Below are 118,091 nucleotides of genomic sequence, written 5' to 3'. Positions count from 1 at the left end.
ATCCGCCTGTCTCTGCCTCCCGAGTGCTGGGATTAAAGGCTTGCGCCACCAATGCCCGGCGCCATGCCGTTTTTTTAAAAGGGAAAATTAAATAAGATGAAAACCGGGGCACACTGAAGTCCCATACGGGCCAGCTGGCCTTTTCTGATTCCTGGAAGGCTGAAGGATGACTTTTGACTACAGGTGTGTGTTACCACACCCAGAGCCCAAATGTCCCTCTTATAGACTGCCAGTCAGACTGGATTAGGGTCACCTCTAATGGATTCACTTTACCTTGATTCTCTAAAGACCCTGTCTCCAAATGAGGGCAAATCTTACAGTACTGGAGTTCAGGATTTGAACACACTTCTTTTCTAAGGGACATGGTTCAACCTATGACAGGGACTGGGGGAGCCAGGCATCTCTAACCACTGTGATCCAGCTCAAGAGGTTTCTAGTTGAGCATAGTGGAGAGTTGGGGCTGGATAGCTATTTTGTAGTGAAAGGTTGCACCCTGTACATAGTAGGTGTTCAGTAATTTCCTTGGCCTCTACCAACTAGGTATAGGTAGCACCCGCTCCTCAGTAGTGGCAGGAATAATGCCAGGTTACCGAGCCTGTCCCAAGGTTACCGAGCCTCTCCCAACAGCCAAGAACAGAGGCGATTAGCAACCTCAGGGGCTCTGGACGCCTGGATCTCCACCACTGTGCACCCGTTTCGAGAAGTACCGAGGAAACCCTCCTCCTCTCCTTCCTGCTCTTCTTGCTACATCCTGGCTCCCTAGGGTCAACTCAAGGAGTTTAGCAGTGGCCATAAACAGGCAGCCTGGCTCCCAGAACGGGTGGCAGGGAGGCTGCAAGAACATAGAAGCTTGGATATTTGCTGACACTTGCTGACACCTCAGACTTATCAGGGTGGGAGGCCCGGGCTCCAGACCCACAGGCTGTGGGGCTTTATCAGCTGCCAGAGTGACAGAGTTCACAGCCGTGCTGTGGCTTCCACAGGTGCTGACAGCCAGGAGCTCCGGGAAGGCAACTTCTCCACACGGCAGTTCCCAGCCACCAGGGCGGCCAGCCGAGCCAGGCCCAAGCGGGAAGGGCATACTCCAGGGACACTGGGAGAGAAGGAAGGACTAGTGTTCACGAAGAGGGGGTGGGACACACTGTGATCATGAACGGAGGAACTGATTTTTCTTTTCTTTTTTTTTGCTCCCTTTCAAAGACTTTATAATATGTTCACAGTCTCACAAAGCTGCAGAATTTAAACCCAGACATGGTAGCACACTTTAGTGATCCCAATACTCAGGAGGTGAAAGCAGGAGGTTATCCTGGACTACATAGGGAGTGGAAGGCCAGCCTGGGCTATATAAAACCCTTTCTTACAAGCAAACAAACGAACCAAAAAGGGGATAAGGAATGCTTGCTAGCAACCGGAGAGCAGAGAAAAAAAGTGTGGATAGACAGGTAAAGGAATAAAACTAACTCCTCTCTCTCTCTCTCTCTCTCTCTCTCTCTCTCTCTCTCTCTCTCTCTCTCTCTCTCTCTCACACACACACACACACACACACTCCTCACTGCCCTCTCCTTATCTGTCTCCATCACTGTCTCTCATCCATCCTGTGTCAAGTAGTTGCTATGACTAATTGCCCAAAACATAGTGGTTTGAAGCATCACAAATATTTATTTTATGTGTTTACCTATTTATTTAGAGACAGTATCTCACCCTGTAGCCTGCTTGGCCTTGAACCTGTTACACAGTCCAGTCTGGCCCCAAATTTGCACTTATCTTCCTGTCTCAGCATCCCGAGAGCTGGGATTGTAGGAATATGTTTCTTGCTCCCAGTTAACCCAGAGACAAGAGCGTCTTTTCCTTCTAATGGCTCTTCAATCTTCCCTCTCTCTATCCTATTTTCAACATGGCTATCCATTATTATGAAGCTATCTCTTACACGCCAGGAGATGAATCTCACAGCCAAGTTAATAACACACCAGGAGACCCCTGAAGACTCAAGACTTGATATCCTATTGTGCATCTAGCCTGTTTGTTTAGCCTGACTTTAAAACAATGTAGCAACCAACCTTACTTGCCTTGGTTTCCGCATACAATCAGCTTTTACAACCTAAGCTAATGCATAGCATTAATATTGAGTCATGCATGCTTCCATGCCCCGACCCAGAGTAATGCGTGTGTGTATATGTGTGCATTATGGCAAAAATTTCCTTAAAGCATCAGACAAGTTGAAAGCAGCATGGAGATGGCGTGTTTGCAGAACTGTTTGTCATTCAGGTTAGCTGGAGTCGTTAAGTTTCGTCCCTCCTAACACTTAAAGATTTCTATAAAGCATCCCCATTCCTTCCCCCATGTGACACTTTCTGTGCTGTTCAATAAAAATAGAGATCCAAGCCATTTATCAGGGACAGGCAGCATTCAGATGAGACAGCATTCAGGTGGGCACGGTTTCAGACTCATACAGACAGCATTCAGATGAGACAGCATTCAGGTGGGCACAGTTTCAGACTCATACAACACACTAGAGATGAGCCATATGATCTAAACAAACAGAAGACATGGGAAGGGAAGCAGAGAATTCGGACCTGGGCTTGCTCTTGGACAAATGATGCCAAGAAAAAGTCCATGGCTTCTTTTCTTGTGTGACACTGGTGTGTTTTGGTGCCTCTGTCGTTCTCTTTGATGAGTCTACCCAATAGGGCGTAGGAAGATGGACAGGACACTTCTGAGCCCCTGCCAGGCCTGAGAGGGATATAGCCTGCTCAGGTTCCTTCCCTGGCTCTAACCTTCTACATCTGGACAGATGGCCTCCAGCTTTCCAGACATCAGTGACATATTGTTTATGTGAGCAGAGTCCAAGGTGTATTGGTGTCTCTTCAGGGAGGGGGTTGACCTTTCCTGCACTAAAGCCAGAGCCTGTGCATCTGGACAGGGAGGTGAGCGGTCAGTCAGAGCCACGTGTGTCTCAGTTATATGAGACACCATGACACAAGGTAACTTGTAAAATAAAGAGTTTCTCCATGGCCTTCGTGGTAGGGAGCATGGCAGGTGGCTGGTAGGCATGGTGCTGGAGCAATAGCTGAGAGTTTACATGGAGAGAGAGAGAGAGAGAGAGAGAGAGAGAGAGAGAGAGAGAGAGAGCTAACCGGGAATGGTGTGGGCTTTTGAAACCTCAAAGCCTACTCAGTTCTATCCCTCCTCCAACCAGTCCAGACCTCCTAATCCTTCCTGAACAGGTCCACTAACTTCAAGCCAAGCATCCACACTTTTGGGCCTTTGGGGGCCTTTCTCAGTTAAACCAACATGTTCACCCCCGACTCCCATAGGCTTATAGCTATATCGTAATGCAAATGTATTTGGTCCATCTTCAAAAGTCCCCATGATCTTTCAAGGCTGATTAAAAGTTCAAAGTCTCTTCTGAGACTCAAGACAATCTCATGCCCTCCTTTTTCTGAGACAAGCTCTCTCTGCGCAGTCCTAGCTTTCCTGGAATTTGCTACATAGACTAGGCTGGTCCTGAACTCAACAGAGATCCACCTGCCCTTGCCTCTTGGGTGCTGGAATTAAATTCATGAGCCACCATGTCTGGCTCAAGGCAATCTCTCTATTGTGACCCCCTCACCCCCCCATAAAATCAAAAGGCAAATTACATATTTCACACAGTGGCACAGAGTGTACATTACCATTCCAAAAGGGAAGAGAAGGGGGCATAGTGAGGAAATAAATACTGGATTAAAAGCAAGACAAAAATCCAGCAGGACAACCTACAGATCCTATAATCCTACGTGTCGTGTCCAAAGGCTTACATGTCTCTTCCTTTCAGCTTTGCTAACTGCAGCGCCCTGCTCTCTCTTGGGTGTGTCCCACGCTCTGTCTGCAGCTCTCCTTGGCTGGCGAACCATGTTTCTGGCACCTCCAACATCCTGGGGGAGTCAACACAATCCAGGCTTCACCTTCACTGTCCCATGTAATAGCCTTTTTGAGGACTCCTGGCCTCAGCATCTTTCTTTAACTGAATCCCCTGTTGTCCTGTATCTTTTTTTTTTTTTTTTTTTTTTTTTTACGAGACAGGGTTTCTCTGTATTGTTTCGGAGGCTGACGGTCCAGCCCGGCCTCGAACTCACAGAGATCCGCCTGCCTCTGCCTCCCGAGTGCTGGGATTAAAGGCGTGCGCCACCATCGCCTGGCGTTGTCCTGTATCTTTCATGATGCTAAAATGAGAACATGGATGATGCCGCCAGGGCCTTTGCCTGTGGGGATGTCACCTGACCCCCTCCTTGACTTACATTTGCTTAAGCTTAGATTTGCTGACATGCTTCCTTTGTCGAATAAGCTTTCTTTTGCTTAAGGAGCAAAAGGTTCCTTAAGCATCTCCTCTTTACAAGTTGGAAACTTGAGGTCTTGTGCTCTGGGCACCACTCCCTCATTTCATCGCCCATCAGGGCTTTCTTTAAATTTCTCATCTCTTTGATTTCCTTTTCTTCTCCTCAAACTGTACATTTTTTATTTTTTTTTCTGTACTTGCTCTTTTTCATTGTAGACTGGCTTAAGAGTGATGATTAATAGCCACAAGATGGAATCATCACCAGGATGTTTTTGAAATCTCCTCTGTCAACGAAATTAGTCCCAAACACTTCAGTTTAGCTCCAGGCAGATTCTTAGGGCAAGGACACAAAACAGCCACATCCTTTTCCAAGATGTCACAAGGATGGTCTCTAACTCAAGTGCTAATGTTGTTCCCCTCTGAAACTTCCTAAGCCGGGTCTCCACAGTCTATGTTGATCTCTCAGCTTCACTGGCTTTCAAGCTCCTACTAAGAAGGCCCACTAATCGTCACTTACAACAATCAGTGGTTTCCTTAGTCCTTCAAAAACAGCAATATCCCACTCCTGGTACAAACTTCCTAGTATACATGAAGTGACACAATGACCAAGGCAACTTCTAGAAGAATGTACCTATCGAGGGCCTGCTCACAGTTTCAGAGAGTTAAGTCTATGACCCACATGGCAGGGGCATGGCTGCAGGCAGGCATGGTGCTGGAGCAGTAGCTGAGAGCTCACACATTGAGACAGCAACCACGAGGCATTTCTGTCAGCTCCTGAAACCTCAAAGCCCACTCTCAGTGACATCCCTCCTTCAACTGGTCCATGCCTCCTAATCCTTCCTGAATAGTCCCATAAACTTTGGATCAAGCATTCAAATATAAGAGCCTGTAGATACCTTTCTCATTCAAACCATGTGTCCATGCTTCACTGAATGCCTGGATAGGAAGCATTACCAAAGGCCTCTGCTAGCCGAGCCTGCAAGGTCAGAGCCATCTCCTGACATGTCCCAGCACCTCTGAGGATAGATATTTGGCCAGAATGCCAAGCCCCATGTTAGAGACCTTGGGGAAGGACATGTTTTGCTCTGTCCCAATATAATAAAAGTTAAGAACAATTTATGGTCCTTGCATTTTCATAGGCTGTGAGTGCACACCAGCTCTCAGATGCATTAGCTTGTTTCTGGAGCTTTACAGAGGGTCTTGGTGTGGATCTGTGTGGGGATACCAGACCTTGAGCAGAAACCCACTTCCCCTTCGGCCTGGGAGCAGGCAGCTGTGTAATGTTTACTGAAAACAATTCAGTGCTTTAAAGCTCTTGATAGGGCTCAGATAAGGGCTCACTGAGATACCATGACTTTCACACCCCCTACGGCTAGATGCCTCTTCCTGTCCCCCCTGCGGTGTCTCCCCGATTCTGGGGCTGGAGATTAAACCACCAGCCAGGAGAGTGAGAAGTCTGGAAAGAATTGTATGTAGATGGATGGCAGAAGTCCTTAAAAAAGGGAAGCTCTTTTTTTCTTGGAGTGATTTCCCTGAGAGCTCTCTCCTAAGCGGACTGGGGTCTCCTCCTAAGCTGACTTGGAAAGCATAAAGTTTTTCTTAAAGCAACCGACTAGTCTCTGTGTCATCTATCCCGACCACCTCGCTACATTCTCGGATGCAGGCCGCACAGCAGGTACGACAGATCTGCAGCAGGGAAGGATGAGAAGAAAACGGAGAGAAAGACAGGCAATCAGGCTGCACATGAGGGACAAGATGGTCGCCTCCCTCAGCTTTAAAGAGCTCTTTTCCTGAATGAGTTTTAAAATCCCTTTCACTTTTTTGTCTTTTATTTTTCCTTTTATAAAAAAATGTGGAGCTGGAGCCGGGCGTTGGTGGCGCACGCCTTTAATCCCAGCACTCGGGAGGCAGAGGCAGGCGGATCTCTGTAAGTTCGAGACCAGCCTGGACTACCAAGCGAGTTCCAGGACAGCCTCCAAAGCCACAGAGAAACCCTGTCTCGAAAAACCAAAAAAAAAAAAAATGTGGAGCCGGGCTTTGGTGATGCACGCCTTTAATCCCAGCACTTGGGAGGCAGAGGCAGGTGGATCTCTGTGAGTTTGAGGCCAGCCTGGTCTACAGAGTGAATTCCAGGACAGCCTCCAAAACAATACAGAGAAACCCTGTCTTGAAAAACCAAAAATAAAAAATGTGTAAAAGGGGGAATGTAGAAATGGATCAGCAGTTGAGAGTCCTGACAGCTCTTCCAGAGGACCTGAGTTCCAGTCCCAGCACCCCCAGGCCATCTTACAACCGTGTAACTCCAGTCCCAGGGGATCTGATGCTTTCTTCAGTCTCTGTGGGCACCGGGCACTTATATGCTCCATCTGTATACATGCAGACAAAATACACATACACACAGTATTGTTTTAGTTAAAAATATTTAAACAAGCATAGTGTGGGTACAGCACCACACTTAGAAGGGAAATCAAGAAAGAATAGCATTAAAGGGTCTGGTGGTGGTGATGCATGCTTTTAATCCCAGCATTCAAGAGGCAGAGGCAAGGAGAGTCTCTGTGAGTTTGAGGACAACCAGGACTATTACACAGAGGACCTCTGTCCTGGAACTAGCTTTGTAGACCAGGCTGGCCTTGAACTCACAGAGATCCTCCTGCCTTAGTTTCTTAAGTGCTGGTGTTATAGGCATGGACCACCATGCTTGTTTTTAAACATATTATTTTTATTATTTTAAATTATGCATATTCGTGTGGATGTTTACATGTGAGTACAGATGCCTACAGAAGCTGGAGGTGTTGGACTCCCTGGAGCTGGAGTTATAGGTAGCTGTGGGCTTCCCAATGGAAGTACTGGGAACTGAATCCAGGTCCTCTGGAAAGCAGTAAGCAGTCTTAACCACTGAGCTGTTTTACCAGCCTGCTTTTTGTTTGTTTCAAGATGGGATTTCACTATGTATCCCTGACTGACCTGAAGCTGGCTATGTAGACCAGGCTGGCCTCTGCTTCCTCTGGCTCCTGAATGTTGGAACCAGGGGTGTGTGCCACCATACCCGGCTGTCTTGTTTGTTTAAGTGTTTTGCCTGCGTGTATATATGTACATCCCATGTGTCCCTGGTGCTAGCAGAGATCAGAGAGGATCATTGGATCCTCTGGGAGTCATAGATGGTACTGGGAATCAGCCTGGGTCCTCCTGGAGAGTACTGAGTGCTCTGAACTGCCAATCCAACTCTCCAGACCAGTTTTGATTCTCAGAGGCTCTGTAGCCCAAAGCTGGCTTGGTGATCCTGAATATATCGATGACCGATGCACCTCCAAGCCTAGCAAGTTACCAAACGTCCTTTGCGTGTACAAAATGCCTGGGTAGGCCCTGTGTTTGCCAGAGCAAAGTGAGGGACTGGAAACAATAAGGAAATTCTTTCACAAGGCAGAGTCTGCAGCTTGGGGGGGGGGGGGGGAGGAGGCGGTGAGTGCAGCTTTCCTGTCTCTCCTGCCTTCCAGGAACTTCTGGAAACCCAGAGGCTTTACAGCATCCCTGATTTCATTTTTTTTGAGAGTTTACTAAGGAAACAAAAGGTAAGAAGAAGCAATTTCTGCTTTGTTCAAGCGTGGAAGGTTGGTTTCTGTATTGAAAGGCAACATGACTACAATAATGAAAATAAGAAATAGGAGGCCGGGTGGTAGTGGTGCACACCTTTAGTCCCAGAACTCGGGAGGCAGAGGCAGGCCGATCTCAGAGGTCTACAGAGAGAGTCCCAGGACATCCAGAAACACCCGATCTCAAAAACAAAACAAAAACAGAAAAAGAAAGAAAGAAAAAAAAAGAAAAGAGATGTGAAAGACGTTTTTACCACCAGCAGTGCAACCGTCAGGGTGCCACACAAATAGTTACAAGTGACACTGGCCTGGCATGACGGCCCTGCTGGTGCACTAGCAGCACAAACGCCGTGGCGGCGACCGACGACCTTCTTTTGTATTTGAGTCATGCACCCCTGGAACCACTGCTGGGCCAGGAACCTGTGTCTAGATAGGCCGTCGGCCCTACGGGAGAACCTGCTGCTATTTTATTTCAAGACAGGGTTTCTCTGTGTAGGCCTGACCATCCTGGAACTCACTCTGTAGACCAGGCTGGCCTGGGACGCAGAGATCTGCCTGTCTCTGTCTCCCCAGTGCTGGGATTAAAGGCGTGGGCCACCACTCCCCAGCTAACCTGCTACTATTATCCCACTAAATGGATAGAGTATTACATTGACTCCTAATGATTTATTGTTACAACCATAGATTCATGTCCTCAATCCTCACCAGAGAAGTTTCTCTTTGCAATAGATGATGATTGACAGAGAGACCCGCCACCAGCCAAGGGGCAGAGAATAAGGCGCTACAGAGTGCTCAGCCCTAAATGGGACATCTCTACCATACCCCCTCCTCCCAAGGCTCAGGGGATTGCAGAAAAGGAGACTGGAAAGAATAGAGCCGGAGGCTGAAGATAACCACGAGGAAAGTGCCTCCTGGACACGACAGGACAGCTGTGCAGATGAACTCACAGCTGCTATTGACCACATGCAAAAGGTCTGTGCAAGTTCAAACCCAACAGTATCCCAGACTGGCGGGGGAGGTACAAAGTCACACCCATAGCTCAGGAGCTGGTGGCAATTGATAGCCACTGCTAGGAGAGGGGTCCGTTTTCTTGAGTATTGTAGCTCCTGGGGCGTTGACCATAGCCTATTAGAAAACTGAACATTCATGCCGGGCGGTGGTGGTGCATGCCTTTAATCCCAGCACTCGGGAGGCAGAGGTAGGCGGATCTCTGTGAGTTTGAGGCCGGGCTGGACGGACAGCCTCCAAAACAATACAGAGAAACCCTGTCTTATAAAAACCAAAACCAAAAACAAAAAAAACTGAACATTCAAGAAAATATGGGCAGCACGTATATTGGAATAAACACAAGAAGGAAGGAAGGAAGGAAGGAAGGAAGGAAGGAAGGAAGGAAGGAAGGAAGGAAAAGAAAGAAGACACAAAGTTAGATGGGTAAAGAAGGTGGAACTGGAGGGAGTTGGGGGAGGGGTGAATATGCTCAAAATACACTGTACAAAATTTCCAAATAACTAATAAAATGATTTAAAGATTTATTATTATTATGTGGGTGTATACATCGTGCAGGTGTCTAAGGAGCATATAGGAGAACGTCATGACCCTTAGAGCTGGAGTTATGAGTGGCTGTGAACTGCCTGATGTAGGTGATGGGATCTGAACTTGGTTCCTCTGTAAGAGCAGTGTATGCTCTTAGCCGTGGCGCCGTCTCCCCAGCCCTTAAAACAGCATCTTAAAGCTCTTGCGATAATGATGGTTTAAGCCTTCACTGAATGCTGTATACAACCGGCTTCAAAAGAGTGGACATCGCCGCAGGGAGACTCAGGATGTCCCAGGTCCCTGTGTACACTGGTTTTTATGTCAGCATGACACAAACTGGAGTCATCTGAGAGGAGGGAGCCCCAGCTGAGAAACTGTCTCCATAAGATGGGGCTGTAGGCAAGCCTGTAGGGCATCTTCTTAATTAGTGATGATGAGGGAGGAACAAGCCAGTAAGCAGCGCCCTCCATGGCCTCCGCATCAGCTCCAGCCCCAAGGTTCCTGCTTTGAGTTCCTGCCCTGACTTCTTGATGCACTGTGATGTGGAAATGAAATAAACCCTTTGCTCCTCAGGTAGGTAGCTATTGGTCAGGGTGTTTTATCCCAGCAGTAGAAGTCTAACTAAATGTAGACGCACTTAGCACACTTGGGACCCCTGTAGGTGCCGCGATGTGGTTTCTTGTGTGTGTTTGTTTTAGATAATCTCATGAAGATGTTAGGTCTCCCAGTATAAACCTCTGAAGTCTTCCTGAGCATACCCCACACTCTGATTTTGATTCTTTCCTAACCTTCTTGGCATAAAGTTAAATAATCCAGGCTTTTGGGACAACCTGGTTTTGTTAGGGGCTGTTTTGTAGAAAAGCCGATGACAGTGCCAATGACAAATAGTGCGTCATTCTGGGTGCCTCTAGGCACTGTGACAGAAGACCTGTTTCATGTTTTATGAGGTTCCATCTCCCATCTGCATTTCCTTTCAGTCTGTCTTTTTACAAGGACACCAGTGTGACTGAGCCGAGGGTCACCCACATTCATCTGAGGGCCACTCCTGTTGATTTTACTGGATTGAGGGATCACTCAGATTCAGTGGGACTTGACCTTAACTAATGTCACAGATCCAATTTCTGAGCAAGGATGGATTCTGAGATTCTGGGTGGGCATGAATGGGAGTCATCACTTTTCTTAGTATGACAACCCTTTCTTCTAATTACATTTCTCTTGAGTGTGTGCGCGTCACATGTGACACTCAGGGGACAGCTGTGTCAGTCAGTTCTCTTCTTCCTCCCTGGCAGTCCTGGGGATCAAACCCGGGTCGTTAGACTGGCGGCAAGCCCCTTTACCTGCTCAGCCATCTCGGCAGCCCCACCCCTTTCTTGTCTAATGTCACACCCTGCTTTCCCAGTCCCTTACATTGTCCCACACGGCCCTTTAAACGGGGACAGGGCTGGTCCAGGTATCAACGGTCCAGGAAGATTCAGCCAGCTTCGTGAGAGAGACTTGAAGTCTGGGTCCGAGCCGGGAGTGCTGCCTTCACGGGTGTGTGTGTGTGTGGGTGAAGTTGCAGGAGAAGAGGCTGCTAAAAGACCTTTGGAACCCCGCCAGCACCTCCCCTTCCCGTGATGGGTTTGTCACAGGGTTCCTTCCGGTACATCCTGCCCTATCCCTATGTCATCCCTCTCCAGCACAGTGTGTCCTCCATCCAAGGATGCTATTAATATCCCTCATGTGCATGCCACTCGCCATCTCTGTCCTCACGTGTGCCCCTCATTCCAAGCAGTTCATGAGTGTGGCCCCTCCCAGGGTGGCCGGCACTCTCTTCTCTCCTGGTCCCCCTCTCTGCTTCCCTCCCCCAACACCCATGGTTGACTTACCATCACGGGGCCCACACTTGCATTGAGGGGTAGCCTCAAAAGGGATACAGTCGTGCCTTAACCGATGGAATGTGGACGTGGGGCTGTATTTGAAAGAAATGTCCTTGCATATACAATGACATAAAACATCAGAAAGCAAGGTGACCCTGGCTATAAATTAGATCCTCAATCCAACAAAGACTGTCTTTCTTTTTTTCTGAGACAGGATTTTATATAGTATAGCCCAGGCTTCACTGGGTAGCCAAAGATGATCTTGATCTCATGATTGCCCTGTCTCTATATCCCAAGTAGTGGGATTAACAGGTACAAGTGACATCTTCTGGGATTTGCCCATCTGGGGACCAAATCCAGTGCCTCAGACACTCAGCCAGTCCTGTGCCAACTAAGCTACAGCACCACCTTAAGGAGCAGTGGGGGAAGCTGGGCGTTGGTGGTGCACGCCTGTAATCCCAGCACTCGGGAGGCAGAGGCAGGCGGATCTCTGAGTTCGAGGCCGGGCTGGACCGACAGCCTCCAAAACAATACAGAGAAACCCTGTCTCGAAAAACCAAAAAAAAAAAAAAAAAAAAAAAAGGAGCAGTGGGGGTTGAGACGGTCGTACTAAGTAGACCAGGCTGACCTTGAGCTTGCATTGTGGCTCCAGCAGGCCTCAGACTGGCAGCGTCCTCAGAGGTCAGAAGGGGCTTCAGGTGCCCTGGAACTGGAAATATAGATGGTTGTGTTGTGTCCCCAGCACCGTGTAAACCAAGAGTATAGGTGTATGTCTGTAACCCCAGCACTGAGAAGGGAGAGCCTGAGTGAGGATCAGATGTTCAGGGTTATCGTTGACTACATAGTGAGTTCAAGGCCATCCTAGGTTACATAAGGTCCTGTGGGAAGGAAGGAAGGTCTAGAAGCCTCAGACCTGCCCATCCTGCAGAAACCCTGAAGTCTAGATGCCATGCTTAGTCTAGTAAGAATAAACCTCTTTGCTTCAGACCCCCATTGCACAGTTGGAGTCATTAAAGGCTTTTGCTTTAAAAAAAAATGACCTGACCAGTGTGTCCCTCTCAGATCCAATCTTTAACTCAGGAAGGGGATTTGACAACACCAGGTGCAGGATGTGCTTGAAGGCAAGTGGTTAAAAGTGAGGAGGCCAGAGGCTAACGTCACACATTGCTTTCCCTGGGTCCTTGGGATGAGTAGCCAGTGCTCTAAACCACCTTGGCCACCTCTCCAGCACTGGGGATTATTTCTACTGTTAATTGATGTGAGAAGACCCATCCACTACGGGTAGCACCATTCCATGGATGTGATCCTGGACTGTGTAAGCGAAGAGAGAATGAATGAATTCACCAATCTCTGCTTCCTGATTATGGTTATGATGTGACCAGCCGTTTCAAGTGCCTGCCGCCGTGATTCCCCTGCCATGGCGCAGGCTGAATGACAAGAATGCTGACAGAAATGTGGACAGTGGATGTCATCTCAGAGGGCAGCATGGGCTCTATTAGGAACTTGGTTGGGGGCCATTTGTATGATATCGTGGCCAAGAACCTGGATACATTCTGCCTGTGTCCAGAGAACTTAGTGAAGCTGGATTTGGGGGAGGTAGGCTGGTTGTTTCTCAGAGGGGAATTGTGCCAGAAACACTAGTGACCCAGGACTCTGCACGGGGATGGTAGTGGGAGATGTCTTACGGTTTAAAGGCTTCAACTCATCCCAATGCAAATTCATCTACAAGGAGACGGCCTGAGCAGAGCTGAAGGGGTTCTCTGCCCCTCAAAAACAACTGCCTAGGAGACTGTTTCCCCAGGATCAGAACACAAGAGCTCACATAAACATGGGCCCAAGGGGCCCAGGCTCCACCCCAAGCTTGCAGAAGAACCTGATAGTTTTCTTCAAGTGTGACTGGTTTTGGAGTCATGAGTGCTGATTTTCCTCCTTCCTTCCTTCCTTCCTTCCTTCCTTCCTTCCTTCCTTCCTTCCTTCCTTCCTTTTTTCCTCCTCCTCCTTTTCTCTGTGTAACAGCCATGGCTGTCCTGGAACTCAGACCAGGTTGGCCTCGAACTCACAGAGATCCGCCTGCCTCTGCCTCCAATGCTGGGATTAAAGGCATGCGCCAGCACCTCCTGGCCAGTCATGAGCTTCTAACTATCCCTTTCCCCCATCTGTGCTAACTCATTGCCAATCCTGGTCATTGCCCTTCACCGAGCTGACACTTGTTAACACAGGTTCTGCAGAAGGGATACTGACATCAGTCACACACATCTGGGAGGTGTATGTCCCAGGGCCTTCTTCCCTCAGAGTGTCTTTTCTCATCTGAGATGGGCTGGTGTGTTAGGGGGAAGTCACTCGTGGGTGATCAGATGAGAGCACTGGGGAGAGGCCCTTCCCACACCTCTGGAGTCTAGGCACCCTTTCTCTTCCTCTCATGGTGGGGGAGGAGATTTTGGCACCTGGAGATGCCCCCAGAAGCTATTCCTAAATGACCTCATCTCTGGGCCAGGCTCTCAAAATTCTATCCTAATCAGTTCTCCTCATTAAGGGATGGAAAGAGGGTCGGGATTCCAGAGGTTCTTTGTCATATCCCAGTTTTTAATCAGCTGACACTAGGGAGCGAGCCTCCTTGGGCAGAAAGCTTCACAAGGTTTTGAGGGGGGTGTTAGAGAGCGAGGAGGGGCATCAGATCGACGTGTGAACTGCCTCAGGTAGACCTTTGTGGCCTGGAAATCGGCTGAGGAATGGCAGTTTGTGTGAAGTTCACTTGTGGAGATCAGAACCATGGACAGCTACCAGGGTGCCAGGAAGAGGGGCCGTCCAGCCGTCCAGCCAGGTGCTGCGAAGCCAGGCAGGGTCTAGATTACAGGTTCTGAGGACGCTCTCCCGGGGAAGCTGTCGATGGTGGGTGTTTCTGGGAGTGTTTTCAATGAGTCACCCCATAAGACCCACACTCGCCGCAGGCTAGGGAAGCTGGGGTTCTCCCTGCCATTTCCAATAGGGGTGGGGCAGGATGTTAAAGGCACTCAGATTATTACATGAAAGGAGGGAGCAGTAAACACGTTAGTGTCCCCCCCCCGCACACTCCTACCCTAGCCCAGCCCATTTCTATACAAGGTCCGCTCTCCACTGCCTCCACCCACAACGAATACTCCACACAGGCACAGAGGGGGGAATTCTCAGGCCCTGAGCTCAGCAGACAGGAATGTGGCTGATAAATCAGCGATAACCCCACCCCCTACTCCATGAAAGGGCTGGCCAGACACCCGGGCCCAGGATAAAAGTCAGTAGCGCCGTGGCTGAAGAAGCCAGGACACGAGCTGCTTGAGGAGGTGGAGCAAGAGAGAGAGCAAGCCACCACCACAGCAGCCTGGCCCATCAATTCTGTGACATGGATCTCCGGAAGGTGCTGTCCCGGGTGGTTCTGTTCCTGCTTTTTCTCTATCTGTCACCGCTGGGAAGTCACTCCCACCCTCTGGGCAGTCCCAGCCAGTCTCCGGAACAATCCAAGATGCAGGTGAGCGCTGAGGGGCTGCATAGACAGATGGGGTCTGCCTGGAGGGTTTGGGCAGCATCTTGTGAGACTTGGGAAGCAGCAAGATTTTGGGTAACCAACGGGCACCATGGAGGAGTGGGAGAGCCAGGTGTGTGTTTCTGAGGCCTGGGTTCCCCAATCTCATCACAGACTCTGCTAGACCTGCTGAGGGAAAAGGCAGAGGCGGTGGCTCGGGGGCAGCTCCTGAAGGACCAAGACGTCATCACAAAAGCACCTCTCCAAAGCACCCTTGGGTCTCAAGACAGCACCCTCCATGTCCTGCAGAAACTTCGAAACTCCAAGAAGATGCATAATTCGGGCTGCTTTGGGCAGAGGATAGACAGAATCGGCTCATTCAGTCGTCTGGGCTGCAATGGTGAGTTCTTACCTTGCCACTTCCCTGCAAGCTGCACCCTCACCCCCTTCCCCACGCAGGCCGCTATTACAAGTCCCTAGGTCTGCTATCCCGAATATTTACATAGCTCTGCACCTTGCTGATAGTCTTCGGGACCAAGGCAACCTGTCTGGAAATGTCACATGGGCACTTCATTATATCCTCACAAGTCGCCACCTACATCCCATCAGAGGGGTCAAATGCACCTCGGGGTGCAGGCTGCCTGATGTTTGACCCCTTCATGGAGGAGAGGGCGTTTTCTCTCCGTTTCCTCCATGCTGCATTGCCAAAGGCAAAGGGCACAGCCAGCCCTTTACAGTGGGAACTGAGGCCCAGTGAGATTGTTTTTTCCAGAGCCGTAAAGCTCAGCCCCCTTTGGGGGGCTGCAGGTGGAGGTGGTGTGTGGCGAGGGAAGCTCAGCCCCTGCCTCAGTTTCCCTCCCACGGCTGACATCTCCCTGTCTCTTCTCCCCACAGTGCTGAAGCGGTATTAGGATGAGCTCCCAGCTGCAGACACCGGCTCCTGACTCCACCTGGGGCTCCTTCCCCAATGCTGGGACCCCCTTTTGAAGTGATCCTATTTATTTATTTATTTTTATTTATTTTTTGGTTGTTTTCTACAAGACTGTTTCTTACCTTTGAGCACAGACTTTTCATGGTGTAATAAACACAGCATTATTTCTTTGCTTTTAAAAATGATTTGTCTCTCTGTGTTTTAATCAGTCTCTTGTCTTTTTCAGTTTGTGGGGCTTTTGTTGTTGTTGTTTTGTTTTGTTTTTGATATGGGGGTCTCTCTACATAGACTTGGCTGTCCTGGAATTCACTCTAGATCAGTCTGGCCTTGAACTCACAGAAATCTGTCTGTCTCCTTAGAGGCATGCCACTATGCCTGACTCTAGTCTCTCATCTTAGCAAGAAAAGAAGCAAGCCCCACAAAATGTGTGTTTTCTGCAAGGTCCCAAGGCATCTTAATGGTGGAATGAAGACATCATTCAAGGGCTGGGCCATTGAGGTGCCCGGGCTCTCCTTTCCTCCCTGGTTTTTAACACTGTGAGACACAAATCCACACCAGAAACATCCGAGACTCCTCACAGAATCTGTTCTTCAAGTGTGTGTTTGATTCCTGGGTGCAGAACAATAGGAGGATGGGCATCATGGCATTTGCCCTACACTCTTGCCTGGAACTCCATCATCAAACACTCTGAGTAATCATTGTTGTTTTGTTGTTTCTAAGAAACCCAACAAGGATGTCAGGGATGAAGGCGCTCTGTGTGTGTGTGTGTGTGTGCTCAAGGATTCATGTTTATATATGTACATGCACGTGCATGCAGATGTATATGTGTGTGTACACGCATGTTTTCATGTGTGTATCAAATGTGTGTGTGTGTGTGTGTGTGTGTGAGAGAGAGAGAGAGAGAGAGAGAGAGAGAGACTAGCTCATAGACTTCCTGATGGGAGTGAACCCTCCATCCTACCCTAAATCTCCGCATCAAACCTCCACTTCCTGATGATGTCATCTCAGAAAAGAGCCTTCTAAGCCTCAACCCAAAAGGATCCAGGGGCCATACTCCTACCTGAAGGCACACTGCCACTTCTCTGTCACCCTAGGGACAGAAAACAACCCTTAGAATCCTAATGTGTGACCTGGGTTGAAGTTGTGGCACGGTTGGCACATGCTTGTAATCCCGGAACTTGGGAGGCAGAGATAGGAGGAACCAGGGGTTCAAGGTGATGAATCCTTAGCTGCATAGTGAGTTTGAGGCTAGGCTGAGGCACGTGAGACTCTTGTCTCAATTCCTTACCCCAAAGAATCCTATTGTGTGGTCTTACTTAACAGGGGCAATATTATTATAAGTGATATTCATGTACCGGTTTTTGTTTGAGTTTTTATTGTTGTTGAGACAGGGTCTCACTATTTAGCTCTGGCTGGCCTAGAACTCATAGAAACCCACCTGCCCCTGCCTCCTAAGTATCGGCATTAAAAACATGCGTTAAAACACGGTGCCCCCAGCTCCCCCTGAACTGTCTCCTCCTCTTCTTTTTGTTGTCCTCTGTCCAGTCTTCCCTCTCCCACCCCTCCCCCTCCCCCCAACCATAGCTGAGTACAAAACCCAGGGCTTTGTGTAGCTAGGCAAATGCTCCACCACTGAGCTAAATACCCAGCCCCATCCCCCTCTTCTCTTCAAATTACCTTTGTTTGTTTATTGCAGTGGGAGACATGCAAGATATCCATGTGCCACAGCATTCGTGTGGAGGGTAAAGGGCAGCTTGCAATAGTTAGTTCTCTCCTTCCACAAGCGGGCTCCAGGCTTCTGACTCAGTCTGGAGGGCAGGCATCTGTGCCCACGGAGCCATCGTACTGGTCTCAGTGTCATCTCATATCCTGGAGTCCTGTCCTGTGAATGCCACACATCATCTAAGCTCAGCTGAGGGACAAAGGTCCTTGTGGCCAGTATTGTTATGGGTGAGAAAGCCAAGACTCAGAAAAGCCAGGCCCCCTGAGACAAGAGGGGACAGCAGAGTCACTGCCACAGCTGCCTGGCCTTCAGCAGAGCTCTGGAGAATGCTGGTTGGAGTGACAGAGGGCTGAGAGGTGGCTTTTCGTGTGATTTCTCACTTTGATCCTGCATGCAGTCAAGCCTGTGGACATCTAATGAGAGCAGTTACGGTCTTTTTGTTTTGTTTTGTTTTTTTAAGTGAGGTTTTTGAGTAGCTTATTTTCCAAGAATCCATGAGTCATCCTCTTCTAAAAGTTTTTAATGCAGAGAGACAACAAAGAGCCAGAACAGTTGTGGATAAAGGCCTCTTTGACAAGGTAGGCACAGTAATCATGACTCTGAGAAGAAACTGGACACCCCTCCTCTGGCAGACGGGGAAAAGCAAGTCACCAAGCAGTCACGTGATTTGTTCAGGGTCACGAAGTTAGACAGCGGCAGAGCCAGGTTCTCACCTAGGCTCTAACCCCTGCCCGAGCGCTCTTCCAAGGGACTGAGGCTTGCTGGTGGAATTGGCGCATCTTCCACCCCACAAGCAAGACATCCTACAGATCCACATTTGGGCCTTTGCCCGCTAGCAGTCTGCTCCGCTGCTCACCCATTCCAGAATCTTCATTCGCAAATATAGCTGGAACGTCCGAGTTTTTCCAGGAAACTGGGCACATCTGCAGATAGGGGTCAGTTGGTTGGGTGTGGGTCATGCTCTCTTTTTCCAAGCAAAGATCTTGGAAAAGGGACCCCTGAGGGACATCTGGCTGAGCTCCCAGGGGGATGATGCTAGTAGGAAGCATCGGAGTACTCATCCTTTAAAACCAGGCTCCTGGCTGCAGTAAGGCTCAACCACAGAGCACTTGCCTTGCTTGGGCTTAATGCTCAACACTCCCCTGCTCCTGCCAATAACTCTAAATACATTTTTTTAAAAATTAAGAAAGAGCCATGCATTGGTGGCTCGTGTGTTTAATCCCAGCACTTGGGATGCAGAGGCAGGTGGATCTTAAATTTGAGGTCAGCCTGATGTATAGAGGGAATTCCAGGACAGCTAGGGCTACACAGAGACACCCTGTCCAAAAAAACAAAAACATAATAATTAATAATAATAAAAGAAATCATAGTCGAAGGGCTGGGAGATGGATAGCTCTGGTGGTAAGGTGCCTGTTGTATTAGCATAAGGACCTGAGTTTGGATCCTTAGCACCCACACGCAAGCTGGATACGGCAGCATATATCTGTATCCTAGCTCTGGGGACGCAGAGACAGGAGGCTTATTTCTGTCTGGTCTAGCTGACTTGTGAGCTCCAGGTTCAGTGAGAGACTCTGTCTCCAAACTACGGTAAAGAGCACTCAAGGAAGGTCCCTAACATTGGCCTCAGGGCTTCACACATGTGTACATACATGCCCACACACCGGCACACACGCAAACATGTATGCACACAAACACCACACACTCATAAAAATAATAAACAAACAAATAATTGGAGCAGGGCCTGGAGATGCAGCTGTTGCTAAAGTGCTTGCCCAGTGAGCAGAAGCTGTGAGTTTAATCCCTGGTGCCTGCAGCCTTGCTTGCTACGGATACCCAGAATTCCAGAACTCAGGAGGTGGAGGATCAGAAGTTCAAGGCCTCCCTCAGCTACATGGTGAGGATGCTGGTTAAGGTATTTTTGTCAACTTGGCATGGGTCAGGGCCATCTGGGAAGAAGGACTCCAAGTGCCGAGATGCCGCCATCAGATTGACTTCTTGGCAAATGTGTGGAGCATCTTCTTGACTACTAATCCATGTGGGAGGGCCTAGCTCACTGTGGGCCACGCCGCCCTGGGCAGGGTCCCGGGTGCTGTAAGAAGGCAGACTGAGCAAGCCATGGGGACAAGCCAGTAAGCAGCGTTCCTTCTCGGTCTCTGCTTCAGATCCTGCCTTGCTTAGGTTCTGTCTTGGCTTCCTCAAAGATGGACAGTAACTGGTGTGTGTAAGCCAAACAAACTTCCCCTCCCCAAGTTGCCCTTGGTTACAGTGCTTTATTCCAGCAATAGAAGGCAAACGAAGACAGCAAGTTCAAGGCCAGCTTGAAGTTGTGACCCTTTCTCAAAAATGAATAAAAAAATAAAGTAAGCAGATGAAAAGCTTCCCAACCAGGGACACAGTGCAATTACACAGACACACGCAGAGGTGCACACACACAGGCACACAGGTGCACACAGACACAGGCACACACACATATAGTGTACACAGACACATAGACAGACAGACAGACACACAGACAGACAGACACACACACACACACATACCTCCTGTCTTCCTAATGCTTTTTCTTGGGGCCGTAGCAGCCCTCAGTTTCCCTGGCTTCTTGTCATCAATCTGTTCTCTTCAAACAGTTGCCGGGCTCTCTGACTCCACAAACGCTTGTCATTCAGATCTTTCCAGGAAAGAATTGTCCTTGGAACAGACCTGAGGAGGCTCAGCCACAGCTTCAGAGCTAAAGACCACTTAAAGAGGACATGGAGGCCAGCTTCGCCCCGCCTTGGGTGTTAACAGAGAACTGGCTGTAATCTTCTGGTCATGCCAGCCAGTCCAAATTTGTGGCTCTCAAGGAGTCCCTCTCTGCATCCCCTTGTGGCAGTTTCTCTGGGAATGAAGTGTGGCAAGGAAAAATATAACGTGTTACTCTTCTCACCAAGGCAGATCCAAAGCAAATCCAGATCCGTGCGTGCCACTGGACAGCGGTTCCCGCTCTCCTGTCTCTGACTCTGCTGTGTGTTGGATGTTGACTCTGAGCTTATGCATGGAGTGTGTGTGTGTGTGTGTGTGTGTGTGTACACATGTGTGTCTAGTGTGTACATGTGTGTGCGTATGTGTGAGTGTAGTGTGTATGTGAGGTGTGTATAGTGTGTATGTGCAATGTGCATGTGTGGTGTGTGTGTGTGCATGTGTGGTGTGGTGTGGGTGTGTGTGTACATGTGTGTCTAGTGTGTACATGTGTGTGCATATGTGTGTGTGGTGTGTTTGTGTGTGTGTGTGTGTGTGGTGTGGTGTGTGTGTAGGTCAAAGGTCAATGTCAGGTGTCTTCTATCACTCAGTTCTACTGTGAACTGGAAGCTTGCTGGCTGACCAGTACTTCCTGGGAATCTTCCTGGCTCCATTACCTCCCCAGTGCGGTACCAATTTTTGTTTTGTTTTTTGTTTGTTTGGTTTAGTTTTTCGTGACAGGGTTTCTCTGTAGCTTTGAAGCCTGTCCTGGAACTTGCTCTGAAGATCAGGCTGGCCTTGAACTCACAGAGATCTGCCTGCCTCTGCCTCCCAAGTGCTGGGACTAAAGGCGTGCACCACCACTGCCCAGTTTTCTTTTTTTTAAGATTTAATTATTTGTGTAAGTGTTTAGCCTGAGTACGTATGTACAACACATGCATGTCTGGTGCCCACAGGGTCAAAGGAAAGCATCGGGTCCTCTGATACTGAAGTTATGTTCGGTTATGAGCCACCAAGTGGCTGCTGGGAACTGAACCCAGTTCCTCTGCAAGTGTTCATAACTACTGAGCCCTCTCCAGCCCTGCACCGTTTTTAATGCGGGTGCTGCCAATCAAACTCAGATCCTCAGGCTTGTGATGGAAACACTTTGCCAACCCAGGTACTGTCCCAACCTCATTGCGTGGGTGGCTTACAGGGTCTCGTGTAGCCCAGGCTGGTCTCAAACTCCTGTGTAGCTGAGGATGGGTTGGAATCTCCTGCCTCCACCTCTGAGTGCTGTGATTCTAGGCGTGAGCCACCATGCCTGGTTTGTGCTGCACTTGGGATCGAACCCGGATTTTGTGCATGCTAGATGGACATTCCAGCAACTGGGCCACATCCCTACCCCAGCCTTGCATTTCTTGCCAGAGAATTCCCCTGGTGTTCAGAGCATACAAGGCTCCGCAGCAGCAGCAGCAGCAGCAGCAGCAGCAGGAAGTCTGAGGAAGTGACATCCACGAGGCACAAAGTTCAGGTACCAGCTGCCTCTCATCATAGGCAGCACAGGTTTTACTGGCGTCTAGAGTTCGGGGGGGGGGGGGGTAATGGAGCAGCTGCTGTCTGAAGCAGTTTTGACTTTTCACTTGCTCTCTGTCCCAGCCCTCCTTGCCTGGTGCTGTTGCCTGCGATCATCTCCAAAATAAACCACTTGCGTTTGAGTCCTTTTCCTGTTTAGGAATGCCTAAAGTGAGGTACTCCCTAGTGATTAAGCCTTTGCCCAGCACCACACCCTTGGTGAGGCAGTCCTTAGAATCCTTCTTGGCTGGACCACCCAAGTAGGTACCACACCCACTGGCTCCCTCCTTCTTCCTTTCACTTCTGGTCCTGGTTTAGCCCCTAGGACCATTCAGCTACACCAGTTTCCTACATATCCTGCCCTCCCTAGAATCCCCCCTCTGCCACTTTGGGCATCAGGGGAAAGGTCAGAGCCTTCACACTTGGGCCAGAGAGTGACTCCACCTCTAGGGAGGCGTTTGGGTATATAAGGGGTGGGGGCTGGGTAAGAGAGTTAAAGAGAGCAGACACATTGATTCGGTCATTCAGAAGGTATTTTTCTAGGGAATCAGTGTGTATACACTGTGTACTCGGTGCTAGGACACGGCGGAGTCTTGAAACTGACTCCTACCTGCTCCTCCTGCCCACACCTCTGGTTTTCTAGCAAACGCTGTGGCTGGTAGGGCGGTCAGGCTGCTATCACAATGCCCCACATACCAAAAAGACCTTTCTGTTGGCCCTGCCTGGTGAGGAGAAATTGACAAGCCGGCTCACAGAAAGACCAGACCTGGCCAAGCCTGAATGATATGGATACGGGAAAGTTGATGGCCGTGGGTAGAGAGGAGGCTTACACCAGCAAGAGGTGAAGACGGGAAGGGCCCTGCTTAGACAGTACCTGTTAGGGGCTAATTACACCCCTGCCCCCCAAATATGTAGGAAAGCTTAATACTCTGTGCCTCTGAATGTGACCATATTAGGCAAAGAGCTCACTATAGGTATAACTAGTGGCATAGGGTGTGGTCCCAGTGTTCTATGACTGGTTCTGGCTGAGGATGTAGCCCAGAGGGTAGACTGCTTGCCTAACATGCAGGAAGCCTTGGGTTCCATTGCCAACACCCAATAAACCGGGCATGTGGCTTAGGACTGGGGTGGTGGAGGCCAGAGGCCAGAGGGTTCGGGAGCTGAAGGTCATCAGTCGTGCAAGGAGCTCAAAGGCTGCCGTGGGCTAGAAGAAAGCACATGCTTCTTACATGCACGCAGGAATACACTCACAAACACCACAGTGTGACTGGTGGCTTTGTAAGAGGTGGCAGAAGACACAGAGGGAAGAGGACATGCCAGAGGCTGGCACAGTTGGAGGCTGGAAGGCGCATGTTTCAGGGGGAGCCCGGCCCTGATGGCACCTTGGTCTCAGGCCCCCAACCTCTGCAACGGAGGTTTCTGCAGTTGCTTTTCAGCCTCACGCTTTACGAAGCTCTATTGGTTCAGCCTGGGGAAACTGAGGCAGTGCTGGCCTCCCACTCTCTCCTAGGGAACTCCTCCAAGGTGCAGCCATCTGTGGACTCAGGCAATGCCCAGCGTGCCTACCCAGCCACTAAGGAGATTTTGTAAGGCCAGCCCAGCCACGTGCTGTTTCCCGTGTATTCTTCGTTCTTTTCCCTGAGGTGTGGCCCGTGCCCAGGACCCTTCGGCTCCTGACGCTCAGGCCTTGCTGCAGCTCCTCTTCCCCTAGACCCCAAGCAGGGCCTAGAGATGCCAGTGGGACACAGCACAAGGTGACAGGTGCCGCTTCTAAGATGGGGTCACAAAGGAGCTGTGGCTTCCCTGACTCTAGTCTCTCTCATCCTTTCTCTCTCCTGCTTGACTCCCTGCTCCCCAGGCCTCTCTGTAGAGAAGCAATGCCCCCCTTTTAAGTCAAGAAGCACTGGGGTTCCGGGTGCAGGCAGCCTCATGCCTCTTCCATCTCTCAGCACTGGGGTTCTGGGTCAGGCAGCCGTTCCCAGCCCTGTGAACTGTGCTCAGTGTTCATCCTCAGGGCCTCATGCTTGAACAACCAAGCAACCAAGCATCTCCCCAGACCCAGCCCCCTGCATTTTCTTTCTTTTTGTCATTCCTAGAGCTAAGACTGGCTGGCTTCTGGACACCCCAAAGTGGAGCAGGGCCAAATTGCTGCCTTCCATTTGGAGCTTTTTTTTTTTTTTTTTTTTTTTGGTTTTATGAGACAGAGTTTCTCTGTATCGTTTTGGAGGCTGTCGGTCCAGCCTGGCTTCGAACTCACAGAGATCCGCCTGCCTCTTGCTCCCGAGTGCTGGGATTAAAGGTGTGCACCACCACCGTCCGGTGAAAGGCTTCTTAAGGACTGGATCGAGTGCGTGTGGGCTCCTGCACTTGTCACCCACGGTGTGGAACATGGTGACACAGAGCTGTGGAGAGCACTCGGAGTGTCCTCCACCCCTGCCCCCCCCCCAGTGGAACCCTGAGGACACAGAAACTTAGTGGATGGCACTCATGTCCTCTCCGGTTCCACTCTGAGAAATTGACTTTGACCAAAGAAGATGGGTGAGCCTTGAAATCGCCCTCCTGGAGCACGACTGCTCGGAACTTCAGCTCTCCACGGGACACCTCTGCGCTTCAGGCATGGCACAGGACAGAAAAGCGGCAGAAGGCCTCGGAGGCCACCTGCCATAGCCATTTCTCAAGTCCGCGCCTGATTCAGAGGCCATCTCCGGGAGACAGGCCATGTGACACACACAGCAGGGAGCCTGAGTCCCCCAGCAGGGATGCTTTGCTGAGTCCTCTTTGCTAATAATAATTCACAGACACACAATTAAGCTGTGAGCGCATCCCAGGGACTCATCCGGAGGAGGCCTCAGAGTTTGGACCCAGAGTTCCTACAAAGACTTGCACTGATTTCATATTTCAAGTAGAGACTGGCCGACCCAAATTGGTTGCCTACAACCCCCAGCTTTCTCAAAGGGCTCTCTCTCTTTTTTTCTCCTGTCTTAGAGAACATCATCACGGGCGCCTCTTGTGACCTCCAGCCATTGTGGTCGGTCACATGACAACTTCAGCAGGCAGCCACAGCACCGGTACAGCCGAGGATGGAAATAGCCATCCTGAAAACATCTATCCAATCCACGTGTGCCGGGAATGTGGGCATGGGACCGGGGTCTGCTGTAGCCCATACATGATCAGAAAGGAGAGAGTAGAAAATGCCCCCTTGTCAGACAACAAAGCATACACCGTGTTGAATGTGGGGACACTGAGGTACGGAGAGTGTTCAATGACAGGCTGTCTGTTCACACTCCTGACGGTGCCAGAGGAATCAAGGCCCTCACGGCTCACTTCCTTGGCCTCGGAGGCCTCGAAGATGTTATGGAGAACTTCAATCCCTTCACTTCTTCCCTCTATTTCCCTGGGAAGGGGGGACCGTTATACACTCTATACTCAGACTCAAGAGCTTTTGAAAAGGGCAAGGCCAAGGAAGAGAAGTGGTGCCATTCCTCAAGCCCGTCTGTCCCCCTTGCACCGTGGTCCAAGTCTTGGGAGACAGGAAGAATGGGCTTCGGAGGGAATGGGCTTCAGAGGGAATATGCTCTATCCTCTCTTGGCATTTACACTTCTAGCTGGATTCTTAGGGCCTGTATCACGCTGGCTTCCTGGCTGACTTCATACTCTAAAATAAAACGACTCTTTCACCTGACTGCTAACACGGACATCTAGGGTGGGGGTGGGCTGTCGGGGGGGGGGGCGGAGGTCGGCCCACGAGGCCGATGAAGCAGGTGTGAAGCTAGCCTCCCTAGCCAGTCTGGTTGGCCTCCCAGCTGCCTGTCATTTCCTCCCCTCCCGCCCTTATTTGGAGCCCCTGACAGCTGAGCTGCAAGCAGGGGGGAGCTGGGTGCAGGCCAGCCGTCACCCTCTGCTTCCCTGCATGGGTCCCGTTGCCAGGGAGAAAGAATCCCGAGGCGCGCGCCCGGGGAAGATAACCAAGGACTCTTTTCTGCTCTTCTCACACCTTTGAAGTGGGGGCCTCTTGAGGCAAATCAGCAAGAATGTGACTCTTGCAGCGGAGGGTCTCGGGGAGGGGGGTTACTGGAGCTGCTCAAGGCGCAGGGGCTGTGACAAGCTCTGCTGGGCTGATAACTTTAAAAGGACATCTTCTGCTGGCTCCTCACTCCATCGCTTTATCTCTGCAAGTGACAGAATGGGGAGGGTTCCAGCCCTCCTGCGTTCTCAGAGAGCTGGGGGGCTATAAAAACGGGAGGCACTGGGCAGCCGGGAGACAGTGACGGGCAAAGGCTGAGAGAGAGAGAGAGAGAGAGAGAGAGAGAGAGAGAGAGAGAGAGAGAGAGAGAGAGAGAGAAACCGGAGAGGAGTGAGCAGAGACAGCGAGCATCAGATCGTGCCCCGACCCACACCGGCATGGGCTCCTTCTCCATCACCGTGGGCTTCTTCCTCCTCCTGGCCTTTTGGCTTCCGGGCCATATTGGAGCGAACCCTGTGTACAGTGCAGTGTCCAACACAGATCTGATGGATTTCAAGGTAGGGCCAGGAAGTGGGGCACAGACTGGGTCTCTTTGGCGCTGAGTGCATTCCTCTAAGACATCCCTCTTCCCCTGCATTTATTTTTCCTTTGTAAAGAACCTGCTGGACCATCTGGAGGAGAAGATGCCGTTAGAAGATGAGGTCGTGCCCCCACAGGCCCTGAGTGAGCAGAATGATGAAGCGCCAGGGGCAGCGCTCAGCTCTCTCCCTGAGGTGGCTCCCTGGACTGGAGAGGTCAACCCACCTCAGAGAGATGGCGGTACCCTGGGGCGCAGCCCCTGGGACCCCTCCGATAGATCTGCTCTCTTGAAAAGCAAACTGAGGGCTCTGCTAGCTGCCCCTCGGAGCCTACGGAGGTCCAGCTGCTTCGGGGGTAGGATCGACAGGATTGGAGCCCAGAGCGGACTAGGATGTAATAGCTTCCGGGTAAGAGGAACTGTGGATGGAAATGGGATGAGAGGACAAATATGGTCTTGTTAAGGCTCAAACCTTGCCAAGGAATACTACCAGGGAGCATCTCTGGCGGCAGAGACCGGTGCAGGGGTTTACTCCTTCTGAGAGTTCTGCCCCACTATGGTGGATGCTCCAGAAGTCTCAGGACAATGACAACAGCTGCTACAGCCTCCGAGCCACCAGCTTGGGAATTAGAATACAAGGCAAAGTCACCTTTGGGCCGCTGATGGGCAGTTAGCGATCTTCCCACAATTGGAAGAGCCTGGCATATTTAAATGAAATGGACTAAGACTGCTTGCTTAATGCTTATGGGTGACTCATTTGCCAGTTTATGACAGAGGATCGTTGGGCTGGACTGTGGCTGGTGGGAAATAGCTGATCACTGGTCAAGTTGAATGTTTTAGTACAGTAAAGCCAGATCATCAAACCAATATATTTTTCTCTTTGCAGTACCGAAGATAACAGCCAGGGAGGAAAGGCAGCCAGATTCGCTGGGGGCAGATTGCAGAAGACCCCAAGCCCCGTGGTGTGTCACGCAGCTTGGTCTCATTGTCACTGAGGTGTGGCGAACACCCTGCTGGAGCTGCTGCTTCCTGTCTTCATCTATCACGACCCATGCTACATGTAGATGAGTGGTTTTGGGGGGCTCTCCCTCTCCAGCCCTGCATATTAAAGTAGATCCTCACCCCTTTCAGAAAGCAGTTGGAAAAATTTTTTTGAATAAACTTCAGCACCAAGGACAGAAGCCGAGGTCTGGGTGCTTTTTTCACTTCCGCCCTGCATTCCCCGGTGCCCCCACCTCACCCTTTCCCGTCATTCCTTGCTCCCTGACTCTTCTTGCTGAGTGTGTGGGGGCCTCAGGACACAGTGCTCGGCCACTCACTCCAGCCTCAGATGGCGGAAAAGTCCACCCCGACTGAAAGGTCATTTATTTTCATCTTTTCCTGTCGGCACGTACGGACGCTTGTGCTCGGCGGACAATTCCTTGTACCCCTCTCACTTTGTGGATACAGCCTGGGTGGTTTTAAGGAGCATTTAGAGAACCAGGGATTGTCCAGATCTTCCGTTACCTGAGCGCCAGCTGCTGCAGCCATGTGAATTACACTTTTCAGTTTGGACAAGAGTGGAGGGTGGGTTTCATAGCTGGGAGCAAGGAAGCACGGCTTCCAGGCTGATGAGTGGCAAGTTCAGATGCTTTGTGAACTACCACACCGGCCAGTGCGTTCCTACCTGCCTACCTATTTCACCAATGCATCCCTATCTCCCGGTGAACCTCTCCCTCTCTCTCTCACCAACACATCCTTACCTGTATCACTGGTGCATCCCTACCTATCTGTCTTACTGGTGTCATCAATCTGCGCCAGAGATCAGAGCCAAATGTGTTTATAAAATAGCCATGGCCTCCCTAACCCAGGACTGTGGTACTTGAATTGCATACTACATGGAGGTAAGGGCCACCAGGAAACAGTAGTTTATTTATCATCTATTTATTTATGGTCTCACTATGTAGCCTTGGCTGGCCTCGAACTCAGGGAGATACGCTTGCCTCTCTCTACCTCGATGCCCTAGGTGCCACCCTACACACAGAACAGGACGCCAGGCTCCTTTTAAACAAGGAGGGACTCTGATTTTCTTGCCCGTTCCCCTGAGCATATGCCACTGCCTCAGGGTCCCACATGGACACTCTTCACCCCCACATTCACCTGGCTGCACTCATTTCTGCTGACCCCCATCCCAGGAGGCCACCGTCTGGTACACTCTGCATCCTGCATATTCAAGGCTAATTGTGGACACTGCTTCCGATGACATCACAGGTGCATGCTATAACTCCAACAGGGCACGGCTTGCTGTGTGCGTGGCCCAGTACTTGTGTCCCAACTTGTACTGAGCACGTTGTACAGAAAAGGGAAGAAACCAAGCAGTAGGGTAGGTGCACACGTGTGTGTGTGTGTGTGTGTGTGTGTGTGTGTGTGTGTGTGTGTGTGTAGGGGGAGGGGCAAGGACAGAAGCAAAACTGAGGGGCTGGTCGCCGCCAGTGGAGGAAGAATGTTAACCACTCCTGGTCACATGCTCAACAGAAGCAAAACTGAGGGGCTGGTCGCCGCCAGTGGAGGAAGAATGTTAACCACTCCTGGTCACATGCTCCTCTCTGGGCCTGGCATGGTGGCACACACCTTTAATCCCAACACTCAGGAGGTGGGTAGGCAGATCTCTGAGTTTGAGGCCAGCCTGGTCTACACATAGAGTTCCAGGACAGCTAGGGTTGTTACACAGAGAAGCACAGTCTCAAAACAAGCAAACAAACAAAAACAACAAAAAATATTCTTATCTGGATCTCAAATCAGTAGGTACAAAACATAACAAAACAACAACAACCCAACCAACCAGCCAGCCAACCAACTAGTTAGTGGAGAACAACTTACAAGGACCAGCGTGAAACAGGAGAAAGCATCAGGCCTGCACTTGGGAATCCCAGTCACTAAGGAGAAAAGAATGGGCTACCGAAGATACCCTCCAGGTGTCATGGCAACAAAGGGTTGTCGCTGAGTGGAAGGGACAAAAAGAGACACATAAGGTACAAAGCGCCCCTAAGACTTGGAGGAAGCTGAGATAGGAGGGGCCTGATGGGCTGCTGTCTGTGACTGGCGGCATGGCGGCATAGCCATAGACACAGCGAGCAGCATTTCCTGTCAAATAGGAGACAAGTGAGCGAAGAGCGGACATATGCAAGAACGTAGACACACGCACGCAGGGGGCGAGGGCTTCCGGTGTTCTGGCTGCCGTCAGGCTCCTGGCTGAGGTAAGTACTGGAACAGGCAGTCAGAGCAGACTGTCTGCTCTTCTCCTATGGCTGCTGGCAGGGAGAAAAGATGGACAGAAAAAAGGACCAGTGTTCACAGGCGAGTCAAACCACAGCAGTGGTGGGTGCCGAGTAAGAGCCACAGGACTAAGTCCGTGCTTTCAAAGACGGGTACGGGGACAGACAGTGACAGGGAGGGTGGGGCCAGCAGATCACCTTCTGACTGGGCATGATGACACATGCCTGTAACCTCAGCACTTGCATAGCAGAGGACAGCTGAGGTCATCCCTCATTACAGAGAGTCTGAGGCTAGCCTGGGTTACATAAGGCCGTCTCACAAACAGACTGCCTTTTAAAAGCAACTTCACTTTTCCCTACTTGAAGGAGGGAATGAAATGGAGACCTAGAAAGAAAAGCACTGTGGAGCCAGGGTCTTCAGTGAAGGTGCAGACGTTTTATTCTGACTTCTTAAAGTTACCACAGAACTTTCACCTTCCAAAGGGTCAAATAAAAATAGACTTTTACAAATTAAAAAAGATACAATTTATCTACACAGTGGGATCAGCTAATGTTACCATATAAACAAACAGTGCAGACAGAAAGGCGGAAGCTGCAACCAGAGAGATCACTGGGTTCCACAGGAGCAGAGGGCAACACTGAGTGTCAACACAGCCGCGCCAGGAGGGCTGTGCTGGCTTTTCCGGAAGCTTTCTTGTCACCAAGGTCTGCATCAAACTGTCACACGGCTGGCTGAATCAAGCTAATGCCCGTTCCAGCTGGAACTGCTTCACAAGGTCACATGCAGATAGCTCAAAAACACCAAACTCCCACAGCTGGACCAGGGAGCCACACCAATGCCCAGGTGTGGAAGCCAGGAAAACTGCCTCGAGCCAACCTCAGGTGTCCCTCCGTGGAGGTGTTTGACAAGGTGCAGTGGCACTGGGGAGGGGGCGCACTGAACCGTCACAGGTGAGATACTGAGCCACTGGTTCCAAGGGACAGTTATTGGGGGGGGGCAAGGCTTATAGCTCACAAGTGGGAAAGCTGATGTCTTTGGGCTTTTCTGAATAGGAGTTGGGGGGAGGGGAGACAAAAGGACTGGGTGTCCCAGATGGGCATGAGGGGCATGGGCTCCAGCTCCAGGGTAGAAGTAGCTGCACCCGTCTGTTCTGGGCTAAACTGAGGGTGACTCAACACACACACAGAATTGTAATCGGCCGCCAGCGCAGGCTTGGAGGCAGGAAGCTGTGGACTCTGGCCCCCTGCAGGCTGCTGTTCTGCAAACCACCAGGCTGGGAAGATGATTCTGTGGTGTGTCACACTTTCCTCTTGGTGTGGGCAATGGGTTTTCTTCTTGATGGAGGATACGGCAGGGCAGGCACTCGAATCAGCTGTAAAATGAAGCTGGCAGCTGGCCAAATGCAGCCCTGCTTAGCAGGACTGTTCTCCCGACTATTGTTGGGAGTTTCCATCCCTACCCCCACCTCACAAGTCAGGACCTGAAAACAGACTGTTCTGGTAAAAAGATAGGCAAATGGGGAAAACAGAGGGCCTGGGTCACAGCCAGCTACAAAGCCCCAAGGTAACCCCTGACTGAGGATGTGGGATAATTTCCCACATGCTGATTACAAGACCCTGCCAGGCCTGGGGCCCTGGTGCTAAAAATATCTTAATGCAACATGCGGTGGTGGCGCATGCCTTTAATCCCAGCACTCGGGGGGGGGGGCAGAGACAGTCAGATCTCTGAGTTCCAGGCTAGCCTGGTCTACAGAATGAGTTCCCAGACAGCCAGGGCAACGCAGAGAAATCCTGTCTTGAAAAAAACCAATAAAGAAACAAAACAAAACAAAAAAACCAGTATCTAATGCAAATGAATGTCTCCTGGTATCCAAGGAACAGCCACCATAGTGCCTTAGGATGCAGGAAAGTGAGTGCTGATGTCCCCACCTAGATGGTCACTGAGGTACCAACTCAAAGAGGACCAGCAGTCAGGAGAGAGTGGAACCATGAAAACCAGTGAGGCACAAGGGGGAGAGGCTCTGGAGGCAGCTATGCGCAGTGACCATGAGAGGAGCCACTAGCTTCCTTCTGGAGGCCTACCTTTCATTAGCCCTGGCTCCGGGCAGACTGTCTGCTACCTTGTACAGTGGTTCCAAATTTTCTAGGGCTTGGGGTAGTGGTTCTGTCTAGGGGTTCCTCAATTTTGGTTAACTTTGGGAATGAGTTCAAGACAAAGCTGTGGCTGCCCCACCAGGAAGGCAGAGATGAAGGCTTAGAAAGCCCAGCAGTTGTGGGGGGGAATGAACTGAGAATGGGTGGAGAGCATGTGTAACCAGGTGTAAGTGGGGGCTGGGACCACTGAATGCTTACAGTGAGGGAGAGACCCCTCCTCCCATGGGATTTGATGGTCAAAGGCTGTTTGCTGGGTTTAGTGTTTCATGGATCTGATCAGGAATGATTCTAAGGAGATTCAAGCCACAGGGCAGGAGCAGAGCACGTGCTTGCTCCTAGGAAACAGAATGGGAAGAAAGACAGGCCAATGAAGAGGCAGAGAGTACGAGCATATCTGAGGTCCTGGGGTTGATCCCGGACCTTCCTGGACATGGGGAACAGTTCTCAGGGCCCAATTCCTGAACTTAGTAATGAACATGATAAGCAAATAACATCCCCAATGTTTGCCTCTGTCCACACCTTCTCAGGAGGGTCTGGGTAACAGCTGGGCTCTCTGAAAACAGCAACAGAGAAGCACCAAGTGCCTATCCGGGACCCAGCCTGACTTCACCTTGGCATCTCTCTATGGGAACCTGGGGAACGAGAAATGGAAAATTCTTGCTGAGGAAGTTAGTAAAATTCCAACTTTCTGCTCAACACATCCCCAAAACCTCTGACCCCAGTCTTCCAGGACTCCAGGCAAGTAAGTGGGTGCCTGGGAGCCTTCATGCCAGCTGTGGGGGCCAGTGTGTGAGCAAGCCACCTGCAGAGGCGTCTCTGGGAGAGTGGGCTGGCGGCAGCCGGGCTCAACTGTCAGAGGGTCTGGTAATGCTGCCGAAGCCGGGCCTGCAGGAACTCATACGTCAAGTTGTGTCGTGTGATGATTCCCACGATCTAGGGCAAGGAAAAAACACCCAAGTCACCAGAGTATACAAGAACCAGGTAGGACATTCGTGAAGAAAACAGAACGGCCCCTGTTGATGTACTCCAGGACGCAGAGACAGAAAGAGGATGGGACCTGGTGAGCGTAAGGACATGACAGGGTGTGCGAGCTCATGGCACAGACTTCCTACTCTCAGGAGGTGTGGGGACATGCAGATGCACAAAGGGGATCCCATGCCCCGAAATGGGAGCAGGGAGAGCAGGGGTGACTAAAGGGGACCCTGGCCCTTTGGAAGAGTCACCTGCTTTCTCTCAACACACATCTATGTGTGGTCCAGGCATGCTTTTGTTGTCTCTGGTTTGGGTGGAGACAGGGATTCATTCACAACACAGTCCAGGCTGACCTTGAACTTGCCATCTTCCTGTGTGCTGTGCTGGGATTACAGGTGTGAGCCACAATGCCTGGCAGAACCAGCCTGCGTTTTATATTGTGTGCTTGTTTATAAACAAACCTAGCACATGCTCTATTACTGAGCTGCACCCCAAGGCGCGTCGTGTCCTGTCTTAGGGTTTCTACTGCTGTGACAGAACGCCATGGCCAAAAGCAAGTTGGGCACGGGAAGTAAGAGACAGGGAAGGCAGGCTGCCCCTTTAAAGAGGCACCACTTCTCTACAGGGTCATTTTAGACAGGAAAAAGGGCCACACAGCCTTGATGCCTGACTGTCACGCAGGTGGGTGGAGCACCTGCCCAGCATGCCTGAGACACAACAAGACGTTGCAGAGATGAGCGCCCTCGGGAGAACCCACTGGGATAACCTGTGCACAGGAAAGGCGACAGCACAGCGACCTCAGCAGGACAGGATCGGGGCTTGTTTTGTTTTCTGATTTCACGACAATATAGTATGAGAGCATAACAATAGCTATGCAATTAAAAACTCAAGTTGGGCTGACAGGATGGCTCAGGGGATAAATACGCTCACCATGCAAGCCTGGTGACCAGTGTTCTGGTCCCAGGACCCATCCCACTGAAGGGGGAGGGGAGAAGCAACCCCACAGAGCGGTGCTCACGCAGCTCACAAATACAGTTCACTATGTAAAGAAATGACGGCTGGGGATGCTATCCTTTAAAACCCTCTGAGAATTTCACCTTAAATTCTATTACTGCTACAAATACCTATAAGAGGTAGGAGCCAAGGAACACAGACCAGGGGAAGGTAAGAAGCCCTGGAGTAGAGACAAGAAGAGGCGATAGAGGAATGGAAGGTAGACCTTGGGGCGCCCCCTGCTGGACTGGTGCTACAGACACGCACCATGGGGAAGAGACAGACATAGCCGTGGGGAAGCCTCAGGGTGGGCGGACAGACAAGAGACAGGCAGCTAGGGACACAGCTCTTCTCCACGCTCGTCACTCACCTCTCCCACTGCATTCACCACGGGCAAGTGGCGCAGGCCCATGGTTCTGAACAGGTTGAAAACTTGGGAAACATGGGTGTTGGGGGAGACAGTGAATGGTGAAGGGTTCATATATGGGGTGACATCCTGCAGAAGACAAAGCAAGAATCACCCACAGACTAGGTGAAGCATGGACGCAGCATGTGGGACAGCCCCGAGGGACAGCCCTCCTCACCACAATCATCCGGGGATTCAGCAGTGTGAGATCCAGGTCATGGATGTCCGGATACCTCGGGTAGTCCTCAGCCATCTCAGCATAAGAAAGGCGTGGTTGACTGGCACTCTGCAATTCCGATCAAGACAGTGTCCTTGCAACAAACAGCAGCCGCCAGCCAGGAGGGTCACTCCAACAGCCCCTCCCTAGTTATGCTCGTTAGTATCTTCCGGTCAGAGTCCACCCGGGGGATAGGCAGCACCAGGGCCACAGTGGGTGCTAAAGAGGGAGACAGCCCGACACCAAACTGGGTCCTAACAGATGAGAAAACCGCTAATAGGTGCTGTGGGCTGAGTTGTGTCCCCCAAAGACAGAGCCAACCTGTAAATCCTGGTACCTATTGGGTGCCTTTACTGAAAACAGGGTTTCTGCAGATTTGCTTACAATGAGCTCATACTGGACTAGGACTAACTCCAGCATCGGGTATCCTTACAAAATGGGGAGCAGAAGCAGAGTGAGCACCATGCATGTTGAAGTCAAACTGAACTGATGTTTACAACCAGCAAGGTCTGGAGTTGTTGGCAACCACAGTGACCAGAGGAGGCCAGGAAGACCCCTCTGCTAGCTCCTTCACAAAGCTCGTCCCATGCGCTCTGAATCTTGTACTTATGGCCTCGAACCATGAAAGATCCTGCTTCAAGCTACCAGGCCAATGGCAGTTTGGTGCAGTGGTTACAGCATAGCCTCACAGAAATGTTGTCACTACCCCTTAGATCTCACTGCTGCTGTCACCGGGCAGGGAGGCCAGGGCAAGGCCGGCAGGCTACTGCTGTCCTGAAGGCCCCTGCTCCCTGACTCCACTCTGCACCTTCCCCTGGCTCACAGGGGGCCCCACTGCCGAGCAGCCCCAGCATCTGTCTGCTCTAGCCGGCTAGGCCTGGCACTTCAGGACCCAAGCTTGTGGCCACTCCAACCTCCTTGCCTCTAAGCTCCCTATCAGTGTCTCTATCACTCTAACCAGGCTGGTCACCCACACTCCACCCAGGTCAGGTACCAGGGTACTGCTCTTCTGTAGTCTTAGCAGACCATAGAGGGGCTCAGGAGGCCACATGGTAGAAACCCCAACTCCTAACATCAGGAGTCACTCTGGAAACCAGGGCTCTGGGTGATTGGCTCAAGCCTCCTGCTGAAAAGGTGTGAGGGGTGTGGTCTTGGGTACCATGGGGACACCCAAAAACCAAATGAAAGAGAAAAACAGCGGAGCTGGCGGGAGGAAGATACTTCATGCAGAAGAGCCTACTTGGACCAGAATTCAAACTCTGCAGTACTAAAGGCGGGCACAGAGGCACATGCCTGTGATCCCAGCACATGCCTGCTGGAGGAGGCAGGAGTCATCCTCAGCTATCCTGTGAGGTGAAGACCAGCTAGGGCTACATGAGATCCCGTCTCAACAAAGAAAACAGAAGGAAAAGTCGCTCAGGGTATGACAAGCTCACAGGCCAGCAGGCAGGAGACACTGGACAAAACGGGGCAAAGGCTAAACAAGGGGCAGCTGGAGTCAGCTAGCTCTCACCCGCTCCTGACCTGGGGCTCCAACACAGCAAAGGGCACAGGAGAGCGAGCATGCTACTCAACAGCAGCTCTGCACACCACACAGAGCCACCTCTCCCACGGCACCAGGGCCCACGACTTACAGACTGACTTTCGGAATAGCACACCCCTCGGACGAGCAGGGTGACGAGCTGCGAGCGCAGGGCGAGGCCGTGGAAGGTCAGCGGGCGGAAGCGCTCCTCCATGGTCCAGTCTTCACTCGGGGACTGGTCAGGGTATAGGTTGGGGTAGGGAGTGTATCTGTTACACAAAAACCAGACGCTGCCTCGTGGACCCTCAGCAGGGTCCCTTCCGCCAAGCCCTTGTCGCCTTCCCATAACCTCCGGCAGCTCAGGGGCTCCCTCACACCCGCTGTGCGCAGGGTGCTCTGCATGGTGGCAGCGGGCAAGCGGGCGGTGTGAGGCCCTCACCTCCTCTCCAGCATCTGCTGCAGCAGGTCCTCCTTCTCGGCCGGCTCCTCTGAGGCCACGTGCTCATCACACACATTTCGAAGCTCACTGGAAGGGTAAGACTTCATGGACTGGCCCCGCTTGCGCTGTTCACCGGCACGGGTGAGGATACTGGATTTCTATGGATGGGGTGTGGGGACAGTGACAATCTTTACAGGGGCCAAGATGGCAGTGCTGGGCATACAAACACAGGGGCACCAACAGGGCTATGATGATGGGGACAGCACTTCCCATGGAGGCCTGCAGGCCTCTTAGAGGAGCAGGCCAGTCAGTCCTTGGACTTGAATACAAACCTGAGGCCTCTACCACTGCACCACACCCCGAACCCTGCCCAGGCCGAGCATCTCACTTGGTCCTGATGGTCAGTCTGACCCAGGTTTAGTGGTATCGAAGCAGCCCTGGGTGTCTGTTTTCACAGAACCAGATGCCAAGGGCTTTGACCTCACAGATGAAGAGGAGGAGCTGGGGTCTGGTTAGGGAAGTAGGTCACAGTTGTATGTGTGTCTGTGTTCTCGGAGCTACTCTTGCCCTGGGCCCTTCCTGTACGCTTCTGTCTGCTTTCTCTCCCCGTGCTGCTGATATTCCCCTCTGCACACCTTCCCGGCCCTGACAGACAGACAGCTCTGGAACACAGGGCCGAAGAAATCCTTCTTCTCAGTGGTTTGTTTACTTTTTTTTTTTTTTTTTGAGACAGGGGTTCTCTGTGTAGCCCTGGCTGTTCTGGAACTCACTCTGTAGACCAGAGATCTGCCTGCCCCTGCCTCCCGAGTGCTGAGATTAAAGGCGTGCACCACCACCTGACTTTTCTGAGCAGTTTTATGCCACACATTTTGTCACAGAGATGCGAAATTATCCACTGCATCCACTCTCATGGCTCTGAGGGCCTGTGACCCCATCTTCTCTCATTTGGGAGGCACACCTCAATTCTGCAGAGGGAAAACAACTTTTCTCTTACATCCTGTCCTGGAGGAACTGTCAATGTGTGTCTGCCTTTCCCAAAGACACCAAAGGCGAAAGGTGGGCACATAGTCTGCATGAGGTGACGGCCCCGGACTGTGAGTTGGGAGCCACCCTAGGACAGAGACCAGCCAGTGCCCATTCCCCCTGGTATCCCAAATGGCATTATAAGGACAATATCTGCATCCCTACAACTCCAGCTAAGCCTGCAGCTTCCACTCAATTTCTTTCTCATTGTCTGAGGTTTACTGAGACAGGGTTTCTCTATATAACCCAGGCTGGCCTGGAGTTCACAGTGATCCTCCTGCCTGGACTCCCACTTTCCTAAGTAGGTCAGAGTTCATTTGTGTCAGCAACTCTAGAACCTTCTCTGATGCTTGCATATGGTAAATGATTAATTAATACCAAGTCTGCTGACTTTAAGAAAGGGCCCACCCACCTGCTTCCTGCTGCCCAGACGAGCACACACCCTCTGCAAAGCCCACTGTGTCACCTGTGAGGTGCGGCAGACTTTCCCTAGACTGACAGAGCCTGAGTCCACCCCAGCTGCAGAGGCAGCACCACACACAAGCGGGAGTGCTGGGCCAGGAGGTTTCCTTGCTGGCCTTCCCTTGCGGCCATTTTTCCCTCACCTTGAACTTAATGTTGTTGCTGATGAGCTGGTTGCCCTTCATGAAGTCCTTCTCGTTGCCTCGGTTCTCTGTGACCACTGGGAAGGCGTGGTGGACGGTGGTGCGTAGGATGCTCACCAGAGACTGGATGCGAGTGTGTGGGTAGACGTACGTCAGGTTGGGCTCCATGATGTCACTGGCTCTCAGCCTGCAGAGGGGGAGCTGTAACAGCCTCCAAGAGACCACTGCCCTGGGGACAGGCTGGACTGGGCAGTGCTCCTCCTCCTCCACCTGGGTCACTGGGGCCTCTCTTCTGAACCATGCCCAGCAGTTCCTCGGACGCCCACCACCATGCCTGCTACAACGCTCCACAACTTATCATGCCAGGGGCCACTGTTAGCTCTCCACGAACCCCTCCAGCTTTCCCAAGGGTTGTCCAGCCACTCCTTGAAACACCACATCACATGCTATGTATCGTTACTAATCACTAATTATTCTGGAAGTTAAAGGACGATCCTGGAGTGCTTGTTTAGACCAGGATGACAGAGCCTGATCAATTCCAGCCCTGCGCACTCGTGCATGTCCGTTTTCCTGCTGCAGTGACCGCGCTGCGGGGCTGACAGGCTCACAATGCTGGGAAGCTTGCTGAGGAGAGGCGGCGGCTGACCCTGCATTAGCTCACAAGGCCTGCCTGACACACAGGTAGGAGGTTGGGTGTGTGGGTAGGCGGGTGTCACTGCAGGGGCTTTGTGTGTTCTCGGTGTGAACATCTGGCCAAGATACAAGCTTGATCCAGTTCTCACGATGTACTTGGCCAGGACACTAAGGAGCCAATGAGCACAAAGCCGTCTTCCTCTGGGCCTCACCATCCACCCAGCCTGCCCTCCAGACTCCTCACCCACTCAAGCTGCTCAACATCCCCAAACACACGGGGAACATGAGTGAACCCTCCTCTAATCTGAGCAATGTCAGCTACTGTTTCCCGCTGTGACAGCTCTGCAGGCCCTGAGCTTAGAGACCCCGGCACCAATGTGAGCGAAGAGGCAGCCTCTTACTTGTCCATTTCCACCTCCGTCTCCCACTCCAGAAGAGGCACACCTCGGAGGCCCACGTGGATGTCATAAATGCCCTTATTGAAAAAGTCTCCCGTCCACTTGGCCACCTGGAACACAGAGCAGGGACCTGAAGACATCCCTTATGGTGAGCCTGCCCTCCGCCCGCCAGCAGCCAGGGGAAAGTGCTCACCATCAGGGTGATCATAATGGGGAGCCCGTACGTGATCTCATTGGTAGACTCCATCAGGATGACAGTGAGGCTGATAGTCATTCTCACAACCCCACCCAAGAAAGCTGCTGCACCAATCAGGGCAAAGGTCCCAGAATAGATGTGGCCCAGTCCAATGTAGCTGGTGAGGAAACAGAACCAGGCTTAGACTCACGATGGTGGTGCAGGCTCACACACTTGTAAATGCGGGCACACGTACACACATTACCACACTACCAGGCTTAGACTCACGATGGTGGTGCAGGCTCACACACTTGTAAATGCGGGCACACGTAAACACATTACCACACTTCCAGGCTTAGACTCACAATGGTGCAGGCTCACACACTGGTGAATGCACACGTACACACACTACCACACTACCAGGCTTAGACTCACAATGGTGCAGGCTCACACACTGGTGAATGCGGGCACACGTACACACATTACCACACTACCAGGCTTAGACTCATGGTGCAGGCTCACACACTGGTGAATGTGGGCACACGTACACACATTACCACACTACCAGGCTTAGACTCATGGTGCAGGCTCACACACTGGTGAATGTGGGCACACGTACACACATTACCACACTACCAGGCTTAGACTCATGGTGCAGGCTCACACACTGGTGAATGTGGGCACACGCATACACATTGCCACACTACCAGGCTTAGACTCATGGTGCAGGCTCACACACTGGTGAATGTGGGCACACGCATACACATTGCCACACTACCTTTTCAGGACGTTGGCAACCAAGCGTCCAAAAGCCGCTCCACACAGCAGGGAAGGCACAAAGAGGCCGCTGGGGACAGACGTGCCGAAAGTCCAGCACGCCAGCAGGAAGTAGAGGATGAAGAATAAGGCCAAGGTGATGGGGCTGAAAGTCCCTGCAGGGTGACAGCAGACCCCAGTCACACTAGCAGATGCCTGTGCAGGCCCACAAGACTGTGGGGTCCTTCCAGGTCCTCTGCACCCCAGCCCGGTCACACCATCCAACACTAGGCTGCCATTACAGAGGAAACGCCCGAGTGGAAGCTGACACCCCCCAGTGTGTGTGTGTGTGTGTGTGTGTGTGTGTGTGTGTGTGTGAGTGTGTGTGTGTATGTGTGTGTGTGACTGATACCAACCATCCTGATGGAAGAGCTGCAGGATGGCAGACTCCTGGGAGTTGAAGAATAGCGTGGCCATGTCATTGTAGGTATCGTTGGGACAGAAAAATGTCTTGATGGTTGAATTCACATCTTCTGATGTGGTCTAAAGAGATGGGATCAAAAAATCAATACAAAGACCTCTGACCAGGACATGCAAGTCTTTAGTGCTTTCTCCTAAGATGTCAGATGTTGGTGGCTGGAGAGATGGCTCAGAGGTTAAGAGCAGTAGCTGTTCTTCCAGAGGTCCTGAGTTCAATCCCCAGCAACCATCTAGTAAGATCTGGCGCCCTCTTCTGGTGTACAAACATATATGCAGACAGAACACTGTATACATAATAAATAAAGTCAGACATCTGGCTGCAGTTCTTCACCTATAAGCTGGGGTCTAGCTGGAGGAAGTAGACACACATCTATATGTGGGCGGGGCACCAGATGGCAGCTGACTGTGATGCTGGGCCCCTATATCCTCTATGTGGAATGAAATAATCAGGGTAAGGCCTTGCTCAGCCACACCCTTTCTTTTGTTGTTTTTAAATTTTTTGAGACAGGGTTTTTTGTTTGTTTGTTTTGCTTTGTTTTGGAGAGAGGGTTTCTCTGTGGCTTTGGAGGCTGTCCTGGAACTAGCTAGCTCTTGCCAAGCTGGTCTCAAACTCACAAGAGATCCACCTATCTCTGCCTCCCGAGTGCTGAGATTAAAGGCGTGAGGTGTGCACCACCAACACCCAGCAACACAGGGTTCCTATGAGTAGTCTTGGCTCTCCTAGAACTCGTTGTGTTAGACCAGGCTGGCCTTGAACTCACAGAGATCTACCTTCTTCTGTCTCTTGAGTGCTGGGATTAAAGGCATGTGCCACTACAGACCAGCAGCACTTTTTTTAAAAGTATCTGTGTACGTCTGTGTCTGTAGGTGTGCAACTGCTATAGCATGCATGTGGAGGTCACATGACATTGAGCTGGGGTCTCTTATCCACTGCTGCACATGCCAGACAAGCTGGTCCCCCACTTCCTGTCCACAACCCCCACATCTTGCTGGAACAGCACCAGCATTACATACAGATACAAGCTGCCATGCCCAGCTTTCTATGGGTCGTGGGGATCTGAACTCAGTTCCTGCACTTGTGTGGCGAGTGCTTTACCTGCTGAGCATCTCCCTGGTCCTCATTCATGCTTGTCACTAAGCATAACTACATGAGGGGTCACCACGGATTGGTTTCCTCCTTAGTGCAGATTCTGAAGTGACAGCTAAGACCATCAGAGTGAACCAAAACACGCAGGCCGAGTACACCCCATGGCCTCCTAAAGACGACGAGGCAAGGTGCAGAAGGGACACGTGCCCAGGAAAGCAGCCCCGCAAAAGCCAGACACCAGGAGGTGTTAGCATCACCCACGAGTGACTCTCGTATCACTGAGGTAGGTGCTGGGTGTGGTGGCCCTAGGCCAGTGTGTTCCTGCAGGCCTGAAGAGGGACAAGCCACAATGGGACCTGGGCAGAAGCGAACAGGTAGCTACTGAGCCTGCGTCCCACGAGTGTGGTTCCCTAGAGAAGAGTGGCCAGAGCCTTAGACACCGTAGAAAAGACAGAAGGCACTGCCACATCCTCTCAGGTGAACCACAGCAGTCAGCCACCAGCATGGAACAGCATGACTCTAAAGAGATGTGCATTTCTGGACGGAGGATAAAGACGCCAAGTTTGCTGGGGTTACCTGGAGCTGGAAGGAGCCATTACCAGTTTGACTCGCAGAGGACATCTGTCTGCATTCTCCTAACACCATGGAGGCCACAAACACCACCACAGTGGTCACCAGGGACACCAAGAGGCTCTCTAAGACTCTGGAAAGCAAAGCACAGCCGTCACAATGCAATTGAATAATGTCTAGGCTTGAGCACACACAATCACCCTAGCTACCCCAGCACCCCTCTCCCCACAGGGCAAGCCCAGCAGCCCTGGCCAGGGCATACGCATCCAGAATTCACTCCAGACTCGATCCATTTAGCTAGCTGCAATAAAGGGCAGGCAGCTGATCAAGGGAGCTGTTACACACACATCATTTCTCTCTAAAGAGCTAAATGGCTTTTCTTCTCTAAGTCCAAGGCAAGGGCAACTCATGACAGATAGCTCTCAGCAGGGCCTGGGGACCCTCCTGACCTTTGGTTATGTGTTTTAGCGGCAAGTCAGAAAGAGGGTGAGTTGCCCAGTCACTGAGATATAAGCCCAGCCTCGGCTTCTCTGGCCTTCATGGGGCATATTTATGAGCCTGTTTATATGTTTAGTGTCAGAGGAGAAATCCAGGTGGAATGTGGGAAGCAGGGTCTGCTCCCAGCACCATCTTCCTTGGGAGAGATGGCCCGCCCACAAGGGGCTCACTGCAGGTACCTGACGAGCTTAGGTTTCGGGTGCACGTTGCGCATACGGTACTTTGCAAGCCTCTTGTTCAGACAGTTGAATGTGGCTCCCAGGAGGCCCCCAATGACCCCCATCACGACGAAGAAACCCAAATCCATAGCTGTCCAGAGGTGACATTTTTTATCAGAGTCAGAGCACTGAGAGAAGGGGGAAGGGAGGGAGAGAGAAAAACCAGAGTGGCCATGAGAACAGGAAGGGAAAGGGACAGAGACAGGAACAAGAGTGGGTGCCTTGCTTCCCTGCTGAGGGCCCAGGCTGCCCAGGCACACTGCTCATGGGTAGCTTTGTGCAGGAACGACAGCCATTCCAGAGGCCACCTACACCTCTGCTGTTTACTTGAGAGCAAGTTTCACGGGTCAAGTGAAATGTCCTCGGAAGGATAAGCCATACCTTAAATTCCCCGAAGCTCAGCAGGCCAGGCAGCTGGAAGGAGCCCCAGCTTCCAAACTGAATCCCAGAGCGGAAGAAGTTGAGGGTGAAGGCAGCAGACATGGAGCAGAAGAGCTGGAGGACGGGGACAAAAAGGACGGGGACACTGGTGGCGTCACCCTCTCGCCTCAGGTCCTCTTACATTTATTTTTCTTCATTCACGATTGTGTGTATGTGGCAAAGGACAACTTGCGGGAGTCAGTCCCCCCTCCACTCGGATCTGGCAGTGGCAGCAAGTGCCCCTATCCACTGAGACACCTTGCAGGCCAGACAGTCCCTTTAAAGCCCATCGCCCCACTAAGTGTGGTGACACAGATGGGTTTGAGGCTGGCCTGTTTTACATAGTGAGATCTGTCTCAAAACCAAAACAAAACAGTAACAAAAACAAACCATCCAAGAAATGAAAAGCCCTCGGCTCCGGAAGAGACCTTCCGAAGTGACAGGGTTCAGGGTTTGGGAAGCAGTGCGCCACCCTCCTCAGGGAAAGCAACTGAAGGCAGCCTCTGACCAGTGTCACTCTACCCCTCCATGAATGCCTGATGCTGAGAGTCCCTGATGCTGAGAGTCCCTGATGCTGAGAGTCCCTGACGCTGAGAGTCCCTGACGCGACAGGCCCTACACCAGAGAGGAAGGAGCACAGAACACACCAGGAGACAGATCGAGTCGCCATCCTGTCGTTCCTCCTTCCCTCCCTGGCAGAGACTTGCACGCTTTCACGGCAGTGTTCACAAAGAGGGAGTAGCAGTCGTTTGGTATGGGGTGTACAGGTGGGGGTGGGGTGGACTCATGGGAAAAGCATAAAAGCCCACTGTGGAGGCTATGGCTGCTATGACAGGGATGTTCCCACTGAGTCAGTCTGCCAGCTCCAACAAAAGGGCAGTTGCATGTTTCAAGTGATATCCGGGTGCATTCTGGACTCGTGCTTGGGGTCCAAGAGGTGGCTTCCCCAGACAGTCTCCTTACCACTTTCCACGTGAGCCCCTGGTTCCAGAAGGACGAACCCTCCTCCAGGCTGAACAAGGTACCCCCTATAGGGGCCCCAAAAGCTGCAGCAACTCCAGCAGCTGCCCCCGCTGATACAAAGTCCCGCTTGTCTCTGAGGAAGAGGAGAGGAGAGGGAGAGAGCACGCTTGTTTATTTAATAAAGAGCCTTCAGGACACTTCTTTACCCTGAACCTTCTCCCTCACAGCCCAAGTGTCAGGATCACAAAAGAGCAGGGCCCTGGACAGACAGTCATAGCTGCCTCTGAGTCACACATTCCCCATGTGCTTGAGTTCGAATGTGAAATATTCCCCAGTGTGTTCAAGGCCACCATCCCAAGGCACTGCTAGAAGGTGGTGGAATCTGAGAAATGGAGCCTCATCGGAGGAAGTTAGGCCATTTGGAGTATACCAAGAAGGTACTGGAACCCACTCCAAGCCACAGATGATGGACACTAAAACCTTAAAACTATGAGGGAAAATAAGCCTTTCCTTTTCCCAGGTGTCTGTCAGCCAACAGGTGCCCGTCCCAGGTGTCTGTCAGCCAACACACTGCATCTCATTCCCTCAGGGCTAACAGCTCTTCACCTGAGACCAGGGGCTCACTGACCTGGTCAGTCTAGGAACATACAACAGGGCCTCCAGTTCAGGGAACAGGATGGGGACATCCAATGGTTGCTATTGAACCATGTTCCCACCAAAACCAGAGCCCTGGTAAGAACGGCGAGTGTAAGCAGAAAGCTATGCCTTACGGGAATACAAAGACGAAGGTGTTCCAAAATGTGCAAGGGGTGCAGGACAGTGACACACAAACCCGCGGGGCTACAGAGTCTATCTGGCAGGGGGCCTTTCCCTGGCCAGGTTTTCAGTTTTGGCCCAGCATCTTTGTCTGAAATGGCTCTTAGACAAATGGAAAGGACAAGAGCTTGGACCTTTTGTCTCTCTCTCTCTACGGAGCTCTCTTTCCTGACAGCCAGGGGTCACAGTGAGTCAGGCAAGCGTGGGGGGAGGGTGAGCTGCACCTCCCAAAACTTACCTGTCGCTGCGGAAGTAGGGGAAGTTGAACTGGATCTTCCGTAAGGAGATGCTCTGAAACTGAAATGGGGGAAACAAAGTCAGAGAGGCCATGAGGGCAGAGCACAAGAACCCATGGTCCCCAGGGAGGCCCGTGTGTCTGTACAACTGCCTAGGTGTGTACAAGAGGGATGCACCCAGGAGCGTCCTGGAGCAGGGAGAAAAGGGTCCACAGGTGATTGTTCTCAAGGGACCAGAACTCAAACAAAAGCCCAGGTGTCGAAAGACGCTACCTCAACCAACCAATGAAACCTATTTTTTTTTCCAAGACAGGGGTCTCTCTGTGTAGAGTTTGCCCTGGAACGTGCTCTGCAGACCAGCTGGCCTCAAACTCACAGAGATCTGCCTGCCTCTGCCTCCTGAATGCTGGGATTAAAGGTGTGCACCATCACTGTCCAGCTGAAACCTAATTTTTTTGTTGTTGTTGTTGTTTTTGGAGACAGTGTTTCTCTATGGCTTTGGGGGCTGTCCTGGAACTAGCTCTTGTAGACCAGGCTGGTCTGGAACTCACAAAGATCCTCCTGCCTCTGCCTCCCGAGTGCTGGGATTAAAGGCGTGCGCCACCACCACCCAGCGAAACCTAATTTGTAAAAGAAGCTGTTGAGTCCTGAGCTGGCCCTTCAGCCTCCTTATCTATGCTTAGGGGTCTAGTCAGTTATGTGACAGCAGGGAAGGAAATTATTAGGACGCACAGTCTAGTGCACAGGTGACACCTGCCTCACCCTGTGACTTTTATTGCAACACACGATGTGGAATGAGCAAGGTCAGCCAACTCTTCCAGCCACATGACACTTGTAGCATGTGGTAACCCACCAGCCACCCTGTCTCAGCTCTTCCCTGCTTCCTGTTTCTGCCCCCAAGACTCGGCACACACAGTATTGCTATACTTTGAGGAACAACAGCTGGGTGCTTTGTAGGACACAAAGCTTCCACCTCAACTCCAAAAGGCAACAACAGGTTCTGAAATCGCATTAGGGACATCACAAAGGATTTTTCCAGGCTTATCCAGGAGGCCCACTGGAGGGATGCATAGCCTGACTCCCAACCCTTACCTGAGGGAGGCCAGCTCCTACCACAGCACCACTGTGGATCATGGGGCCTTCTTTCCCCACAAAGAGCCCTGGGAATGAGAAAGGAAGTGCTCAGTCAGCAGAGGGCCTCTGGCCTAGACTTTGCTGTGTAAACCTTCCTCTCAACAACTAGAAAGTGCAGACAAGCATGACTGACTCTCTACTGTAGAAACTGAGCCAGGACTGGGGAAATAGCTCAGGCAGTGAAGTTCTTCCTGTACAAACTCCTCAGCCCCAACACAAAAACCCAGAAACAACAGAGTGCATCTGTCCCCCAGCACCGGGGCACTGGAGGCAGGATCCCTGGGAATCCCTGGCCAGCAAGCCTACTCAACTGCAAAGTTCCAGGTCAGTGAGAGAGCCTGTCTCAAAAGACATGATGGGTGACTCCCTAAGAGTTATGGGTTTTGTGTTTTCACTCTGAGACCCACCCCCCCACTCCACACACTCATACTCCCCCCCCAACAGACACACACACAGAGAGGCTAGGTCAAATTCCCTTCAAACAAGCCCCACTTGCTACAAGGGATAGTAGTTCTTATCTCCGAATCCCAGTGCCAGGAAAGCACAGCCTGTGGTCAGGCCTGTTTCTGTACAGCTGAGAACTGAGACCTACCTACTTCGTCTTTACTGACGGTGCTGGGACTCCAACCCAGAGCTCTGTGCACCCTGGGCAAGTGTCCTGCCACGGGGCTTCACTCCCAGCCTTCATCTGTATACACCTGGCTTCTGAAGCAGCAGCTTACTGTGTGGCCTGTCACTTGCTATGTAAAACCAGGCTGGGCTCAAACTTGAAGCTAGTCTGCTACCTTTGCCCCAAGAGTGCTGGGATTACAGCTATGTGCCGCTGTAAGGCACAGTTTAGTTTCATTATATTACCAAGACTTTTTTTTTTTTTTGGTTTTTTAAGACAGGGTTTCTCCATGTAACAGCTTTGGCTGTCCTGGAACTCACTCTGTAGACCAGGCTGGTCTTGAACTCAGAGATCTGCCTGTCTCTGCCTCCCTCATGCTGGGATTAAAATATTAAGACACCACTGCCCAGCAACCTGGGAATTCTTAAAGGGGGAAATTAGTACTTCTGTTTTGTTTTGTTTTTAAGATTTTTATTATGTATACAGTGTTTTGCCTGCATGTATCCCTGCAGCCAGAAGAGGGCACCAGATCTCATTATAGATGGTTGTGAGCCACCATTTGGTTGCTGGGAATTGAACTCAGAACCTCTGGAAGAGCAGCAGTTAGTATTTTTTTTTTTTTTTTTTTTTTTTTTTGGTTTTTCGAGACAGGGTTTCTCTGTGTAGCTCTGGAGCCTATCCTGGCACTGACTCTGTAGATCAGGCTGGCCTCAAACTCACAAAGATCCGCCTGCCTCTGCCTCCTGAGTGCTGGGATTAAAGGCATGCGCCACCAACGCCCGGCGAGCAGTCAGTGCTCTTAACCACTGAGCCATCCCTGGGTTTTCATCATGTTAAGAATGGAGAATAGGGCTGGAGAGAAGATGGCTCAGAGGTTAAGAGCACTGGCAGCTCTTCCAGAGGTCCTGAGTCCTGTTATAATCATTATCTGATGGGGATTTCCTTCTGTATATATGCTTCTCTTATTGGTTGATGAATAAAACAGTTTGGCCAATAGAGGCAGAAGGATAGGTGGGACTAGAAGACGAGGAAAATTCTGGGAAAGGTAGGCTATATAACAAGATGCTATCTCAGAAGAGAAATAGAGAGATAAAGGAGAGAGAATTTAAGGGAAAGGGAAGGAGAGGGAGAGAGGGAGGGAGGGAGGGGGAGGGAGGGAGGGAAGGGGGAAAGAAAGAGAAAGGTAAGGCAGGGACCAAAGGGAACAAAACTGAGCGGTCTGAACCTGAGCTCCCCTAGCAGGCTCACATTTTGAAGCCCCAGTGTGTGGTGCTGTTCTGCAGGCGGTGGAACCTCAGGACGTGGGGCCTGGCTGGCAGGTGGTAACTTCGAGGTGGCCCTTCAAAGCTTATAGCCCAGCCTGGTTCCTGCTTCCTGACGCCCACAACATAGTCCCCCCACTGTCAACTGTCCCTTGTCTCTCCAGCTAGGATGGACTTAAGTCCCTCTGAAAACTGTGAGCAAAAACAACCCCCTCACCTTCCAGTTGCTTCTGTCACGTGCTGGGTCACAGACAAGCAACTAACGCACCGAGAAAGTACAGGTACCAGGCGAGGGCAGCTGTAAGCCCACATCTAATCAATGCACAGGATGCCTTCAACACTTGATGGCAAGAGTAGAAAGCCTCTCCTCACCTCCAGCCACACTGAACAGTACCCCAAAGACTTTGCAGAGCAGGGTCCGGAGCCGGACAATTCCTGGCACCTTCACACCATTCAGATAGCACTTGATCTCAGGGATCCCAGAACCTGCCGCCACTGGCTGTTGGGGAAGGAAACACAGAAATGAATGAAAGCACACTCTGCAGCTTACACTCAACAAGCCAGAAGACTAAGCAGGGACACCCAGTCTTCCTTCCCAGCAACCCGCTCTCTGAGGGCTTGTTCAGCCACAGATGCTGGACCCTCAGCCTGACCCCTGACTCTAATGGGCTCCTGCATGTGGAGTCTGCCCACAGGCAGACTCACCTTCCCAGATTCTGATCTACACACCAGTAAACCACTCTCCAGGGGATCCCAAGGTCGTGAGGATGAAAAGCACCTTCCCCATCTGTACATTCCTCACTAATCTCCCCAGACACTGCAGGCTTTACTTCTAGAACGATCTCCAGGTGAGCAATAGAGAATTTCTGCAAAACCCTACAGGCCTCATGTACCTGTTTCCCCAACATGCAGCTGAAGAACATTAAGCACACAGATCTAGCTTGCCTGGACTACAGAGTGAATAATATAAGAAAAAAAGGACATAGTGTCCATGGACAGTCAACTTCCCAACCACCTTACCTCTATCAGGACAAGAAGACTTGCCAGGAAGACAAAGGTCAGGTTAAAACCCAGGAGTTCAAGGAGGGACAGGGCAAGGCAGCCTTTCTGACTGCATTCCTCCACCGCTAGAGGCTGAGTCAAGGAAAAGGGCTCTCAGCCATGTGCCCACAGTCACGTGAAACGGGGCGGCCATGACGACAGTTCAGTGCTATCTCCCAGGGCTCCCCAGGGCAGCCACAGTGACAGCTCAGTGCATATCTCCCAGAACTCCACGTACAACAACTTTTAAACGTGTGTGTGTGTGTGTGTGTGTGTGTGTGTGTGTGTGTGTAAACAAGTGTGTGTATGTGCACTTGTGTGCAGGTGCCCAAAGAGGTCAGAAGGTGTTGGGTCCTTGGAGCTGGACTTACAGGTGGTGATGAGCTTGTGAGGTGGTTGTGAGGTTATGGGTGCTGGGCATGAAACCCAGGTCCTCTGGAAGAGCAGCAAGTGCTCATAACTGCTGAGCCATCTCTTCAGGCCTGTACCAACCACGTTAGCTGGGTGCGGCAGTGCGTATCTTTAGTGCAAGCAAAGGCAGATACAGCAAAGGCTGTATGTGAGTCCAAAGTCAGCCTGGTCTACATAGGCACGTTCTAGGTCAGTCAGGGCTAAATGAAACCCAGTCCCAAAAGGAACTAACGAATAAAAAAGAGTAACTTTTGGGGCTGGTCAAACAGCACTCTGGGTAAAGGCGCTTGCTGCCAAGGCCGACCGCCGTGATCGATCCCTGAGACCCACATAGTGGACGGAGATGACTAGTTGTCCTTTGACCTCCACATACAGCGGCATGTGCACACCCAACCCCATACACAAAAGAAATTAAAAATTTTAAGATTACAGCATTCTCCACCCCAAACATTACAAAAGTGACCAACACCTCCCGAAACCCAGCTTGAACAAACTTCAACATTATGTCCTACAGGACTTTGGCTGTTACTGAAAACAAAGCTATCCCACTCAAAACCTCTTTCTCCTCCCTCCCACTCAGGGGACGCCAATAACCTGAAACCACTGGGCCCCACTTGCCATGTACCTTGTGTCCCTACAACTCTCTACTGTACGGTCACACAGCATCTCTCAGTGCGACACCGCCTGAGAATTAGCCATGTTGATACACACAGCTGTGGCTTGTTTACTTAACTTCCGCATACAATTACAGTGTATGAATGAACCATAATTTCTCCATTCCCTCATTTGGTGACTCAAACGTCTGCTGCCATAAAGCGGTCACGAAAGCTGTCTTCAATGTATCTAAGTCCACATCTGAGGAGGAATTTAAAAGCTACAACAAAGGAACGAGAATGCCGCTGTTTCTTCCAGAGCCTCCTGGCCATTCCGTGTCTTCCTCTGGAACTCCTCGGGTGGTCTGATTGTGTTCTGATAGAAGCATTCTTCTAGACATGTGGGATTGAGCTGTCTCTTTGGTGTGGTACTATGGACTGCTAAAGACGCTTTGCATGTGCTACACGAGTGCTCTACTACTATGTTAGGGCCCCAGCCCTCTGTTCGGCTTTTCATTTTGAGGCATGGCCTACATTGCCCAGGCTGGCCTTCAACTTGCACAGCTCCTGCCTCAGCCTCCCTAGTAGCTGGAATTATAATGTGCACTAAGAGGCTTTGTTTCTTAAATGCAGGGAAAGCCTATCTCAGGCTGTGAACTCAGATTTCCCTTTATTTACAGCATTTGCTTGTTGTTGTTTGGGGGTTTCTTATTTGATTCATAAATGGAGTGTTTACTTTAATGTTAAATAAAGTATTTAATGTGGTCAAGCTTTAAGATCAAGCACTAAGATGATGTCTTTGCCTCCAACCTGGGCCTCTGGAGTTTTAAGAACTTATGCCTGTCATCATTCAGTCTCTTGCATTGCTCTTTTATATCTTCAACCTAGAATCAGAGAGGTGGTACAGACCTGTAATCCCAGCATTTGTGAGGCTGAGGCAGGTCTATCACAAGTTCCAAGCCAGCCTCTGCCTTACAAACAGTTTGAGGCCAGCCTGAGCTACAAGAGACCCTGTTTCAAAAACACAACTAAACTACAAGATAACACAGCCTTCAATCTATCTAGAATGTAACTCTATGGGTAGGGATCTATCATTTTCCATGTAGACAGTGACTACCAATGCCCAGCACCCTTTACTGGACAATCCAGGCCTTCCTCACTGACTGTTAACCTTGACTGTCCGTCACGTTTCAACACGTGTAGACTATGCTCTGCTTCTCCAGCTGGAGTTCCTGTACCAACAGGATACGTCTGCAAATGGCAACATCTTGTTGAGTTCTCTCGTCCTGACAATAGTAAGATCCAACCGCCTGCTTGTTATTCAAACCATCTCAGTAACCTTGGCACTTTATTCTTTCAGACTGCTGTAAAATGAGCAAGGTTGAGTTCTGTGAGGAATTCTAGAGAATTCTGATCAGAACACTGAATGCATGCAAAGACTTCTCTGGGCATTTGTGTCTTATCCGCCTACAGCATTAACGTCCCAATTAAAGTCTTCTTTTCCTTAGCTGGGTGCGGTAGTACACACCTTTAATTCCAGCACAGCAATGGCAGAGTCAGAAGCAGGTGGATCTCTGAGTTTGAGGCAACCTGGTCTACATAGCTAGTTGCGGTACATCCAAGACTATATCATGAGACCCTCTCTCAAAAAAATGTCTTGTTTTCCCGCCCTTTAGTGACAAATTAAAACCTCTTGGCTGAATGGCTGACAAACAGCCTTTCAAATATCACATTCATTGTTAAAGCAAGTCTCAAGAATCCTGGGGCCTGAAACAATGGAGCCATAGAAAGGATACAGGTTTGAACCACTCCGAACTTGAGTTGGGTGAAGAGCCGCACGGAGAAGTCCACAAAGAGACCCACCTGTGAAGCAAGAGAGAGACTAGACACACATCTTCATCTCTCCCTTAGGGCCTCACCCTCCCTCACAGCATCCAGAGGTTGCTCATGACACCAGCAGCAACGGGCGGAGCGAACTCTCTGCTGGTCAGGGATCTGCCCAGGCTGGCCCCACTGCCTTTCCAAAGGAAAGAGGAAGTGAAGCAGAGATAGAGAAGGACAAGACGGGAAGACTCTCTCCTTGGGTTAGAGAGGGTGAGGCTGAGTGACGGAAGCCGCTCGGCAGTTTCCAGAGGATTCAAAAGAACAGTCAAACGTCCTTGGTGGCGCCTGGCTGGACAAGCACGTGGCTTAGAGTGCTACTGTAGAGGACATTTCCTTGGGCATAGGTGGTCTGGTATTCTTATTGTCTAAGTCCATTATTTTGACTGAGAACCAGTGTCAGTCGCTGGCTACCTGAGAAGGATACGCCACTGTTGCACTGCAGAGTTTAAGGGAGGCCCAGAACCTTCTAATGTGGGAGAGTGGGATCAAAGGCTTCTTGCTTTAACTCTAGCTCCCTCCAGCTAACGCCCAGAAGCCTTTCAACTGAGGCAGAGAGTGGAGACAGATCAAAGGCTTAGGAGCTCAGGCTGCAGCGGCCACAGAACAGAGGCGGCGGCCTTCTTAGCGCCTGTGGGGATGAGGGTGCTGACGGGCAGTTAAAAGGAAAGACTCGCCTGTGCGCGCAAAGGATGCTCGCTACAGGGAGAGCCACAGCCAGAAATACACGGGACAGGGGCTTTTGCTCTTCGTCCCCGTCCGGCCATGCACACTGAAATCACATGAGACGACCCGACTTCATCCCCACGATGCCCTTAGAACATGATCAAACAGTCCTCCCTGCTGCACTAGGGGCACTAGGTGGCCCTCGGGAATTTAGAACAGTAAAAATCTCATGGGTACCACGTGAACAGGAACTGGTTGTCCCTGGGGGCTGTGTGACACGAAATGTGTGCACGTTACCCAGGTGTGTCATGGGGAGTTAAGCCCAAGACTCGTGACCATGCCCTGAGAAAGGTGGTAACAAGGCTGAACCCCTCCCTCTGCCATTTCCCTGACCAATGTGCACGTGTCCTCCCGCTGGGTGCTGACTTTTCCAGCTTCTCTTCTTTGGTCTTAGTGATGTTAAGTCCCTAGTGATGGCACCAGACATAATTGCTGCCACTATCCCTGGTGACGTGAACAGCTTTCCCTGTGATCCATCTGTGAACCCGGGGAACCCAGGCGCCCTGTTCATTCTGTCATGTCCCTCACCTACCACTGCCAACTCAATGTGAGCGGGACAGCGGGACCACAGTGTCCTCTATCTGCTGTGTGCTACCTGCCATCAGGAAGAAGGACTGACTCACCCAGCAGGCCCAGGTCATGCTCTATAATCAGATGACTGGCGTTACGCTCTGACCAAGGCTTCGATAGCCTGGCGCCTGTGACTCACTTTTGCAGTACAAAGCGAAAGCAAAAGTAATGTGAAAAACCAGGCCAGGAGAACAAGGCAAAAGAAAGGGCAGTATTAACGGAGTGACAACTGTCCTGATGCTACAACTGTTACAGCCACAAACGACAAAGGTCATTCACCACGCAAGGCTTGCCCTCCGACCTCTCGACCCACCCGGCTTGCCAATTCCCCACGCCCCACTGCTCACCAGCCCGGTGCAGACGCCAATGGCAAACACCACCATCCATTTCACCGCCTCGTATCTTCGCCCTTTCTGCTCACAAGGGGAAAGAATAGGTGCATTTGTGATAGAGAAGGATGCGCCTTGGCTAACCAGCCTTGGACTAACCCTTCAGGAGACAGTAAGCATGGTGAGGAGGACAGCCTCGGGTGCCTCACAGTGACACTAATGAACCTTACAGGGCTCGGCTGGTAGACTGACCGGGGGTACACTGGATGGCAGGAGGGAGTCTAGGGATTCTGTATGTATGGGTCGGGCATGTGCCAGCACTCGTGTGTGTGTGTGTGTGTGTGTGTGTGTGTGTGTGTGTGTGTGTGTGTGTGTGTGTGTGTGTGTCCTCCTTTTACCATCTGGGTCCTGGGGGTCAAACGCAGGTTGTCAGGCCGGGCAGCAGGGGCCGTTTCCTGCTGCTACATCTCAGCAGCAGGGTCTAGGGATTTAAACGCCACTCTTTTGTGTAAAGGCTTAAAGAAAAAAGAGAAAGGACACTTACTGGGTCACATGAGGACAGAAAATAAGCTGCTGAGACCTCTTCAGTCCTAAGAGACCGAGAGCTGTGGGCTCACCTTATTGTCCATGGTCTCCAGTACCTCCAGGTAAGGGTCATTGATGCAGCGGTCATAGTCCAGACTCTGAAAGGACACAAGATGATAGTGGCACACGGGAGAACTGGCAAACCTAACACAAGACAAGCTCCAACTCCCTCCTGCTCAGCGGGAGGTGGCATCCACAGCACCAGGGAGGGCTCAGTGTAAACGCAGACTCAGACCCTGTGGCAGGTGGCTTCGAATCTCTGCATGAACGAGATCTCTAGGTGAGTCACATGTGCAGTGAGAGCTAGCACACTGCTTCTGGGGAGCACTCATGATCAGGAGAAAGCTCTCACTGGCACATCCTTAGGGCCTGGGAAGTAACCCTCGGGTTGGGTACACGAGACCCTGTGTCCCATTCCAGCACTGGGAAGAAGAAAAGACAGATTTTCCCTGTTTCTACAAAATAGCTAAAGGCCTTCAGCTACCACCAGTCTTGCCCAACTTATTCCTTAAATGTGAACAAACTGTCAATCAGCCAGAACCAAGTTAACCCAGATCAACTGATTCTACCTCTCTTTATAGCTGGCTTCCACGAAAAGGAGGTTAGCCACAAGGCAGACCCAGATGGGCTCTATTTTTAAAAGCAACCTCTTATTTAATCAGAAGAGGCACAGATTCAGCCCAGCCCTCCAGTTCCTACACCTGAAGCACATTCCTCCAGCCATGCTCCAGAGATCACAGGCACCTACAGACCATGCACATGTGGCCAAGGACAGCCTGAGTGAACCCAGAGGAAAGGGTTTCATTTCTAGGTCTTGGGAGAGAAGCAGCAGTCTGTCAACAAAGAAAAGCCCAGCCTCTGCTCTCCCTCCCCCAACCACCTCCACTGCCACATCAGCTAATAAGCAAGCTGGACTTTGGCCTGTGGCCTTACTCCCAGGCATGAGTTCCAGGTCAGCCAATATAGGTGTGATGTATAATAATTTAATCCATCCGTGACTGCTGGGAGCAAGTCCAAATTCCTTTTTTATGAGAGTCCTAGAGTAACAATGGACGAGTGGTAAATCAGTTATCATACATCTCAGGACCAATAACCATCAAATCATTATAGCAAGTCTTTATCACCAGATAAGGAGAATGTTCAGACTCATTAAGGGGAAAAAGAAGTGATTAAAAAAAAAAAGATGTAAGAGCTAGAGAGATGGCTCAGCAGAGGACCTGAGTTTAACTCCCAGCTCCCACATCAGGTAGCTCACAACAGCCTCAATTGACACTACTCTCATTATATAAATATATATATACACACACATATATATACTTTCATATATACAAATCTATACTTCACACACATACATATAATTTTTATTTTTATGTAAAAAATCTTTTGATTGACTTTATGAGTATTTTGCCTGTGTGTGTGTGTGTGTGTGCGCGCATGCATGCGGTGTGTGTGTGTGTGTGTGTATGTGTGTGTATGTATGTACGTGAGCATGCAGGGGTGTCCCCATGTGTGTGCCTGGTGTCTATGGCTGTCCGATCCGAAGTGTTGGATCCCCTGGAACTAGAGTTTCAGATGGTGTGAACCATCAAGAGGGTGCTGAGAACAGAACTCATGTCTTCTGTAACAGCAACCATTGAGCCAGCTCTCCAGCTCCATACACATAATTAAAAAAAAATGTTTTAAAGCAAGATACAAGTCACATGTGGTGGCACAAGCCTTTAATTCCAGCACTTGAAAGATAGAGGCAAGCCTGATTTACATTGTGAGTTCTAGTCCAGTTGGGGCTACAAAGTAGACTTTGTCAAAAAAACTCAACAAAAAAGCAAGATGCAGAATAAAATATATAATCAAAGGCCAGGGATGTAGCCTGGAGCTACATAGAGAGGTTACCCGGTACCACAAAAACAAAATCTAAAATGTATAACACAATTGCATTTTGACTTAACAAAATCAGACATAGGTAATGGGAAAAGATCTGAAAGTAGTGTTTTGGACATTCACATCTGGGTATAGAAATTCTCTTTTGGTGTGCACCTTTAGGTTTTTGTTTTGTTTGTTTTTTTCCTCTTAAGACAGGATATCTCATGCAGCCCAGCCCAGGATGGCGTCAGACTTACTATGTAGCCAAAGATGACCCTGAACTTCTATCCTCCTGCCTCTATGTGCCAAGAGTTGGGACCACAGGTGTGCACGCCATGCCTGGTTTGTGCTGGGGTCGGAGTCTAGGTCTTGATGCACGCTACACAATCATTCTACCTTGTAAACTCCAGGCCTATGATTGGTTCTTATGTTTAATAAGAAAATCACTGGGATTTGGAGAGATGGCTCAGCTGCTAAGAGTACTTGCTGCTCTTCCAGAAGACTCGAGTCTGATTCTCAGCACGCACACGGTGGCTCACAACTACTAGTAACTCCAGTTCTAGGGGACCTGACGCCCTCTTCTGGCCACAGCAAGCACCTGCATTCATGTGTGCCTAGCCATACACAAACACACATACATTAACAAAATCTTTAAAAAATAACCCTTTTCTGGTTAACAAATAAGCACAAGTCAGGAAGAAATCTGCAAGGAAAGGGAATTAATTCACAAGAGACTAAACATATATACAGCTTCACGCACATACACACACACACACTGTCTTAAGTGTCTTGCTGTGAAGAGTCACCATGACCACAACTCTTACAAAGGAAAACATTTAACTGGGGTGGCTCACATAGCTCAGAAGTTTAGTCCATTGCCATCATGGTGGGACATGGTGGTATGCTGGCAGACATGGTGCTGGAGAAGCAGCTAGTGTCCTGTATCTTGCAGGCTACAGGACGTGGTGACTTGAGCATATATGAGACCTCAAAGCCCACCTCCACAGTGGCACACTTCCTCCAACAAGGCCATACCTACTCCAACAAAGCCACACCTCCCAACAGTGACATTTTCCATGAGCTTATGGGAGACAACTACATTCAAACCACCACATACACTCTTTAGGAAAGTCAATTAGAGTAACTACTTTCTAGGAACAAACAGGAAAATCAAGACGCTACAATATATCAGTCTCTTTTTATGCCACAGTGAAATGCATAAAACGGTCTTTCTCCTATCACCTGCAAACCAACTCCTTCAGACGCTTGGATCTCTAGTATGTTAAGAATGCCTTCTGTATGCTATCACAATGACTGGGCTAGGAGCTGTGCCCTAAAGAGAGCCAGGATGTGGCTGACCACCACAGACTGACATGACTACAAAGTTCAACTTGCATCCAGGCACACACCTATAATACCACACTCTGAAGAGTTTAATGCCAGTCTGAGCTACATGGCAAGCCCAGTCAAGGTTTTGCTTAGTTTTCTATCTTTCTCCCTATCCTTCTTCCTCCTTTTGTTGTACTGGGATCAAACCCAGGACTTTGCATATGCTAGAAAAGTGTTCTACCCCTGAGATATATTCCCAGGCCCTGGGACACTGTGTCTCAAAGAGAAAAAGAAAAGGAGGGGAGAGAAACTTTCATTTGTAACCTCTGACCGCCAGGAGAAGGGCTGAAGACAAAGCTGCTCACCAATGGCCAAGGATGCCACCAAGGATGCGATGCCATCAAGGACACCATCAGTCAACCTATGCACCATGAGGTTGCTGGAAGGGTGGCTCCTACACCCCTCTACCTGCCTGGACATCTATACCCTTTATTATACCCTTGTTAATAAACAAGTTGTCCTGAGTTCTGAGAGTGACTCCACAAAAATAATCAGCCCCAGGCAGCAGGACAACCCGTCACTTTCTTTTCTTTTTCTATGTTTTCTTTTCAATTTCTTTATTTATTTTTGAGGCAGGGTCTTACTATGTAGGTCTGGCTTTCCTGGAACTCACTATGCAGACCAGGCTGGCCTCAAACTCACAGAGATGCACCTTCCTCTGCCTCCCAAGTCCTGAGAATCCTACCACTTTCAACAGACATTCAAAGAGAGGCAGTGATGTGACCCCCCAACCTGCAGGATCTGTTGCTACCACCTCCACACAGCCAGCCACTTTCTTCGGGAGAACTCCCTGTGTGTAAATAAGCCTCGTTATCTGGAGCCAAAACTGAAGCAGAGTTGGATTATAGTATGAGGAAGTGCTTTCTCTGAAGCCTGTCTACCTAAGGGCAGGATGCACCACAAGATAAGCCAAATGCTGGGAATCCCTCTCCAGACTTGTCAGCAGGGGGAGATGATGGAGACTGAATCACAAGGCAGGACCAAGATCTAGCAGACAGCTTGGGACAAAGTTTGTCTGTCCTTTAAACTCACTCATCCGTCTCCCAGAAAATCCAATAGATGCCTCTATTTTAAACGTCAAATTTAAAACAAATTAAAGTCAAGTACTCTCTTCTGAGGTGCCTCTCTAAAACCCATCTTTCCCCCTCCCCTGAAGAGGAGAAGGCTATCTTATCTTTCTCTCCTGCTGTGCCTAGCTCACAATTTGGACCTGCCTTTCTCCTTTTAATCCAGCCAGAGCCGGTCTATTTCCCTCCAGGGAGGAAAGGGAATGGGCTGTCCCAAGTTTCAGCTGTCTAGAAAAAACCTATCTACAGAGGTAGAAAGATGAACGGCTGCATGAGCTGGGTGTGGTACTAATTAATGCAAATAGATGGCTGGACTGGAGGCTGTCTAAGGCTGCTTAGTGACCCTGCCTTTACAAATAAAGATTAAAAAAAGCTGGTCCGGTGGTGGTGGTGCACGCCTTTGATCCCAGTACTCAGAAGGCAGAGACAGGCAGATCTCTGAGCTTAAGGCTAGCCTGGTCTACAGAGTGAGTTCCAGGACAACCAAGGCTACACAGAGAAATCCTGTCTCAAAAAAGAAACTGCCTAGAAGGCTCAGTGAGTAACACACGAAAAATTGAGTCCACAGTGATGTTCTCTGACCTCCTCCATACATGATCCTCAAAACACAACACCTCCTCTCGACGATAACATTGGATTTTTTACATATATGAGTGTTTTGCCTGCATGTATATATGTATACCACATGCATACCTACTTTCCACAGAAGCCAGAAGGGAACATAAGATTCCCCTGGAACTGGAGCTACAGACTGTTGTGAGCCACCATGTGGGTGCTGGGAATCAAACCCATGATCCCTGGAAAAGTGCTCTTAACTGCTGCACCATCTCTCCAGCCCCTAATAATAAACTTTAAAATAAAAAAAAAAAGTGTCACACCTCCCCATTCCCAAATAAATAAAAAAGCTGCCCAGAGTCAGAGTCAAGAGGAATGATCTTCAAGGATTGTTAGTAAGTGTGAATTTCCTTCTGGAGTGAAGAAAATGCTCTAAAATTGACTGGTGACAATTGCATACTTCTGTAGATACACTAAGAACCACATGGATAATATACTTTTTTTGTTTTGTTTTGTTTGGTTTGGTTTTTAGAGACAGGGTTTCTCTGTGCAACAGCCCTGGCCACCCTGGAACTCACTCTGTAGACCAGGCTGGCCTCAAACTCAGAGATCCACCTGCTGCTGCCTCTGGGACTGAAGGCGTGTGTCAACAAGACCCGATGGAATGATCTACTTTAACTGGATGAACTACATAATCTGTGCCTGAACACTGCAGTCGAGCAGTTAGAAACAAGGGCAACACCAGGGAACCTCACCTAGTGCACATGTGCCAGGGAATCTACGGCCTTGTCCATCAGATACTGTTTCCCTCTGCTGGGACTGCCCTTCTGTTTCTGCTATATACATTGTTCTTTGGTTTGGGGAATGAGAAACTTCCCCACCCCCTCCTCCACAGTTGAAACCTTCAGAGTTTTGTTTTAATTATTTTCATTCATGTACATAATATATTTTAATGGTATTCATTCCCCCATTATCTTCTCTTGTTCCCTAGCATCTTTTTTCCAGTAAGCTTTGTATGGGTGTCTTGCTGTTTATGGTTATAAATAAAAAGTATGAGGCCAGCCTGGGCTATATGCAACGCTGTCTCAAACTTATATATATATACATATATGTGTATATTATTGAATATGTATATACTCAACAGAGAGTTATGGATTCTTGTCTTTTTCTTTTCTGGGTTGACAGAAATGTGCCACTATGCCCAACACTTCAACAGAAGGATTTTCTAGTTGACCCTTAGATGCAAGCTGAGCAGACTTTCCTGATTAAGTGTCAGATGGATTTGTTCTTTTGAACATAAACTGCTCTCCTCAAGTTCATACACAGAGACGGCTAAATGGGAAATAATGAAGATTCCCCTGAAAAAAAAACTTTCACCCACGAAACTCACATAATCATGCTATCAGCCTAAGGCAAGTGAGCTACAAATAGGAGTGACAGAATCTTGGCAAGGATAGGGTTGACAGAGCCTTCATGGGTTCCCAGAGGGGGTCTTCCTCTCTCGGCCTCCCAAGTCCAGTGCTGGACTTAAGGAGCACCACCACACTGTGGCCCCACACTCTTAAAAGTCCCATACCCGAGAGGAAACTATAGTCAATAGGTTAGAATGAGCCAGGTGGTGGTGCATGCCTTTAATCCCAGCACTCGGGAGGCAGAGGCAGGAGGATCTCTGTGAGTTCCAGGACAGCCTGGTCTACAGAGGGAGTTCCAGGACAGCCAGGGCTACACAGAGAAACCCTGTTTGAAAAACCAAAAAAACCCAAAAGGTCAGAATGGAGAAGCAAGGCCTCCTAACAACTCAGGAGCAGGACCCTGTTATGGGCACTCACAGCAAAGAGCGTGGGCCCTGGGATAAGCGTTAGATGGCAAACACGCTCTGCATCCAGGCAGAGCTGTAGTGCATCAACACCGACCTTGTGTAGGGGTTAAGATGAGAAAAGGACTTAGCCGGGCGTTGGTGGCGCACGCCTTTAATCCCAGCACTCGGGAGGCAGAGGCAGGCGGATCTCTGTGAGTTCGAGACCAGCCTGGTCTACAGAGCGAGTTCCAGGACAGCCTCCAAAGCCACAGAGAAACCCTGTCTCGAAAAACCAAAAAAAAAAAAAAAAAAAAAAAAAAAAAGAAGAGAAAAGGACTTGCTAGTCAGCATTTCTCAGATCTGTCATCGCCCACCCCCACCTTGGGGCAGAAGGTCAAAAAGCTTCTCTGTTTGGAGGTCTGAAGTGGCCAGGCCTCTCACTCCTTCAGATACACAAGACAGCATTCGAATACCTCACCTCATAGTCTTTCCTTGGAAGGATCTCATCCTCCTCTTCCTGTGTCTCCCCAAGGATGGTCTAGAGAAAAAAAGAGAGAGAGAGATTCACAGAATGGAGACCTTTTTGCCAGTAAAGGGTGGAAGGAGGGAAGTAATTCTAAAATCTAACCAAAGAGGAACAAAATTTCAAAGCCACATTTGGGATGGGTATTTGGTCACTAGCAGAGATCTATTGCTTGACACATTCCCTCAGTCATAACGCTCACCTTCAGGACACCTGAAAGATGTCTGGTGACGGCTTAGTGAGGAGAAAATTAGGGTTTCATTTGACAATAGACCGAATATGAAATCAGGGGGTACGTGTCAACTCTGAGAGTACAACTCAAGTTTTCCCAGGTTGCTTTGCAGGGGGAAGCTGGGTCATCAGTGTGACCCAGAAGGAGCGAAGGACAGGAGAAAGGCTGGAGAAACTAAACCAGCTAGCTGCGCGGGCATCATCAAGTCTCGCGAAAGGGCTCATCCTGAAAAAGCTTGCTTCATTCAAAACTCCTTTCCGGAGCAAATAAAAGGAAACACGCCGCATGGCATTGACCCAGGCTGGCCGAGATCCTGCCTCAGACTCCAGAAAGAGGCTGCGAGACAAGAACTCTGACTCGGGCACGCGAAGAAAGGCGGATGCTCGCAGAGCCGAGGCAGCGGTCCCCGGGCCCCACCCGCAGCCACCTGCCGGCGCAGTTCGGCTCGGCCCCACCCCCCGGCAACGCCTCTTGTCATCCCTTAGCAACTGCCCCCTCCCCAGCCCCGCCGCCGCTCACCAGCTCCTCGGGGGTGCGGCTCTCGCGTTCACCGCAGCAGCAGCACCACCGGCAGCAGCAGCACACGGACCCCCTGCATCCCGCCATCTTCCTCCTCTCCTGCCACTCCGGGCCCCCTCAGCCAGCACCCCCCCTCCCACCCAGGATCTGCGCCTCACGTGACTGGCCCCGGGGGGGTCACGTGGCCCTCTGGAGCTTCGGGACGGGAGACAGGGAGTGGCTGCAGGCGGGTGGGGCGAGAGCTCGCGTCACATGACGCAGTCCTGGGCCGGCTTCCCGGGAGCTCTCCGGGCGCGGCCATGTTGGGGGCGGGACTTCCTGTCACCACCGCCTTTGATGGCTTCCGACTGCCACTTGTCCTGTTACCCTTGGCAACCGGCAGCCGCGCCCCGCCTCCTCCGCAAGTGCTAGGGAGATGCAGCCGCAACCGCCGAGGTTCTGACTGGACGGTGAGTGGCTCAGAGGCTTGGGACGCCGTGGAGGAATTCGCCGAATCCAGAATGTGTCAACTCGCCACCCACCGATGGCGAGGCCTCCTCGTGGGCGGGCAGCTGGGGGCTGGCCCGTCCTGCCTCTGCACTTGAAGGCTCCGGTCGCTCCTCCAGCCTAAGGAACCCCTAGTGGCTGTCACCCCAGACTCCCTACCTGCACGAAGGTATCCCAAGGTTAAGAATCCCGGGTCTGGGTCAGTGATCCAGCCTCCGGAGCCGTCTGGGACCCGCATCCCCGTCCAGCCCTGTGACCCATTTACCAGGTGACCCGATTCCCGCCCCCCCGGGCCACCCGGCGCCAAGGTGGTTGCCTGCCATAGTGTCTGTCGAGCTCTCTATCGGATCGATCGATCGATCTAGTTGGTTTGTTTTTCGAAAACGGGTTTCTCTATGTAGCCCGGGCTGTCCTGGGACCAGGTGTGGAACTCAGAGATTCGCTTGCCCCTGTCGCCCCCCCCCCCTCCCCAGAGCTGGGATTAAATGTGTGCGCCCCCGTACCTGGCTGCCAGTGTTTTAAAACCTGCCACCCCGACAGATCTGGAAAGGAGTGGTGGACTCCTGGCTTTGTTGCTCAGGTGCCCATAGTGCCCTACTGTGCACATATGTCCATCCCAACAGTTTTGGGAGTGGTGGGCTCAGTGGGTGGCAGAGGGACATTTTGAGACCATTAGGGTTCAGTGAGTACTGGCTGTTACTATTCTGCCAGGCACTGGGGATGCCCGGAGCAGGATCCCTGGTCCTGGTCTCAGGCAGGGGACCGACAGCAGGAGGGTAAACAAACTTGTATGAAATATGGCTTGTATTAGAAATGCTGAAATCTTGGAGCCATTTGCTGTGTGCGAGTCAGCTCTGCAGGATTTGTTTCCTCGGTGAGAGTGAGGTATGTCCCTTTGATCTAGAAGAAAGATCTTGGCTGACATGCAGGGTTGGCCTCTTTCTCGATCTGTGTGAAAACCTGGCAGGTTTAGGTCAGAACAAAACTGGCATACGTAGATAGGGGGTAGCATTGGCACTGAGTAGGGGCAGAGTTTTTAGTCTGGAACAGGCTCCTTGACCTGTGTTCTGTGCCTTAGGAGAGGAAGGAGCCGTGGATTTCTCCCGATCCTTGAGGCTAAGACCCAAAACGGCTGGAAGTTTCTGTAAAGGAATGAAAGTGCCTTGGCTGCTCCTCCGCTGCTCCGTGTCACCACACAGATGTCCACTGTGCAGTAGTCGTGTTGGTTTTGTTTCCAGGTGTTTGTCATTTCCTGATCAGACTGAGATACGGCTCAATGCCCGGTTAGCCGGGCTGCGAGTGCCGTGACCAGGATCATGTATGTGGTGGCACTCTGGTCACTGGTTCCTTTGACCTCATTGGTGTGCTCAGGGAGAGCTGCTGCCAGGGCAGGCACATATGGGACAGCCTTTGTTCGGAGTTGCACATACACCCCTACCCTTAGTGACTTCAGTCTGCCTGCCTTTGCAGCCCAGCCTGTCCAGGTTTTGTTTTTCTTTTGAGGAGGGCGGGGTCTGGCTTTTCGAAACAGGGTTTCTCTGTGTAACAGCTCTAGCTGTCCTGGAACTCTCTCTGTAGCGCTGGCTGGCCTCGAACTCACAGAGATCTGGCCTGCCTCTAAGTACTGGGAGTAAAGGCATGCGCCAACCACCGCCTGGCAAGTCTGCTTGCTTTTGTAACCCAGCCCCTGTCAGGTTCTAGCTCACAACACAGCAGTCGTTTTGGAGTAGTGTGAACTTGGGAAATCAGGCTCCCTAGCCATGCTGCACAAAACCTATAACGTGTTCCAAGCAAGGCCAGCGGCAGTGAGCTGCTCTTTCTTTGGAGGGGGAAATCCAGTGACGCTGAACCCCTAATAGCCTAATCTCCACCAACCCCTGCGGTCCCTGCCGGCTCACATTCTCCCCTCCCCCACCCTTCATCCGGCTTCTTTGACTTGTGCCTGAGCCTTCTCTCCAGCCTAGAAACCTTACTCCCGCCCCTTTGCGTGGCCCCAGCTTTAGCTCCGGGCTCTTTGTCACAGCTCCGCCCACTTGGGCACACCCTCCAGGAAAGGTTCCCTGTTTCTAACCCACTCACTCTGGGTCTAAGCTGACTGAGATGAGCCGTCGAGAAGCCAAGGTCCTCCCAGCTGGCCACTGTTACCCATCCCTAGGAATGTGGGCCTCAGAGGCTGGCTGTGTGAGGCTCTCTGTGCCACCCTCTATCAGGTAGCTGTCACCAAGGATTCCTGAGCTGAAGGACCCAGGAGCGGCTCAGTGCCTAGTGGGAGGTCGTCACACAAAGAGCCCGACGACAGCAGGGGGGCAAAGCGCACGCACGAAGCCTCGGGGTTGGAGGTGTGTGAGCCTCCCTGTGGTCCGCTGCTTTCCCGTGCTGTGCGGTGTCCGCCGCTGGAGCTGCCTCCTCAGACGCTGGGTGTGCATGGGGTTTGGCTACCAGCCCTCTGATGCCCCCGGCCTCCACCCTGTACAGCAGGAATCCAGCCATGGTGAACGAGGGCAGCAGCAGCGGCAGCGAGAGCTCCAAGGACAGTTCGAGATGTTCCACGCCCAGCCTGGACCCGGAGCGGCACGAGAGACTCCGGGAGAAGATGAGGCGCAGAATGGACTCTGGTGACAAGTGGTTCTCCCTGGAGTTCTTCCCTCCTCGGACTGCTGAGGGAGCTGTTAACCTCATCTCAAGGTGAGCAGGGAGGTTAAGTAAGGGGGTCGGCGGAGGGTAGCATGAGCTGCCCTTTAACCCGGCAGGAAAAGGCACTGGAGAGAGGAGGCAGGAAGGAGCTCAGGCGAGACAGGGAGTTTGGTCCGCAGCTTACAACTTCTTGTCTGCAAAAGCCCCCTGGGAAGCAGCATTAGATATCTTTGGACGCACTCCCCCAGTGGGCCGAAAATGCTCATTCTCAGGCCGCATTCTTTGGCAGAACTTGGGGCTGGCTCACCAGGAGTTTAGGAAGCCGACCAACAGCAGCTCAGAGAATGTGTTGAGCTAGCGGGGACGTTGTGAGAGCGCTTTTCCAAAACAGGAAACGCATGCTTCGTGGTCGCACTTTCTGATCCACTTCAAGTCAGAGAGTGCTTAGCTAGACCCTTGGATCACAAAGAAGAGAGAAAGGAAAATCAGGCATAGTGGTACTCAGAGGCAGGAGGATGACTAGCCTAGGCTACCTAGAGTCCAGGCCAGCCAGGGTTGCGTAATGACACCCTGTTTTAAAAGGCGGTGGGGGAGTCACTCAGTGGTGGCACACGCCTTTAATCCCAGCGCTCCAGAAGCAGAGGCGGGCAGATTTCTGTGAGTCGGAGGTCAGCCTGGTCTACAGAGGGAGTTCCAGGACAGGCTCCAAAACTACAAAGAGAAACTCTGTCTGGGGGCGGGGGGGGGGGGGGCTTGGGGGAGATATAGGAAAGTTGATGGATTGAGTATGTAGCTTGCAAGAGATCCTACATAAACGGTGTGGGAACACGCCTGTAATCCCAGCATTCAGGAGGCAAAGGCAAGCAGATCTTAGTTTGAGGTCAGCCTGGTCAAGAGCTGAACATGGTGGCGCACACCTTCATTCCCAGCACTTGGGAGGCAGAGGCGGGCAGATTTCTAGGAGTCTGAGGCCAACTTGGTCTACATAGCCGTGAAGATTCTAAACTCAGGTCAACCCAGTGAGTGTGCATGCGCTCTGAGAAGCAGAAAGTGGCATTGTTATCCCACAGTGCAGGGCCGATGAGTGCCGCACAGCCATCTGACCCTGTATCCTCATGGATGTGGAGTAGGTACTGTCGTCTGCCACATCTTAGAAATAAAGACGTCGTGCTCAGACAGATCCTTAGGCGATGCCCCCGGGGAAGTGTGCACAGTGCTCTGACACCAGCTTGCATTCTCTGCTGCCCCGGCTCCCCATCCCCAGGGAGGATGGATGAGTTTGCTGTCCCCCCAGGGGCGTGCAAACTTAAGAAGGAAATCCCCACAGGTTTGACCGGATGGCAGCAGGGGGCCCCCTCTTCCTAGATGTTACCTGGCACCCCGCTGGAGACCCTGGCTCAGACAAGGAGACCTCCTCCATGATGATTGCCAGCACAGCCGTCAACTACTGTGGCGTGGAAACCATCCTGCACATGACCTGCTGCCAGCAGCGCCAGGAGGAGATTACAGGCCATCTGCACAAAGCCAAGCAGCTTGGCCTGAAGAACATAATGGCACTGAGGGGAGGTGTGGCGCCAGCACCCCTCCCTCCTTTCTGGGTTCTTGCTTTCCTGAAGGCTTCTTCCATCCCCAGAAAAGTCCTTTACTTTCCCTGGGCCCTGCACTATAAACTCATTTGGGCCCGCTTGCCACGGGAGGATCAGTGAGCATTGTGGGTAATGAGTCCACTATGGGCTTCACACAGGTGTGCAGTTCAGTCGGGATGTGGCTGGTGCCTGATAACCTTCTGCCCCCATTATACAATGTCATCAGCCTCTGGCACTGTCCGGTCTAGTCATAGTGTGCTGTGCTGGCATTTCCCAGGAGCACCTGGGTGCTTCCTGTCTTCAGGCCACTCAACAGTGGGAAGTGGGAGCCTGATGGGTGGGAGGGATCTGTGGCCCCACTCGCCACGGGACTCCTGCTGAGTAGAAAATCTACCCAGAATTCAGGAGCTCCGAGAGAGCAGAGGGGTGGGAGAGGGTGCCTGAACACACCCGGGGCATCAGGGCCAGGCCAGAGTCCCCAATACTCCAGGCTCAGTGAAGAGCCACACCTTCCCTGGTCCCAGCACCAACAGGGGCTCCTGCAGCGTCAGCCTTAGCAGACCTTTGCCTACTGCCCTCCACCTCCTGTTCGCCAGGTGCCAGGCTAGACTTGCACGGTAGGAAGCCTCTGCCTTGGAGGGGCCTACAGCCAAGTGTAGGGGAAGGTAGAGGGGTCAAGAAGACTCTGTGGGGGTCAGGGGACACCCAGTGACCATGACCTCCAGCAACCCTGCAGACCCTGTAGGTGACCACTGGGAAACAGAGGAAGGAGGCTTCGACTACGCCACAGACCTGGTGAAGCACATCCGGAGCGAGTTTGGCGACTACTTTGACATCTGTGTGGCAGGTAAGTGGGGACAGAGAAGGGACAGGATAAGAGGGAAGGCGGCCAGTATTCAATTGTGGACATGGTGATTGGGTGATGCAGAGCGGGGGGGGGGGGGGGCGTGTGAACGGAATGGCACTGTTCTTGTGCTCCTCGTCCTGCACCTGCTGCCCCAGGCGGGCACATTACTCCCACCCCAGTGCTTCCTCCTCTGCCTTCCATGCCCCGCCTTCCCGTGCGTGTGTGCATGTGTGCGTGCGTGCGTGTGTGCGTCCGTGTGCTACAAAGGACAAGGGCAGGGGACTCATCAGGCCCCGGAAGGAGTCTGGAACCGAAGCCTTTCTTCATTTCCTCTGTACCACAGGGTCCAGGGCTGACTTCACTGAGCATCTGCTGTGGGCGAGGCCCCCGTAGACACACTGTCCTGTGCATGAGTCCGCTTCTGTGTGTGCATAGTGTCGGCTCCAGACAGCCTCCAGCCATGACTGTTCTCAGTGTTAGCTCTCAGGTCATAGGAAATGAGGCTCACGCCAGCTCAGCTCTAACCCTTACACTAAGGGATTAAGGGATGGGGGTCAGCTCCAGACAGCTCCAGCACTGGCTGTTCTCAGTGTTGCCTCTCATTTTCTAGGACATGAGACTCACTCTGGCTCAGCTCTGATCTTTGCAGTAAGGGATGGGGAGACGGGAGAGGAGGAGGACATGAGTTCAAGGCCAGCTTGAACTTGTCGTAGCAACCCAGAGCTTCAGAGCTTGCCTTGTGTGTGTAAGGGTCCAGGTCCCATCCCAGCACCAAGAAAATAAATAGATGAATGAGAGCTCACATTATGGGGTAATACAGTGAGTGGTAGCATTTACTTTATGTGCGTGTGTGAGTGTGTGAGTGACTGTGCACACGAGTGAAGGTCAGCTCTCAGGAGCCAGTTCTCTTTCCGCCATGTCGGTTCTAGGATTTAAACTCGAGTGTCAGAGTCACAGCAAGTGCCTTCCCTTCCTCAGCCTTACGGAATATCATTTTTTAAAAAAGGTTTGCAGCTTCAAGAAAATCTCATGCATGACTTTGGGCTTTCTCCAGCACCCCCACCTCCCCCCAGTGTCTCCAAGTGCTCCTCTCAGCGGGCTGCATAACTGGCTAAGACTGGAAAGGCAGCTCAGGAATCGGGGGAGCAGGCATTGCCAGCTGTTCCGATTGTCACGGCTGCTACCGGCCTGGATGCAGCAGTTTGGGGACTGGGTATGCGTAGCAAACCTGGGGCTGGAGTGGAGACTCGGGCCAAGAGTGCTTGCTGCTCCTGCAGACAGGCAGAGTTCTGCCCCAACACCCATACCCTGTGGCTCACGAACACCTGTAACTCCAGCTCCAGGGGATCCAGCGCTCGGCCCTGGCCTTCATGGGCACCTGCGCACACGGCACACACACACTTAAAACTAGCAGGCAGGTCACACAGAAAGATACATCAAAGTGATCGAAGCCCGACTATGGGCCAGCATGCTTAAACTGCTGAGCTGTGTGGCCTCGGAATTTCCCTCAGAAAGTGAGCTGAAACGCTGGTGCCTGGTCTCCTGGTCCTTTTTGCCTTGGAACAATAGTTTTTGTATCTATGCTTAGTGACTGGTTTCTTAAGAACCAAATGTCCTTATCACAGTAAAGCAGCTTGGCTTCCAGATATGGCTCAGGTCAGCTCTCTGCTTAGCTCTGCTCCCGGTGGAACTCGGGCAGAGGGGCCTCTCTGTCCCTGAGGTTGCCTCAGAGCGGTGCCTCCCCACCTTTCTGCCTGGGCAAGGCTGCTGGTGAGTTTGGTCATTGAGAGGAGGAGTCAGAGCGTGCACAGGGCCACCAACGGGCTGTCTGGGAAGCCATCTTCTGCATGCTCAGCTCAAGGCCATCCCATTGGCCCATCCCCCACACCCTGTATAATCAGACTGTAGGGCAAATGGATATATCCATGTTTGTTTATTGATTTTTGTTTTTTTTTTCAACACAAGGTTTCTTTGGGTAGTCCTGGCTGTCCTGGAGCTTGCTCTTGTAGACCAGGCTGCCCACAGACTCACAGAGATCTGCCTGCCTCAGCCTCCCGAGTACTGGGATTAAAGGCGTGCGATACACCACCCAGCTTAATGGGACTCAGTAGTTGAATGCTTGCCTAACATGCATAAGATGTTGGGTTCAATCCACAACCCAAAACAAAATAAAACGTGAACTAGTGCCTTAGGTCCAATGCGCGAGTCAAGTCGGTTCCCTAGAAACAGTCTAGTTAGTGTTAATATTGAACATGGTATTCTGTGGCCACAAAGTGCCGGCCTTATTTGCCTGAGACAGGAGAGTGTACAGCATTTGGAACAGTCCACCCCACTCCTGGAGGCTCATCTACAGGTTCTGTGGCACAGCAGTGAGCTTGGACAGTCACAATTCACCTGTCCACATTGCTCCTGGGAGGCATGTGTGCAGAGGCTGGGCCCCAGGCACTGGTGTCTGGGCTGAGGACTGTGCCCTCTTAACTGCTTGAAGTCTCCTCACTGTCTTCTCTACTGGCAGGTTACCCCAAAGGCCACCCCGAGGCAGAGAGCTTTGAGGAGGACCTGAAGCACTTAAAAGAGAAGGTATCTGCAGGTGCCGACTTCATCATCACCCAGCTCTTCTTTGAGGCCAACACCTTCCTCAGTTTTGTGAAGGCCTGCACAGAAATCGGCATCTCCTGCCCCATCCTGCCCGGGATCTTTCCCATACAGGTGAGGGACTCGGGAGGGCCTGGTTCCCACGCTCCAGTCACCCTCCTGGGCCAGGGCTCCGGGTCATGCTGAGGTTGTTCCTCAGTGGCACTTATGCCCATCAGGCATTGTCCACATGCTGCATTTGATCACCTCGGTTGTCGCCCCTAAGAAACAATGGTGTCTATACAGGGCTTGCAATTTGGCCTGCTGACAGACATCATTAAAAGTGATTACAACTCTCAGCGGGAATTTTGGTTAAGCTGAACCTGATGGTATACACCTGTAATCCCTGTGCTCTAGAGGTGGGATCTTAGGAGACCACGGTGCTGGGCTCAGGGGCTGGCTTAGGCTGATGGCAGGAATGAAGCAGGCAGCCCCCAAACTCTGCAAAGGAGGGAGAGCAGGGCAGGCCGCGCATTGCCCTGCAGTACCTCCTGCTTTCCCAGGCCTCGCCACACGAAACTAATTAGCCAAGAGACTAGGAAGGGGATAGGCTGGAAGCCGGGCTGGAGATGGCCCCACACCTCTTGTGTCTTGGACAGGGCTACACCTCCCTTCGGCAGCTTGTGAAACTGTCCAAGCTGGAGGTACCACAGAAGATCAAGGACGTGATTGAGCCAATCAAAGACAACGATGCTGCCATCCGCAATTACGGCATTGAGCTGGCTGTGAGCTTGTGCCGGGAGCTGCTGGACAGTGGCTTGGTCCCGGGCCTCCACTTCTATACCCTCAACCGTGAGGTGGCCACCATGGAGGTGCTAAAGCAGCTGGGCATGTGGACTGAGGACCCCAGGTGAGAGATGGGAGCTGGAGGGACATTCCAGGGGAGTCAGCAGCAATGGGGCGATGCTAACCCTACAATGGGAAGGGGGTCCTGGGGGGGCAACAGCTGACAGGGTCTCCAGGTCCCACCCTCCACCTCAGAGCTTCCATGCGCAGTGAAGCCAGCTCAGAGGGACACTGCAGTGGCCAGGCTTGGTGACTTCCTCAGGCTCACTCCAGTTAATTCTTTCCCTCACCCTTCTCACCAGGCGTCCCCTGCCCTGGGCTGTCAGCGCACATCCCAAGCGCCGGGAAGAATATGTGCGTCCCATCTTCTGGGCCTCCAGGCCAAAAAGCTACATCTACCGCACGCAGGACTGGGACGAGTTTCCCAATGGCCGCTGGTGAGGGCAGCAGCCACTCCTTGCTAGGAACTGCTGGTGCCTGGGGGGAGTTTAGGGGTGGGATTTATAGGAAAGTGCCCTGACTCCTATGCTCCCGCCAGGGGTAATTCCTCCTCACCGGCCTTTGGGGAGCTGAAGGACTACTACCTCTTCTACCTAAAAAGCAAGTCCCCCAGGGAGGAGCTGCTGAAGATGTGGGGTGAGGAGCTCTCGAGTGAAGAAAGCGTCTTTAAAGTCTTTGAACATTACCTCTCAGGAGAGCCAAACCAGCATGGCTACACAGTGAGTGGGGGGGGGGTACCCAGGGCTCCCACTCCAGTCTTGTCTCAGCTTTGGGCTGGGCATGAGCTAGGCTGTTTCCTCTCTTGTGGATGTGCACCTCAGCTGAGGGAAGGGATAAGAAATCCTACTCAGGAGCCCATGGAGGCAGAGACAGTCTGGGTCTCTACAGTGACTATAAAGGGGGAAACAACCCAGGCGCAGACTCGTCTGCCCTAGCTCAGCTCGCCTTGCGCTGCAGGTAACCTGCCTGCCCTGGAACGATGACCCCCTGGCAGCGGAAACCAGCCTGATGAAGGAGGAGCTGCTGCGAGTGAACAGGCTGGGCATCCTCACCATCAACTCACAGCCCAACATCAATGGGAAGCCGTCCTCGGACCCTGTTGTGGGCTGGGGCCCCAGTGGGGGCTACGTCTTCCAGAAGGTACACTAGGTTGCTTGAAGCTACTCACCGTGCTTGGGATATCCCCAGAGACTGCAATAGAGCCCCTGGCTTTTCCCTCCCGAGCCCTGCATTTTGAATAACTACGGAGCAGAGCAAGTAACAGGTCTATAACGATATTCGATGCTATATAGGGAAAACAATATATTTATTTACCAGAGAGAGAGGGAGAGAGTCGCACAGACCAGGAGTTAGAAGCGTGGCTGGCTTCCAGGAGAAAAGGGAAGCCCCTTTTCCTTTCACTTCCTTTTATCTCTACCTTGACCCCACCCTGTTGGGCGGATAGCTTTGTGGGGTTCACTCCTACACAGGTCACCTGGGCTCACCAGTTCTATAAAGTCGCGGAGGGGTGCATTTTATGTTTTGGGAAGTGAAGTGCTCTTCCCAGAGACCTGCAGGGGCTGAATTACACTTCGCCACAAAGCCTTGAGCCTTGGACTCAGAAGACCTGGGTTTAGGTACCTGCTTTGCGGTTTCCCTTGATATAGCCCCAAACCTGGCTTCCTCTACCAACGTTGCAGTATTCTGAACATTCTAGAAAAATCTGCAGGCAGAAATGCCTTGCCCAGTCCTGTTGGTAGCATTGTCTCCTAATAGTTGGGGAGGCTGTGCCTGCCTCCTCCCTTGGGCTGAGCTTGTCAGAGTAACTGTCTCTTCGGCTCCTAACACACTTCCTTCCAGTGGTTGGTACCTTGGGACCCCTGCAGACAGAGAAGTATTTCCTTCTGCCTTCACCCAACCTCCGCAGTTCATCCTGGTCCACGGTGCCCCAAAGGCTCTGCTATACTTGTCCAGATGGGGTCCTCTCCCTAGAGGAGGATAGGCATCTATCTGACTGAGAGATAGAGTAAGCAGGTCCAGTCAGAAGGCGGGATGCTGGCAAGGAGCAGGGCTTGACATGATGATGTCTCCTCCCTCAGGCCTACTTAGAGTTCTTCACCTCCCGGGAGATAGTGGAGGCCCTTCTGCAGGTGCTGAAGAAGTATGAGCTCCGGGTCAACTTCCACATTGTGGATGTGCAGGTAACCCAGCTCCCAGCTTGCACAGCAGTGGGGCTTGAGAACGCCCACACTTATTCTGGCAGTCCCCAAACGAGCAGGCCAGGCGTATTGTACAAGATGCTCAGACCAGATGGAGGCAGGCCTCTTGACAGCTCCCAGACTGGGAGGTAGATGAATACATACAACGACAAGTCTGTGTAAGCAGGAAAGGCACACGCAGTGTAGGATGCTACAGGGTGGTCCAGAGGAGGGGTGTCAGACCCGAGAGGACCAGGGTTTCTGGGCGGGATCCTGTGTGGACTATGTGCTTGCCATTGTGTGTGTGCATGTGCACTTCCCCGTCGCTCTTGGCTTTGTCCCCTTGAAGCAGCGTCTCTCACTGCACCTAGAGCTATGTCGACAGCCTGCACGCCGCAGCAGTCCTCTTGTCTGCCCCATCCAGTGCTCGGGTGGCAGGCACATGCAGTCATGCCAGCTTTCCACATGGGTGCTGGCATGTCCCCAGACCCTTGCTGGAACCCTCTTAAGGACAAAGACTAAACAAAGGGTGAAGGGCATTCCGGGGAAAGGGCAGAAGGAAAGGCACGGCACTGCCTGTGGAGAAACTGCAAATAGGACGTGGTGGTGTTGCACCAGGACCAGGAGCCCTGGAGACTGCCTAAAAGCCAGGCAGCCTTTGTTCAAGTGGCAGAGTGCCTTAGCCCGTCTACAGAGATCACAGCATGCAACTGTGAGGGTAGCAAGGGGCAGGGAACATAGTTGGGGGCCCTTGTGGCCTGGATGAGAAACAGCAGAAGAGCCGGGTGTGGCATCACACCAGCATTTGAGCAGCTAATTGCTGGAGGATCAGAAGTTCAAAGCCACTCTGGATTATAAGCAAACCCTTGTCACAGACTAGAAGTCTAGTCGGGCAGTGGAGGCAGAGGGGAGCTGCCCAGGATGGCTGTAGGTCTGTGGTTCAAGTAGAGGCTGATGCTGTTCGTGGTGACAAACCAGGGGGGCAGTATAAGGCTGGGTGAGGTCTGCCAGTAGTGGGGCTCAAGCTGCCCTGTCTGTGTCCCCAGGGAAAGAACATCACTAATGCCCCCGAGCTGCAGCCCAATGCTGTCACGTGGGGCATCTTCCCTGGTCGAGAGATCATCCAGCCTACTGTGGTGGATCCCATCAGCTTTATGTTCTGGAAGGTGAGTGAGTGAGTGGGAGGGTGTGTGCCCTGCCTGCCTTGAGAGCACTGGGCAAACGGGTCTGAAACACAGGGCTGAAAGCCACACCCCAGAACCTGGGAGGCTTCGAGTTAGCACATGGTGCTTTTATTTCCAGAGGGGCACTGCCTTGCCCTTCTCTGGGTGACCTGCAGGGAGACAGCAGGAGCCCAGACCTGGGTGTGGTCGCCCTGTTGACCCTGCACATGTGTATTTGTGTCCACGTGTAGGACGAGGCCTTTGCCCTGTGGATCGAGCAGTGGGGCAAACTGTATGAGGAGGAGTCCCCATCCCGCATGATTATCCAGTACATCCATGACAACTACTTCCTGGTCAACCTGGTGGACAACGAGTTCCTGCTGGACAACTGCCTGTGGCAGGTGGTAGAAGACACATTCGAGCTGCTCAACGGGCACAGCACGAGGGGCGAGGCCCAGGCCCCGTAACCCTCCTGAGCCCCCTCCCTCATCTCTCCACACCATGACAGCTAGACCGCAGGAGGCATCCGGGCTCTGGCTGGACCTGAGATGCCCCGTTTAGGAGGCTCGTGCTCAAGCCCCTGAGATAAGATTGACCTGAGCAGGGCCCAGCTACACCCATAGCCCACCCCTGCCAGCCGCCTCCTCCCTGTTCAGCCTAGCCTAGAAGCTGTCCCTGGCATTCCTCATCAGGCCAGCCCTCAGGCCTCACTGCCTGGGGTAGTGACTGGCAGGTACAGATGGCTGCTCCTGAGGCCTGGCTCCCAGCCTGCCGGTCTTGTTTGAGTCAGAGAGGGGGAGGAAGTTGTCCATAGAGCAACGTGGGCAGAGCAGCGAATTCCCTCTCCCTTGTCTCCCAGGCCCAGGTGACCGCAGTGGCAAACGGCCTTGGAGGGACTGAGCAGAAGCAGTCAGGATGAAGGGGTCCTTTTATTGCCCCCTCCCCTGAGCTCTGGGAGCTGACCCCTCCAGCTGTGGGCCTGTTCCTTCTCCCAGGGGGCTAGGCTTGGTTCTGTTCTGTTCATGTCTCGGGAAGATTCCATAGCAAAACTGCTGCTGGGTCCTGCTCTGCCCCACACCTGCTATGTCCGGGCCACGGTCAAGGTTTCCAGGACACAGGCTGCTGCTAGTTCCTCTAGTGGGCTCCTGGCTACCAGGCGCTGGTACCACTTTTCAAAGGCCTAGAAGCAGGGAGGGACAAGAAATGTCATTTGTCTCAGGCTCCCACCAGGGCCTGACTAGGCCTGTCAAGACTCACACCTGAGCTACGCACTGTCCCAACCAGAGGCCCTTTCCTCTGCCCAATCATACAGGCCCTGTATAGACCGGACTTGTGACCTGGGAAGCTGTGCTCAGTGACCTGCAAATGAGAAGCCTTGCTTGACCCAGGCCCTACAGAGACCAGTATGGGCAGCCAGTGCCACAAACAGCCTGGTTCTCAGAGTGAGTGACTGTGACACTGGTCTCTCATGTCCAGGCTGTGAGCTCTGTAACCACTGACCAACTTACTGAATGAGGAGCCCTCAGGGTGCTGAGCAGGGACAACCCCTCCCCTCTCCCTGGCTCAGCCCAAAGGTGACACTGGTTTTGGAAGGCTGGCCAGGAGGGGTAGGGCCACCTGGGAGAGGACCCGGCTCTCTTCTTGCTGGTACAGCCGCTGAGCCACCTGCAGCTGAAGGACCTTTTTCCGCCATGTCCTCCAGGCCTGTTCCAGGTGCCGTTGTCTGTGCTGCAGAGGGAGTTGGTACAGGAGACTACATCTCGCTGTCCTGGCAGCCCTGGCCCTTCTACTTCTGCCACCCCAGGGTGGAAGGGAGGTGACAAGGGGCCGTCATCTAAGAAATGTTGGCAGACAGACAAAGGCTCCTGAGTGCCGTCCCCAAGGCTTTGGACCAAGGAATGAGATGAATGAGAGAAGTTGCTCCCAGGGCCTCTGCAGGGTAGAGAGGACGAACTAAGCCTACCCACCAGACTCCGAGACAGCTGCTCCACCCAGTGAACGTCTACCCAGCGCTGCCATGCCCTTGCCAGACACCTGGCCTGCTGGGAAGCCTGGATATGCCGACACTGTAGGTGCCTATTCCTGCAGGCCAAGAACATCACAACCTCTGCAGGGGGAAGAGCAGGAGCCCCAGGGCCTGAGAGGACACCCCCACCCCCAAGATGTCACATGCACAGCTGATCCTGCCACCTTTGAAGAGCTTCTCTGTAGCCCTGGATGGCCCTGGCCCCAGAGCTGCAGAGTTCTAGTCCTGTTGAGGGCCGTGCCCGTGCAGGCAGTGGCAGCCAGAACTGGAAGGTTAGGTGGAGGGGCCTCTCTGTGTCACCTGGAGAGGAGAATTGGGTCAAGAGAGAGTAATGCCTTGGTTTGGGAGAGCAGTGGCCACCCTTGGGTCTCCAGGTTATGGCCAAGGAGCCAATGGGAGTAAAAGAGATTCAAGGAGCTGTGAACAGGGGCGGGGTTCACAGGGCTGAGGGCTGGACCCAGGGACGCGGCTCCTTACTCAGAACACAGGACGTGGTCCTCTGTATGCCTCTTCCATGCTGCCATGCCGGGCAGGACAGCACATTGTGTGTCCCGCAGCCGTGGATCTGAGGGAACAGCAGGGGAGCCAGGATCAGATGCAGTGGGCTTGAGCCTGACCAGGAGGGATTCCCGCCTGTCCCCTGCCAGCAGGCTCCCACCTGTGTGCATCGTGGGGTGTTCCACCTGACACCCAGAGTCTGAAGACATCTGAGCAGAGACTGGCCCAACAATGGCTGCCCTGTGACAGAGCTCAGGCTGTCCCCAAGACCTAAGTTATGTTCCTGGCTGAAGCTTGGACACTGCTGAAGCCTTGCCCCTCAGATATGGCCTGACTCCAAGGTCTGAGTTCCCAAATAAGACAACCTGTATGGGTGACCCCTCCCACTACGGGATGGCTCACCGCCTGCAAATGGTGCACACACGCACACCTGTGGTAAAGAGCAGGACTTGGGCACCATCCTCAGTGTCTTCAAGGCCCAGTAGTGAGAGCACACAGTATATGAGAGCCTTTGCTGACAGGAGAATGAAGTGTGAACTTTTAAAGGGTGGCTGAGTTGACGCAACCTGAACTATACCAGCTGGGTCTACAAAGCCCTTAACATCTAGAAGTAAAACAGCACGAGACCCCATAATCTGTTGTTGCCCTAGTTCCATGCATACCTGGGAGTTCTGAAACCCAACAACACTATTGCAATTGCTTAAAAAGCAAAAGACACTTTGGTGACTTCCTTTTTTGTTTTCAGAGACAGCGTTTCTCTGTGTAACAGCCCTGGCTTTCCTAGACCAGGCTGGTCTTGAACTCACAGAGATACACCTCCCTCTGCCTCCTGAGCACTGGGATTAAAGGTGTGGGCCACCACTGCCTGGCTTCCTTAGGCGCTTTCTAAAGTCAGTTCTGTTCTGTCTGGCAGTCTGAAGCAGAACTCTTGGTGATGCCAAGTTGTCTTTAGGAACACCGCCTGGCCTGTCAGGATCGTGGGCTGGGTCCCTCAGCTGCATCTCCAGGCTGTTTCTTGCCCCGTGCATCTGTGATATCCTCTTGACAGGTCATAAGCCTCGTTCATTGTCAGAGCTGAGAACTTCTGAGTCGCATTTTGGTACAAAAAATGTAAAGCAAAAACACTACTTTCTACTTCATTTTCTGTAATGGGCACATTTCATTTCTTCCAATAAAAGTAAAATTGCTGCTGTCTCCATATTGTATGTCATGGATGTGGGTGCTGGGACCCTAACTCAGGTCCTCTAGAAGAGCAGCTAGTACTCTTTACCATGGAACCATCTCTCCAGCCCCAGACTGCTGTAACTGAATTTAAGATCTGGTGAAGTAGCTTGGTGGTACACTTACCTAGCATGGGCAAGCCTCCAAGTTCTCTGCATACCACTCTTTAAAAAAAAAAAAAAAAGGATCGGGCGGTGGTGGCTACCACCTTTAATCCCAGCACTCTGGAGGCAGAGGCAGGCAGATCTCTGTGAGTTAGAGGCCAGCCTTGTCGTTGACAAAGCTACACAGAGAAACCCTGTCTGGGAGAGGGGGGAGATTAATGTGTGTGGTAAGTATGGGGAGGGCGTGCATGCTTTGGTACACTTGTGGAGACCAGAGAACAATTTGGGGAGTTTATTGTCTCTCCCTCTCTTACATCAGTCCTGAGGATCAAATCAAGTCATTGGGCTGGCATGGCAAGCACCTTTACCTTTTTAAAATTATTTGTCTTTTTTCAAATAATGCAGCCCTGGCTAGCTTCCAGCTCACAGACATCTGTCTGCCTCTGCTTTCCTGGTGCTGGGACTGAAGTCATGTACTAATATGCTCAGCCACAAACACTTTTAAAAAAATCTGTGTCCGTTTCCTCAACAGACAAAGACCCTTTGTAACCAGACTTGCACAGGGCTGTCACTCAAGAGGTTTGCTGGTGGGTTCTCCTGCCTCTACCATCTCGCTGGCCACCCAGAGCCGGGTCGAGTGGTGTCTGGAAGTTTGTTTGCCCCTAGAGCCACAATCCCATCAGGTGCAGAAACCATCTGATTTTAAGACTGGGGAAGTGACACACCCCAAGGCCCACCTCACCTGTATCAAAAAGTTTGGGGTGTCCAGTTGCAGGAGGCACCCTCTGCTGGCCAACGTCAGCCAGTACCTGAAGTCCATGCCCTGTGCCTGGGTCTGTGGCTCCAGCCTCCATCTCAATGGGGTTGACGGCCACTGAACCCAGCGGGTCCTAAGGAGACACTGAAGCCTCCACCAGCAGTGGGTGACATCAGCTCGATGGACATGAGCCTGGGCTGCTAACTGCATCCAGACCTCTAGGACCCTGGAGAAGAAGGTGCCCATCAGAGGTAGGATTCTAGGGCTCTGCAAAAGACAAATGTCCAGGCCTGGGCCCCCTCCCATCTCTATGCGGGCTAATCCATGAAATGTGCACGGAAAGTCTCAGAAGTGGGTAGAACATCACACACATCAGGGGCAAGCATCCTGTCTAAAGGGGCAGTCCTAACAGCTACACGCTGCCCGCCTCCCCTGGCAAGATGCCAGTGCACTGCCCCCAGTTGTGTTATCACACTCAGGGCTGCAAGGCAAGGCCATAAACGTCGGAAGCTTTTCCAAGGATGGCTCACTCTAAAAGGTGATGGAATTGGGATCCACTCCAAAGATCAGGATGTCTCAGCCCCCCTGCCACCCAGACACTCAGTAGGCACCACTCAGACACCCAATATGCTCTACCCTTGCCAAAACCAAGTTCAAAAACTGAGCTGGCAGCACATGTGAGGTTGCGCTCCGGCCTTGGACACTCACCTGGATGTCAGCTGCTGGGCAGCGTGAGCTTGGTGGACCTGGCCTAGGTAGGAATCATGCATCCACAGGACCCAGCACAGGGCCACCTGGACTGGGCTCAGGACTTGAGCTCTCCTTCCTGCCTGTTGCTGGGCCTCACGGTACTGCCCTAGGGCGACTCGCCATACCACAAAAGCCTGCCGGGCCTGGGCCCTCCTCGGCGGCGGCCCGGCAGCTCCACACTCTTGCAGAAAGCTTCTCCAGCCCAGGACAGAGGCCTGGGTCATCCACCTATCCTGTGTCTGGGGCCCTGCTCTGCAGGCCTCCTGTGAGTTAGCAAGTGTGGCCCCCAGGTCTCCTCCCAGGTCATCCTGGATGGCTTGACGATGGTCCTGGGACACTCCTATGTCCCTTACTCGTTCACACCAGGCCTGGAAATAGCTGCAAAGGGGAGGGTGGGTCACAGGTCAGCTCCCAGCTGGGTGTTGTGTTTATTCAAAGTGACACCTGCTGATATGCCTGTAATCTCCGGGGCTAGCCTGGGCTTGAAAAAACTAAGAACTGGGGATCTAACTCAATCGGTGAAGTGCTTTCTCACATACACAACGCCTTAAGTTCAGTTTCTAGCACTAAATACGCTCAGCGTAGCGGCATACGCCCATAAGCCCAGCACCCCTGATACAGAGACAAGAGGATCAAGAGTCAAAGTTATTCTTGGTTACATGGTGGAGGCAGCCTGGGCTACATGACTTTACCCTGTTCTGGCCACTGTAAGAGGATCGTGGACCTGGACCTCCCCACAGATGAAGAAAATACCTCTGTTGCCTTCACTGGCCTGTGAAGTCACAGGACTGGTCTGGTGAGGAAATAGACTGTGAACCAACCCCAAATTAAGGAGAGGCTGCTGGCCATCACCTCTGGCTTAGAACAATTCTCTTCAGGTCCCCACCTCACCTCACCTAAGTCCCAGGCCTCCAGTCAGAATCCCAGGGCTTTTTATGCCCTGGGCTCCCCACCTTTCCTAGGTGTGGGGAGGGGGGGAAGAGGGGAAAGAGTCCTCCCACCCAACAAGCCCCCAGGTCTGAAGATGTCAGTGTCCCAGTTCAAGCTACTGCCTGATGCCAGCCCCAAACACAGCTTCTGCAGAGCCTTGGCCCAAAGTGTCTTCCTGCTGCAGAACCTCTGATACCGTTCATGGAGAAACTGCTGTCCTGGGGCCAGACAGACCAAGAGCCACTAGAGAATCCCCCAGCCTCTCCCCTGCACCCTGCTGAGCCAGCCCTTTGCTCTATACTGTCTGCTAGCTAAAGTGCTTTTTGGTCACCAGGCTTTGCATCCAGGTAGTTTGGGGCACTTTTGTTTGTTTGCTTGTCTTGCTTTGTTTTGTTTTTCTTGGTGTTGGAACATGAACCCAGAAGGCCACCCATGCTAAACACATACTTCCCCAATGGATGCCATTCCCAGCCTCAAATTTTCTTTTTGTTGAAGAGTTTGATAATGTTTAGGCATTAGAAGAAGTCAAGAGTTTTAAAAATCTAGGGGCTAGGGGTATAGCTCAGTTGGAAGAATGCTTTGTCTTGCATGAAGGCCTGGGTTTGATCCCCAGTATTGTACAATCCGGGCACAGTGTCTCAGGACTACAATCCCAGCACTGGAAAGGTGGACGTAGGAGGATCTGAGAGTTCAAAGTTACCCGAAGTCAGATACAAAGTAAACTGGAGGTGAGTCTGGACCACAGGACACCCTGTCTAAAACAATAACAAACTAAGCCTCAACTTCCAGGGGCTGGAGAGGTGTCTCAGCAGTAAGAACATGCATCACTCTTCCAGAGGCCAGGGTTCCATTCCCAGCACCCACATCAGGTGGTTCACAACTGCCTCTAACTGCAGCTTCAGGGGGTCCGATGCCTCTCGCTGCTGAGGACACCAGCATGCTCACAAATACACAGATGCTTACATGATTAAAAATAACCTTTTTAAAAAGTGCAGGTTTCTGGTTTCACTCTGAAAATTGTAAGATTTGTTTGTTTGTTTTTTGTTTTTCAAGACAGGGTTTCTCTGTATCGTTTTGGAGACTGTCCTGGAACTCGCTCTGTCGACCAGGCTGGCCTCGAACTCACAGAGATCCTGCCTCTGCCTAGCTAGTGCTGGGATTAAAGGTGTGCACCACCAACGCCCGGCTCGACCCCAGTTTTCTAAGACAATCAAATCCCATCTAACAGTTCATTACTGCAACTGGCGGACATAGACGATGCTGAGAATGGCCGCCAATGAGCCAGCAAGCTGATTCAGCAAGTAAAAGTACTTGCTGCCGAGGTTGAATGCCTGAGTTCAGTTCCCTGAATCCTTCTGACCTCCACGTGGTTGCCATTGGCATATTCACACACACACACACACACACACACACACACACACACACACACACTGAAAGGGAATGGGGGAGAGAGAGTCAGTCATTCCTGGGATTAGGTTGTAAAGAGAAAGGAGTTTCTGGTTTGGGCACACACTCTCACTGCCTCCTGGATCACTCACCTTGTTCGAGTGAGTTCTGCAGAGATGCCCTGTGGTGAGACTTACCAGCACCCCCACAGGGGAGCTTAGAAGTGGGAGTCTGCCCTACACAGAGCTTTCAGATGTAGTTCCAGCCCTGGGTGACCCCTCACTGCAGCCTCGTGGGGAAAAAGGAAACAGAGAGGCCTATAAGCTACCAGACTCCCTCTTGCTCCATTGACACCATGAGATGCTAAAAGTCTGTGGCTTCAAACTATAAGCAGGGAGTAGGGCTAACTGGGTGGTTGGTGGTACAAACTCAGGAGGCAGAGGCAGGTGGATCTCTGTGAGTTCAAGGCCAGCCTGGTCTACAGAGTGAGTTCCAGGACAGCCAGGGTTACACTGAGAAACCCTGTCTCAAACAACAACAACAACCCCCACCCCCCCACACACAAAAGATATCAAACAAAAACCTATAAGCAGGGGACCAGCAAAATGTCTCAGTGGGTAAGGGCATTTACTGCCAACCCTGGCAACCTGAGTTAAATCCCCTGGACTCGGAACATGATGGAGAAAATGGGCCCAGTTGGCTTCTGACTTCCACACAAGAGCTGTGGCACACACACAACCAATTAACTAATTCATTAATTAAAACAAAACCGTGCATAGGGGCTGGGAGTGTGGCTCAGTGGCAGACTGGAGTGCTTGCCCAGCATGCCAAGACCTTGGATACCATCCCCAGAACTGAAGTTAATTAGTTACATAAAATGCTCAAGTGTTGGGGCTATTTGTTGCTCAGCAAGGGGTGGGAGCCTCCTGGATGTGACTCTGACTTGGCTGGGGTCAAACTGAGTACAGAGAGAAAGGTCCTCCTTTCTGCTGAGCCAGGATCCCGGGAAGCTCGCCAGGATCCATCTCCTCCTTGCCCAGACAGGCTCCTCTCCGAGGCTGCTCGCTCCCCAGCAAGCAAGCCCGTCCCTTCCGCCTAACTAGCTAGTGTCATGGTCCTGAGAGCACCAGGGTCCTGTCCCCCTGACCTCAGAGCTCAGGCAGGCAACTCCTGAAGGCCAGGCAAAGCCAAGGGACAAAGAGGGGGATGCAGATGCTCTGGCCTCAACTCCGCCATGGACTGTCCCATGGGGTCACACAGTCACCCCCATGAAGCATGCACACCGTTATCCCTGTCTTATAGATGATGGAACAGGGACTCAGAGTACTTAGGCGGCTTCCAGGACAGTCAGGGCTGTTACACAGAGAAACCCTGTCTTAAAACAAAACAAAGCCAGGCGGTGGTGGCGCACGCCTTTAATCCCAGCCCTCGGGAGGCACAGGCAGGCGGATCTCTGTGAGTTCGAAGCCAGGCTGGACTGACAACCTCCAAAACAATACAGAGAAACCCTGTCTCGTAAAAACCAAAAAAAAAAAAAAAAAAAAAAAAAAAGCCAAAAACAAAACAAAACAAAGAAAAATCCACACAGCTCAAGACAGAAGAGCTGAGACTCAGTCGGGTGTCCCTCTACCACTCAGGCCTCTGCGATGCAGCCCCTGGGTTCTGAGATGGCTGTGGAATGTCACCAAGGGGCCCTGGCCTTCCCCACCCATTCCTGGCTCACTTTGCCAGCAAGAGAGCCAGCAGCAGCTCAGGGCCACTTGCTCCAGTCCCTGGCCCTGCTCCTGGACTCTTTCTGCTCTGCCCATTACTGCACCAGCAGCCGCTACTGCAGACCCATCACAGCCCTGCGGCTCTGATCCCAGGCCCAGTGAGCAGCGAGCTCTCTCCAGGGCCCTTGGCTGAGGTCCAGTGGCTCCAGGTGAGGAGGACACTGGGAAGGAAGGGGAGTCTCCACTTTGAGTACAGTTGTTGGGCTAGCCTCACCTTCTGTACTCCTCCATCCTCCCCTCAGCAACAGGTATAGCCTGGGCGAGTTCCAATCAAGGAGAGGATGGGTTGCTGGGGATCTAGAGGGGTCTAGGGCCCTTCCACAGGACACTATGTCAAGGTGACAGGACTAGAAAAGGATCCTCAACCTCTGATACCAAGTCCAGTGCTCTGCCATTGAAGTCAGTGCTGTAATTATCCTCATTTTACAGACAGGGAAACAGAGGCACAGAGAAGTCAAGTAACTTGTCCCAAATCACACAGCCAGCAAGTGTTGGGATGTAATCAGTCCCTTCTCAAGCCCTGCCCTGTGAGAGCATCTGGAGAGAAATACACTACAGAGTGTCCTGCCCCGACTCCCACCCTCACAGCAGGATAGGGCAGGAGGACATGAGAAGTTAAACGGCCGGCCAGGATCCTGAGGACCATGCTGACTGGGTTGTGAGCAGGGAGCCCCCTGCGATGCAGACTCCACAGTCTGCCGCTGGGAAGGCCAAGGATGGGTAGGAGGAGCAGCCAGGAAACACAGTGGACTGCAGGGGCTCTCCCTTCCTGGGGAGGGGTTCCTACCGCCTCTGGAGGGTATGCCAGTACAACCTCACTGCACCCTGGGTCTGCTGGGCCCGCACCTGCCAGGGAAGAAGGCACAGTCCCTGTTGTGTGCGCCACCTGGCTGCCCACAGGATACCCACCAGAGAGGTCTCCAGGAGGGCGAGGGCCCTGGGAAAGTGCGGTAGGGGTGAGCCCTGGGCTCCCCCATCCCCACCTCCCTCCAGCCCCTCACCTTCTCCAGTGATTCCCCTGATGTTCTGCAGCCCAGCCAGGCTTCCCCTCTCAGGCTGTTGGTCCACGGCTGCAGGGCTAACAGGGCCTCCACTCTGCTTGAGGGAGGGGCCGGACCCCAGCCCCTTAAGCGCCACTGATTCAGGACTTGGTGCAGAGCCCGCTTCTGCATGCCCTGAAGAAAGGAGCTGGGAGAGGGGGGCAGGTAAGTCTCTGGGACACCCCCCCCCGCGCACCCACAGCTGGGACAGGGCTGCTGTGAGAGGACCCAGCTGGAAAGCCTTGATCAGTTGAAATCAATGGATCACTCGGAGTTTCAAGACATGATGTCACAGCTCAGTGGTGGGGCGCTTGCCTAGTGTGGATGAGTTTGAAGGCCTGATGCCGGGTCCCGCAAAGACACAAAGGAGTCTCTCCAGTGACAGCCCAGCCCACTGCCCTCTAGTGGGGAACTCAGTTAAGAGCAAACAAACAAAACAAAACAACTTTTCCTAAAAACAAAGCAAAGCAGAGTGAAACAAAAACGGAAACAATGAAACACAAGCCAGGTGTGGTAGTTCACGTTCAAGATTGTAACCTCACAACTCAGGAAATTGAGGCAGGAGGATTGCCAGTAGTGTGTAGTCATCCTGAACTATGTACCATCATGGTTGATAGAACAGAATTCTTCTTCTCCTCCTCCTCCTCCTCCTTCTTTTTGAACAAGGTTTCTTGGTGTAGGCCTGGTTGTCATAGAACCCGCTCTATAGACCAGGCTGACCTTGAACTCACAGATCCACCTGCCTCTGCTTCCCAAGTGCTGGGATTAATAGAATGCGCCACCACTGCCCTGCTAAAACCGAATTCATAGCTCTGTAACTCCTGGGTTATTCTCCCTGACAGCCTAGTCTAGAAGCTGGCCCCTGCTGACCCCAGCCTCCCTTCCCCACAGCCTGGGCTCAGAATCCTGGTGCCACCTGTCCTTGAAAAGGCAGCTGGGAGAAAGTGGTCCCAGCAGCTTCCTGCTTGGTCACTGTCTCATTGTTTCACAGCCACCTCCCAGGGCCTGATATCTGCTGGGAGACACAATGTATCATATCAGGCCTCCTGTCAAGGCCATGGGAAGGCTAGGGATGTTGACCAGGATGGAAAGGACAATGATAATGTATCCACCTTGTTTGTTCCCTATGTCATTGGTTTCTGGACACATACAAGGCTTGCTGGTGCTGGTAGAGTCGTGTCCTCCAGAGCAGCAGGACCCGGTGGAGGGCCAGCCTTTGGCAGGCTTCCCACAGGGAGCACGGATCGGACTCCTTGGGTAGCTGCTGGGCCTGGACCACTGTCTCCAGGCAATGGGAAGTGGCAGTTCCTGGGACTAAGATGCTGAGGGCCTTATTCCCTGGAAAGAAGGTGGTTAAGTTGCTGTTCATAAGCGTGCCGCTGCATCCTCAGGCCTTCCTGGCCTCCCCGTCATGGGCTCTGCCCTCCTGTGTCCTCCACATGCTTCCCACGGGCTGCCTCAAGTCCCATCTTCCCCAGCTTGGGAAGGGCCTTCCTGGAGCAGAGGACCACATGCTTCCATGGTAGAATGTAGGGCCACTCAGCACTAAGCCAGAATAGTTCCCTGCCCAGAACCGCTTACATGGGGACAGGGGTGTAGCCCAGCAAGGCCTGATCCCTCAGGGAACTCTCCCAAAGGGCAAGCCCCCCACCCCCAAAGGGCAAGCCCCCACCCCCAAAGGGCAAGCCCCCCCCCAAAAGCCCAGCTCAGCAGAGTCCTCTCCCATTGTGATATTCTTGAGTTTCACTGGGCTCTGGAGCTTAATTAATTGGAGCTCTGGTTGGAAGGAACCCTCCTCCCCCTCCCCACAAGTTTGCCACTGGCTCACCTGCCTTCCGCCGGTAGAGGGCCAACTGAGACACCTTTGTCACATTTGAGGCCTGGAGCTGCTTCATCTCCACCCACTGTCCCAAGCAAATCCTCAGGACCCTCACCCTTCGGTGGGCCAGGTGTCTCCTGCACCGGGCCCCTCTTTGCACGAACCGTTGCCAGGCCCTGAAGCACCTAGCAAGAGAGGGGGAAACCACCCTTGGCAGCACCTGCCCCACCTGCCTCCTGCCACACAGGCGCATGTACACACACACACACACACACACACACACACACACTTCAGAGGCCCCAGCCTTGCCCTTTCTGAGCCTCTGTTTCTCACCTGTGAGGCAGAAGGCTGCAAGAAACAGCATGGCATCTGCTCAGGCCACAAATGTCAACCCTGGGTGCCTGCAGGGCCCCAGCACCCCCCGCCTGGCCCTCCACATCCACCCTTGCCTCACTCATTCTGTTGGTCCCGACTCTGACCAGAGTGGTATTTCTGTCGTCCTGACTCCAATCAGCTTAAGTACCTGCTCAGCCTCCTGAGGCGTCCTCTGTGCTCCTAGAATAAAATCTCAACTCCTCCCCGTGGCCCCCAAGCTAGGTGGGACCTGACCCCGCCCGAACACCTTTTCCACCTGTCTGAATTAGCTGCCCATTATTGCTGCGTTTTGGGTTTGTTCGTTCGTTTATTTCAAGACAGGGTTTCTTGGCTGGGCGGTGGTGGCGCACGCCTTTAATCCCAGCACTGGGGAGGCAGAGGCAGGCGGATCTCTGTGAGTTCGAGGCCAGCCTGGTCTACAGAGCGAGTTCCAGGACAGCCTCCAAAACAATGCAGAGAAACCCTGTCTCTAAAAACCAAAAAAAAAAAAAAAAGAAAAAAAGAAAAAAGAAAAAAGGCAGGGTTTCTCCATGTAGCCCTGGCAGACCTGGAACTTGCTCTGTAGACCAGGTTGGCCTCCAACTCACAGAGATCCACCTGTTTCTGCCTCCCCAGTGCTGGAACTAAAGGAGTTCACCACCCCACCCAGTACTGGTTTTCTCCTTAATGTATTTGGTCATCCTAATATGTGACCTTGATTTCCTGGACTCCCGTAATCCCCCTGCCTCAGCGTCCTGAGTAGCTGGGCCTAGGAGCTTTTGCTGCTCTCATTAAGGTCCTTGCGTACTCCGCCCCCTTTGCGAGGTGCCCTGGTCCTTGCCTCCCTCCACCAGTCACAATTCATTCTTCATGTCACTCACCATGCCTAGGTCACTAGGTCACTTCCAGTGTTAAAAGCTCCTGGGAGGGACAGGGGACCAACATGGGGGTATGGAATAAAAAAACAGAAAAGGCCCACAGATTAAAAAAAGTATTATGGGGGCTGGAGGGATGGCTCAGTGGTTAAGAGCACCGGCTGCTTTTGCAGAGGACCAGGGTTCAGTTCCCAGCACCCACACCTGCCAGCTCACGAAGCGCCTATAACTCAGATCCAGGGGATCCACTGCCTTATTCTGGGTTCTGTGGGAGCCTTGAATGCATGTGTGCACATGCAACCATTCAAGCTCACACATGTCAATAAAAATAAGTATAAAATATAAATAAATAAAAACAAACATTATATTTTCTGGTTACTTAACAACTTAATATATGGTTAGGTAGGCCATATATTTATAACTATAAATGATGTAATGACTGGAATTTTTTTCCTCATCATAGTTCTCTATGGAAGAAGCTGGTAGGCAGGGGCAGGGGAGCAATTGGGGAGTAGGCCACCAGCTGCCTAGGCCACATTGCCCAGTCTTGGTGTCTGTCCAAGCTCACCTGCATTTCCAGGCAAGGTCTGTGGCTGCTTTTCTTCCCAAGGAAGGGCTTCCCCTAGAAGCAAGGAACGGAGACACAGCCTGGGTGTGGGGTAGCTCCTGTTTCTGCTGCAAAGCAACACGTCTCTCCTGGGTCAAAAGACAATGGGCAAAAGGATGCCAGCTGAGCCTAGAATGAGGCTCCTGTCAGCCACCAAAGCTCTGGCCCTAACCTAAGGCCATTTCCTCGGGAATAATGGAATGTAGCAAGAATCCCAAGAGACAAAGCTTTCCTTTGGAGGCAAACCTTCCGCCCTCACTCAGTACCCACCGAGGAAGAATACCCACACATCCTCCCGGGCCAAGCTAGCAAACAAGGAGCTGGAGAGATGAGACCTGGGCCCAGCGGATGCCCTCTCTCAGTAGGTGTAGCCACCTCTCAGACAAAATAGAGCCGTGTCCTTCCCCCCAAGCCCCAAGCTAGAGAACACAGACCTCTCGGAAGCTCCAGGCCAGCAGAGCCTCTGCATGTTGCCCCCAAGCTGCCTCCAGCCGGGCCTCCCGGGCCCAGCGCAGTAATCTGAGGCTCAGAGCTAAGGCCTTAGCTGCTGCCTGGTGCCTCTGCGACAAACGCCTCCAGGCTCTGAAACTTCTGGACAGCAGCTTCTGGCTGGGGACAGGGCAGGGCTGATGAAGGGGTGGACACCACTCTCAGCTGCCTAGGACTCCATTCATACGACTTTTCCAGTAATCGTGAAGGTGACACCCCTTTCCACAGCAGAAGTCCTAGCTGTACACCCACAGAACCCCTTTGCTAATGCCTGGACTTAATAGTCCCCTCCCAGAGAGAGGAGAACTGCCCCCCACTACACTGATGTCTATAATTCCCAGGGAGCCAAACCCAGGATGTAGAACTTGTCCTTGGGCCCTGCAGGCCCCTGGTTCCTCATGAGGGGCAGTGTGAAGATAGTTCTGTCCCCCTTGAAACCCTGCTGTGTCTCTGCCATAAGATGCCCATCTCTATCAAGTTTCTGGCACAGGCAGATGGGTCAGGAGCTGTCTCTGGAGTCGCTCCCCCCCACCACACACACACAGCAGGACCTCACCACGCTGCCTGGGGATCCGAGGTCCCAACACTTTGAGCCTTGCTCTGCAGAAACAAAAGCCATGACAGCTCTCAGACTAAAGAGGAAGAGTGACAACTTCAGCCAAACCATCTTCTAGGAGTGCCCCCCCCACGTCCTGGGACTTCTACCTGTAGAGCACTCTGATCTGGGGCTGTATTTGATGGGCACGAAGCCATTCGCTCCCCATCCCTGACTGCTTTCTCCTGTGGGGTCTTCTCTCTTCCTGCCTGCCTAGGCAGGACACTGAAGAAGGTTGGAGATTCGAATCTGGCCTCTCTGCTACCTGCTTCTCGTGTGACCCTGAAGTGCCCTTTGTTCCTCTTGTTAGATGGAAGGTCTGGGGAGTCCCTCTCTCTTGCCCCAAGGTGCTGGGTAGAAAGGGCCTCCTGGTATGAGTTAGAGAAATCCCCAGCCAGTGTCCCCAGGGTGGCCTCGTGGAACAGGGGCTGGTTTACAGGGGACTCTGAGAGTCTAGCTTGGGTCCCAAGAGTCCCCAGGAGGTTTATACGTTCCCCAGGGTGGTGGGGCCAGGGTTGGGTAGGGGCTGGCTGGCCTCCGCGGGTATGTGCCCTCCTCTGTGTGGGGCCTGGGTGTTCCTGGCAGGCCGGGCTCCTTGAACCGGTTGCCTCAGGGTCTAAGTGTTGGATGGAGTCCAGCAGCCAGTGGTCAGCGCTGCACAGGGAGCGGGATGGGACCCAAGACTGACTGTGGGCGGGGACAGACAAGTCCTCCAAGGTGAGCGGCTCCTCCACAAGCCTGGATGCCCAGCTCCCTGAACCACACCAGGGCCTGGGGCCAGGCCTTGAGCCCCCATCAAGAGGTGCCAAGGCCCCACAGAGTCTCAAGTCCAAGGAGGGGGTGTCCATGGCCTGGAGTGTCCGCCTCTGGTAGGAGGAGGGGCCAGTTGGTGGCAGGCAGCTGTTGCACAGACGGGGGCTGGTGGTCCCTCGGAAGCACAGGTTACTCTGCTGTGCAAAGGGTTCTCGGGCCCTCGATTGGGACCTCCCTGCTGGAAGCTGTATGTTACTCTGCTGCCAGAGACCTGCGTCACCTAGTTGGCCAGTTGTAGCCTTCAGGGCAAGGGCCGGGCGGGGACAAGGACTGGTCAGATTGCTTTGGACTTGGTAAGGTTTCTGGCACAGCACCGAGCCTTGGGAGCGTGTGGCGGCCTGGCACATGGGCATCCTCCTGCCTCCTCTACTCCCCAGGCCGATGTCCAGGTTCCTCCGGGGTCTCTTCAGCTCTGTAAGGAAGAGAGACAGCCACACCCTGGGAACCAGGTGATGGCTTCTCAGGTAAGACAAATGGGTACCCAGGCCTCAGAGCTGGTGAGTGGCAGGGCTCCTGGTGGGAAGGAGTCAGGCCTTCAGCTGCACCGCCCTGAGGGAGCCGTTGTGCAGGCCAGGCCCAGAGACCTCTGAGCCAGGTGGTGATGTGATTTGACATGAGGCCTGGCTACATACAGCATGGAAGAGGAGGGGCAGAGGGGAGCCTGAGGGAGGGCTGTCTGTCGCTGGGACCAGGGTATATGGAGGGCTTTGGATATGGGGCAACCGGCTGAGAAGAAGGGGTAAAGGGAGAAAAGTGACCAGCTTACAATTTACCCAGAGGTCACTCGGGACACTCCCAACCCTTAGCAGTTCCACCTGTTGCCCTCCAGTGACCCCCAGTTGATCCAGGAATAAAAATCAGAGTCTGACAGGGCAGTGGTGGCGCACGCCTTTAATCCCAGCACTGGGGAGGCAGAGGCAGGCGGATCTCTGTGAGTTTGAGGCCAGGCTGGACCGACAGCCTCCAAACAATACAGAGAAACCCTGTCTCGTAAAACCAAAAAAAAAAAAAAAAAAAAAAAAGTCAGGGTTTCTCTGTGTAACAGCCCTGGCTGTACTGAACTGCAGACCAGGTTGACCTCAAACTCAGAGAGATCCGCCTGCCTCTGCCTCCCAAGTGCTGGGATTAAAGGAGTGAATTACCACCGCCCAGATTTCTGTAATCTTTTTATAGCCCAAGATCCCTCGCTCCCAGAACCTCACCCTAACCCACAGGGACTCCACCGTTCAGAGGTGGTGCCCTTCCAAGATCCTCCCCTTTGGGACCCCTCTCTTCTGAGGCCTCACCCTTGATAATGTACCAACCAAGTCAACCTTGGGAATCAAATCTCCAGAGCCAGAAAGATGCTGGGCAGGTACCTGGGGAGGACCCCACTGCCACCACCTTGCCAGGCTCAGTGGGCTTCTTACCTGGCCCCAGGACAGTCGGAGTCTTCGGGGCCACGTTCTCTTTGCATCTGGCGGCAGGCCTCGGCTCCATGGGCTGTGGGACAGCTGTGCATTCAATTAGGTGGGTTGGGGTGGGGTGTAGCTCAGGGTGGGGCACCGGCCTGGCATACATGAGACCCGGGTTAGATCCTCAGCATCCACAGCCTCTGCTATTCTGGACATGGTCCCTCTCTGCATAGCGGTCTCTGCTCACAGCCTCACATAGCTTCTCCTCTTCTCGTTGTTATATTTTCTCCTTTTTTGAGCTTTTAAAATATTTATTTATTTATTATGTATACAGTGTTCTACCTGCATGTTTGTCTGCAGGCCAGAAGAGGGCGCCAGATCTTATTATAGATGGTTTGTGAGCCACCATGTGGTTGCTGGGAATCGAACTCAGGACCTCTGGAAGAGCAGCCAGTGCTCTTAACCTCTGAGTCATCTCTCCAGCCTGATTTCTTTTCTTTTCTTTTCTTTTTTTTTTTTTTTTTTTTTTTTGAGGCTGGTCTATGTAACCCTGACTGGCCTGGAACTTACATTATAGACCAGGCTGGCCTCAAACTCAAAAGTTCACCTGCCGCTGCCTCCCAAGTGCTGGGATTAAAGGTGTGCATCTCCATGCCAATCTAAGGACGTCAGATCTCCAGGAACTGGAGTTATAGATGGTTATGAGCCATCATGTGGGTTCTGGGAACCAAACTCGGGTCCTCTGGACGAACAAGTATCCTTAACCACTGAGCCATCTCTCCCGTCTCTCTTCTGTTTTGAGAGTTTCTCATGTAGACCAAGCTTGCTAGGTGTAGCCAAGGATGACACTGAACTCCCTCTCCCACGTGCTGGGATTACAGGCTTGTGCCACCATGCCTAGTCTGTGTGGTGCTGGAGCCCAAACCCTGGGTTTTCCGCATGCTAGGCAAGCACACTCCAGAGTCTCATCACCAGCCTTTTCACTTTTCTTTTTCTCTCCCTCCCTTCCTCCTGTACTAGAGTTCTGCCGCAAGCATCACCAAGCCCTTCTGACATCCGTGGCATGCTGCCCCCCCCCACTCTCTGTGCCCTGCATGTGCTCCTCCTGGCATGTACCATCACTGTGTGTATTGCAGAGATGATGCTCTCACCTACACACACGCAGCATACAGAATAGCCTGGGCTTATGAACGTGTTAAGTGTCTGTACCTCGCTAAACACCAGCTCTGCCTGCCGTTTAATCTGCACCGCGGTCAGTCCTAAGATTGCTTCCCGGTTCTAGAAACGAAGCCACCGAGACTTAGAAAGGCCGCCAGCCGGTTGCACAGTCGCACAGCTGGGCAGCTCTGCTGAGAAGGCAGGTTTGTAAGCATGGACGGCCTCTCTTACCACTCCCTTTTTTTTAGGTCCTGCCCTGTCATCCCCACGCCCACATAAGGACACTCAGAGCCTCCCTTCCTCACCGTAGGAGCCTGAGACCAGTTTCCTGCACTCAGTCTTTCTTGGTCCTTTCTTTTAACCAATCAGGTTTGAATAGGGCGGGGCTCTCCGCTGGGGACCGCTAACGACCACGTTAAGTGTGAGGTGGAAGAATGTCAAAGACAAGAGCGTGCTCCTCTAGCCCCGCCCCGCCCCGCCCCGCCCCGCCCCGCCCCCAGGGTGCCTTGCGCGTTTCCAAGCAAAAGTTGCAGATCCCTGTACGCGCGCATAAGTCCGAATGAGCTGCGCACGCTCTGTGCTGTGGTTCTAGCCCAGGACCTGCATCTCAGTTCCAAGGCAGACTTTTTTTTTTGGCACATTGTTTGTGATCTCCGGGCCACAGGTCCCCCCCCCAAGAAGTGGCTGGAAATCACCCCACATGTCGTCGGCATGCTTTGAAATTGGTGCGATCATGCTTCCCTTCAAATCGCGCATTTTCCACATTACAAACCTTTGCCTGGTCTGCTCCACAGTGCACTCTGCCATGTGTGCTTTTCCTGTCACAGGGATTGAGCTGTTGGGTGGCTTTAGACAAATTCCCAACTTTCTGTGATACCCCATTTTTAAAAAAGCGGTGCTGGGAATTGAACCCGCGACCTGTGCATGCTAGGCAGGGTCTTTTCTGCCGAGTTAGATCTCCAGCCTTCCTCGTACCCCTCCTAAGACTATGTCAAGCCGTGTGTGTGGTAGACAAGGCAGACAGACCTGTGTGAGTCCAGGGCAGCCAGCACTACATAGGGAACCCTGTCTCAAAAACAAATTAATTAAAAAAAAAGTCCGTGACAAATACCCTCCTAAACCCAGTGGATGAGGCCTTTTGGCCACCTTCCCACAACCTCACCTTGTAAACGTTTAACCCCTTTCCATATCGTCTCCAGGCTGCTTTTCTGAGACTCCTTCAAACCTGGCTTCCAGCCCACCAGTCCTCAGGTCTGTCTCCTGCACTGAGTCTCTACTTTAAAGCCGCATTTGTCAACTGCAGAAGTGGCCGTTCTCTTATATTACCTGTCACCCCAGCCTCCATAAAGCACCTATCAGCTCTGAGGTCAGCTCTACACCTGGCCAAGGCTCCTCTTTCCAAGTCTGTGCGTCCCCAGGTCAGTCTCTTTTTTTGGGAGCTGGGGAACTTTAGGTTCCCTCGTAGTAAGGGCAGAGGGGGTAGAGATGCCAACAGACTGGCTTTTTCATACTCTGGGTCATAAGTAATTCTATTATGTACAGAGTTTTAAATGAAGTTCCTGGGGCAGGAAAACACTTAGCTCCAGCCTCCGGCCTCAGAGCCACCCACTGCTCCGGAGGCCATCTCTGGCTCAGACATGAGCTTCACGGAATGGAGTCTTGGCAGGTACTTCCAGCCTTCTGAAACCGTGGAAAGGTACCCCCACGATGTTTACACACCTGATCAATGAGTAGCTATTTGGATAGACAGACTGGCCACCCTCCCCCCTTGGGAGGTATCACAGCAATGCATACATACAATAGTTTGTAACATTTATTGAACATCGAGGTTACACCCTTCCCCACCATCACTAGTCCCCGAGTCCCACAGGATTCTTATCATCACTTAATTTTAATTTACATTTTTTATTGTGTGTGTGCACATGCACGTGCCCAAAGTGCCATGATGTTCACGCGGGGAAGAGAAGACAGCTTTCAGGAGTAGCCTTCTCTTCTAACACCATGCGGACCCCAGGAATGAAACTCAGGCTATCAGACTTGACGGTATGTCTCCTTACCCACTGAGTAAGCCATCTCAACAGCCCATCGTATTCCCACTTTTCAAATCAGGAAACTGAGGCACAATGAGATTCAGAAGCAGTTGTCCAGCAGGGTGGTGGTTGTGCACAACTTTAATCCCAGCACTTAGAAGGCAGAGACAGGTGGATTTCTTGAATTCGAGGCTAGCCTGGTCTACAGAGTGAGTTCAAAGATAGCCAGTGGTACACAGAGAAACCTATTTCAAAAAACAAAGCAAAACCAAAGAGAAACGGATATCTCTTATATAGAGGTCTCAGGGTGCCTTTAGGACTTAATTACATTTCTTTGTGGAGGGGACATGTACCACAGTACAAATATGGTGGTCAGAGGACAACTCGCAGGAGTTGGGTCTCAGACATCAAACTTGGATTTCGATGGCAAGCCCCTTCCCCATGAGCCATCTCATTGGTTCACCTTTAAGATTTAAAGAATGGCTCACTGGTTGCAGGGTGGGTTGCAGGCTGGCTGTTGAAAACTGACACCCTAGGCTTTTCTGGAGACCGAGGACAGCCCTGGGTGGGGCAGATTGGCAGTTTTCGGGCAGTTTCTCTGACTTTGTCCTCAGGGAGACTCAACTCAGTACAAACAAGCAACGGATTTGCAATGTGGACAGGGGACTTCAGTTCTGCAGACCAGAGGTAGGAGACCTCCCTAGAGGGGCAGAATATAGAATAAAACCTGGGAGCTGTCCTGTGTCCAAATCACCACGGGACTCAGGGCACAAGAGGCAGCTGGTGGTGAGAACGGCTGGTTGAAGAACTCCATTCCACAGCCCTTCTGGGCCCTGTGTGGCCTGCCTGTGTACGACTCTCCTCCCTCTGGTCAGTGGCAATGGCAGGCTGCAGCCCCAATCTTGCTATTAGCGAATCCTGGCTTCTCTCCCTGTAGTGCGTCTGCAGAGCCCGCTGGCCCACCTTCAGTGTCCAGGAGTTGACAGCTTCCACAGACCACAGCCCCCAAATGCAAAACCGTCCTTTCTAGGGTGTATCAACCAGTCGATTTAGCTTTCGGATTCTGACACATGCTCTCTCCAGCTCTCACTCAGTGTAGTGAAAGGCAGTCTCCATAGTGGCTCCTAACTTCCTCTTCTGTTGTCCAACCCTCAGCATTCCAGTCACACCTGCTTCCTGACCACACGCAGGCCAGCGCTCCTACTTACTTCAGGCTTCCTGAGGGCTGGCCCTCCACTTGGACCTGCCCCTACCTTCTAGGGTATGTCTCTTCTCTTCATCCACCTACTCCGGTGCCGGATGTTCGTTTTTGTGGAGCTGCTATGTGAGGAAGCAGCCAGCACTGGTACCCTCAATGCCTCTCCTCCATCAGCTGGAAGTTGACAACCCACCATGGGACAGCCCTTGGCCAATGAGAGTTGGTCTAGTCTCAGTCTGCTTTGGAGACCCCTTCCAGAGATGCCCCTTCTGTAGCCTCTCTAGAGTCAGTCAGATTTGGGAGCCTGGGACCCAGGAGGAGGGGGTGGGTCTCAGGCTGTGACCTGGTCTAGCCACTTAGGCCAAGCCCCTCCCTCCCTTTCTGTCTCTGCAAGGCTGACCTATTCCGAGGGACACAGACACGGATACCCCAAGCCTTCCTTCGGCCAAGAACCCTTACAGAAACACGAGAAAACTACTTAGATTTTCATCCTGTTGGTTTCAGGTTACATGCCTCCCCCTCCAAGACCTCTGCAGTCATGAACTTGACATGTATCCCACCCAGGGCGTGTTTTTAATATTCTGGGTTGTTTGCTTTCTAACACGCATCTATTGCGGGTGGTGGTGGTATGACCTCACCCCTGGAACTGGCCAAAGGCAGATCATCAGGTCAGTGGTAGATGCCTTTTACCTGCTGAGCCATTTCTCTGGGCCCGGCTCATGTTTTATAATGTGCTGCATACACGCTAATCAAATGTGGTGATATTTTGTTTATGATTTAATAAAGCTTGCCTGAAGATCAGAATGCAAAGCCAGCCACGCTAGTCAGCCACAGAAGCTGGACAGTGGTGGCACACACCCTTAATCCCAGGGCTGGCGAGACAGAGGCAGATGGATCTCTGTGAGTTCAAGGCCCTGAGCTACACGAGAGTGAATCAGTCTAAAAGAGAAACAGAGCGGTCTGGAGGTGCAGTCTGAGGTTGGTGGATTTCCCCTTCAGTCTAAGCATTGGTAGAGATGAGAACTCTCAAGTGGCTGGCCTCTTTGCTTCAGACTGGACCCCAATACCTGTCTCTGGGTTTTTATTATTTGCACTACAAACAAACATAAGGATTTTGAGGCTGAGCCACACCTAACTCCCTCTAGTGGTTTTTATTATTCCCACTACAAACAAACCTAAGGATTTTGAGGCTGAGCCACACCTAACGCCCCCTAGTGGCACATGCTGCCCTTCACCACAGTTGCTCACACTAGGCTCAGCGTGGAAGCCAACAGGTCTGGGTTACCTGATGATTAAGGGATGGTGCTCCACACAGCAGATGAACCGCAGGTGAAGCTCCCAGGAAGGCTGCTCACTTTTTACAACTGCTGTCACTCAGCCTCCCTGCCTGTCTACAGGCTCATGATTCTTTCAGGATCCTTGCCTCTGTCTGTGGCACCCCTAAGTCTTCAATTATCTGTCCCCAGAGACCTGGCAGTTGAGTCACAGTGGGGGCCTGGCTCTGCCACCTCAGGAGGTGGTTGACCGTGGTCAGAACACCTGGAGGAGGTCATCCATGCCTTGCCTCGTGGCTTAGTATTATAACTGGCTCCAGGGGCTGTGCAATTGGTTACTTAGGGCCCAGAAGGGCAAGGCAGGTCCCAGCTGGGAGATGAAACACGGCTTAAACACAGCCCAGCCACAGAACCCCAAATTTTAATAGTAGGACTGAGAGGGGCCTCCGCAGACCTGCTGCCTCCAGGCCTGGGGTTCCCAGGTACCAAGCCATCAGGCAGTGACAGACACAGGGAGACAGGCTAAGCAGGACTAGAAGCTTCTAAAGCTTCCAGGAAGCGCTGGACCATTTTAGAGCCTGAGAGGCCTGAGAGGCAACCATCACTGGCCCTTGAGGAGTGGCCCTGCATGCACCACGTAGCACTGGCCGGCAGGGGCACAGTATAGTTACGGCGTAGACGGTGGAGAAAGCAGCCAGTTTTAGCCACAGGTTAGCAGGTGTGTTGGAGGGGGTGCTCCCTGGAGAGTTAGGAATTGGCTCTTCTTAGCTGGGAAGCCAGAGGCCTGTGACCTGCAAGGTACTTGACTCATGCCACCTCTGTGGCAGGGAATGGAGGACACTCCACTGCAGGTCCAGAAAGGAGGTGACAAGCATCCTGCTGGGCACCAGGAAGACTGGGGGCAGCTTCAGTACCCCCGGGGGGCAGCCTGGCCCTTGTCCTCCACGGTGGCAAAGGGGGCTGCAGGCGAGTCTGATGAGTCAATTGTCTGGTAGGCGCTATGCTCCTGAGACGGTCCGAAGAAATCTAGAGGACAGGGAACACCAGGGTGGGGAAATGAGACCAGCGTGGGGCCTACGCTGAGCACAGGTGAGTGCTGGATACCAAGGACAACAGTCTGAAGTAAACGCCTGGACACGGAGCCTTTGGCAGCCAGGGTCCACCCCATCCTCGTGTCCGTATGGGGTGCAGATTTGCAGATGAGGAATCTGCAGGGGCAGCCAGCAAGACACACTGATATGCTATGTGGCTTGAAGCAGATGACACCGAGGTTCAAATCTAAGTAGCAGGTCTTATGGTCCATGGCTACCGGCTGCAGTGCCATCTGTGCCTGTCCCCAGCAGCTCACGCTCAGGAATCTGACGAGAGGTGGCCACCCTGGGCCGACAGGCTCCTCTCCTACTCTTGGCTAGGCACAAGGACTCATTGCTATACCCAGAAGGTTAAGGCACGCCACATCTCTCAACCCCCCTCCCCCCCCGTACACATTTGTCCTGGAACCATGAACAAGCCAAGCCCCAAGGGCAGTGGGACTTCATCCTCTCCTCCGTTCCCTCCATACCCGGGCAGGTCCAGATAGTGCTGAGGTAAACCAGAGTGGGTAGCCATAGGCCACCCTTGCCTTGACTCAGAGCTCTCCCACCCATGCCCAGGTCCCCCAGGAGAACAGGGTTAGAGAGGGCAGGGATATGTCTGGGTCACCGCCAGACTGGGACCCAGGCTTTTGCAGAAATGCCTAGGAGCTTGATACGGGACGGGGAGAGGCAGGACGGTGCTGGGACTTACCTGAGCGGAGCGGAAGTTCCCCGCCTCGCTCACGGTGCATGTGGTAGACCAGGCAGCAAGAGAAGGGTTTCAGCAGCAAGCTGAGGATGGCCATGCCGGCAGCGAAGCGGGCAGTGTCGTCAGCGGTAGGGCTTCGGTAGAAGATGCTGATGTAGATGATGTCCAGGAAGATGGTGGCCACCAAGCCACCAAGGAACTGCGAGAAACACCACTATGGGGTCATGAACACTGACAGCCCCAGACCCTCACACACACCAGCCTGGGGTACATCTTATGGTGACACCTGAATGACCTAGGAGCAGGCCACATTTCCTGCCACTGGGGCCATGATGGGACCCAACACCTGGCTCCAGAATTGAATTCGAGAGGAACAGTCCCTTGGTGTCTACACCATCTGTTTACGCTATGGGGAAACGGGAAAGCCCTTTTGCGGTCCTCCTAAGGAGCCGAGGCCTCCCTGTGAGAAGCTGGGCACCTCCTACACCTCAGGCCTGTGTCAACTCTGAGTCTATAAAGCAAAGGGTGCTCCTTCCTGTCTGGGCCTCCTGGTCACATCATTTCCCCCCAAAAAGACAATCCTGAAACAAGTCAGATTGCCTGGGAGGACAGCCAGTCTGTGACTTTCACCCCATGTGGAGGGGGAGCTGTGCAGTTAGCCCAGCTAGGGGCTCTCCATCCTGGGAGGCTTAAGGACAAGGCTTCGGAACAGAAAAGGGTGGGCACGAGGAAGAGAGAGGCCTGGGATTGATGAAGCGAGTTCCCTGCTTTCTCCCCTAGCTCCCCACTCACCATGCCTATGGAGTTCCCTGCTTTCTCCCCCAGCTCCCCGCTCACCATGCCTATGGCATCAATAGAGTCCCGCTGGGCCACAGCCCACACGCCCAGGGCCAGGACAGTGAAGTTGCTCCAGGCATAGGAGCCTGAGAACAGCAGGCAGCCCCTGCAGAGGGAGAGAGAGACTGTCAATCAGCCACCACCACCCTGAGCTGCCCGCCCCACCCACAGTGCCTTCCGCCTGCTCCTCTGAGAACAGACCACCCTGGCTCCCCGAATTGGCCTCATCCACCCTCTCTCGGCCGGCTTCTCTGCTGCTGGTCTTGCTGTCACTCTTGCCCCTTTGCAGACAGTTCATGAAACAGCAAGTGGTATGTGGGTCAGATCACGTGACACCTTCACGCCAACCTTCCCAACAGTTTTCTGACGTGTTTGAGATACCTTCTATGCTGTGGTCTATGGGGTTCCTGTGACCTCCACCCTTACCTCCTGGCTGCCCCCTGCGGCTGTGTTTTCTGATTGCACAGCCATTCCTTGTCATCTTGGAGCTCAGCCTTGCCTGAGATCTGCTCCGACGCTGACCTGACCCAACGCCCTCCCTGCTGTAGTTCTCAGGGTATCCCTAATGTAGTGCTAGCTCACCACAGTTAACACGGGCACTTCCTGCGACCTGGCACTGCCCTACACACTCTAAATCCATTCGTGTGGCACTGCCCTACACACCCTAAATCCATTCGTGTGCACATCTGTTCTTGGAGTGAGGTGCTCTCACGAGCCTCATTTTACAGACTCGGAGGCACAGACCCAATAGGTAACTGACCAGGTGACACAGCTGCTGAGGGAATGAAAATGAGGACCTGGCTGCTCATAGACACGGCTAAGGAGAAGGTTTTACTGGATGTGAGGGAGAGAACAGTCAGAGGCATCTGGAAGGGCCCAGACTGAACCAGGCCACGAGAGGAGAGATGTGGGGGAGAGTGAGAGGAAGAGAAAGAGAAGAAAGAGGAGAGAGGGAAAACAGACAGAGAGAGGCCCAGGAGAGGAGCCAAGAGCAGAACCAAGGGAGTGCATAGTAAAACTGGCCGAGTTATAGAGGAGTCAGAAGCTGGGGGAAGGGATGCAGCGAAGCCCAGACCCTGGCTGAAGAGGATTAAGATGGGGGCAGGGTAGAAGTGCTGGAGGGAGCCACAGGCACTGAGGGATGCTGGGAGAGCTGGGAGGAGCCACAGGCACTGAGGGATGCTGGGAGAGCTGGGAGGCGCCGCAGGTGCTGAGTGAGACTTGTCCTGGGTTTCTTTGGGACCTGACACTCAGCAGCAGGGCTGGGATTGGAACACTGGGATTGGCAATTGGCTCACGAGGCTTTATACTTTCCAGTCCTCCTATCTCGGCAGGTGTGAGCTCTGCCTGGCCACCAATGTGGGACCTGGAGGAAAGTGACCCATCACTCACAGCTGTTGGCGTGTGCACAGCACTTCAAAGCCTGCAAAACACACGTGATCTCAGTGGTTTTCCTGACTTGGTTTTGGCAGAGAAGTTTTGCTGGAAGCTCCAGACACACGGCCGAAGCGACAGTGAAGGTCAAGCCGCACCCTGGAGCCCCATGGAGGTGTTTGGCTTGGTAAGCACTGCTACAGGGGTCAACCCTTATCCCACTGTATAAACAGAAGGCAGACCCAGCCCTGGGCAAATGGACTGGTAATTGTGACCTGTTCAAACACTGCAGAACGGGGCCTGACCAGGTTGACAGGACCTGGGAACACACACACACACACACACACACACACACACACACACACACACACACACACACACACTTTCCCTAGGGAGGTGTGGACACAGACCCCAGGTGACATCTGGATGCAGCCAGACACCCAGAGTCACTCACTTACCAGGTTGTCAGCAGCCAGTGAACCAGGAGAATAACCTACGGCACAAGGACAAGGATCGGGTAAGTCTGCGGGCGCAATGTCACAGGCAGCACAAAGCTTATGAAACCAGAACACACAGGAGACCCCTGCCTGGCATCTTCAAGGGGCTTACAAATGTCTTAAAGAAACCCCAGCAACAGCAAAGGGTCTGTGGTGAAGGAGAAAGAGGAGCCTGGTTGAACAGGCGCGGCTACCCCTTTCTAGGTTTTATTTTTTCGAGACAGGGTTTCTCTGTATTGTTTTGGAGGCTGTCCTGGAACTCGCTCTGTAGTGCAGGCTTGGTCTCGAACTCACAGAGATCCACCTGCCTCTGCCTCCCGAGTGCTGGGATAAAGGCATGGGCCACCACCACCCGGCCCCCTTTCTGTTTTTAAGGATTAGGGGTTCCCGCTGGGGAGCCTGGGCAGCCACAGTAGCTGGGAGGGAAGAGTGGGGGAGGGAGGGGGCTAAAGTTCAGTCAGTAGAGCGCTTGCCCAGCATACTTGAAGCCCGGGGTTCAATCCCCACACTGTATAAACTGCATAAATCAGGCACAGCTGTGCATGCCTGCAATCTCAGCACTTAGGAGGCAGAGGCAGGAGGGGTCGGAAGTTCAAGATCATCATCCTCAGCCACATAATGAGTTCAAGACTAACCTAGGCCTGTTCCAAAACAGAAACAATAAAACAGTAAGGGGAGAGGTGGAGATGGAGAGGAGGGGTCCAAAAGCAGTGGTCGGTTGGCAGCTCAGGTTTCACATTTAATGACGGAGGGGAGCTTGAGACTTCTCTGCAGGAGATATCACAGTGTGACTCATGATAAGGACAAGATCCCTCCGGCCTGCCTGGGTTTCTGCATTTGGCATCCTTGAAATCACAGTCCTGGTCCTGGATTGGCCTCTGCTGGTAATCCAGAAGGCACTGCCTGGAGCGCTAAGGGGCAGATGCCACGGGACTCAGGGCACTGTCATCAGTCAGCTAGAGTGGGCCAGAGGCTTCTGGGCTGGGCGCTGAGGGTAAGCAAGGAATGGCCAGGCCACTGGCAGGGAGCCAGGACCAGCTGTCTGAGTGGGAGGAGGGCGTGGCCCAGGAAGGGGCTTCCTGGAGGCCTGGAGCTTTGCTGGTGCAGCTGGCAGTTAGGCAGGGCGGTACACAGGACCAGGGCGGACAGGCGGGAAGCCTGCATGAGCACCCCTGGGCTCACTGGCCAGTCTTCTAGCCAAATCAGTGAGCTCCGTGTTGGGTGAGAGACAGGAGGCTCACAGGGCCTTGTTGGCTGTCAGCCCAGCTCTAGATGTGGTGAGAGACCCTGTCTCAAGGGAATATGGCAGTGGCGATAGTGCTGGGTACCCGTGGAAAGGAACCCTATCAAGAGATGAAGTCTCAGGCTGGGCATGATGGCACACCTTTAATCCCAGAACTCAGGAGGAAGAGGCAGGTGTATAGATCTCTCTGAGTTCAAGGCCAGCCTGGACTATAATGTAAGTCCAGGACAGCTAGGGCTATTACACAGAGAAACCCTGTCTCGGGGTGGGGGTGAGGGGTGGCAGGATGGTGGTGAGAACATCTAAGTCTCTCCTGCCTTAGTTTCTCCATCTTTGTAATGGGAATACAATCAGCCCTCAGAGATGTGACTTCCAAGAAAGTTGCAGGGAGAAGCAGAACCGAATGGTCCAGCCCTTCCTGGAAGCGCATAGGGGAGGGGCCAGTGGCCCGCTGTGAACACAGACCTATTCCTGCTAGCTCTTATTCAGGGAAACAGGAGACCAGGCTTCTCACACAGAAACTGGGAAGGGCCGGGGGACTCTCACAACAGAGCTGAACCACAGCGGCTGCCTGGCTTTTCCCCAGACAAGGGCAACAGACCAGGGCAGCAGGGGTCACTGGGTGCTGGGTGGGGAACACAGGCCCCTTCGGTGTGTTTCTCCATCACGCAGAGAGACAGAACCTTGTCTTCAGGGGAAGCAGGTCCTTGCCAGGTCTTGTCAACTGTGGTCCCTATGCCACCACTGTGCAGTAACTCCGTCAAAACCCCAACCGGTCCTTGAGCACACTCACGGAACCCAATACCCACTTCGTCTGCAAGGCCAAACGGAGCAGAACTCACGCTGCAGCAGAGACCCGGCACACCAGGTTCAATCAGAAATCCAAACAACTCAGATGCAAAGCCCAGATCAAGACCACCTGCACTGAGTTTTCGTTTCAGGGGCTTGCAAATGTTTTCAGGTCTGAGATGTTTTTTTGTTTTTTGTTTGTTTGTTTCCCCAACAGAGGATTGGCTGGCTGTCCTGTGACACGCTCTGTTAGATCAGGCTGGTCTCAAACTCACAGAGAGCTGCCTGTTTCTGTCTCCCAAGTGGTAAGATTAAAGATGTATGCTGCAGTCACTGCCACTGCCTCGGCTCGGGACATCTGGTTTGAGTTTTTAATTCCCGCATCACCCTAGAAGGCACATTTCTATCCCTTTTTACAGTGAGCAAACTGATACCCAGAGAGGTCAAGAAACCTCCAGGTCACACAGATAACAGTGTCAACATCTGGCCTTACAACCTGGCCCCAAACGTGGTGGTGCATATCTTTAATCCCAGCACTTGGGAGGCAGAGGCAGCCGGATCTCTGTGAGTTTGAGGCCAGCCTGGTCTATAGAGTGAGTTCCAGGACAGCCTCCAAAGCCACAGAGAACCCTGTCTCAGAAAACCAAAACAAACAAACAAACAAAAACCCCACCTGGCCCCAAAGCCACTCTGTCCACTGTCAGGATCTGCAAGGCAGCGGCAGGGCAGAGGAAAGTGAAGCCTGACTTAGAAAAGGGTGGGTCAGCAGAAGTGGTGGGGCCGAGAGGATTAACCCTTTGTGCGGGGCTGTGGACTGTGGCTCCGTGGGAGAGAATCTGCCAGGCATGTGGTACTCTACCACAAGAAAACAAAACAAGCCTTTGTTCACCACTCCCAGAGGAGGAGAGGATGGGGACTACCCAGACCTCAAGTTAATACACCCCAGTGTGTCCTGGCAAACACTTGGTGCGGCCCAATAGATAAGACCTTATGATGCCCCCCAGGACAGCTAATTCAGGGGCTACCCAGGACAGAGGCAGGCTCTGTCCTGGTCATCTGGCAGACTTTGGAGTCAGCAGGGATAATCGCACCCCACTCCTTGGCTCTGGAGGACAGGGGGATGGAGGTGTGTGAAGGACTCAGCACAGCAGGCCTCATTGCCGCCTTCGACTTCCCCTGCTCCTCCAGTCACAGAGCGGCCTCCTCCCTAGACTTCACAAGTCCAGTCCGACCTGAGCGGAGCGGCTTCGGCTCAGCCCCAGCACGCTTCAAGGGAGGCATGGGTGGGGCCCAGCTTGGGACAGACTTCTTTCACAGGGCCTGGGACAGCTGCTTCTTTTCACCTGCCCCCCTAGCCCACCCCAGCTGAGCTGGGTATACCAGGCACGCCTTGCCTTTAAAGGGCAGAGAGTGGCCCTGAAAGGACAGCCGTGGTGTCCCAGCTGTCCTGCACAGGGCACAGATCTTGCAGACAACACGACCAGATCGCCCACTGGGGATTTCAGATTATGAATAATTCAGTATGTCCCTCACCCCGGGACACACAACCAAAACCCTGCCACGAATGTGAGACGCAAAAGCGCCTGGATGGCCTTCCTGTGCACATCTTCTGGCCTTCTCTTGTTTCTGATTGGCCCTGGCCAAGACCCATGGAGACACAGGGCTTGTCAGTCAGATCAAAGGAGGCCCAGTCTCTGCATCCTGGGCCCCAAACCCTGTCCATCTAGCTCACACCTGCGATGGACGCTCTGTGCCTGTCAAAACCAATGTTAGTCCCAAGTAACCGGATACTAGGAAATGTCAAACGCTGGAGCTGGGTCGTCTTCGGGGATTCAAATCCTGACTGCACCACTTATTTCTTGGGGGACCCTGGCAATTTACTTGCATGTCTAAGCTGAAGTTTGCAGCTCTCTAAGGGACTATAACTTCTCTGGCTAGGTGTTGTGGTGCAGGCCTTTAATCCCAGGACTCAGGAGGCAAGAGCAAGCAGATCTCTGTGAATGCATAGACAGACTGATTTACGTTGTGAGTCCCAGGCCAGCCAGAGCTAGGTGACCCTGACTCAAAATAAAAAGGACAGAGTCCAGTTTCAGCTGAGATCAGTAAGCAACACAGGCTGAGCGTTTCCTTAGCATGCAAGAAGCCCTAGGGTTCATCCCCAGGACTGCATAACCAGCCTGCAATTCCAGTATTGGAGAGGCCGAGGAGGCAGAGGCAGGAGGATCAGAAGTTTGAGGTCACCCTCAGCTACGTAGGCTAGCCTGTACTACACGAGACCCAGACTCAAATGAGTAAAACATATTAGCCCTATCACAAACATCAGTTATTTCCTCGCCCTTTCGTATATTTTACAATTAGTGAGTGTGTGTGTGTGCGTGAGTGTGCGTGAGTGTGTGTGTGTGTGTGGCACTGGGATGAAGCCCAGGCCTGGTGTGGGCTACTCAAATGCTCTACCACTGACACTGATGCTGTCCTCTTAATTATTTGAGGGCAGGCACAAGCAGAACAAGGCACAGCCTGACCTCCAGGCTGCCTCCAACAGTTAGGACTGAAAGCCACAAGCCCCACAGCAGCCTGGAAACCGCTCCCCTGCAAAGGGGTCTAGCCACGCCCATTCCTTTGCTCCAATCCCGTCTCCCTCCAGCTGCTAGCCAGACAGGAAACCGGGCAGAGCAAGTCACAGCTTAGCCCGTGTGTAATCACCCAACTGTGGCGTTACATCGCTGCTCCAAAGCCACCTATCTCTTCCGTCCCCTCGGTCTCAGACACCAAAGGGTGCCAAACGCTTTGACACCTGGGAATCTAAGGGTTTCGAGGCCCAAGATGGCCGGTTTAGTTCCAGGTCCCTGAGAGGCCAGCCCCTCTGTTGCAAACCAGAAGGGCTGAGAAAGTAAAAGAAAAAACTCAGGAAATGAAGACACCATCCCCGCTGCCCGGCACAGGCTTTGGGGTTTTTTGCTTTTGAGAAACTTCTGCAGTTCCTGCTTCTTAATTATGAAGTAAGGACGCTGCATGCGGAAATCTGGGAGAAACAATTGTTTGGGGACACCGGGATTGCACTGGAGGGGGTCTGACATCTCAGGAGGTGTCCCTGTCCTGCTGCTGGGGGGACACGAGGAGCACAGACCCGGGCGGTCCGGGACCCGTGCCAGCCTGGATCTGTCCGGGAGGGGTGGCCCTCCCGGTGTCCGCTGCCTCCTCCCTTGGGCTCTGCACCTTCCCTTCTGCTCTGACTCGGTTCCCCAGGATCCTGAACCCCCGCCCGCCCCGCGCGGCACCTTCAAGTTCACGGCTGGCAGCTCCATCCCGACCCCGGCGGAGGGCACCTGCCCGACGGTCGCGGGGACTCCTGGGCTCCGAACTCGGAAACAAACTTCCAAGCCCCGCCTGTCGCGTTGCGCCAGCTCCAACCGTGGCTGGGCGGTGAGCCACGTGAGGCCAACTCTTGCGGCCACGTGACTGAAGCCGGTTGCTAGGAGACAGCGTCTAGCAGCTGGTTCTTGGAGCAAGGTTCAGGCTCCCGCCACCGCCTAAGCCCCAATCAGCTGCTGCGCGCGCGGAACGCAGAAAGTCGGGATTTCTGCAGCCTGGGGCGCAATGACCTGCCTAAGTGGAAACGCAGCGACCTTCTGCAGTCCAGAGAGCCTGGGGCAGCCAAGTAGAAACTGCTGGTGTGTTAACTGCTGGTGTCTGTCCCGGGACATCCTCTCTCCTCCCTTCCTTCCCTTGTACAAGGGTTAGTACCTTACCTACCTCACCATCCTTGTGACAGTCAGTGAGTAAATTCATGTCCATAAAGAAAAGGGTGAGACCTGGAGAGATGGTTCCATGGTTAAGAGCGAGCGGTACCCGTTGATCTTCCAGAAGACCTGGGTTCGGTTCCCAGCACCCCACATGACATCTCACAACCAGGTACATATGATCCAACTGCCCTCTTCTATCCTCCGCAGGCTCCACAGTGCTCCTACATACACGCAGGCAAACACATTCATACACATAAGATAAAGTAAATGAACCTGAAAAAAATTCAAAGCCCAATTCTTACTGTGTTAAATTCAAGCTTATTGGATTTCAAGAGAATTTCATAAAATGCATTTTAAAAAAAGTAAAAGAAAAAGGTGAATGCAGGTACAGTGGGACAAGCCTGTAAAATAACAGTACTTGGGAAGCTAAGGTAAGCAGAACACTGTGAGATCAAAGCCTGCCCGGCTTACAAAGTAATGCCACGTTTTTTTGTTTTGTTTTTTTAAAGATTTATTTATTATGAATACAACATCCTGTCTCCATGTATGTCTGCACGCCAGAAGAGGGCACCAGATCTCATTACAGATGGTTGTGAGCCACCATGTGGTTGCTGGGAATTGAACTCAGGACCCCTGGAAGAGCAGTCAGTGCTCTTAACCTCTGAGCCATCTCTCCAGCCTGTGATACTATGTTTGTTCCTTATTTGTTTATCTATGTGGTCGGGTGGGGGGGACACATGCCACACCATCAGTTTGAGGCTTAGAGGACGACTTAGGGAGTCCCTTCCTTCCTTCCTTCCTTCCTTCCTTCCTTCCTTCCTTCCTTCCTTCCATCCAGGGTCTTGAAGCCTGGGTAAGTAAAGGAAGACCAAAGACTGAAGTCAAGAAAACGGCCTGCAGGCTGATGGCTGAGTAGCCCCAACCACTAGGCAAGCAGAAGCAGGAGGACTCCTCAAGCCCAGCAGTTCAGAGCCAAACTGGGTGACAGAGTGGGACCTTGTCTAAAAAGGAGGGGGTCAGGGCGCAGTGTCATAGCATCCGTTCACTATGCTTCCATCGCCAGCAGGGGCAGAGGGTGATGCCATCAAGGCCTACGTAGATCTCCAAATGACCTGCGCTGTGCCTGGCGCTTTGTTTTGTTTTTTTTGGTTTTGTTTTTTTATTTGTTTGTTTTTCTAGACAGGGTTTCTCTGTGTAGCCCTGGCTGTCCTGGAACTCACTCTGTAGACCAGACAGGCCTCAAACTCAGAGATCCACCTGCCTCTGCCTCCCGGGTGCTGGGATCAAAGGTGTGTGCCATCACCGCCCAGCTGTGCCTGACATTTCCTAAGTGGCCAATGTATGCAAGCTTTTGTGCTATCGATGTATAAGAAACCAGTCCCTTGGAGTCTGCTTGCCCGCATACCTAAAGCTTGAGAACGTTCCATCCCGGCACTTAGCAGAGACTCTGCCCCCTCCAGTTGTGCTGAGCTGACTGGAAGAGGGAGTTGCCCTGCCTGGGTTCTTGGGTGTGGACCCTCTCAGGGTACAGCTACAACTTGCTCTGGTCTCCAGAAGGATAGATGGGAGCGGGGGCGTTGGTGGTGCACACCTTTAATCCCAGCACTCGGGAGGCAGAGGCAGGCGGATCTCTGTGAGTTTGAGGCCAGCCTGGTCTACCGAGTGAGTTCCAGGACAGCCTCCAAAACAATAGAGAGAAACCTTGTCTCGAAAAAACCAAAAAAAAAAAAAAAAAAAAAGGATAGATGGGAACCCATAAAACTGCCTGAGTGGACACATGACAACATCCAGACTATAGTTCCTCAGATAGGAAGGATTATTTTTGTAGGTAAATGAGGGGAGTTTTTTTGGGGGGGCCAGGCCTAGTTTAACGCCCAGTTTGAAAGCACAGCTCTCAGCCCTGATGGAAGGCCAGCTACAAGTCTGTCATTGCAATGGACAGCCTTTCTATGTTTGTTCCTAGGCAGAGTGTTTCTGTGTAGCCCAGGCTGGCCCTGAACTTAAGAGTGCCCTGTTCTAGCCTCCTACTAAGCAGTGGGATTATGTGTCTTTACATCTATCTAATTATGGTTTATTATATAAGTTTATTTAACTGCTATAAAATTAAACATATTAACAAGGTACATTGTGATGATTGCATACATGTATACATCATGTAATTTGAATTTTAATTATGTTTAGTTTGTATGTTTATATGTATGAATTCATGTCACGGCCCCTATTAGAAGCAACAGGACAACTTCCTTGAGTTGACCCTCACCTTCCTACCTTGTTTTAGAGGCAGGGTCTCTCTTGTTTTTTCTGAGTACAGCAGGCTAGAACCTGGGTGATTTTCCGTTCTCCATCTCCCAGTAGGGAAGCTCGGATTAAAGATGCATATAGGTGGACTTCTCTGTCCCACCAACCACCTCCCAGAGACTTATTATTAACTATAAATGCTCAGCAATAGCTTAGGCTTGTTTCTAACTAGCTCTTTTTTTTTTTTTTTTTTTTTTTTTTTTTTTGGTTTTTCGAGACAGGGTTTCTCTGTGGCTTTGGAGGCTGTCCTGGAACTCACTTGGTAGTCCAGGCTGGTCTCGAACTCACAGAGATCCGCCTGCCTCTGCCTCCCGAGTGCTGGGATTAAAGCGTGCGCCACCAACGCCCGGCTTCTAACTAGCTCTTATAACTTAAATTAACCCATTTCTATTAAATTGCTTGCTGACACATGGCTCATGGCTTGTTACCTCGTCTTGTGCATGTCCTGTTTCCTCCTTGTCTGGCTAGTGACTTGGTCCTCCTTCATCTCCCCGCACTCTCTCCCTGTCTGCAAGTCCCGGATAACCTCTTCCTGTCTACCTATTGATTAAATCAACGAGAGCAGCGCATCTTCAAGTGTGCAAAAAGATGGTTCCACCACAGATGCACACTACCACATCTGGTTTTTTATATGGGTCTTGGGGACCAAACTCGAGTTGTCAGGCTTGTGTGGCAAGTGCGTTTAACCACAAAGTCATCTCCCTGGTCCTTTAGCCTGGGTCTTCATTTTTTATTTTTTGGAAGTGTTTATTTATTTAACTGTATGTGTATGTGCATGAATGTGTGCATGTGTACCTGAGTGAATACATGTGCACATGTGGATGCAGGAGCCTGCTGAGGTCAGAAGAGGCATCGATCCCTGGAACTACAGTTGCAGGTGGCTGTGAGCTGCCCTGTGGGTGCTGAGAACCAAGCCTAGGTCCTCTCTCTGCAAGAGCAGTAAGTGATCTCATTCGCTCAAGCGTCTCTCCGGCCCTCTGTACCATGTTTTTGAGGGTTAGGGCATAGCTCAGTGGTAATGCGCTTGCCTAGTATGCATGGAGCCCTGAATGTCAACACCAACACACACACACACACACACAAACACACACACACAGACACACACACACAGACACACACACACACACTCACACACTGGTGATTTTGCTCAGTTGGTGGAGTGCTTGCCTAGCATCACGAGGCTCTGGGTCTGATCTCTGGAACTGTATAAACCAAGTGTGGTGACATGCATCTATAATCCCATCACTCATTCAAGGGGTGGAAGTAGGAGGAATCAGGAGTTCAAAGCCAGCCTGGGCTAAACGAAACCCTGTTCTCCTGTACTGGTTTTTTTTTTTTAAATATTTTATTTATTTATTATGTATACAATCTTCAGCATGCCAGTAGAGGGCACCAGATCTCATTCAAGGTGGTTGTGAGCCACCATGTGGTTGCTGGGAATTGAACTCAGGACCTCTGGAAGAACAGTCAGTGCTCTTAACCGCTGAGCCATCTCTCCAGCCCGTCCTGTACTGGTTTAAATGAGAATGACTCCCTGTAGATGAAGTTTTCCTGTCCCACAGCCACTCTCAAATAAACACACTGAGGCTTATATTAATTGCAAATGTTTGGCCAATAGCTCAGGCTTATTACTATCTAGATCTTACATTTTCAGTTAACCCATGTTCCTTACTTATGCTCTGCCACCTGGCGGTACGTTCATCTCCTGCTCCCTCTGAGCATGGCTGGCGCCTCCAGACCCCACCCTTCTTCCTCCTAGGAGAAATGCCTAACCTTATTCTGCTCAGCTACTGGTCAGCCAGTTTCTTTATTAAACCAATAATAGTGACATGTATTCACATAGTGTGAATGAATCTTCCACAGCAGCCTCCCATAGGCTCATATGTTTGATTCTTGGTCCCAGGTGGTGGAACTGTTTGGGAATAGGAGGTGTGGTCTTGTTAGAGGAGGTGTGTCACTGGACTACCCCAGCAACATGCATACCTGCCTACTGCATGATTCTGACTATGATGGTCATGGGTTCTAACCCTCTGGAACCATGAGCCCCAGTAAACATTTTGAGTCACCTCGATCATGGTGTCTCTTCACAGCAATAGAAAACCAATTAAACAGGTGGATCTCTGTGAGTTCTAGGCCAGCCTGGTCTACAGAGTGAGTCCCAGGACAGCCTCCAAAACAATACAGAGAAACCCTGTCTCAAAAAACCAAAAAAAGAAAAAAGAAAAAAAGAAAAGAAAAAAAGAAAAGCAATTAAGATCCCCACTGGGGCTGGAGAGATGGCTCAGCAGTTAAGAGCACTGGCTGCTCTTCCAGAGGTTCTGAGTTCAATTCCCAGCAACCACATGTAATGAGATCTGGTGCCCTCTTCTGGCGCGTAGGCAGAACACCGTATACTTAATAATAAATAAAATCTTAAAAACAAAACAAAACAAAAAGTTTCCTCAGTTGATGCCATAGCACTCTGTGCTTTAAAAAAAAAAAAAGATGCCCCCCACCGCCAGACAAACAGACAGACAGACAAACAAACGAGTGTATCCACATGCAGGGGGAGGAATGATGGGGAGAGGTCAAGAAGCTTCTAAGCAAACAGACCCTGCAGGGCCTCCTTCGTCTGCCATCGTTAAAGCGACCCTTTCCCCTCACATGTCTCTGTGACCGTGTGTTCTCTGTGACCATGTGTTCTCTGTGATCGTGTGTTCTCTGTGACCGTGTGTTCTCTGTGACCGTGTGTTCTCTGTGACCGTGTGTTCTCTGTGACCGTGTGTTCTCTGTGATCGTGTGTTCTCTGTGACTATGTGCTTTCAAGGTACCTTTCATTAAAACCGGGCAGCTCCCCGGGGGTTTGGGTCTTTTCTTCTGAAAGCTCCTGAGTCACAGAGACCTTGGATTAATTCTATGTCATGCTTTTCCATGGCCTGAAAGCGTGGTCAGCCACTTGGCAAAGAGAACAAGGCCAGGCCAGGATGAAAGATGGAGTCAGACCAGGCCTGTGGACAGTCCCCGCTGCTGTCACAGGCCAGGCGCCATGTGGGGCCAGGTGGGAGGGGACACATGAAGAACCAGTTATCTGGGCAGCTGGGGTGGCGTGGCCTGCAGGCAGTGCACAAAGGAACAAAGGAGAAGGACGCTAACTGATCGCAGAGGAGCCCGGGTTTCTGCCGTGACCTGTGGAAGAATGAACGGCCCCACGTCCCATAGGCTTCAGAGCCAGCCATGCAGTGAATGTGCTTTTGGAATTCAAGTTCAAATACTCTCTCTCTGTCTCTGTCTCTCTGTCTCTTTGTCTCTCTCTCTCTCTGAGGCAGAGTTCTACGCTGGCCTCTAACTCAATATGATGAATTTTAAAATTGTTTTTATTACATTACGTTGTGTGCATGTGAGAGAAAGTGTGTGTGTGTGTGTGTGTGTGTGTGTGTGTGTGTGTGTGTGTGTGTGTGTGTGTGCTGCAGCACAGGTGTGTGGAGGAGAAAACTTACCTCTACCACTGGGTGTCTGTGTCCTTGAGTGAGTCACTTACCCTAAATGAGGCAGTGAGTGACATTAGATCTAAGACACATGGGACTTACAGAAGGCTCCAAACGGGAAAGGGCTTTAGAATTACTCAGTTGTCCTGTGCTCCACGAGGTAGGGGACACTAGCTGTGACACAAGTTCCAGCCACTTCCTTTCCCAAGGGGACCCGTCAAGCTGGAAGAAACAGCAAAGGACATAAACCCAAACTCCAGCTAAGGGCACACACCTGTGAGGAAGTGGGGAGCTACAGGAAGCCTTTCTCAGAAGGACCAGAGACCCCTCAGCAGCATGGAGGCTGTCTTCCCATTGGGTTCAATCTCCTTCCTCATGGTGCTGATCTTCATACACACACTGGCTCTGGGTTTCTTGGCCTCAGGTCTGACAGGACCGGAGGAGAGCCTGCATGGTTAGGCAGAGCTGTCCTTTGTTGTTGTTTTAAGATTTTATTTTTGTTTTATGTGTATGGGGGTTTGCCTGTTGGTATGTCTGTGCACCATGTGTGTGTAGTGCCCAAGGATGCCAGAAGAGGGTGCATCTGATCCCTGAAAGAGACGTTTTAGGTGCCCCGTGGAGAGTCTGGAACAGGACGGTATAAAAAGCTAATAGCGAGGGGCTAGAGAGATGCTTTAGTGGTCAAGAGCCCCTGCTGGTCTTGCAGAGGACCTGGGTTTGGTGCTCCTGTTCCAGGGGATCGTTTTTTGGCTTTCCTGGGCACCAGGCATGCATGCAGTGTTATGTACATGCATGTAGCAAAACACTCAGACACAGGAAATAGTCTAAAAAATAAATCTGACAACAGGATACCTGGATTGCTGCTCCTGTCTTTGTCCCATGAAGGGGAAGAGATAGGTGGGGATCCTGGAGTGTCCTGTGTGCCTCCGAGCAGGCCAGCCACATGAGGAGCCACTCGGTGTGAATGAAAACCGACCGGTCAGGCGTTGGTCCCGCTGTTAGTTACCTTGTGGACCCAAGCGTGAAGTCAGCGCAGCTTAGCAAAAGCAGCTTCCTATTGCCAAGGAGTGAGGCTTACACTAGCGGGGCTTCTCCAGTCGCTTAGCAATCAGGTTCCTCCAGGGACTGCAGCATTCCAGACAGTCAGCGAGGGACAAGCCCAAAGGCCTGTGGGAAAGGTAGATAGGGAACCGGCCCCTGCTCCTCTGTGTTCCCGGAAACTGGTGGAAGGAAAGCAGCCACAGAGGTTATTACCCTGGAGGACAGAGGCCTGCTCTCCAATTGTCTGTTCAGTGATGCTCCCTTTCCCTTTCATTAGGTGTCTGTGCTCCCGTGTGTGTGTGTGTGTGTGTGTGTGTGTGTGTGTGTGTGCACGCGCTCGCGTGTCCGTGCGTGTGTGCTCGTATATGTGTGTGTGAATGCTTGCGTATATGAATATATGTGTGTGCTTAGATGTTTTGTTCTCCCTAGGTTTTACCGAAGCATCTTGTCTGGTTGCATTCCTGTACCTGCCCCTGTAGCGAGCCCTCCCTGAAGGCCTGTTGCTCTTCCAGCCTCCCATAGCTTGTCAAGTCTCTGCTGAGCTTCAGGGTCTCGGGTCCCAGCCTTTCTTCCCCTGTCTGGCCCTCCCATCTTTCCGCATGGATGGTGCTGGAATTTCCGTTTCTGGGAGCATCTGAGGGCTCTGTCTGCAGACACACACAAGGGTAGCTGTGGCGCTGGTCCTACCACCCCGAGATGCCCATCAGCTGCCAGTTTCTCTGGGTGTTTGTTTTCCTTGTATCTGATCCCACAGTCTCCAGGAGGTTGACCTTCCTTGCACAGTGTGGTAAGATGCTGGAGGCAGAGATAAGAGAGGAATGAGGAAGGAGAAGGAGGGAGAAAGCGCCTCCCAGGAGGATCCCTAGGGTGAAGCCTGTGGGGGAAGGTGGGACTGCGGGTTCCTGGGGAGGAGAGGGTGTGTGTCGGTGATCTGCTCCTAGCAAGTGCTCAGAGAACGGGTGCCATTTGGGGGCTGAGGGCTCACAGACCTAGGGGTCTGGCTTTAGAGTCTGATTCCAGCCCCAGCACTTGAGTTTCTCTGTGCCTTGATCTCTCTTCTCTCGAGAAAAGCTCCTGAGCATTTTCAGTTACATGGAGGGTGGGGGCTTCCTCCAATGGGCGTTTTCCATGGCTGTGTTTGCAAGGACGCATCCCCTCTCTGTACCAGCACCCATCCAAGGTTATGGTTGAGGACACAGGAAGACAGTTCAGGACCACATGTACAAGGCTGCACGGACTGGTCACGGGGACCCCAAGAGTCCAGGCATCTTGCTTCTGGTCCCCTGCGTGCACCTGGAAGGACACTGCATGTGCGGTGCCGAGGTGAGAGGAAAGATAAAGATGGAAAAGGAAGAAAATGTTTAGTCATTTCCTGCCCACTCCCTCTGCCATCCCAGCCCTGACCGGGATTTCATGTCCTGGGTCCAGGGGCCCACGCAGGTAATAACGCCAGCCACTGCCACCACCCAAAGCTTGGGATGACTGACGGCAAAGGAGCTGGGAACTGCACTGCCTGTCACATGACCAGGTGTGACAGGCTGGGGAGCAAAGCTCACAGCCCCTCTGATGGGCATTTTTCTTGTGTTGAAAGCTTTAAGACCAGGAATGGAGGCCTTGGAGAAGAAATCTGGCCCCAGGCAACATTAACTTCTGCCTCAGCTTCTGGCCTGCCAGCCTGTTCTACAGATTGTGGACTTGTCAGTCCACACAGCCTAGACGCCAAGTGCTTAAAATAAAGCAAAGCAGTGTGTGTTGGTATGTATACACAGATACTTATATGCATGATATCTAAACACATAGCTATTTAAAAGCATATGACTATAAATACCTGTTGGTTTTTTGATTTTTTTTCTCAGATTGAGACAGGGTCTCGTGTCATCCAGGCCAGCCTCAAGCTCATTCTATAGTCGAGATGCCTCTACCACCCAGTGCTGGGATTGCAAGCACTGAGCCACCAGGCCTAGTTTTGGTTCTGTTTCTTTAGCAAGCCAACAGATCGATCAGCCTCTGGTGCAGTCACCCCACCTCTGAGACCCATACCCAGGCTGCGGATACCCCTGTGGCCTTATTTGTCCCCCACTTGGTCCTTTATCTCAGGGCCACTAATATCTAAAAACAGACTTAAGTTGGCATGTCAAGACAGAAAGGGTGTTAGAAAACCATAGGCCATTGACTAGAGGTCAGCCACAGGCGAGTAAACCACAGACTATAGACCAAATCTGGCCCTTTGCTCTTTTATGTCAATAAAATTCTTTCATTTTTCTTTTGTTTTTTGTTTTTTTTTGGTTTTTGTTTTTGTTTTTTTGTTTTTTGTTTTTTGTTTTTTTTTTTTTTTTCGAGACAGGGTTTCTCTGTATTGTTTTGGAGGCTGTCCTGGAATCGGCTCTGTAGACCAGGCTGGCCTCGAACTCACAAAGATCCACCTGCCTCTGCCTCCCGAGTGCTGGGATTAAAGGCATGTGCCACCAACGCCCGGCTGTCAATAAAATTTTATTGGCACACAGCGTCTACTTCCGTGCTATCAAGTGGCAGAACTGAGGAGTTGGGACAGAGACAGCATGGTCTTTGATGTCTGTAGGAAGGGGACATTCCAGGCTTGGTCCCCTAGAACCACCCTCAGCGGGAATATCTTGGCTCACTGGGCAGGGGCACAGGAAGTGAGGGTTGGTGCAGGGCTCAGCAGTCCTAAAAACAACCAGGCCAAGTCCCAGTGTCACTCGAGAGACACTGAGCCAGAGGTCCTCCCTGTGGGTTCAGAAATCCAGGGTCTCTTGGGGGATGCTGGAGCTGGCTGGCAAGGGAGGGTTCACGGTTTAAGAAATCCAAGGTTTGGGAAAGGAGGTCCCCACCCACCACGTGCAGCTGGGCAGGGAAGTCTTGCAAGGACATCAGGCTCTGAAAGTGTCTGCATGCTGTGGGATAGTCCTCTGTTGGGGGCAGAGAGAGTGCTGGAAAGGAGAAAGGCAGAGTCAGAGGAGGTGCCATAGACATGGAACAAGCAGGATGGGAAATATGTGAATGAGGTAAACACGCCTTGGGGCAGCACATAGATGAATAGAAATGGGTTAAGTTATAAAAATAGCCTAAGCTATCAGCTGAGCATTTACAATTAACATTAAGTCTCTGTGTGGTTATTTGGGAACTGACTTGTGGGAAAGGAAAGTCCGTCTACATCTGGGCTCGGCCTTGACTTTGGGATACCAAAGCCATTGCTAGTAAAGCCAGAACTGCTCTGGTTAGCCAGACCTGAGAGGACCTGGTGAGCAGACCAGGATGGTACCCAGATGAGACATTCTCTCAGGCACCAAACCAGGCCACAGCAAGTAATTCACAAGCTTTCCCAAGATGGCATCTGAGCCTCCCCAGGCCCTGTCAAAACTGACAGTGTTTTGTCCTGCACCAGCTGCTGCTGGCCAGCCTGTGGTGACCAGCACTCCCAGTCT

At 52.1% G+C, this 118,091-nt stretch overlaps 6 protein-coding genes across 26 annotated transcripts; 3 read left to right on the top strand and 3 right to left on the bottom strand.

The window, feature by feature from the left end:
• Positions 1–14,452: 14,452 nt before the first annotated feature.
• Positions 14,453–15,906, top strand: Nppb (natriuretic peptide B). Its single transcript, XM_005079343.4, has 3 exons — positions 14,453–14,796; positions 14,965–15,190; positions 15,685–15,906. The coding sequence occupies exons 1-3, from the start codon at positions 14,671–14,673 to the stop codon at positions 15,699–15,701; spliced, it is 369 nt and encodes a 122-aa protein (XP_005079400.1). The 5' UTR covers positions 14,453–14,670; the 3' UTR covers positions 15,702–15,906.
• Positions 15,907–25,579: 9,673 nt separating this feature from the next.
• On the top strand, positions 25,580–27,435 carry Nppa (natriuretic peptide A). The gene is made up of 3 exons (XM_005079342.3): positions 25,580–26,237; positions 26,337–26,666; positions 27,144–27,435. The coding sequence occupies exons 1-3, from the start codon at positions 26,118–26,120 to the stop codon at positions 27,153–27,155; spliced, it is 462 nt and encodes a 153-aa protein (XP_005079399.1). The 5' UTR covers positions 25,580–26,117; the 3' UTR covers positions 27,156–27,435.
• A 2,492-nt stretch (positions 27,436–29,927) lies between these two features.
• On the bottom strand, positions 29,928–62,321 carry Clcn6 (chloride voltage-gated channel 6). Of its 3 annotated transcripts, none has more exons than XM_005079340.4 (23): positions 62,178–62,321; positions 61,382–61,441; positions 54,267–54,332; positions 53,668–53,733; positions 51,940–52,006; positions 49,119–49,225; positions 48,471–48,597; positions 46,185–46,252; positions 45,095–45,153; positions 44,041–44,173; positions 43,039–43,152; positions 42,619–42,785; positions 41,948–42,074; positions 40,221–40,347; positions 39,827–39,980; positions 39,067–39,226; positions 38,877–38,983; positions 37,843–38,029; positions 36,215–36,372; positions 35,888–36,044; positions 34,215–34,322; positions 34,001–34,126; positions 29,928–32,598 (listed from the first exon to the last, which is right to left on the bottom strand). In XM_005079340.4, exons 1-23 carry the CDS (start codon positions 62,262–62,264, stop codon positions 32,518–32,520), a joined length of 2,613 nt encoding a protein of 870 aa, XP_005079397.1. In that variant the 5' UTR covers positions 62,265–62,321; the 3' UTR covers positions 29,928–32,517. The 3 variants fall into 3 exon arrangements, 2 of the variants coding, with proteins under 2 accessions (XP_005079397.1, XP_021088176.1); XM_021232517.2 differs by lacking the exon at positions 62,178–62,321 and adding an exon at positions 54,048–54,164; XR_001197029.3 differs by lacking the exons at positions 29,928–32,598; positions 34,001–34,126 and having other exon boundaries at positions 35,888–36,010.
• A 154-nt stretch (positions 62,322–62,475) lies between these two features.
• Mthfr (methylenetetrahydrofolate reductase) lies at positions 62,476–78,208 on the top strand. Of its 14 annotated transcripts, none has more exons than XM_013120030.3 (13): positions 62,480–62,626; positions 64,874–65,002; positions 65,139–65,348; positions 66,625–66,863; positions 67,620–67,730; positions 70,246–70,439; positions 70,964–71,214; positions 71,453–71,587; positions 71,689–71,869; positions 72,108–72,290; positions 73,229–73,330; positions 74,374–74,493; positions 74,742–78,208. In XM_013120030.3, the coding sequence occupies exons 3-13, from the start codon at positions 65,152–65,154 to the stop codon at positions 74,955–74,957; spliced, it is 1,929 nt and encodes a 642-aa protein (XP_012975484.1). In that variant the 5' UTR covers positions 62,480–62,626; positions 64,874–65,002; positions 65,139–65,151; the 3' UTR covers positions 74,958–78,208. The 14 variants fall into 14 exon arrangements, with proteins under 14 accessions (XP_012975485.1, XP_012975484.1, XP_012975486.1 ...); XM_013120029.3 differs by lacking the exon at positions 62,480–62,626 and adding an exon at positions 62,633–62,832; XM_040735082.1 differs by lacking the exon at positions 62,480–62,626 and adding an exon at positions 62,633–62,931.
• CUNH1orf167 (chromosome unknown C1orf167 homolog) lies at positions 75,401–93,493 on the bottom strand. Of its 6 annotated transcripts, none has more exons than XM_040735074.1 (16): positions 93,384–93,493; positions 93,130–93,198; positions 91,936–92,019; positions 89,824–90,938; positions 89,675–89,718; positions 89,064–89,238; positions 88,591–88,718; positions 86,803–86,978; positions 86,126–86,312; positions 84,936–85,122; positions 84,722–84,780; positions 79,805–80,224; positions 79,082–79,322; positions 76,994–77,081; positions 76,681–76,816; positions 75,401–76,572 (listed from the first exon to the last, which is right to left on the bottom strand). In XM_040735074.1, exons 3-16 carry the CDS (start codon positions 92,003–92,005, stop codon positions 75,957–75,959), a joined length of 3,642 nt encoding a protein of 1,213 aa, XP_040591008.1. In that variant the 5' UTR covers positions 92,006–92,019; positions 93,130–93,198; positions 93,384–93,493; the 3' UTR covers positions 75,401–75,956. The 6 variants fall into 6 exon arrangements, with proteins under 6 accessions (XP_040591008.1, XP_040591013.1, XP_040591010.1 ...); XM_040735079.1 differs by lacking the exons at positions 93,130–93,198; positions 93,384–93,493 and having other exon boundaries at positions 75,401–75,670; positions 76,108–76,218; positions 76,458–76,572; positions 91,936–92,282; XM_040735076.1 differs by lacking the exon at positions 93,130–93,198.
• A 4,490-nt stretch (positions 93,494–97,983) lies between these two features.
• LOC101838072 (angiotensin II receptor associated protein) lies at positions 97,984–107,522 on the bottom strand. The gene is made up of 5 exons (XM_005079339.4): positions 107,381–107,522; positions 102,032–102,066; positions 100,200–100,305; positions 99,366–99,561; positions 97,984–98,606 (listed from the first exon to the last, which is right to left on the bottom strand). Exons 1-5 carry the CDS (start codon positions 107,405–107,407, stop codon positions 98,488–98,490), a joined length of 483 nt encoding a protein of 160 aa, XP_005079396.1. The 5' UTR covers positions 107,408–107,522; the 3' UTR covers positions 97,984–98,487.
• Between the last annotated feature and the right edge of the window lie 10,569 nt (positions 107,523–118,091).

This window comes from Mesocricetus auratus, unplaced genomic scaffold, assembly GCF_017639785.1.
Source record: "Mesocricetus auratus isolate SY011 unplaced genomic scaffold, BCM_Maur_2.0 Super-Scaffold_100042, whole genome shotgun sequence".
Lineage (NCBI taxonomy): Eukaryota > Metazoa > Chordata > Mammalia > Rodentia > Cricetidae > Mesocricetus > Mesocricetus auratus.
The sequence above is the reverse complement of the archived record's forward strand: the minus strand, read 5'-3'. Positions and strand labels throughout refer to the sequence as shown.

What these genes read in the sequence shown, in the direction of transcription:
- LOC101838072 (XM_005079339.4), bottom strand. Translation starts at nt 107,407, where the DNA reads ATGGAGCTGCCAGCCGTGAACTTGAAG. An exon ending in CACTGGCTGCTGACAACCTG is followed by an intron (nt 100,306 to 102,031) that starts GTAAGTGAGTGA and finishes CTCCCTCTGCAG; the next exon opens with GGGCTGCCTGCTGTTCTCAG. An exon ending in CTATTGATGCCATAGGCATG is followed by an intron (nt 99,562 to 100,199) that starts GTGAGCGGGGAG and finishes TGTTTCTCGCAG; the next exon opens with TTCCTTGGTGGCTTGGTGGC.
- Nppa (XM_005079342.3), top strand. Translation starts at nt 26,118, where the DNA reads ATGGGCTCCTTCTCCATCACCGTGGGCTTCTTCCTCCTCCTGGCCTTT. An exon ending in CAGATCTGATGGATTTCAAG is followed by an intron (nt 26,238 to 26,336) that starts GTAGGGCCAGGA and finishes TCCTTTGTAAAG; the next exon opens with AACCTGCTGGACCATCTGGA.
- Clcn6 (XM_005079340.4), bottom strand. Translation starts at nt 62,264, where the DNA reads ATGGCGGGATGCAGGGGGTCCGTGTGCTGCTGCTGCCGGTGGTGCTGC. An exon ending in TTGGCGTCTGCACCGGGCTG is followed by an intron (nt 52,007 to 53,667) that starts GTGAGCAGTGGG and finishes CTTGCTTCACAG; the next exon opens with GTGGGTCTCTTTGTGGACTT. An exon ending in GTCTTCTTGTCCTGATAGAG is followed by an intron (nt 48,598 to 49,118) that starts GTAAGGTGGTTG and finishes CTTCCCCAACAG; the next exon opens with CCAGTGGCGGCAGGTTCTGG.
- Nppb (XM_005079343.4), top strand. Translation starts at nt 14,671, where the DNA reads ATGGATCTCCGGAAGGTGCTGTCCCGGGTGGTTCTGTTCCTGCTTTTT. An exon ending in CGGAACAATCCAAGATGCAG is followed by an intron (nt 14,797 to 14,964) that starts GTGAGCGCTGAG and finishes ATCTCATCACAG; the next exon opens with ACTCTGCTAGACCTGCTGAG.
- Mthfr (XM_005079398.4), top strand. Translation starts at nt 64,764, where the DNA reads ATGAGCCGTCGAGAAGCCAAGGTCCTCCCAGCTGGCCACTGTTACCCA. An exon ending in GGGGCTACGTCTTCCAGAAG is followed by an intron (nt 72,291 to 73,228) that starts GTACACTAGGTT and finishes CTCCTCCCTCAG; the next exon opens with GCCTACTTAGAGTTCTTCAC. An exon ending in TCCACATTGTGGATGTGCAG is followed by an intron (nt 73,331 to 74,373) that starts GTAACCCAGCTC and finishes CTGTGTCCCCAG; the next exon opens with GGAAAGAACATCACTAATGC.
- CUNH1orf167 (XM_040735073.1), bottom strand. Translation starts at nt 92,086, where the DNA reads ATGTATGCCAGGCCGGTGCCCCACCCTGAGCTACACCCCACCCCAACC. An exon ending in TGGCCTGGAGCTTCCGAGAG is followed by an intron (nt 88,719 to 89,063) that starts GTCTGTGTTCTC and finishes CTTTTGACCCAG; the next exon opens with GAGAGACGTGTTGCTTTGCA. An exon ending in GACCACGTCCTGTGTTCTGA is followed by an intron (nt 76,817 to 76,993) that starts GTAAGGAGCCGC and finishes TCTCCTCTCCAG; the next exon opens with GTGACACAGAGAGGCCCCTC.